The sequence below is a fragment of the Peromyscus maniculatus genome, chromosome X, assembly GCF_049852395.1.
Source record: "Peromyscus maniculatus bairdii isolate BWxNUB_F1_BW_parent chromosome X, HU_Pman_BW_mat_3.1, whole genome shotgun sequence".
Classification (NCBI taxonomy): domain Eukaryota; kingdom Metazoa; phylum Chordata; class Mammalia; order Rodentia; family Cricetidae; genus Peromyscus; species Peromyscus maniculatus.
Genome location: NC_134875.1, coordinates 8,301,130 through 8,445,308, shown reverse-complemented (window position 1 = coordinate 8,445,308; position 144,179 = coordinate 8,301,130). Strand labels below are relative to the sequence as shown.

The window sequence follows — 144,179 nt, the reverse complement described above, 5'->3', positions numbered from 1 at the left end:
AAGATATTACTCACTTAAAAAATATCTAACTACCTTAACAAGCATTTGATTGGCAGAGCTGTTTATGTCTCTTAGAACAAGAACTTGCTCACAGATGAGGAGTGTGGGAACAGTTCTAAAGGGGATCAGCTTCAGGAATTGGATGCCAGATGAAACTGGGAAAGGTGCTTAGATGAGGAAGACAATGGGACAGAATCCAAGGCCTAAAATTTACAGCACAGAGAATGATATCCAGCATCAAACTTTAAAAGTACACAGTTCCAGTGGGTGTGAGTATAAACTATAGGGACTAACCAGGGACAGAAATAGGTACTTGGAAAGAGTCAAACATGATTGTGATCTAACTCTAGGAATTGTAAGTATAAACTAAAGCTAGGCAGAGCTAGAACCTTCAGATAAATAATATGGTCCCTTTTTGTCATAATAAATATTCCATGCTCTGTATGCCCTGTCACTACTTATACAAAAGGAAAGTATATTAATCTAAAAATAGTGTACCTTCCCTATCAAAGAACTGTTAGAAATCTGCAGGGGTAAAGGAGTTAGTAACAACCAATTACCATCATAATTACTGGTATTTTTAAGCACTTCATAATGTTCACGGTGATAAGCACTTTAAATATGTCATCTCATTAATGCCCAACTAATTTTAGGGTGTAGTATGATGATTGACTTTATCATATAATCAAGGAAATCAATAAGGTTGAGAAGGTCATGTGGGACAGAAGTCGAGTTTTTGGTTTGGGCTATGTGACCTCACACTCCATGATCTTTGTTCACTACATAGCCTCTCCTAATTCTTGCTAAAATGTCACTTCAAGTAGCCTCAAGTTACTGATAATATCCCCACACCATGGGCTTATTTCAAATTATATTAGAGCAAATTACCTCCTTAGATTGTAATCAAACTAGCACATTAATACTAACTGTGAGAGGTTTTGCTAATTATACTTCAGTTTAATAACAGGGGCAAAGCTGTAATTTGAGCTCAGCTTGGCTTTGCAGGTCCTCTTGTGGTACATTTCTACTATTGCAGTTTGGTCCTATTCAATACCTTAAATAATGAAGATTTTCCAGCAGAGGCTTGTAAAACAAAGAAAAAGTTAGCATTTAAAGGCCTTGGAACTTTAGACTGAGAAATATATTTTTGAGAAGAGTATTTTGCTACACCACTTAAAGGATAAAGTGGCATCACAAACTTCATAGCAAACTTGTCTTCAAGATAATATTTGCATTGATTTTCAGCTCAGGCTCCATGTCTGGAAGGATAGTACTGTCCAAGGTCATGTATATAATCACATGCGACTTTTGAGAACTTGAAAAGGTTTTTTAAATAATTCTACTACATTTTATTTAATTGGCTTACATTTAAATACTCTTTTGATTATTTCATAGGGCTATTTTTCATTGCCATGACTGACTATTTAGTAGCTCAGTTCATATGTACTACCAGTAAATTAAACACCAAATTTCAGGTACTTAAAAAAGAATGTCAAATATATCACAAATAATTTTTTGAGATAGGGTCTTGTTGTATAGCTTTGGCTGGCCTGAAACTTGGTATGCAGACCAGGATGGCCTCAAACTCAAAGAAACTGATCTGCCTCTGCCTCTCAAATGCTGGGATTAGAGGTACATGCCACCACACCCAGCTCATGAATATTTAACAAATATGCATTAGTATATTTCTATCATGTTTCTCCAAGTGAAGCATATTTTTTAAGATTTCACTTATGTTTTTACTTTATTGAAGCAGCTAGATAGCTTTCTTTGTACATGAGGCTTTGTTATATTTTTAATATTTTGGACAATACTACTGTACAGTATTTAAATATTAATGAATTCTGGCAGACTGTAAGACTTAAACATTAAATTTGCTGAAAATCATGAGAATTATAACTTTGATGAAACTTTGTATCTGTTTATAGCAACATCTATTGGAAGAGTTGTCAATATTGTCTCTAATTCCTCTCCATTCTATTGTAATTCTCCTACTTCCAAAATTCATTTTACTAATTATTCTATTCCATTCCCACATTTTCTACCACTTCCTAGATTTTTATGCACTGGTTTCTTTTGCACCTTTCTAGTATTATTTCATAAAAATGAAGTGCTTAGGATTATGTATCCCTATCTTCTTCAGCTTTTACTTATAAAACAGGTAGCATGCACTACCCTGTCAGTTATTTTATATATTTCACATAACATTATAAAATCTGAGGTTGATATCACTGCATATACATAACTTTCACTATACTTCAACTGCATGATATTCTATTAGATGGCTCCATGGTTTATTTAGGTAGCCTACAGCAGTAGAATATGGACTCTTTCGTTATTAAGTATACATGTAAGGGTATAACTGATTAACAGAATACTGAGTACTAAAATTTGGCACAGAAAGCCCTGTATAGAGACTGTACTTTTATACATTTCTCTAACAATGTCTAACAATGTCTCTGTGCCCTTACATCTTTTCTTCTCATGTTCTTTTGAACTCTCTTTTGTAAATTGTTCTTGTGTGTCTGTGTATATATGTGCATGTGTGAGTGAAGATCAGAAGAAAATTTGCAAGAGTCAGTTTTTCTTCCACCATGTGAATTGAATTCACATTATCAGGTTCAGTGGCAAGTGCTTTTGTTTGCTGAGATATTTTGCTGGCCCTCTCTTGAACTCTTTCACATTGGAATTGGAATTCTGTATGGAATAACAGCATTTGAGAAAACAATGCATTCAAACTGTTCAAATAATGTAATGTTGTTGAAGTATAATATATAGAGAGACAAAGAGGCAGATGGAAACACAAATGTAGGGCTAGAGCTGAAAGAAAGAAACCAGGGAGGAGTGGTATACATACAGGTACATATAGAGGGGCAACAAGTAATTCAGTAGGACTTGTATGTATTATACGCATGTGAAGAACAGGGAAACAGATATATAAAAAAGTGTCTATTGTGTGCCAAATAAATATTTATTAAATGACTTGACTAAAAGTTAAAATTTCAAGTGTGAATTGTGTTTATGCATGGACCTGTGTGTACTTGTTTATATGTTAAGAACATTCCTTTCTAGAGTCGTTTTACTCAAATTAAACTGTGGCCATTTTTTAAAGCTTTCCACTAAATTGTTTTTTGTTTTGTTTTGTTTTGTTTTGTTTCCTGCAGCAAAACTCCAATTCATGTAGTAAAGAATCAAAATATTGAGAGCAGTCGAGCGGCTTAGAGCTCTGAAGACAGATCACTGGGTAGCCTAACCATTAAAGAGAAAGCTTTATGTCGATCTCTGCTGCTGCTGGATTCTCTTAAATGCCCTGCTGTTCTTTCATGCTGCACACCGGTTGGTTTAGGTATGATTATGCAGGCAGCTTCTGCATCAATCAAGAAATGACAAAAATGAAATCTGTTTTAAAGAGTTCTGTGATACAGGGTTGGGGTAAAACAAAAAGGCAGGGGTCTATCCCTTAAAGAAAAGGTGCTTCAGAAAACAGATGTAAATCTTTCACATTGAAAAATTATTCACTGCATACAGAGTTCATTTAAATAGCTTGCTCCCTTAGTGCCCTTAAGATGTGACTGGATTTTTCAAAAGTGTATCTACACAAAGTTTTTCAGGAACATATTTTGTGAAGTGACAGACTTCTGTATTTAATAGCAATTTTAAGCTTCCATTGTGTTTGTTGATTTTAACACTTGTATGCACTAAAACCTATCTAATGAAGAATAAAAAAGAAAATCTTTCTATTGATTTATTTTCAGTAACTATCTACAGAAAGTTCATCTAACAGAATGCAGGGAAAATCTAGAGTTCCTTGTATTAAGTACTTGGGCTCTCATCTTAACAGAATTGTTGCATTTCATTCATAGTCCTGCATTCATTTCTGGGTGTTATTTTCAAACAGTATTGCAGTATAGTTCATTTCAGATCAAGATTCTTAAAATAGCTCAGAAAACCCTTTGTTCTTCATTTGTTAACTTGCTTTGTTTTAATCAGTACAGTAGATATGCTTATACTGATATCTCTCAGGAAGATTTGCTTCATTAGTGTAGGCAGAAAGGCAGACCAGAATGCAACCCATGTGCAGTGTTGGGGAAGAAAAAAGATTTAAAGCACGAGCACTGGAAAATGAAAAACAGAAATGTGGTGCTCCTGAGGGGATAGTCTTGCTCATGGCATGCTGCCTGGAAGCTGCTGTTCCTTCCTGGCTAAAATCATGGAGAAGATGAAAAGCTGAATCCAACAAACAGTGGCAGATTGTGGTGGGAAACACAGCTTCATGGAAGTCAGCAGTTTTCAAGGCTAGTATGTCCGGTGAGGGCACAAGTCAAGTCAGGAGTGTACACAGATTAGCCAGTGGCACCTGGACAGAGCAGTACCAAAGGAAGAAAATAGTATTCCCATGAGAGTGGGACTCTGTAGGCATGAAACTGAGGATATGGTTTCTCAGAAAGAATATGGGACCTAGGCTCACCTTTTGGATATATAGTACAGCATTAGGAGAGGATGCACATATACAAAAAGGAGAACCATGCAAATAACAGCAGCCATCTGAGCAGCCACAGAAGCAGCAGCAACAGCAGAAGTAGAATAGCAGCTACACTGAACTAGAACAGAAAACATGATTTTTGCATCACATCCTGAAAAGGTGATTAAGGAATCCAAGAGTATCAGATTTCCTGTAGCAAGTACAAGTGAGAGATCCAAAGCAAGAATACCAGACTGGAAATGTAGGTCAATTTTAGAGTGCTTTCCAACTATATGTGACCCAGGGCTTGATTCCCAGAAACACCAAAAAGCAAATAGGACACATGCATGCAGGAGGACAAAACTAAATAAAATTGAGACATATCTACTATGGCAATATTCTATGATGTTGTGGGTCATGAAATAGTGAACCCCAATGGGATCTTGTAGGATAGAAACAGGACCTTGAATAGTGTGCCTGCTGTATTGGGATAGAAACTTCTTGATAGCTAACTCTTCAGGTAACCATCCAGAGAGAATGCCTTCCCAATAGACACTGCTCCCTTAAATCAGTCCTACCCCAGATACCTCTCTGGTCAGTCATGATTTCAGTTGTGGGGTCACTCAAGCCAAATTCTGTGTGCAGCTAAACTCACTCCAGGCAAACTGGTGCCAGCAATTGACCCTACAGGTCAGAATTTCTCCCAAGGGTTGTGACACCTAGTTTCAGAAATATCCCAGGCCAAGTTCCCTTGCATTCCACAGACTTGCTTAGTAAGCCTCACATCTACTACAACTGTCAGAAAATTTTCAAGCCAGTTTCTCATGACCAAAACCATAATCCTCCAATCCTTGAAAACTATTCAGAAAAGATACCCCTTACAGTGTAGGACTGACACAGCCAGGCACCTGAATGACAGCCCACTCCTCAAATCATAAGCTTCCCACAAAACTATAGTCTGATTAGGAAGCCCTATTCAGTGCAATTGACCCTTTCATGATCAACAGGGGCCTAGTCCACCCTTGAAACTGTTGTCACTTAAAATCCTTTCTGCTGGAGTGCATGTTACTCAGATAAAGGATGTGTTGGATGGAAGAAGTATTCAGTTCCACAAAGATTTCTGGAAACTGACCCAAGTTCCTTGGAAGGTAATATTTTCCATTGGGAGGCCAAAATGATTTAACTTTGGACAAGTGCATTTGAATACATTAAAAAATAAAATTAAATAGGTCCTCACATCTAAGAGACAGTTTAGGGAGTCTATTTAATCTGGAAGATTCTGTGTGTGTATGTGTGATAGGTGTGGGTGTTTTAAATTTTTATACAAAATGTTACTTTACATTAAATCCTAGGTGAGCTTGAACTTTCCCCCATTACTTTGAAAGTTTACCCATTACCTTGAACGATCACTGAAACAAAAGCAGAAAGTATTATTAAATATAGAATGAATAACATTCCATTTGGCTGGAAGTATAACTTCAAATATTACAGGCTTAAACTAGACTTTGAAAGAAAGTGAAAATGACCTCAAGCCTCCAATGAAACCATCATAACAAATGCTGTGCACTTTAATGGGCCATCAGTGAGGAAGCTAACCTCTGGCCTTTGAAATGAGAGCTATTCTTTTGAATTGTGTGTGATAGTCAGCCGTTTTCTTGCCTGGTTTCCCCTTGTAACCTTACTCTCTTCCTAAAGTAGCAGTCAGATCAGAAATACTGAGGAAGTAAAGAAAGAATGAGAAGTAGGTTTGCTTTTTTAAAAAATGGACCCAAATGAGAGAATGCAAACTCTGAAGACACGGGGGCTTCAGATACCTCAAATACTCAAGACTATAAACACAATACAAGCTGGGATCGTCTAGAAGTCATTTACTAAGCGATAATTCAAGGTCTATACTCACTGTTCAATAAAGTACAGAAAAGACATGAGGAACTTTGTAATTTCTAACTTTTGGACAAAAATAATAAATTGAAATTAGGGAAAATATCATCACAAACATGGATTCCTTTCCAGAGAATAACCCATTCTTCTATGGATTCTCCCTCAGTCGTTCACAGAGAATGCTCCATAGTTCATGGAGTACATGGATTCCCTATAGTTCATGATGAACAGTAAGAACAGTTCTCACTAGATGCTTCTACTCAGAGTCAGTCAGTGCTGAGCTTCATCTGTAAAGCTCCAAATCTTTCTTATTATTCAAAAACTCAGGATGAAGAAATTCTTCAATAAAGTCACAGAAATGGCCAAAGGGCATGTGAAAAGATAGCCAGCATTATCAGCCATCACAAGAGTATATACAAAATGAACTGAGATGGTACATCATATCTTAAAACAATGATTACAATTGTTACCTCTTTTGTAAGAAGAGAAATTGAACTGCTGTGGTATTGACTCATTCTGTGTAACACTGAGAAAGGGCTAGTCACAATAAAAAAGACAGTTGCTAACAACTGTGAATGAAAATGTGGAGAAATTGGAATTTTCAGGCATTGCTAGTTAGGATGTAAATGGTAGAGCTGCTTTGTCAAAAGGCCTTGCCATTGTATAAAACATTAATACAGCATGCCAATACTATTGGGAAATTCTGCTTGTAGGTGTACACTAGAGAGGAATGAAAATAAGCATTCTTAAAAAAAACTTGTGGACTAATGTTCATAAGCATTATTATCCATATTGCTCTATGGTGCAAGTGCAATGTCTACCAAAAATGTATCATATCCCTACAGTACAATCATATAGGTACTGTACTATTAAAAGATTAACTACTAGCTGGGTACAGTGGCACATGCTCTTAATCTGAGCACTCTGGAGGCAGAGGCAGGAGGATTTCTATGTAAGTTTGAGGCCAGCATGGTCTACATAGTGAGTTCCAGGACAGCCAGAGCTATGTAGTTAGACCCTGTCTCATAAAAAAGAAAGGAAAGATTAGGTATGATACTAATCTTCCTAAAGTGTGGATGGACCACAAAAAAACATGTAGAAAAGCAAAAGAAGCATGTCATGGGAAATCACATATTATGGGATTCATTTTTATAAGAAAAGCAAGAAAGGGTAATGTAGCACAAATCTTAACAGGTCTTATTAATGAAAATAAACCTGAAGCAAGGTATTGGGGTGAACACTGAAAGATCAGAGAAGCAGAACAAGCCATAGCTACCTCACCTTGCCAATTCTTCAGCTGATCCTGTTTCCTCAGACTGGATGGCTCTCAGCTGAACTCTGCTGCTTAAAAGCCTAAAAACTTAACCAGCCTAGTTCCTCGTTTTCACGCCTTATATACCTTTCTGCTTTCTCCCATTACTTCCTGGGATTAAAGGCTCACTTCCTGAGATTAAAGGCATTAGTCACCATGCCTGGCTGTTTCCACTGTGGCTTTAAACTCACAGAGATCCAGATGGATCTCTACCTTAAGAATGCTAGGATTAAAGGTGTGTGTGCCACCATTTTCTGGCCTCTGTATCTAGTGGCTGGTCTATTCTCTGACCCCAGATAAGTTTATTAAGGTGCATAATATTTGGGGGAACACAATATCACCACAAGGTAAACTTGTTTTTCATTTTATTTAAGTAGGTATATTAGAGTAGCTGGGTAAATTGGAGCCTAGAGGAATAGGGAGTGATAGTTACTTCACACTGGGATTCTTTTTGTGATTATAAAAGTATTGTAAAAGTGATCATGATGATGTTTTTCACAACTTTGTTAATACAGCAAAAGCCATTTAGTTCCACAGTTAGCATGAGTGAATCATGTGGGATATAAATCATATTTCAATAAAGCTGATAAAAATGAACATGAGATTTTTGCTCCAACCAGCATATCTAAAGAGCCATTCAATACTAAATGCTTTTACTCCTGGATTTCTCAAAGTTCTTAGGAAACACTATTTTGAGTTAAAGTCAGAGACTTAACTATACTTGTTTGTTTTAAACAGTGCTGAGCAAGGCAAATATTTGATGTTGTTTACTCTTAACAACATGACATAGTAATTTTTTCACAGTACAGTATATTTATAATAAGACAACAGGTAAATCTGTCTTGGGATCTGGAAGATTTTTTCCTTTAAACTTTTAATTTAGAAAAAAAAATTCCCAGTTACAAAATAACACCATAATCAGCATACATAACATCAGAAAATGCAAAAGAGATAAAACGTCAGTCACTTTATTTCCATCCACAATATAACAACCTTTAAAATCTTCATTAGTTTTTCCTTTTTTGCAGAGCATATTTTTCATATGATTGTGATCACATGTGGTTCCTCAGCATTTATCCACTATCTGCTTTCATTATAAATTTGAAGAATGAGCTTAGTGAAAGTTGGCCACTGGTCTGTCTCTCAAGCTTCCTCCTCTCTTCCCTCTTGTTTTCCCTAGAGCTCAAAACCATCACCAAGTAAGCCTGAACACAATGGATGCATTAGGAAGAAAGCTATCAAACCAGGCTCATAGTGTCTATCATCTTAAAGTACCCATCCATCACCATGAGTCTTTCTGTTGTCTCTCCCAGTATTATATAGAATGAATCAATACCATAGCAACAGTTCAATTTCATCTTTGCAAAGAAGGTCATGAACACAATCAGAAAATTTAAGAAGCCTCAGCTCTCTTCTAATCAAATATTACTCCCGTGTCATCTCACAGATTTGCCATGCTGTTGCAGCTTAGTTAATGCATGAACCCTCTAATGCTACTGGTAGAAGGACACATATAGGACAAAATGGAAAGTTATATTCATATTTCTAGGGCATGATATTGATAGTGTAAGAAAATGCTGTCAAAGTTTGTATTTTAAAAGCCTATGATCCTAGTTGCATCAATAAACAGTATGGTGCCACTTTAAGTCATTGGATTATCTATTCCAGCAAATGGCAAATGGGTCCAAAGCTTGTAGATCTAATGAATGGAGAGAAGTGGAGGGAGGGAGGGAGGGAGGGAGGGAGGGAGGGAGGGAGGGAGGGAGGGAGGGAGGGAGAGAGGAAGGGAGGGAGGGAGGGACAGAGATCTTGTAGAGATTTGTTAGAGCCACTGTGCTTGAGACATGTTCACTTTCTGTGCAGATGTGCTCATTGAACAAAGTGCCACTTGACTCCACAATTGAAAATGTTTGATAGAGGTAAGATCCACAACAATGACACTGAAAGATTTCAACTAAATAATCAAGGACTATTGAAATAAGAAAAGCAAAGTAAAAATGTGTGAATATTTATCCAAAGGTCAAAGGTTATGAACTATTCTCTCAACCCATACACTTTACTGGAATGAACTGATATTAAAGGATTCAATCCAATAGAAAGAAACATATTTGGTTAAAAAGTGGCAAGCAGCTCAACCTAGTTCCTGAGAAAGTGGTGTTCTAAAAGATCAGGTGTAGATAAATTAGCTTTGAAGTGAACTGAAGTCTTAGAGAAAGGGCAACATGTGTGACATAAGGTGACCTGATTTGCAATGAGCAAATGGAAGCTGGTGAAATGGCTCAGGAGCAAAAGTCCTAATGAACTATGTTGGGTCTCCAGAACCCACATGGTAGAAGAAGAGAAAGGACTCTGGAAAGCAATCCTTTGACCTCTACACTTGTGCTGTGAAACACCTGTGCTCATACAGACACACATACTCAAACATTAAATTTCATATATATACATATATATATATATATATATATATATATATATATATATATATATATATATATATATATATATATATATATACATATATATGTATGTATGTGTGTATGAAAAATGACCAAATTAAACTCCTAAGTCTTTTTGAAAGGTGAAATTTTAATGTATATCAAAGCATCCATGAGTCCAGGTGAGCAACAATAGACCCAATACAGAAAAGACCTTTGAAAGACAGGAAGAATGTTGCCAACATCACAGAACTAATTCCACACACAGGATCTTGCAGTTTTGGGCTCACAGGAAAGGACTGATGACACTGTTTTTCATGTTAGGGCTGGAGATCCACAGATTATTCTTTAGGCTATTCCATAGTTTCAATCAGGAGTAAAATGAAGCAAATTGGGAAGTTCATTCTAAATTTCAGTTTGTCATCTTCCTCTGCCAAAGACAGATGGGATTAGATAGAAATATATGGAGAAAGGTTTTTTTCCTAAGTCTCAGATATCTTGTATAATTCTATCGTTTCCCACTATTATACAGGGATAGGCTGTAACTTGGTTGCCACTTCAAAACAATTTCATCTGGAACTCAGAGCCTATCCAGTCCTATATCAATCCTCTGGAAAAACAACAACAATATAGAAAACAGCTTCATAAGTAGGTCAGGTTTTTCTCTTCCCTTCTTAAAACCTACTTCTGACCCATATGCTGAGAACAATTCAGCCATACTTTCTTCATTTCATTCTCTTAGCAATCTTTGGACTCTATATGAGGCTTCCGGGGTTTTGAACAACACACCAGATGTCAAAATTCATTTCTATGTTGTATAACTATGTGTATATTTATACTTACCTCTGATATTTGAAACCAAAACATTGGCAGTGTTGGCTAGTCTCTCCTATCACCAGTGTTTAAGGTTTGCTTGCAACCAAACTTTCCTGCTTTTAAACAGACCCCACTGTGAGCACACTTCACCCAGCTGCTGCCACTATTCTCCAGAAAAAATTTAACATGACATGATTTGTTATATAGTTGGCAAAGCTCTCTTTGTCTTTTCTATGTTTAGGAGTAGTAGATTAAATTTGTTTCACTTATACATTTGAATAACTATTTCCCCATCCTCAGAAATCAAAGAGGATATCATTCTAGCTACCCCATTATTTATTTTGTGTGCATGTGTGTGTTGCATGAGGGGTGGGGCAAGCTGTGCGTAGAAGTCAGAGGACAACCTGTAGGAGTCTGTTATCTCTCTCTAACATATCTCCCTGGAAATAATTTTCATCACCAGCCTTGGCAGCAAGCTATCTTGAAATCCCAGATAGTTTGAATTAAAATAAAACAATGAAGCCAGGTGGTATTGGCACATGCCTTTGATGCCTTTACTAAAAAGGTAGAGGCAGGCACATCTCTATGAGTTCAAAGACATACTGGTCTACAGAGTGAGTTCCAGGACAGCCAAGGCTACACAAAAAAATCCTGTGTCAAAACGCCAAAATAAATCAATGAAAGATCAATAAGGAAATATGGAAGATTATTAATATTTTCTAAGAAAGGACTAGGTTTTTACAAACAGAAAACAAAACATGAAATCAAGAATATATGAACATAACAATGAAAATATAAATCTTTTGCATGTTGAAACAAAAAAATTGCAAACCAGAAAGCATTAAAACATTGTTTAAAATACGTGACACATAAAATAAAGTTAATAAATAAAATTACTTGATGGGTTAGCCAATAATTGCATGGTCCTTTACCTATTTATCAGACTGTTTGTCTTTCTGTGTTGATTTTTAAACCATCTTTTGTATACTGACAATATGGACTATTATGCATGTCACTGAGATTATATAGATAATTATATAGAGATAAAGGTGACAAGTTTCCACTGAAAAAGTAGAGAGTTTATAATTATACAAATTTATGAACAGTTTTACTCATCACACTATATACAGGTGTTGAATTAAATTGAATAAAACACTGAAAGAAAATATCTTACCTATATAAAATGTGATGATGAAATCAAGGTAGTGAATAGTTCCACCTTCTTAAATTAATATCTTTTGACTTTCTTTTTGCATTTACTTATTATTAATTCAATAATTTATTTATTTGAGGTGGGAGAAGCCCATGTATGCCATAGGACATGTTTGGAGTTCAGAAGACAGCAGCCTCTCCTTCCACAATGTAGGGATACTAGGAACAAATTTAGATCATAAGAATTGGTGGCAAGTGCCTTTCTTCACTGAGGCATCTCTCTAGCTCCTCTTTTGACTTTTCTAAATACATACAAATTGTATATGCTTATGGAATACAGTGTGATGTGGGAAGGGAATTTCTGAGAAATTTTGTTTTATTAGTTAAAATTACAGATGGCACACTTTTTTACTCGCTTACTTCTTCCTGCTTTGGACAAAGAAATGATGATAAAAGCTAAGATACTTAGCTTTGAGCCACTAGACCAATACCAGCAACTTTTTACATCAAGATACTCATTTTTGTGAAGAAACGCTAATTTTATTAAACAATAGCTAATGGGGTTTTCATATACTTTATACCAAAGAACATTTCTTGTGGATCCTTCTCCTATAATTAAGCAATCAACACACAAAAATGAGATACAAATATTGTTTTGTTTCTGTGATGCTGAATTATTTGCAGCAACCTGACTCTACCATGGGATATTCAAATACCTGATAAAAGTTCCTTCTGGATGTGTCTATAAAGGTTTGTACAGGAAGAGATTACCATTGAAGTTGGAAGACTGAATAAAAGGATTGATCTTAACAACGCAAGTGGGGACATTCAACTTTGCCTGTTCTAGACAAAATAGCAGGAAAAATATCTGCTTCTCCAGCCTTAGGACTTTGGCTCAATTACAACATTGACTTTTTCCTGAGCTTTCAGCTTGTGGAGAGCAGACCATATCACTCACCAACCTCCGTAATCCCATGAGCCATTTGTTATAATAACTCCCCTCCTATGCAACAATGCAGATTTCTACTCATTGATTTTAACCTTATATATAACCTATGTATTGACAACAAAATATTAAGCTTAAAAACATTCAAAGTGAAAGAATCCAGAAAGAAAAGGTCAAATTGTGCTTGATTTCATTTTCATAGACCATGTTGCAGATTATAGAGATTGAAGAATGATGATAGCTAGGGACTGGTAGGTAGATGTAGCAGGCCTTTCTTTTAGGTCACCAACCAGCTTCCAAATCATGACAGAGATCTATTAGTTTTCAATGCTCAGCCTAGCTTAGGCTCATTTCTGACTAGCTCTTTTAACTTAAATGAATCTGTTTCTCTTTATCTACATTTTGCCTCAGAGCTTTTTACTTTGCTTTCCTTCTGTATATCTTACTTGTACTGCTTCTCATGTCTGGTTGGCTGGTGGCTGCCTGGCTTCTTTCCCCAGACATGTCCCTCTCTTTCTCCTTCGGTCTCTTCTCCTTCTTTTCTCCTGTCTTGAGCCTAGATTTATCCTCCTGTTTATTCTCTCTGCCTGCCAGCCCTGCCTATCCCACTCTCTGCCTAGCTATTGGCCATTCAGCTTTTTATTAGACCAATTGGGTGTCTTAGTCAGGCAAGGTAAAACAAATGCAACACATCTTTACATAATTAAACAAATGAAGCACAAACAAATGTAACACACCTTTACATAATTAAACACACATCCTTACAACATTAAACAAATGCAGCATAAACAAACATACATACCTTTATGCAGTTAAAGTAATATTTCACAGCAGAAGCAAATGTAACATATCTTTGCTTAGTTAAAGTAATATTCCATAACAGGTAGAGATGAATAAGGAGCCATTGTTTAATAGGTACAGTATTTCAGATAGAAAAGATGAAAGAGTTTTGGAAATGTAAGATGACAATGGTTGTATAACAGTGTGAACTGTATGGTTAAAGTGGCAAAGATAGCTCATTTTATGATATATATATATATATATATATATATATATATATATATATATATATCACATTCAAACTAGGGGAACAGGGGTTGGAGGGCATACTCCAGTCATTTTTAGAAACTTAAAACAGGCTACATTTTATAGTTTTAGTGTATGTTATTGATGGTGGTCCATGGTGTTTCTGAGTATGAAGAAAACATATTTTTACATGTACTGGGGGAGGGGTGATCTAAATTGGTCAAACCACTTTAGAGAGAAAGATAGTCAATTGTACCCAAAAGTCTTATAAATATTCATGTACTTTAACTCACTGATTCTACTTCTAGGAATACAGCCAATAAAGTAATTTAAAAATGCAGACAATGTTTTACATCCAAAGATGTTCATAAGAGCATTTTTTCCTAATACAAAGTAATAGGAAGTAACATGTATCCAGAAAAGGGTTGCTTTAAATGAATTGTAGTACAAACTATCCAAGAGATATTGGATCATTATGATGAACAACAGGATAGATCTATAGCTGCATTTTTTAATCACCTAAGATGTTTCAATTTCAAGTGCCAGTTATACCTCAAATCTCTTAAATTAGGACTTCTGGAGGTGGGGCTCAGACATCAGTACTTTTTAAAGCTACCCCCACTCCCACCACCTACTGATTCTACTATGCAGCCAAGCTTAAGAACTGGTTGTGTAGACTTCTATTTATTGACATGAAAAAAATACAATTATTCACTAGAATTTGATGATAAAAGCAGATTATAGAACAGTCTGTATAGCATGAGCTTATTTAAAAATATAAATGTGTGGGACTTTTCAGTAAGGATGGTGGATCAAATACCCACATTTGCTTTTACTTCCTCCTGAAAATCCAGTAAAGCAACAATAATTTTTTTAATATGAAAACCTTTACAAAAAAATAACTATAAGGGGAAAAACAGCCATGCAATCTTGAAAGTTAGAAAGCATTTCAGTGGAAACTTAGAAGGAGAGCTGAATTTTATAGTAGAAAATACCAACAATGCAATTTACAAAGTAGAACCCTCATCTTTGGTAAGGAAATATAGGAAGAGCTGCCAGACTGGAAGGATATGTTTCTGACTTGAAAGGAGCCAGTAATGTTCAATCTAGTAGATAAAAAAAGAGCCACATAAGTCACATCCCTGAGAATTTTAGAACATTTAAGTCAAAGTTATTGTCTTCCAAGTTTCTGTTAGTTTTGTTGTCTGCATATTTTCTTTTGGAAACTTCTAATGCCCCAATGATGAGACAAACCTGTGGTGGTATTGTGTTCCCCAAAATATTGTGTACTCTAATAAATTTATCTGGGGTCAGAGAACAGACAGCCACTAGATACAAAGGCTATAAAATGGTGGCACTCACACCTTTAATCCTAGCATTCCAGAGATAGAAATCCCTCTGGATCTCTGTGAGTTCAAGGCCACATTGGAAATAGCCAAGCATGGTGACACACACCTTTAATCCCAGAGAGTGGTGGTAGAAAACAGAAAGATATATAAGGCGTGAGGACCAGAAACTAGAGGCATTTGGCTGGTTAAGCATTTGGTTGGTTAAGCATTCAGGCTTTGGAGCAATACAGTTCAGCTGAGATTCATTCTGGATGAGGACTCAGAGGCTTCCAGTCTGAGGAAACAGGACCAGCTGAGGAACTGGTGAGGTGAGATAGCTATGGCTTGTTCTGTCTCTCTGATCTACCAGCATTGACCCCAATAACTGGCCTTGGGTTTGATTTTATTAATAAGAACATTTAAGATTCCTGCTACATCTGGCGCCCAACGTTCGTGTTATGAATTCATGAAAAAGCTGTTTGCTTGTGGCCTTGTGAGCCCCAGCTCAGGCCCAAGCTACATTCAGCCAGTTGTGGTGGCGCACGCCGGTAGGATTTGCTGAAGGAGTCAGAGGCAGGAGGATCCCAAGTTTGAGGCTGGCCTAGGAGGCTTGGGAGAAGCTATGGCCTGGACTGAGCCACAAACAGTGGTGGGACCATGGAAGCAGTGGCTACTGCTCCATGTTGCCAGCTCCTTCTCATCGTGTTGGTGACTGCGGTGATGCTGCTACCTGGGACGAATGGTTTACCACTGCTGTTTCAGAGAAGAATTGCCAGGACCATCGTGTTACAAGAAAGCATCAGCAAAGGTCAGTTTGGAAAAGTTTGGCAAGACAAATGGTGGGGAGAAATTGTTGTGAAGATTTTCTGTTCTAGGGAAGAATGTTCATGGTTCCGAGAGAGAGACATTTATCAGACTGTGATTGCTCCAAACCACAGAGGAGGCAAAAAAAAAAAAAAAGTCTGCAGGAAACCATGACCATGCCTAACAGTGACTTTGAAATCTTCAAAAAGATGACAGGATCCTAAAACGATGATGCCACATGGACTATGATAAAGCCATTAAGCCGATTAACACCATGGAAAAATCGACTTTGGACTACAAACTGGTCAGGTCAATTTTGAGAGGACTAGCTGAGATGATCCAGCCTGACAGACTACTTGAACAAGGACTTGAAACAAGCCCTGAACTTTCCTATTATGCAGAGACTGGACAAATGATACAGGACTTGATGATTAACCCAAAAATTTTCTTTTCAAGATTCCCTAAAGATATCTTCACACCTAGAAAGCAAAAAGAAAAAGAGAATATAGATATGAGATAGATCATCGAATCTACTCTGAGAAAAAAGATAAAGAAATAATAGGATAAATAGGTAGATCATTGAATCTACACTGAAGAAAAAGGGGAAGATATGACAAAAGGTAGACTACTGAATCTATTATGAAAAGAAAAAAGAGAAAATATGGATATGATAAGATAAAAAGGGAGATTATGGAATCTACTTTTAAAAAGGAACTACTTGTTTTAAATAAGATAAGTAATGAAAATGTTTTGGTCTGAGTTTATCAGATGTTACTGGACTGGACATTGTTAATATATATAATGGAGTTTTCATCTGAATCTGTCAAATGTTAATGGACTAGACATCATTAATGTAATTTTTGGCTGTATGTATTGTATATACTTATTGGATAGTTTTTCTTGTATTAGTTATAAGCTTTTTTAATTTTAGACAAAAAGAGAGGAAATGTGGTGGTATTGTGTTCCCCAAAATATTGTGTACTCTAATAAATTTATCTGGGGTCAGAGAACAGACAGCCACTAGATACAAAGGCTAGAAAATGGTGGCACTTACACCTTTAATCCTAGCATTCCAGAGATAGAAATCCCTCTGGATCTCTGTGAGTTCAAGGCCACATTGGAAATAGCCAAGCATGGTGACACACACCTTTAATCCCAGAAAGCCAGCCTTTAATCCCAGGGAGTGGTGGTAGAAAACAGAAAGATATATAAGGCGTGAGGACCAGAAACTAGAGGCATTTGGCTGGTTAAGCATTTGGTTGGTTAAGCATTCAGGCTTTGGAGCAACACAGTTCAGCTGAGATTCATTCTGGATGAGGACTCAGAGGCTTCCAGTCTGAGGAAACAGGACCAGCTGAGGAACTGGTGAGGTGAGATAGCTATGGCTTGTTCTGTCTCTCTGATCTACCAGCATTGACCCCAATAACTGGCCTCGGGTTTGATTTTATTAATAAGAACATTTAAGATTCCTGCTACACAAACCACCATGACACAGTTCTGTGTCCCCTCTGTTAAGAATGTATACCTCCCTACAGTTGGTCAATGATTTTAATTGCACAAATGAAGCCGGAGTCAACTCTTTCCTGGAACTCATAGATCTCTTCTGAACCTGTAAGCACCAAGGAAGCTAATGGAAACCATGTGCTAAAGTCCTGCTTGACCACAAAGCCAGCACTAAAGAAGTAGAGGTGCAAAGCAAAATCAGAACTGAAATGAAATTTAAAGTTTGGAACTTGGGCCACCCTTAGCCACCCAATGTTATATGAGCCATCAGATATTCTAGTTTGTGTAAGCACATCTGAGGTGTATTTCTGTTGCTCAAAACCAGGAATCCTGACTGATTAAACAGGTATTAAGTGAGTATGTCAGAGAACAATCATATGAGATAGTAATCTAGCAGAACATGTTAACTTTATCAGTTTTTCTGAGGCAAATTTCAATATTTGAAAGCTGTAAACAAATGGTTCCCTTGCCCACCAGTTCCCAAAGAACCACTCAGAGGCTTAATATTACTTATAAATGCTCTTCCAGTAGTTCAGCTTTGTTACTAACGAGCTCTTTCACTTAAATTAACCCATAATTCTTAACTATGTTTAGCCATATGGCTTGATACCTTTTCTCAGTACAACATTCTCATCTTGCTTCCTCTGCATCTGGCTGGTGACTCCCTGACTCCATCCTTCTCCTTCCCAGCATTCTCAGTTTTACTTTCTCACCTAAATTCGTGCACAGTTATGGACCTGTCAGCTTGTTATTACCCAATGAGAACAGCACATATTCACAGCATATAGAAGGACCACCCCACAGCATTTTCTCCATTTCTGTCTAATCAAAAAGGAAGGTTTTAACTTTAACGTAATAAAATTACATGTGACAAAACAGTTATCAAGTGAGAATTAGAGTAACACTATCTAATCCATTTGCATTTAGCAAAATAAGAGAAAATACTTAATAATCTATCATGTCTTGGTAAGCCAAAAGTTTTGTATCTAATTTACTTTCTATTATAACTAAGGAAAATTATAACTATAACTATTTTGTCTTCAACTCCATCAAAGACCCCATAAGGGTGAAATGTTACCTAATGACAGGGACTTCAAGCTGCCTAGACAGTCATCTGAAGTTTCTTTGCAACTTTGGGGCATCCATCTTTGGCCTACAAGCCTAGAATAGCTGACAGACTTATCTGTGAAGCAGGATTTTCTGAAGGGCTGTCCTAACTTATCTTGGAAAAGTTTAGCAGTCCTTTCTTTCATGTCCTGCTTGTCAAATTTGGACACCATACTGTCAGCAGTCCAAGCAAGGGCACTTTCTTGCTTAGTGGCTAACTATTGCCACAAAGAAAGTAAGCTCCATATGGAGTTTCTTTGATTCCCATCATCTTCTCTGAAGTAGATTGGTGCTGGCAGGAGCAGATATGTCTCATTGTCATAAAAAAAAAGAACCTATGTTATTAAAACATCTTAAATGCCATATTATGTAGATATCTGAAGTATTTGGAGACTATTTTCTACCTAAAATATATCTGTTTGACCTTGAAAACTTACATAGTATGACTACAAGTTTTATTGTAATGACTACTAACTTGTATTTTTTAATTGTAAGCCAAATTTTTAATTAAATATCTGACATAGATTTAAAGAAATTAGCTACTGAGAAATGAAACATTGAAGAACAAGATAGTTTCATGAAAGCTCAAGGATTTACAAAGTATTCAATGATTTTTTAATTTTTTCCACTTAACTATTAAAAGAATATCAGTTTGAACCAATAAAGAACAAGAGGTTACATAATGCAGATACATATGTATGGTGATATTTGGCTCAATTCCTACCTTCTAACCCATTACTCACATTGAATTGACTCATCTAGTGAAATCTTTAAACTGACTCCTGGCATTGAGGAGATTGTGAAAAGCTAGTATTTTTTTTATTCTTGAATCCTAGGAAATTAGATTCATTCTATTAATTCCACTGGACTCAATATTCCTCTATTGGCTGTGTGCAAAAATAGATGAGGAAGTCAGTGATGTTTTCCAGCTTCATCTTTTAGGTTTTTATGTGACAATTGTGTTTTAACAATAATCTTCCTGTAGAAATTGAGCCAATAAACTGTTTGGGGGCCAACCAGGCAGGGTATCGGGATTTGTTCCTGGTCTATGGGCAGGCTTCTGGAACCCGGTGCCTGTGGTGTGACAGCTTGCACAGCCTTGGTGCAGTGGAAAGGGGAATGGACCTGCCTAGGCTCAGTATGCTGGGCTCTGCTGACTCCCCTTGGGAGACCTTGATTTGGGGAATGCGGGTGGCTTGGGAAAGAGGGCTGGGGGGGTAGGAGAAGGGAGGAGGGGGATCTGTGGATAGTATGTGGAGTGAGTAGAAAATTTCTTAATAAAGAAAAATGAAAGAAAAAATAAAAATAAATAAAAAATTTTAAAAAAGAAATTGAGTCAAATATCACCTAACGTGCATTTCTTTATATCCTAATTAGTTAGTAATAATAATGTTCAAGGACTAGAATTAGCATTACATTGTTAAATGAGTTGTATAGATACAATACCTTGAACAAGAGTAGAAATGTATGTGCAGTATGTTCTAACAAAAATAATCTCAAATTTGTATTAATATACAAAGATCCAAGCCAATGTAAAATATTTTAAACTAGAAGTTGCTTTTTAAAAGTAGATTCAATAATCTACCTTTTTATGTTATCATTTCTATATGCCCATTTTTTCTTTACAGAAGATCCCTGAATCTGATCTCCTTTGTTTAGCTTTTTTCCTGATCATTATCCATAACAACTTATAACCAACCCCCATAAAATGATAATAAATATCCATAACTCATTTTGGGGGAATATGGGCATAGTTTTCTAGACTACTTCCTGTTGATTGGGGCACTGGTAATCTTTGGGGTACCCTCAGAAAATTCAGGATTATGGTCAAGTCCTGAATGGAGTAGTCTATGAAGCTAGATCATCTCAGCCAGCAGCTTTGAAGCAGTTCTGGATGCAGAATTCAGAGGAAACTGCAACAGAGGTGCTCTGAAACATTGGATCATCTGGGCCATCCATTGAAGGTTTTTCAGGGGGTCTTCCTCAATCAAATCTGATTTTTCTTAATGCAGAATGAATCCAGAGCCTCTCATTTCTTGTTGAAACAAGAGCATAACCTCTTCTCCAAAGTAACATATCTTTTACTTAAATTTTGAAGAGAAGGCATTTTCAAAATATTTAGGTTTGATTAACCCAGCAACATTTATAATCAAATGTCTCTTAGCACCTATTGCTCCTTCCTCAGCTGTCAAACAACACAATAACATACAGTATGCAGACTCTCTATGTATTTCCCAACTTTACATGGCATTAATTTTATATTACTTTACTCCCTTTTTAAGGAATTTATTATTTGAAAACTATATATTTATTTTTATGACTGTCTATACCTTCTCTTTACTTTCCTAAGATTATATATATATATTTTAAAACATACTGTAACCTGCTTAGATCAGAGGGTAGAACTAGCCACCAGTTAACCATAGAGGTCAGGCAGTAGTGGCACACACCTTCAATCCCAGTACTTGTGATCTCATGCCTTTGATCCCAGTACTTGGGTGGCAAATGCTTTTCATCTCAGCACTAAGGAAGAGGAAACAATAAGTGATATGGCCAGATGGAGAAAGTAATATAACGCAGGCAGTGACAGGAGCTCAACCCCCTTTTCGATCTTAGAAGTTGTGGGGGTAAGAAGTGACTTTGGCTAGTTCCTTTATTTCTCTTATCTTTCAGCATTTATCTGACTCCAGGTTTGATTGTTTATTTATTTATTTATTTATTTATTTATTTATTTATTTATTCATTCATTTAGTTAGTTAGTTAGTTAGTTAGTTACTAAGACAAATTAGAATTCGTGCTACATAAAGCTTTTCTAGGACATTTGAAAAATTCCTAAAAAAAAAATGAAGTATTCTCAACAAGAAAAAGTGAGTGACCTGTCTTCCATCTGAACTGCCCCACTCGCTATATTTAGTTCCCAAAGAAATATTCCACTACCACCCCCACCTCACCAACTTTCCTGTTGCTGGGTCCATGTCCGCACTCCTGCTGACTTCCACTGCTTGGGTGCAGGCCACAGCAACCAGAAGAGCAAGTGAGTGACCTACCTACCAGATGAACTGCCCCAATCCCTATATTCAGTTCCCAAAGACCTGTTCCACACACACCCACTTTACTGCCTACCCCACTACTGGGCCTCCAGTCCCCTATTCTTGCTGACTTCCAATGCTCAGGTGCAGGACATACCAATTAGAACAGGGAATTGACCTCTCTGCCAGATGAACTACCCAACGCCTTAGATTCTCCCAAAGACCCATTCCATGGGCCCCCCATCCCACCCTACCAGTGGACAGTTCCCCTCCTGATGCTGTGCCCCCAGCTCTAATTCTTCTGACCAAGAGCAGGTCATGCCAGTCAGAAGAATTGGTGCAGGCCATAACAGTTTGAAGAACAGGTACAGGCCAAAAGCAAGCCAGAAAGACAGGGAAGCTCAGGCAGACACGCTGGGGGACCAGATTCCACACCTGTCAACAGAACGAGAGATAGGCAGCCTACCAGCAGACCTCCTCCTTTCACTCAGTATCCCCAAACCACATTCCCTTCCTCAACATCATATCCCATCCCCTCAACTTGTGTAGAGACCCACTTTGGCACCAAAGGCCAAGCTAGCCACCAGTAGTCCAGTCCCCACTCCACTTGGACAGAGACTCCCTAATGGATCAGAGGTCACAGTGACCTCAAAGAGGAAACAGTAACCAAAGAAGAAAACATCTATCCAACAAAGACAAACTCAGAAATCAGCACCTAGACAGAAAATAATGGATCTAACAGATGTCATGATTCAAGTGTACCTAGTAGATATATACATTTAACCCAAACACAAAAGAATATACCTTCTTTTCAATATATCATAGAACATTCTCCAAAATTTAAAAGTAGATTCCATAGAACCTGTGGGGTCGAGACCTTTTGCAACAATAGAATACTCAGAAAAACATACCTCCAATCTCAGAAACAAATCATAAACTAGCACATGTTTCTGACAGAAATATTAGAAGATATTATTCTAATGAGTGGTCACCAGCCATCCATATAATACAAGAACAGGGCACAACAACTGATGATCTCCCAAGATACCAACAGCTCTACCTTCAAAATGGTTAAAAGACAAGCATGTATGGGTTCAGCAATGGCCTTTAACAACAGAGAAACTCCAGGCTTTAGAAGTTCTGGGAGAAGAACAGTTACATGCTCAGCATATTGAAGAATCAATGAAAGCTTGGAATCCTCCTGTATTTATTATTAAAAATAAATCTGGTAAATGGTAACAGACCTTAAAGCAATTAACAAAGTTATTCAGCCAATGGGCTCTCTACAATCTGGAATTCTTTGCCTACTCTGTTACCAAAAGGATGGCCTCTAATAGTTATTGATTTAAAAGACTGTTTCTTTTGCATAACCTTACAAGAAAAGGACAGAGAAAGAGTTGCATTCACGGTGCCACTTACAATAATTCTCAACCAGTTAAGAGATTTCAATGGTGGGTCTCACACAGGGAATGTTGAATAGCCCAACCCTGTGCCAATATTTTGTACAACAGCCATTGGAAGTGATATGTAAAAAATGTCCTAAGTCTATGATTAATCACTATATGGATGATATTTGACTAGCTGACTCAAATGCAGATACCTTAGAAAGAATGTTTGAAGAAGTAAAGAAAATTTTGTTTTGCTGGGGATTAAAAATTGTTCCTGAAAAGATACAAAGAGGAGATTCTATTAATTATTTAAGATATAAAATAGAGCTACAAAATATTAGACCCCAAAAGGTGCAAATTAAGAGAGATTGACTACAGACAATGACTTTCAAAGATTATTTGGAGACCTTTCTCATCTATGAACTATTGTTGGGGTAAAAAATGATGAACTGAATGATTTGTTCAAAACCTTAGAAGGTGGCAAGGACTTAAATAGTTCAAGAGAATTATCACCTGAAGCTGAGAAAGAATTGGCCTTGGTAGAAAAGAAAGTACATGAAGGGCACGTGGATTGTATTGATCTAAAGCTGGATTGCATTTTAGTTATTTTATGTTCTAGGCATTCTCCTACAGGAATACTAATGCAGAGGGAAGATATTATATTGGAATGGATATTTTTACCAAATAAACCAAATAAAAAATTAAAAACTTATGTGGAAAAAATCTCTGATTGATTTGGAAAAGAAAATTGAGACTTCACCAATTAGCAGGAATAGACCCTGCAGAAATTGTTGTACATTTAACTAAGGAGGACATTGAAAAATTATGGACAGAAAGTAAGCCATGACAAAGAATTTGCAGTAAATTTGTGGGAGAAATTAACAGCAAATACGCAAAAAGCAATAGAATTGATATTCTAAAGAGAGCTGATTGTATCTTGCCTCAAATTGTACAGGAAAAACCCATATCTAGAGTCGTACATTTTATACAGATGCCAACAAAGAAGGAAAGGCAGGTTACAAATCAGAAAATTTAGTAAAGTGGTTCAAAGACCTTATAATTCAGTTCAAAAATCAGAATTGTATGCTATTCTGTTGGTATTAATGGATTTTTCAGAACCTCTCAACATAGTAACTGACCCTCAGTATGCTGAAAGAGTAGTATTACATATTGAAACTGCAGAATTTATCCCTGATGCTTCAGAATTAACTTCACTATTTATTCAATTACAAGATACAATCAGGAAAAGGAACCATCCTGTATAAATAACTCACATTTGATCCCATACAGGTCTGCCAGGCCCTCTAGCACAAGGTAATGATGAGATTGATAAATTATTGATAGGAAATGTGCTGGAGGCCTCAGAATTTCATAAAATACATCATGTCAATAGTAAAGGTTTAAAAAAGGATTTTTCCACAACCTGTGAACAAGCCAAAGAAATAGTAAAGAAATGTCCTACTTGTTCCTTCTACAATCAAACGCCATTACCAGCAGGATGTAACACAAAGGGTACTCAGAGGAATGAAATCTGGCAGATAGACGTGTTTCACTTTACAGAATTTGGAAAACTGAAATATGTACACCATACCATGGATACTTATTCAGGATTTCAATGGCAACTGCTTTGAGTTCTGAAAAAGCTAATTCTGTAGTCACTCATTTGCTAGAAGTTATGGCTTTCATGGGTATACCTGGACAAATCAAAACTGGCAATGCTCCATCATATGTCTCTGTTAAAGTGAAACCATTTTTTGCTTATTACAATATAAAGCATATTACAGGCATACCACATAATCCTACAGGTCAAGCAGTTATAGAAAGTTCAAACAGAACTCTAAAGGATATGCTAAATAAACAGAAACGGGTAACAAAAAAAACCCAGAAATAGACTGCATAATGCTCTATTAACTTTGAATTTTCTCAATGCCAATTAGAAATGAACAACAGCTGCAGAGAGACATTGGATAATAGAAAAAAAAAAACTACAGAATTAAATCAGCCTATATACTTTAAGGATGTGCTGACCTCAGAATGAAAACCAGGATATGTGTTATATTGGGAACGAGGTTTTGCTTTTGTTTCTACAGCAGAAGATAAGCTGTGGGTACCATCAAAATTGATAAAGGTTTGTTTTGAACAAGAGAGCTCTTAATTAGAGGAGTTGATAGTTCATCAACCAGCATGAACATCCAATTTAACTAACTTATACCAATAACACATGCCTTTTCATTTAATCAGATAATAACTTGCTAAAAAAGGAACCTCCCCAAAATTTCTTGGGGAAAGGTTATTGTTTTTGTCTTTTAGGATAATGAAGGTATGGAATCTGAAGAACACTGGACAAATGAGACAACTGAAGAAAAGGACAATTTATTTATCCCAGGAAACAGCAAAATGGCCTATTGGTATATCATCTATAAAATTTTATAAGTCTTCCTAAATGTTTGTTTCTGCTCTTCTCTAAAGACATTTAACACTATTGGTCTTTTGTAGTCCCTGTTCAATTAAAATTTAAATCTGACTTTGGAGTTGGAGAATGGCTCTCTCCTTCTCTAAACTCAAGCATGTTGTTAAAAGGAAAATATAAACTCCCTGTATCATGCCAGAATAAAAGAGACATCTTCTGCTATGGGACAGCAGAAAAACCAAATTAATTAAGAGACTATTCTATTCCTAATCTCAACTCTTTGATTCTATTCTGATTCTTTAAACTTTTCTTAAAGTATGAATTTTATAACCAAAATTTAAACGATATATATATATATATATATATATATATATATATATATATATATATCTTTGTTAAGATATGAATGGTCATATAGAGTACTAATTCTAAAAAGAAAGAAAGGCTTCAATTAGCTGCATATATATGTCTGTTTTCGAGTCTATTTTTTCTTTTTTTTTAAATTTATTATGTATACAGAGGAGGCTGCCAGATCTCATTACAGATGTTTGTGAGCCACAATGTGGTTGCTGGGAATTCAACTCATGACCACTGGAAGAGCAGCCGGTGCTCTTAACCTCTCAGCTATCTCTCTAGCCCGTGTTCCAGTCTCTTATCAGTTTTCTGCAGGAGTTCACGGCCAGGCCTAACATCAACTGAAGTCTCCAGGAAGAAGATGGGGCCCCAAAACAACAACAATTCCATGTGGACAATAATAACCTCACTAAGCTGACAAACATCATCTACAGATCAGGTTTTAACTACAAAGTACTCAGAACAATTTTGAGAGAGCTAGCCTAGATGATCCAGTCTCAAAGACTACTTGAATAAGGATTTGAGATAAACCCTGAACTTTGGCATTATACACAGACTGGATAATGAAGGATGTAGTTACCTTTCCAAGAATTTGACAATTAACCTAAAATTTTTCTTTTCAGGATAAAGATTCCTTCGCTCATACCCAGCAGTAAGCAGTTTTAAGTATACGACGCCCACATTCCCCAAGAGGTGGCGTGGGGCGGGTTGTTTTTTGGTCTTTTAATAGGTTTTGGGTCTAGGATAATTTTCATTGCTTAGGGGGGTTGGTTACAAGTTGTTGTCAAGCGTCAACAAAAAAGCTGAAGGAGATTAGATTCACAGGTTTTGTTTAAGAAAAAGAAAAAGAAAAAGAAAGAGAACATAGATTTGAGGTAGGTAATTGAATCTACTCTGAGAAAAAAAAAGATAAAGAAATAATAAGATAAATGGGTAGATCACTGAATCTACACTGAAAAGAAAAAGGGGAAGATATAAAAATGACAAAAAGGTAGACTAGTGAATCTATTATGAAAAGAAAAAAGAGAGAATATGGATATGATAAGATAAAAAGGGAGATTATGGAATCTACTTTTTAAAAGGAACTATTTGTTTTAAATAAGATAAGTAATGAAAAATTTATGTCTGAGTTTATCACATGTTACTGGATTGAACATTGTTATATATTAATGGAGTTTTTATCTGAATCTGTCAAATGTTAATGGACTAGACATCATTAATGTAATTCTTGACTGTATATATTGGATATACTTATTGGATATAATTTTTCTTGTATTAGTTATAAGATTTTTTTAATTTTAGACAAAAAAGGGGAAATGTGGTGGTATTCTGTTCCCCAAAAAAATTGTGCACCCTAATAAACTTATCTGGGGTCAGAGATAGAACAGCCACTAGATACAAAGGCTAGAAAATGGTGGCACTCACACCTTTAATCCTAGCACTCTAAAGGTAGAAATCCCTGCTGTGGGATGTTCTGTATGTCCTGTGGGAGCCTGTTCTTGGGTTCCTCATGGCTTTACCCAGCAGGTCCGCATAGAGGATGATTAAGACCAAGTGCCTGAGTGCAGGTGTCTGAGATGGTCTCTAATTGGCTGTGCTGTGGGATTGTCTGTATGTCAAGTTGCTCTGATTGGTCAATAAATAAAACCTGATTGGCCATGGCTAGGCAGGAAGTATAGGCAGGACTAACAGAGAAGAGAAATAAAAGAACAGGAAGGCAGAAGGAGACTTCCTGGAGCCGCTGCCAGGACAAGGAAGACGTAAAGTACCGGTAAGCCACGAGCCACGTGGCAGGTATAGATTTATGGAAATGGATTTATTTAAGCTATAAGAACAGTTAGCAAGAAGCCTGCCACAGCCATAGAGTTTGTAAGCAATATAAGTCTCTGTGTTTACTTGGTTGGATCTGAGCGGCTGTGAGACTGATGGGTGACAAAGATTTGTCCTGACTGTGGGCAACGCAGGAAAACTCTAGCTACAAATCCCTCTGGATCTCTGTGAGTTCAAGGCCACATTGGAAATGGTCAGGCATGGTTACACATGCCTTTAATCCCAGAAAGCGAGCCTTTAATCCCAGGGAGTGGTGGTAGAAAGCAGAAAGGTACGTAAGGCATGAGGACCAGAAACTAGAAGCATTTGGCCGATTAAGCTTTTAGGCTTTCAGCAACAGTTCAGTTGAGAGACATTGGGATGAGGACACAGAAGCTTCCAGTCTAAGGAAACAAGAGCAGCCGAGAAGTTGGCCAAGTGAGGTTAGCTGTGGCTTGTTCTGTCTCTCTGACCATCCAGCATTTCAGGCCAATACCTGGCCCAGGATAAGTTTTTATTAATAAGAACCTTTAAGATTCCTGTTACATCAATTGACTATGGTGGTATTTTATTTGTATTGGAGTGTGATTTTCATTGCATGTTAATAAATAAAGTTGCCCCGGGGGTCAGAGCTATTATAGCCATAGCAAGAGCATGTGGTGGTGGTGGTGGTGGTGGTGGTGGTGGTGGTGGTGGTGGTGGTGGAGGTGGTGAATGCCTTTAATCCCAGTACTTGGTAGAAGAGCTAGGTAGATCTCTGTGTGATCAGGGATACAGCCAGCATTGGAGACACACGCCTTTAAGACCTGGATGGCTGTACTTACAGGCAGTGATGAGGCAATCATGGGTTTGGGTTTGCAACCAATAAGAAGGCAAAACAGAAAGACTATTTAAAAACATACACACAGGAAGTAACTCTTTTTCAGGGAGGTAAGAGCACCGCAGGAGGTAAGATTTTAGCTCTGAGCTCTGACCTCTCGGCTTTCTCTTTTACATTGGCTCTGTGTTTCTTATTTTAATAAGATGATTGGTTACATCTACAATTGACCATATACTTAGTCACAAAGCAAGTTTTAACAGTCGTGTTTGGTTCTATCCTAGGTCACTGGGTTGTCCTGCCTCTGAGCCCAGGCCCTCCAGGCAGTGTTATGTGTGAACTCCCTCTCATGGTATGAGTTTCAAGATGGATCAGTCATTGGTTGGCTACTCCCACAATTACTGTGCAACCTTTACCCCAGTACATCTTGTAGGCAGGACAAATGGTAGGGCAAAGGTTATGTGGCTGGGTTGTTGTCCCTGTCTCTCAATTGGAAGTGTTGCCTGGTTACAGAAGATGGCCAATTCAGGCTCTGTATTTCCCATAGCTGGGAGTGTTAGCTAGAGTCACCACTGTAGATTTCTGGGAGTTTCCATTGTACTAGATTTCTAGCTCTTCCCAAAGATGCCACCCAATTCCAGTTGTCTCTCTAAGTACTCTCCTTCCATCCTCTCCCTACATGATCTTTCCAGTTCCCATCCCCACTCCTCATCCAGACCCATCCCTGTGATGATATTGTGTTCCCCAAAATATTGTGTACACTAATAAACTTATCTGGGGTCAGAGAACACAACAGACACTAGATAAAGAGGCCAGAGAATGGTGGCACACACGCTTTTAATCCTATCACTTGGGAGGCAGAGATCCATGAGGGTCTCGGTGAGTTTAAAGACACACTGGAAACAGTCAGGCATCATGACTCACACCTTTAATCCCAGTAAGTGAGCCTTTAATCCCAGGAAGTGATGGCAGAAAGCAGAAAGGCATATAAGACGTGAGGACCAGGAACTAGGCTGGTTAAGCTTTTAGGCTTTTGAGCAACAGTTCAGCTGAGGTTCATTCTGGATGAGGACTCAGAGGCATCCAGTCTGAGGAAACAAGATCAGATAAAGAATTGGTGAGGTAAGGTGGCTGTGGTTTGTTCTGCTTCTCTGATCTTCCAGCATTTATCCCAATAACTGGCACCGGGCTTGTTTTTATTAATAAGACCTTTTAAGATTCCTACTACACATCCCACCATCCCCCTGTGATGTCTATTCTGTTTCTCTCACAGTGAGATTCATGTGTACCCCTTTTGAGCCCTCCTTGTCACTTAGCTTCTCTAGATCTGTGGATTATAGCATGGGTGTCCTTTACTTAAAGGCTAATATCCACTTGTGAGTGAGTATATACCATGTTTGTCTTGCTGGGTCTGGGTTATCTCACTGAGGATGATTTTTCTAGTTCCATCCATTTGCCAGTAAATTTCATGATGTCATTGTTTTTAATAGCTGAGTAATATTCTAGTGTGTAAATGTACCATGTTTTCTCTATCCATTCCTTGGTTGAGGCATATCTAGATTGTTTCCAATTTCTGGCTATTATAAATACATAAAACTTCTATGAACATAGTTGAGCAAGTGTTCTTGTGATTGGATGGAAAGTCTTTTGGGTATATGCCCAGGAGTGGTACAGCTATGTCTTGAGGTAGATTGATTCCCAATTTTTTGAGAAAACTTCATACTGATTTCCAAAGTGGCTGTACAAGTTTGCACTCTCACCAGCAATGAAGGAGTGTTCCCCTGGCTCCACATCTTCTCCAGCATGAGCTGTCATCAGTGTTTTTCATATTGGCCATTATGACAGGTAGAATCTCAGAGTCATTTTGATTTGAATTTCGCTAATGACTAAGGATATTGAGCATTTAAGTGCTTCTCGGCCATTTGCAATTCTTTTGAGCCTTCTCTGTTTGCTGTGGGATGTTCTGTATGTCAAATGTATTGCTCTGATTGGTTAGTAAATAAAACACTGATTGGCCAGTAGCCAGGCAGGAAGTATAGGCAGGACTAACAGAGAGGAGAATAGAGATAACAGGAAGGCAGAGAGGGAGACACTGCCAGCCACCACCACGACAAGGAAGATGTAAGATATCGGTAAGCCACAAGCCATGTGGCAAAGCATAGATTAATAGAAATGGGTTAATTTAAGTTATAAGAACAGTTAACAAGAAGCCTGAGCCATTAGGCCAAACTATTTAAATAATATAAGCGTCTGTGTGTGGTGATATTGTGTTCCCCAAAATATTGTGTACCTTAATAAACTTATCTGGGGTCAGAGAACAGAAAAGCCACTAGTTAGGCAGTGATAGCACACACCTTTAATCCTAGCATTCCAGAGATAGAAATCCCTCTGGATCTCTGTGAATTCAAGGCCACATTGGAAAAAGCCAAGCATGGTGACACACCACATGCCTTTAATCTCAGAAAGCCAGCCTTTAATCCCAGAGAGTGGTGGTAGAAAGCAGAAAGATATATAAGGCATGAGGACCAGAAACTAGAAGCATTTGGCTGGTTAAGCACTTGGCTGGTTAAGCATGTGGCTGGTTAAGCATTCAGCTGGTTAAGCTTTCAGGCTTTGAAGCGGCACAGTTCAGCTGGGATTCATTCTGGATGAGGACTCAGAGGCCTCCAGTCTGAAGAGACAAGACCAGCTGAGGATCCGGCGAGGTGAGATGGCTGTGGCTTGTTCTGTCTCTCTGATCTACCAGCATTCACCCCAATAACTGGCCTCAGGTTTGATTTTATTAGTAAGAACCTTTAAGATTCATGCTACATCTGTGTGTTTATTTTATAAGTAGGCTGTCGGCCTGGCGGGACCTAGAGAGAAAACTCTCTAGCTACATCTGTTTAGATATGCACCATTGGTTTATTTGTTTTCTTGATATCTAGTTTCTTGAGTTATTTATATATTTTGAATACTAGCCCTCTGTCAAATGTGGATTAGTGAAAATCTTTTCCCTGTCTGTGAGCTGCTGTTTTGTCCTTTTGACTGTGTCATTTTCATGTGAATGACTTCTACAAAAAATTTAAAGATGTGGAGGGATTGGAACACCAACCCAGCCACAAAACCTTTGACCTACAGTGTGTCATGCCTACAGAATATTCTAGGACCTGAGCCTAGCAGAATCCTCATCAAAGAGACCAGTGAAACTTTATCCAGCAACCAATGGGAGCAGATGCAGAGTCCCACAGCCAAACATTAGGTGGAACTAGGGGAGTCCTGAGAAGTAGGGAGAGGAAAGATCAGAGGAACCAGAAGGGTCAGAGACACCATGAGAACATGTTCCACAGGATCAACTGACCAGGATTCATGGGGGCTTGCAGGTAGCCTGTAGGGGTCTGACCTACATCCCATGCATATATGTTAGAGTTGTGTAGCTTGTTTGTCTTGTGGGACTACTAGCAGTGGGATCAGGGGCTGTCTCTGACTCTTTTGCCTGATTTTGGGACCCTTTTCCTTCTACTGGGTTGCCTAGTACAGCCTTGATATGAGGGCATGTTCCTGTCTTACTGTAACTAGTTATGTATATTTGGTTGATCTCCCTGGGAGGCCTGCTCTTTTCTGAGGGGAGGCAGAGAGGGTATGCATCTAGGGTAGAGGAGAGGTGGAGGATAGCCTTGGGTAGAGGACGGAAGAGAAATTGCAATCTGGATGTAATATATGAAAGAAAATAAATAAAAATAACTAACAGGAAAAAATAAAGTCTTCTCATGAGATTACTCAAACTTCAACAAAATCTTTTTACTTTACACTTTTTTCTTTTATTGAAAATAAATTTTTTTCTCATACAATATATCCTGATTACAGTCTCCTCCCTCTCCTGCCTCCATTTCCTCCTCACCTCTTCTGCCATCTGGATCTACTCCCTTTCTGTCTCTCATTAGAAAAGAACAGACTTCTAAGAGATAACAACCAAACATGACAAAATAAAATATAAGATGAAGCAAAAACTATCATAACAAAGTTGGGCCCAGCAACCCAACAGGAGGGAAAAAGTTCCAAGAGCAGGCACAAGGGTAAAAGACCAGAATACCATAAAAATACTAAGCTAATAACTATAATATATGTGTAGAGGGTCTGGTGTGGAACCATGTAAGCTACTTCAGTCTCTGTGAGCTCTATGCACCTTGTTTAGTTGATTCAGAGAGCCTTGTTCTCCTGGTGTCCTCCATCCCCCCTGACTCTTACACTCTTTCTGCCTCTTCTTTTGTTGGCCAAGGGGATCCCACAGAAATCCCCAGACAACCAAAGTTGTTGCTAAGACAAAATGTTGCTCTATGCAAACTGACAGGGGGGTCCCATTGCCAAGGTCAATATGCACACAATTCATTGAAAATAGAGAAGTTGAACTGGTCCCTACACGGAGTCCTCACCCCTGTGTTCTAGACTCTTTGGTGCGGGAAGGTATTCTTCAGGCTACTGAAAGAGAAATGTAAACACCAACCCATCCACAAAACCTTTGACCCTACAATCTGTCCTGCCTGAATAATATGCGAGGGCAATGGTGACACAGACATGTGGGAGTAGCCAATTAATTTCTGATTTGACCTAAGGCCCACTCCATGAGAAGAAACCCATGCCTGACATTGCTTTGGTAACCAAAGATTAGATAGCTCAGAGACCCAGTGTAAAACTAAATACTACTGGACTAAAAGAAAAAATCAATAAAATGATTCCTAATGATATTCTGCTGTACTCATAGATCAGTGCCTTATCAATGAGTACTTTTAAGGGAATGGAGGCCCTATTAATCTACCAATAACTGCACATATACAAATTAGCATTAATGAGTATTATGAAAGTTCATTTTTTTAATGTCAGTGTTAATTCCAGAACAGCATGTATACTAAGAAACACAGTTCTGTGCATGTAGATGCATTTTCATCCTGAAGGCATTATAAAGAGGAACTTACATATGTTTTCAGGGCTGATCATTGGGTATTGGATGACCAATTAGTGTACTCTTTGCTAGGGAAGATGCTTTCTTACATTCTCAGCATTCCTTAGTTACCTGTAGTTCTTTGTGTAGAATTGAGGCCTCTTGGACTTTCCCTTGTCACATTATATTAAGAAGGAGTATAAGGGAGGATTTGGAGGGAAGACATGGAAGGAAGAAATGATGTAAGTATACTCTACTCTCAAAATATAATTTTTTTTTAAAAAAGAAACTTATAACTACAACTAGCTGTTTTACAAATTATTTAGAATCTGTTAAAACTTCTAAACCGGAGCTGGTGAGATGATTCAGTAAATATAGATACTTGCCAAACAAGCCTGGTGATATGAATTTTATTCCCCAAACCCATAGAAAGGTGGAAGGAGAGAACTGATTCCACAGAATTGTCCTTTTGACTTCCACATATGCAACATATATGCATGTACCCCTCATGCAATATGTGTACATGTGTTCCTCACAGTAATAAATAAAATTTATTTTTGTAAAAGTCTTCCAAACCACATTTGATAACTACTAATATTTACCATGCATTGTCTAAAAGCATATATTCTTACCAAGGCATATTTTTAGAATTAACATAAAATTTTCTAAATATTGCTTCTAAAAACAAATTTATGAGATTAATATTGTGAGTTTTATTTTTTAAAATATATGTATTTATGTTTTGTCTGAATATATGTCTGTCCACCATGTGTATACCAGGGGTCACATCAGCTAGAAGAGCATTTCAGATCCCTTGGAAGTGAAGTAACAGACAGCTGTAAGCCATCATGCAAGCTTAATGTTTTTTTGTTGTGGCATTTTCTTTTAGAAATTGAATACATGTACCTATTTCTCTATCAAAGGAAGAGTGGCAAGACAGGACAGCAGGAGGAAAAGTGAAAGAAGAAAAAAGGAAAGAAAGGAAGGAAGGGAATAAAGGGAAAAAATGGAAGCAGAGAGGAAAGAGAAAGGGAGAAGAAAGGGAAGGAAGAATGTAGAGAATAAGGAATATCTATCACTTGAATTATATATGTTAACTATAATTTTGATTTTCAGTGTGAATGTAGTATAATAATGATTCTGTAAAGCCAGGCTTCCAGATGGATATATTCTAAACTTGGTTTGAAAAATCACTAGCATAGCCTTGGTGGAGTGGGAAGGGGCTTGGACCTGCCTAGGCTCAGTGTGCCAGGCTCTACTGACTCCCCATGGCAGACCTTGATTTGGTGGATGTGGGGATGTGGGGTGGTGTAGTGGTAATCTAATTGTACTGAAATGTGATTCTGATTGTATGTTAATAAATAAAGTTGCCCGGGGGTCAGAGCTATTAGAGCCATAGCAAGAGTGTGGCGGTGGTGGCACATGCCTTTAATCCCATAGATCTCTGTGTGTTCAGGGATACAGCCAGCATTGGAGACATATTCCTTTAAGACCTAGGGGGCTGTACATTCAGACAGTGACGAGGCAGTCACATGTTTGGGTTTACGACCAATGAGAAGGCAGAACAAAATACTATAAATAGACGAACAGACAGGATATAGCTCTCTTTCTGGAAGCTGGGACACCGCGCAGGAGGAAGGGTGAGATTTTAGCTCTGAGCTCTGACTTCTCGGCTTTCTCTTTTACATTGTTTCTGTGTTTCTTATTTAATAAGACTGTTGGATACATCTACATCTGGTGCCCAACGTGGGGCTTGAACCCACAACCCTGAGATTAAGAGTCTCATGCTCTACCGACTGAGCTAGGAACAAACAAGGAAAGGCAGGTTACAAATCAGAAAATTTAAGTAAAGTGGTTCAAAGTCCATATAATTCAGTTCAAAAATCAGAATTGTATGCTATTCTGTTGGTATTAATGGATTTTTCAGAACCTCTCAACATAGTAACTGACTCTCAGTATGCTGAAAGAGTGGTGTTACATATTGAGACTGCAGAATTTATCCCTGATGCTTCAGAATTAACTTCATTATTTATTCAATTACAAGATACAATCAGGAAAAGGAATCATCCTTTATATATAACTCACATTCGATCCCATACTGGTCTGCCAGGCCCTCTAGCACAAGGCAATGATGAGATTGATAAATTATTGATAGGAAATGTGCAGGAGGCCTCAGAATTTCATAAAAAAAAAAACATCATGTCAATAGTAAAGGTTTAAAAAAGGATTTTTCCATAAACTGGCAACAAGGCAAAGAAATAGCAAAGAAATGTCCTACTTGTTCCTTCTACAATCAAACGCCATTACCAGCAGGATGCAACACAAAGGGTACTCAGAGAAATGAAATCTGGCAGATGGACGTGTTTCACTTTGCAGAATTTGGAAAATTGAAATATGTACACCACACCATCGATATTTATTCAGGATTTCAATGGGCAACTGCTTTGAGTTCTGAAAAAGCTGATTCTGTAATCACTCATTTGCTAGAAGTTATGGTCATCATGGGTATACCTGCACAAATCAAAACTGACAATGCTCCATCATATGTCTCTGTTAAAATGAAACAGTTTTTTTGCTTATTACAATATAACGCATATTACAGGCTTACCACATAATCCTACAGGTCAAGCAGTTATAGAAAGATCAAACAGAACTCTAAAGAATATGCTAAATAAACAGGGGTAACAAAATACCCCAGAAATAGACTGCATAATGCACTATTGGAATTTTCTCAATGCCAACGAGAAAGCAACAACAATTGAAGAGAGACATTGGATAATAGAAAAAAACTACAGAATTAAATCAGCCTATATACTTGAAGGATGTGCTGACCTCAGAATGGAAACTAGGATATGTGTTATATTGGGAACTAGGTTTTGCTTTTGTTTCTACAGCAGAAGATAAGCTGTGGGTACCATCAAAATTGATAAAGGTTCGTTTTGAACAAGAGAGACCTCTTAATTAGAGGAGGTGATAGTTCATCAACCAGCATGAACATCCAATTTAACTAACTTATACCAGTAACACATGCCTTTTCATTTAATCAAATAATAACTTGCCAAAAGGAAACATACTCAAAATTAGTCTTGGGGAAAGGTTTTTGTTTTTGTCTTTTAGGAGATTGAAGGTTAAGGAATCTGAAGAACACTGGAGAAATGAGACAACTGAAGAAAAGGGACAAATCATCTATCCCAAGAAACAGAATGAAACGGTGTATGGGTATATATTGTCTAAAAAATTTTATGTCTTCCTAAATGGTTGTTTCTGCTTTTCTCTAAAGATTTAACACTATTGGTCTTCTAATAGTCCCAGTTCAATTAAAATTTAAAGCTGACTTTGGAGTTGGAGAATGGCTCTCTCCTTATTTAAACTCAAGCATGTTGTTAAAAGGAAAATCCAAACTCCCTGTATCATGCCAGAATAAGAGCCATCTTCTGCTATGGTACAAGACAAAAGCCAAATTAATTAAGGGACTATTCTATTACTAATCTCAACTCTTTGATTCTATTCTGATTCTTTAAACTTTTCTTAAAGTATGAATTTTATATCAAAATTTACAAGATTAACATATATAGATATATAGATATATATACATTTTAAACTTTGTTAAGATATGAATGGTCATATAGAGTACTAACTAATTCTAGAAAAAAGGCTAGCTGCATATGTATGTTTTTGTGTTTGAGTCTCTTATCAGTTTTCTGCAGGAAATCACCACCAGGCCTAACATCAACTGAAGTCTCCAGAAAGAAGATGGGGCCCCACAACAACTACAATTCCACGTGGACAATAATAATATCATTAAGCTGACAAACATCATCCACAGATCAGGTTTTAACTACAAGGTGCACAGAGCAAATTTGAGATGACTAGCTGAGATGATCCAGTCTCAAAGACTACTTGAATAAAAATTTGAGATAAACCCTGAACTTTGGCATTATACACAGACTGGATAGTGAAGGATATAGTTACCTTTCCTAGAATTTGACAATTAACCTAAAATTTTTCTTTCAGGATAAAGAAAACTTCGCCCATACCCAGCAGGAAGCAATTTTAAGAATACAACACCCACATTCCCAAAGAGGTGGTGTGGGGCTGGTGGTTTTTTGGTCTTTTTAATGGGTTTTGGGTCTGGGATAATTTTCAGTGTTTAGGGGGGCTGGTTACAAGTTATTGTCAAGGGTTAGGAAAAAGGCTAAGCAAAGGAGATTAGATTTGAGGTTCTTATTAAAAAAAGAAAGAAAGAAACAAAGAAAAGAAAAAGGCAATTACTAGTTTTAAATACTTTACGTTGGATTGGATAGTTTTATATAGTAAAGAAATTTGAAATTGATATTGTTAGAAAATGCTATATGTATATTTCTAATTGTATTTATACCATTCATTTAACAATGTAATGCAATTTTCTGATCCTTGAATGTTATTATTACCAACTATTAGGATATAAAGAAATGAAAGTTAGTAGTTAGACATTACAATAGAACTTGTAGTTATATTAGATATGTTTTAAAAATTGAGCAGAGATGTTTTAGACAGATCATCTTCAAACCCTTCAGAGATCTACAGAATATGGCATTTAAAATGTTTTAATAACTTAGAAATTTTTTCTTTTTTGAGACATGTCGGCTCCTGGCAGTACCAATCTACTTCAGAGAAAATATGGCATTGAAGAAACTGCATATGGAGTCAACTTTCATTGGGGCAAAAGTTAGCCACTGGACAACAAAGTATCCTCGAATCAACAGGACAAAATGGACAGACAGAACACGAAACAAAGGACTACTGATTCTTGCCAAAACAAGTGTGGTTATGGCTTTATCAAAAGGCATCTTCTGAGGCCAGGACAATATGGCCCCATCCCTGAAGTAGCCTTCAGAATCCAGAAAACGTACAGTGCCCTTTTCCTCGAAGGCAGCTTAACAGGCAGAGGGCCAATGGCTTCTTGTGCAATGGAACAGCAGCTGAAAGCTCATGCCTCTTGAAAGTAGACTGGCATTTAATAGAGGGATGTGGAGAACAAGGGGATGCTGAGATAAAGCCATATATACACAGCCAAGAAGAATGAACAGCTGAATTAAAAAACTGTCAACAATTTCCAGAATTTAAAATCCTGAATCATGATAGGACACTAGTGGAATTCAGGTGTTTCTGGTACATGGACTGCTCTCACCCAATGTGAGGTTGAACTGTTGACCTGTGTACATCCTACTTCACAAATGAGTCTGTCAGATACGCTAAGCCTATAGGCTGAAGATGATGCCCCAACACTGTGGAGAAACCTCAGGTGACTGCCCAGGCAGCTGGCTGTTTCTGTCAACTCACAAATTTTTTGGAAGTTGCTTGCACGCACTTCCTGTTTTTATTTTTGTTAGCTAATATTATTTCCTTCTTGGGTCTCTGAGGGAGTTGAAGATTAGTTAGTTATGGTTGAAGATTAGTTAGTTATAGTTGAAAATTAATTAGGATAGAAAGTGCATTAGATACATCTTGGATTTACCAAAATAGGATAGATGATGGAATTATTTTCTCTGATTTGTCAAATACCTCTTTAGGTATTTATTACTTGTATATATTGTATATAGTTATTGTAATTTTGTATATAGTTTTTCTTTTACTAGTTATAACCTTTTGCTTTTTTTCTTTTTATTAAAATAGAAGAGGGGAAATGTGGTGGTAATCTAATTGTACTAAAATGTGATTCTGATTGTATGTTAATAAATAAAGTTGCCTGGGGGTCAGAGCTATTAGAGCCATAGCAAGAGTGTGGCGGTGGTGGCACATGCCTTTAATCCCATAGATATCTGTGTGTTTAGGGATACAGCCAGCATTGGGGACATATGCCTTTAAGACCTAGGGGGGCTGTACATTCAGACAGTGTCGAGGCAGTCACATGTTTGGGTTTACAACCAATGAGAAAGCAGAACAAAATACTATAAATAGATGAACAGACAGGACATAGCTCTCTTTTGGGAAGCTGCGACACCGCGCAGGAGGAAGGGTGAGATTTTAGCTCTGAGCTCTGACCTCTCTGCTTTCTCTTTTACATTGTTTCTGTGTTTCTTATTTAATAAGACTGTTGGATACATCTACAGGGTGGCTTGGGAGAGAGGGCTAGGAGTGAGAGGAGGGAGGAAGTGGGATCTGTGGGTGGTATGTTGATTGAGTAGAAAATTTCTTAATAAAGAAAAATGAAAAAAAGAAAAATCACTAATTAGGTTTTATATATGTACATATTAATTGGGGAAAAGCCCTTAAGACTTCAACCCTACATAACAAATTATAGACAACTGAGAAAAGATGGGAGCAGGAGAGGTGGACCTCCCCAGGGAAAAGCACAGAAACTGGTTAGTCCAATGCCAAGTTCTCAGCCCTGGGAACATACATACAAGTTGCATTATATAGACTTGACGAGTTATATTTAAGAATATGTATGTATATACAAATACACACATACTCATACATGTTTCGTGTTCTGTCTGTCCAGTGTGTGTGTGTGTGTGTGTGTGTGTGTGTGTGTGTGTGTGTGTGTGTGTGTGTATGTATATATGCAATAACAGTATTGGAAAAGCAAGTCAATGAATTTAAACGGGAGTGGAGAGGAATGTATGGGAGGCTATGGAAGGAGGAAAGAAAAGGGAGAAATGTCATTAAAACACAATTTCAAAGATAAACAACAAAATAAACAGTATCTTAGAGAGAAAGAAATCACAGGACATGTAGCATCAAGAAATGCCCTTAAGCAGGGTTTATCAACCCCCCTAATGCTGCAACCCTTTAATACAGTTCATCATGTTGTGATAATCCTCAATCATAAAATTATTTTCATTGATATTTCATAACTATACATTTACTACTGTTATTAATCATAATGTAAGGAAGGAAATTTATTAGAATGTCTTATAGACTGTGGTCTAGCTAGTTCAACAACAGCTGTCTAGAAACAAAACGTCCTAATTCTTCAGTCCACAAGGCTGGATGATATGTTGATATTTTATTTGTACTGAAATGTGATTTTACGTTAATAAATAAAGTTGCCAGGGGGTCAGAGGTATTGGAGCCATAGCAAAAGCTGGGCGGTGGTGGTGCACGCCTTTAATCCCAGAACTTGGTAGGCAGAGCTAGGTAGATCTCTGTGTGTTCAAGGATATAGCCAGCATTGGAGGGATAAAGGAACACAAGTCTGCCAGGAACAGCTTATTGGAGAAGCTGTGTACCAACAAATGTACCAACCAATGTAGATCAAAAAGGGACAGGCAAGGTAATCCTTTGCCTCAGTCTTCGGAAAACTCCCAGAGGGGCCTCAGGTAGGCCCCCATAGCAAATCTGGTTAAAACCTTTCTTGCAGTTGTAGAGGAAACCCCTACACAGAGCAACTAAATAACCAAATGCCTATTGAAATAAATCATGCTGACCGGGATGATGAAACAGAGAGAATAGAAAATTCAGGAAAAAACATATAGAAAAATTTTTGGCAAACTTCTATTAATGAACAAAGACCAAAATTAACAATAAAAATAAATAGTGTTTTGTTGTCTGGTCTGGTAGACACAAGTGTGGACGTTACCATAATTGCACCAGAATTTTGTCATCCAACTTGGCTTCTTCAGGAGGTAAAATACAACTGTTAGGAATTGGGACATTATCTCAGGTGAAACAGAGTGCAAGATGGCTCGAATGTACAGGTCCAGGAGAACAGAGAGGAGAATTAACACTATATGTGGCTAGCATAGCTATGAACCTGTGGGATTGAGAAATTGTTGCAACAATGGAATACTCAGATTAACATCCTGTTGCTGGAGGGCTTCTCTCCAGGTTCCACCAAGCCCCACAGTCCCACAATCCATGTATAAAATAATCACTCAGATGCTTATATTACTTATAAACTGCCGTGGCACTTATGGACGGGGCAGGCTTCTTGTTAACTGTTCTTTTATCTTAAATGAACCCATTTTTATAAACCTATACCTTGCCACATGGCTGGTGGCTTACCTGCATCTTTACATGCTGCTTGTCCCGGCAGTGGCTGCAGTGTCTCTCCCTCCTTCTTCATGTTTCCCCAATTCTCCTCTCTCCTTGTCCCGCCTATACTTCCTGTCTGGTCACTGGTAATCAGTGTTTTATTTATATAGAGCGATATCCACATCAGTTCCCCTTTTCTTCTTTTTTTAAAAAGGAAGGTTTTAACTTTAACATGGTAAAATTACATATAACAAAACAATTATTGAGCATGAATTACAGTTACAATATTAAAGAAGATGTCCTATCTATCTTATATTTGTGAGTTTAAGGTTTTATATCTAACTTATCTTTTATCATAACTGAGAAAATTACAACTATCTAGTCTTTAACCACATCAAAGACCTGAGAAGGAACATAATGGTACCTGAGAAATGGTAGATGGATGCAAGCAACTTTCGGGAATCTTGCAAGAGTAGACCAAGACAGCTGGCAGCCTGGACAGTCACCTAATGTTTCTCAGCATTGTTGGTGCATTTAAATTGGCTACAGGCCTAGAGTATCTGACAGACCATTTCAGCAGCAGATATTCTGAAAGACCATCTTACCCTGTTTTGGCAGAGTACAGTGGTCACTTTCCTTGTGTCCCACTTATCCAGAAAGGACAGCATTGTATTTGTACTGTCAGCCGTCAGGGCAAGGGCAGTTCTTTGCCCAGTAGGCCATTTTGTGCCAAGAAGACAAACTTCCAAATGGAAATGTCTTAGAAGCCCAACATTCTCTCGGGATCAAATTGGTGTAACCAGGAGCAATTGTGTCTCACGTTAAGAGAATTTTAAGTTATTTAAATGTCATATTCTCTAGATCTATGAAGTGTTTGAAGATTACCTATCTATCTGAAATATATCTATGTATACCTAGAAGACTTAACTAACATGGCTACAAATATGATTATCATAGATGACTAATTATTAATCTATTTTTAATTATCCATTACAATTTTAAATGAGTTAAATATAATAACTCAAACAAGAATGGAAATATATATATATATATATATATATATATATATATATATAGTATAACAAAATTAACTTCAAGTTTGTATCAAAAAACTAAAATTTATACCAATGTAAAACATTTTAAACAAGTTGTTCTTTAAAAGTAGGCTCATTAATCTACCCTTTTATCTTATCATCTTTATATCCTCCTATATATCTATATCATATCCCCTTTTTTTAGAAAGAGATCACATTTATAATCAACCTATTTTAAATAAAAATATTGGTTTTTGCCCCCGACTTCCCTTCTGGACCAGAGGTGAGTATCCGGGCCCAACCCGGACCCCATCCCTGGGCACCAGCCACTCTGGGAAGACCTGCCCAACTTGGTCCCAGATTCTGGCCACTGGGCAGGTCCCTTTCTAGCCCCACCAGGAGGGATCCCCTTTCCCAAGCCCTCCGGCAGTCCCTACAATCTCTGTGCCCTGCCCCCATGCCCATCTGCCCGAGACCCCAGCCGCCTCCTGAAACTTAGAGACCGGACCCCAGCTCCCATCCTGCTCCCGACTTCCCTTCTGGACCAGAGACTTCCGGTCCAGATAAGAGCTTCCATCCTGCCCCGGAGTTCCCATTTGGACAAGAGAACTCCCATCTGGACAAGAGAGAGAGAGACTTCCTGAATCTGTCAGCTCTTTCTGAACCAAGTACACTGATAAGACCAAGAAGGAACCACAAGGAGATGGGCAGACATCAAGGCAGAAGTACATACAACAAAATACAGCATCACCAGAACCTAGCCCGCCACCAACATCTAGATCTGAACATCAAAAATTGGAAGAAGCAGAAGAAAGTAGCCTTATGAGAAACATCATAAAGAAGGTAGAGGCTTGTGTAGAGCTAAAGACAAGAAAATTGGAAGAACGCTGTAAACAACTAGAGGAAAGGGCAAACAAATTAGAAGAATACAATAAAGTCCTGAAAGAAAACAATAAAGTACTGGAAGAAAACAATAAAGTACTGAAAGAAAATCATGAAACAGCAATGAAACAAGTAAAGGAAACAGTCCAAGACCTGAAAAGGGAAATTGAAAAAATAAAGAAGACACAAACAGAGGGAATGCTGGAAATAAAAAACCTGAGTAAAAGATCGGGAACTTCAGATGCAAGTATAACCAACAGAATGCAAGAGATGGAAGAGAGGATCTCTGGCATTGAAGATACAGTGGAAGAAATAGTTTCATCAGTCAAAGAAAACACTAAAGCCAACAAAGTCATGAACCAAAATGTCCAAGAAATTTGGGACACGATGAAAAGACCAAACCAATGAATTATAGGGATAGAAGAAGGTGAAGAATAACAACTCAAAGGGACAGAAAATATATTCAACAAAATTATAGAAGAAAACTTTCCTAACTTAAAAAAGGAAATGCCTATGAAGACACAAGAAGCCTATAGAACACCAAACAGACTAGACACCCCAAAAAAGTCCCCTCAACACATAATAATTAAAAAACTAAATTTACAGAATAAAGAAAGAATATTAAGAGCAGCAAAGGAAAAAGGCCAAGTGACCTATAAAGGTAAACCCATCAGAATAACACCTAATTTCTCAATGGAGACTTTGAAAGCCAGAAGGACATGGACAGATGTAATGCAGACACTAAGAGACCATGGATGTCAGCCCAGACTAACATACCCAGCAAAACTTTCAATCATCATAGACGGAAGGAACAAGACATTCCAAGACAAAGCCAGATTTAAACAATACCTATTCACAAACCCAGCCCTACAGAAAGCACTACAAGGAAAATTCCAACCGAAGGAAGTCAGATACACACTCGAAAACACAGGCAATAGATAAAGCCACAACAGTAAATCCCAAAGAAGAGAAGTATACACACACTACCACCAAAATAACAGGGATGAACAATCACTGTTCGTTAATATCCCTTAATATCAACGGACTAAATTCACCTATAAAAAGACATAGGCTTACAGAATGGATACGAAAGCAGGACCCATCTTTCTGCTGCATACAAGAAACACATCTCAAATTCAAAGACAGACACTACCTAAGAATAAAAGGCTGGGAAAAGACATTCCAATCAAATGGTCTTAAGAAACAAGCGGGTGTAACCATCCTGATATCCAACAAAATAGACTTCAAACTACAATCAATCAAAAGAGATCAAGAAGGGCATTACATCCTCATCACAGGAATGATCCACCAAGATGAAGTTTCAATTCTGAACATTTATGCCCCAAACACAAGGGCACCCACATATGTAAAAGAAACATTACTAAAGCTTAAACCACATATAAAACCCCACACATTAATAGTAAGAGATCTCAACACCCCACTTTCACCACTGGACAGAACTCCCAAATCGAAACTTAACAGAGAAATAAAGGACTTAACTGATGTCATGACCCAATTGGACCTAATAGATATCTACAGAACATTCCATCCTAACAAGAAAGAATATACCTTCTTCTCAGCACCCGATGGAACTTTCTCTAAAATCGACCACATACTTGGCCACAAAGCAAATATCAACAGATACAAAACAATTGGAATAACCTCCTGTGTTCTATCAGACCACCATGGTTTAAAGTTAGATTTCAACAACAACAAAAACTACAGAAAACCTACAATCTCATGGAAACTGAATAATGCTCAACTGAATCACCAATGGGTTAAGGAAGAAATAAAGAAAGAAATTAAAGACTTCCTAGAGGTCAATGAAAATGAAGACACCACATACCCAAACTTATGGGACACTATGAAAACAGTGCAAAGAGGGAAAATCATAGCACTAAATGCCCACATAAAGAAGTGGGAGAAATACCACACTAGTGACTTAGCAGCACACTTGAAAGCTCTAGAAAAAGAAGAAGCAAAGTCTCCCAGGAAGAATAGACGCCAGGAAATTATCAAAGTGAGAGGTGAAATTAATAAATTAGAAACTAAGAGAATAATACAAAAAATTAATGAAACAAAGAGTTGGTTCTTTGAGAAAATCAACAAGATAGACAAGCCCTTATCCAAACTAACCAAAGACACAGAGAGAGAATCCAAATCAACAAAATCAGAAATGAAAAGGGGGACATAACAACAGACATTGAGTAAATCCAGAGAATTATAAGGTCATATTTCAAAAACCTCTACTCCACAAAATTGGAAAACCTAAAAGAAATGGACAATTTTCTGGATAGGTACCACATACCTAAGTTAAATCAAGACCAGATAAACTATTTAAATAGTCCAATAACACCTAAGGAAATAGAAACAGTCATTAAGAGTCTCCCAACCAAAAAAAGCCCAGGACCAGATGGTTTCAGCACAGAATTCTACCAGATCTTCAAAGAAGAGTTAATACCAATACTCTCTAAATTGTTCCACATAAGAGAAACAGAAGGAACATTACCAAACTCCTTCTATGAGGCTACAATTGCACTGATTCCTAAACCAAACAAGGATGCAACAAAGAAAGAGAACTACAGACATATCTCTCTCATGAACATTGAAGCAAAAATACTCAATAAAATACTGACAAACAGACTAAAAGAACACATCAGAACAATTACCCAACATGATCAAGTAGGCTTCATCCCCGGGATGCAAGAGTGGTTCAACATACGAAAGTCCATCAATGTAATACACCATATAAACAAACTCAAAGAAAAACACCACATGATCATCTCACTAGATGCAGAAAAGGCATTTGACAAAATCCAACACCCCTTCATGATAAAAGTCTTGGAGTGATCAGGAATACAGGGAATTTACCTAAACATAATAAAGGCAATTTACAGCAAGCCAACAGCCAACATCAAATTAAATGGAGAGAAACTCAAAGCAATTCCACTAAAATCAGGAACGAGGCAAGGCTGTCCAGTCTCCCCATACTTATTAAATATATTACTTGAAGTTCTAGCCAGAGCAATAAGACAACATAAAAAGATTAAGGGGATACAAATTGGAAAGGAAGAAGTCAAGCTTTCCCTATTTCCAGATGACATGATAGAATACTTGAGTGACCCCAAAGATTCCACCCAGGGATTGATAAACTTATAAACACCTTCAGCAACATAGCAGGATACAAGATCAACTCAAAAAAATCAGTAGCCCTCCTATATACAATGGACAAAGAGACTGAGAAGGCAATTAGAGATACATCACTCTTTACAATAGCCACAAATGACATAAAATACCTTGGGGTAACACTAACCAAGCAAGTGAAGGACCTATATGACAAGAACTTTAAGTCCCTGAAAAAAAGAAATTGAAGAAGATGTCAGAAAATGGAAAGATCTCCCATGCTCATGGATAGGCAGGGTTAACATAGTAAAAATGGCAATCTTACTAAAAGCAATCTACAGATTCAATGCAATCCCCATCAAAATACCAACACAATTCTTCACAGACCTGGAAAGAATAATACTCAACTTCATATGGAAAAACAAGAAACACAGGATAGCCAAAAGAATCTTGTACAATAAAACAACCTCTGGAGGCATCACAATCCCTGACTTCAAGCTCTACTATAGAGCTACAGTCATAAAAACAGCTTGGTATTGGCATAAAAATCGACATGTTGACCAATGGTATCAAATTGAAGACCCCGACATTAACCCACACATCTATGAACATATAATTTTTGACAAAGAAGCCAAAAGTGTACAATGGAAAATAGAAAGCATCTTCAACAAATGATGCTGGCATAACTGGATATCAACTTGTAGAAGGCTGCAAATAGATCCATATCTGTCACCGTGCACAAAACTTAAGTCCAAGTGGATCAAGGACCTCAACATAAATCCAGCTACTCTGAACCTGCTAGAAGAGAAAGTAGGAAGTAGTCTTGAATGCATTGGCATAGGAGATCACTTCCTAAATATAACACCAGTAGCACAGACACTGAGAAAAACAATCAATCAATGGGACCTCTTGAAACTGAGAAGCTTTTGTAGAGCAAAGGATATGGTCAACAAGGCAAAGTGACAGCCTACAGAATGGGAAAAGATCTTCACCAACCCCACATGTGACAGAGGACTGATATCCAGAATATATAAGGAACTCAAGAAATTAGACATCAAAACAACCAACAGTCTAATTGAGAAATGGGCTTTAGATCTAAACAGAGAATTCTCAACAGAGGAAACCCAAATGGCTGAAAGACATTTAAGGAATTGCTCAACATCCCTAATCATCAGGGAAATCCAAATCAAAACAATTCTGAGATACAACCTTATGCCTGTCAGAATGCCTAAGATCAAAAACACTGAAGACACTTTATACTGGAGAGGATGTGGAACTAGGGGAACTCTCCTCCACTGCTGGTGGGAATGCAAGCTTGTACAACCACTTTGGAAATCAATATGGCGCTTTCTTAGAAAATTGGAAATCAATCTCCCCCAAGATCCAGCTATACCACTCCTGGGCATATACCCAAGAAATGCTCAATCATACCACAAGAGCACTTGCTCAGCTATGTTCATATCAGCATTGTTTGTAATAGCCAGAACATGGAAACAACCTAGATGCCCTTCAACTGAAGAATGGATAAATAAATTGTGGCATATATACACAATGGAATACTACTCAGCAGAGAAAAACAATGACATCATGATGTTTCCAGGCAAATGGATGGATCTAGAAAAAATCATCCTGAGTGAGGTAACCCAGACTCAGAAAGACAAATATGGTATGTACTCACTCATAGGAAGATGCTAGATGTGGAACAAGGATGACTGGACTGCTACTCACATCATCAGTGAGGCTACCTGTAAAACAGGACCCCAAGAAAGACACGGAGAAATGGATGAGATCTACATTAACAGCCTGGACATGAGTGGGAGCAATGAAGGGCAAGGGTCGAGGGAAAGAGAGCGGGAGATCCTAGCTGGATCAAGAAAAGAGAGGGAGAACAAGGAATAGGAGACCATGGTAAATGAAGACAACTTGAGAAAGGGAGGAGACGGAGAGCTAGGGAGGCCCACAGAAATCCACAAAGATACCCCCACAGAAGACTGCTTGCAGTGGTCGAGAGACAGCCGGGACTGATATACTCTGGTGATGGGATGGCCAAACACCCTAATAGCTGTGCCATAAACCCCATCCAGGGACTGAAGAATCTGGATGCAGATATCCACTGCTGGGCCCCGTGGTGGAGCACTGGGAGTCTGATTGGTGAGGGGGAGGAGGGTTTATATGGGCGAGAATTGTTGAGACCAAGGTTGGATAAAGCACAGGGACAGGTGGCCAGATGAGTGGAAACACATGAACTGTGGGCCAAGGGCTGAGGGGCCCCCAACTGGATCAGGACCTCTGAATGGGTGAGACAGCTGATTGGCTTGTTCTGTTTGGGAGGCATCTAGTCAGTGGTACCGGGTCCTGGGCTCGTTGCATAAGTTGGCTGTTTGAAACCTGGGACTTATGCAGGGATGCTTGGCTCAATCTGGGAGGAGGGGACTGGACCTGCCTGGACTGAGTCTATCAGGTCGATCAAAGTCCTCGGCGGAGACCTTGATCTGGAGGAGGTGGGAATGGGAGGTGTGCTGGGGGGAAGGGGACGGGGGGCAGGAAGGGAGAGAACAAGGGAATCTGTGGCTATTATGTAGAATTGAATAGTATTGTAAAATAAATAATAATAAAAAAATTTGTTTTTTTTCTGTCCCACACAAGAGGACTCTTCTGATTTGGTACACAAGAATCTCTTAACCATTTATTTTTAAAGCAATATGTCTGGGTTTAGAGGGGGAGTGAGCCAATTCTACCTCTAAAGCCAGCTTGGTATATTTGGGAATTTGGGCATAGCATCTCTTACTACTTCCTGCTGGAGGGGGCGCTGTATCTTATGGGGACACAAAGAAAATTTTAGGCCTATGGGGTAGTCCGTGAGGCTGTATTGTGTGAACCAGTTGCCTGGAACCCGCTCTGGATGTTAGATCATCTGGGCCATGGTGTCATCGAAGACCTTTCAGGGGGTCTTGGCTGGTGAAAACTGATGTATCTTAATCTGGAACAAATCCACAGCCTCTGGCTTCTTGTGGAAACAAAAGCAGAACCTCTTTTTCAAAGTAACATATACTTAAATCCAAATTTTGAAGTCAAGGTACCTGTAAAATATACATATTGGTTTAATTTAACATCTTTTTTGATCAAACTTTTTTGGTAGTTAAAAATCCCAAAGACAACACAATCCAGATTGTCTGTGTAATATTTATCTTTACGTGGCTTTTTTATATTAATTGATCTTTTTGTGTCTCTTTAAAGCCTACGTATTGTGAATCTATTGCTTTAAACTGTAGTATTTTAAGACTGAAATGGTGCTTTGGCTGTTGGCTCTGCCCATTTCAGCTTACGTTAAAGGTGGAAACTCGAGCTGTTGGGTGCCATTTGTTGCTGGAGGGCTTCTCTCCAGGTTCTACCAAGCCCCACAGTCCCACAATCCATGTATAAAATAATCACTCAGACACTTATATTACTTATAAACTGTATGGCCATTGCAGGCTTCTTGTTAACTGTTCTTTTATCTTAAATTAACTCATTTTTATAAATCTATACCTTGTCACATGGCTGGTGGCTTACCTGCGCCTTTACATGCTGCATGTCCTGGCAGTGGCTGCAGTGTCTCTCCCTCCTTCTTCCTGTTTCACCAATTCTCCTCTCCTTGTCCCATCTATACTTCCTGTCTGGTCACTGGCCATCAGTGTTTTATTTATATAGAGCGATATCCACAGCAACATCCCTCCAATATCAGAAACAAATCATAAACTAGCACATGTTTCTGAGAGAAATATTAGAAGGCATTATTCTGAGAGGTCACCAGCCATTGATATTATACAAGAACAGGGCACAACAACTGATGATCTCCCAGAAACACCAACAGCTCTACGTTTAAAATGGTTAACAGACAAGCCTGTTTGGGTTCAGCAATGGCCTTTAACAACAGAGAAACTCCAGGCTTTAGAAGAGCTGGTAGAAGAACAGTTAATTGCTCAGCATATTGAAGAATCAACCAGCCCTTGGAATTCTCCTGTATTTGTTATTAAAAAGAAATCTGGTAAATGGAGAATGGCAACAGATCTTAGAGCAATTAACAAAGTAATTCAGCTAATGGGCTCTCTACAATCTGGAATTCCTTTGCCTACTCTGTTACCAAAAGGATGGCCTCTCATAGTTATTGATTTAAAAGACTGTTTCTTTTCCATACCCTTACAAAAAAAAGACAGAGAAAGATTTGCTTTCACACTGCCTACTTACAATAAATCTCAACTGGTTAAAAGATTTCAATGGAGGGTCCTCCCACAGGGAATGTTGAATAGCCCAACTCTGTGCCAATATTTTGTACAACAGCCATTGGAAGTGATATGTAAAAAATTTTCTACATCTTTAATTTATCATTATATGGATGATATTTTACTAGCTGACTCAAATGCAGATACTTTAGAAAGAATGATTGAAGAAATAGAGAAAATTTTGTTTTGCTGAGGATTACAAATTGCTCCTGAAAAGACACAAATAGGAGATTCTATTAGTTATTTAAGATATAAAATAGAGCTACAAAAAATTAGACCCCAAAAGGTGCAAATTAGGAGAGATTGACTACAGACTCTTAATGACTTTCAAAGATTATTTGGAGACATTTCTCATCTACGAACTATTGTTGGCGTGAAAAATGAGGAACTGGATGATTTGTTCAAAATCTTAGAAGGTGACAAGGGCTTAAATAGTCCAAGAGAATTATCACCTGAAGCTGAGAATGAATTGGCCTTGGTAGAAAAGAAAGTACATGAAGGGCACGTGGATCATATTGATCCAAAGCTGGATTGCATTCTGGTTATTTTTTTTTTTTTAAGTATATGTGCTGCTGAAGCGATCACGCATTTTGGTTATTTTACCTTCTAGGCATTCTCCTACAGGAATACTAATGCAGAGGGAAGATATTATATTGGAATGAATATTTTTACCAAAAAAAAACAAATAAAAAATTAAAAACTTATGTGGAGAAAAATCTGTGACTTGATTCGGAAAGGAAAATGGAGACTTCGTCAATTAGCAGGAATAGACCCAGCAGAAATTGTTGTACCTTTAACGAAAGAGGACATTGAAAAATTATATAAAGAAAGTGATCATTGGCAAAGAGCTTGCAGTAATTTTTTGGAGAAATTAATAGCAAATATCCCAAAAGCAATAGAATTGATCTTATAAAGAGAGCTGATTGGATCTTGCCTCAAATTTTACAGGAAAAAACCCATATCTGGAGTTCTTACATTTTATACAGATGCCAAAAAACAAGGAAAGGCAGGTTACAAATCAGAAAATTTAAGTAAAGTGGTTCAAAGTCCATATAATTCAGTTCAAAAATCAGAACTGTATGCTATTCTGTTGGTATTAATGGATTTTTCAGAACCTCTCAACATAGTAACTGACTCTCAGTATGCTGAAAGAGTAGTATTACATATTGAGACTGCAAAATTTATCCCTGATGCTTCAGAATTAACTTCACTATTCAATTACAAGATACAATCAGGAAAAGGAGTCATCCTGTGTATATAACTCACATCTGATCCCATACGGGTCTGCCAGGCCCTCTAGCACAAGGTAATGATGAGATTGATAAATTATTGATAGGAAATGTGCTGGAGGCATCAGAATTTCATAAAAAAAAATTCATGTCAATAGTAATGGTTTAAAAAAGGATTTTTCCATAACCTGGCAACAAGCCAAAGAAATAGTAAAGAAATGTCCTACTTGTTCCTTCTACAATCAAATACCATTACCAGCAGGATGTAACACAAAGGGTACTCAGAGGAATGAAATCTAGCAGATAGAAGTGTTTCACTTTGCAGAATTTGGAAGATTGATATATGTACACCACACCATTAATACTTATTCAGGATTTCAATGGGCAACTGCTTTGAGTTCTGAAAAAACTGATTCTGTAAACACTCTTTTGCTAGAAGTTATGGCCATCATGGGTATACCTGCACAAATCAAAACTGGCAATGCTCCATCATATGTCTCTGTTAAAATGAAACCATTTTTTTGCTTATTACAATATAACGCATATTACAGGCTTACCACATAATCCTACCGGTCAAACAGTTATAGAAAGATCAAACAGGACTCTAAAGAATATGCTAAATAAACAGGGGTAACAAAATACCCCAGAAATAGACTGCATAATGCACTATTTGAATTTTCTCAATGCCAATGAGAAAGGAACAACAATTGAAGAGAGACATTGGATAATAGAAAAAACTACAGAATTAAATCAGCCTATATACTTGAAGGATGTGCTGACCTCAGAATGGAAACTAGGATATGTGTTATATTGGGAACTAGGTTTTGCTTTTGTTTCTACAGGAGAAGATAAGCTGTGGGTACCATCAAAATTGATAAAGGTTCGTTTTGAACAAGAGAGACCTCTTAATTAGAGGAGGTGATAGTTCATCAACCAGCATGAACATCCAATTTAACTAACTTATACCAGTAACACATGCCTTTTCATTTAATCAGATAATAACTTGCTAAAAAGGAACCTCCCCAAAATTAGTCTTGGGGAAAGGTTATTGTGTTTGTCTTTTAGGAGAATGAAGGTTAAGAATTCTGAAGAACACAGCACAAATGAGATAACTGAAGAAAAGGGACAAATCATCTATCCCAGGAAACAGAGTGAAATGGCGTATGGGTATATCATCTAAAAAATTTTATAAGTCTTCCTAAATGTTTTTTCTGCTCTTTTCTAAAGAAATTTAACACTATTGGTCTTCTTGTAGTCTCTGTTCAATTAAAATTTAAAGCTGACTTTGGAGTTGGAGAATGGCTCTCTTTTTCTTTAAACTCAAGCATGTTGTTAAAAGGAAAATACAAACTCCCTGTATCATGCCAGAAGAAAAGAGCCATCTTCTGCTATGGGACAGGAGAAAAACCAAATTAATTATGGGACTATTCTATTCCTAATCTCAATTCTTTTATTCTATTCTGATTTTTTAAACTTTTCTTAAAGTATGAATTTTGTACCAAAATTTACAAGATTAATATATATATATATATATATTAAACTTTGTTAAGATATGAATGGTCATATAGAGTACTAACTAATTCAAGAAAGAAAAAAGGCTTCAAGTACCTGCTTATATATGTCTTTGTGTTCGAGTCTCTTATCAGTTTTCTGTAGGAAATCACAGTCAGGCCCAACATCAACTGAAGTCTCGAGGAAGAAGATGGGGCCCCACAGCAACAACAATTCCACATGGACAATAATAATATCACTAAGCTGACAAACATCATCTACAGATCAACTTTGAACTACAAAGTACTCAAAGCAATTTTGAGAGGGCTAGCTGAGATGACCCAGTCTCAAAGACTACTTAAATAAGGATTTGAGATAAACCCTGAAATTTGGCATTATACACAGACTGGATAACGAAGGATATAGTTACCTTTCCTAGAATTTGACAATTAACCTAAAATTTTTCTTTTCAGGATAAAGATAACTTCGCCCCATACCCAGCAGGAAGCAATTTTAAGAATACGATGCCCACATTTCCAAAGAGTTGGTTTTGTGTGGGTGGTTTTTTTGTGTGTGTGTTTTAATGGGTTTTGGGTCTGGGATAATTTACATTGTTTAGGGCGGTTGGTTACAAGTTTTTGTCAAGGGTTAGGAAAAAGGCTAAGTAAAGGAGATTTGATTTAAGGTTCTTTTTTTAAAAAAAAAAAGAAAAGAAAAAGACAATTACTAGTTTTACATACTTTACATTGGATTGGATTGTTTTATATTGTATACAAATTATATATATTGAAATTGATATTGTTAGATAATGCTATATGTATATTTCTAATTGTACTTATACCATTCATTTAACAATCTAATGCAATTTTCTGATTCTTAAATGTTATTATTACCAACTATTAGGATATAAAGAAATGAAAGTTAGTAGTTAGACATTATAATAGAACTTGTAGTCTTATTAGGTATGTTTTAAAAATTGAGCAGATATATTTTAATAGACAGGTCATCTTCAAACCCTTCAGAGATCTACAGAATATGGCATTTAAGAAGTTTTAATAACTTGGAAATTTTTTCTTTTTTGTTATGACTATGAGACATGTCGGCTCCTGGCAGTACCAATCTACTTCAGAGAAAATATGGGCAGTGAAGAAACTGCATATGGAGTTAACTTTCATTGTGGCAAAAGTTAGCCACTGGACAACAATATATCCTCGAATCAACAGGACAAAATGGACAGACAGTACACGTAACAAAGGACTACTGATTCTTGCGAAAACAAGTGTGGTTATGGCTTTATCAAATGGCATCTTCTGAGACCAGGACAATATGGGACCATTCCTGAAATGGCCTTCGCAATCCAGAAAAGGTACAGTGCCCTTTTCTTCAAAGGCAGATGAACAGGCAGTGGGCTGATAGCTTCTGATGTGCAGTGGAACAGCAACTGAAACTATTACTCTTGAAGAATAACTAAGCTCACACCTCTCAATAGTAGACTGGCATTTAGTTGAAGGATATGGAGAAGAACAGGATGCTGAGATGAAGCCACTCACACACACACATATACACAGCCAGGAAAAATGGACAGCTGAATTAAAAAAAAAAAAACATCAACAATTTCCAGAATTTAAAATCCTGAATCATGACAGGACACTAGTGGAATTCAGGTGTTTCTGGTACATGGACTACTCCCACCCAATGTGAGGTGGAACTGTTGACCTTGTGTACATCTTACTTCACAAATGATTCTGTCATACACGCTAAGCCTATAGGCTAAAAATGATGCCCCAACACTGTGGAGAAACCTCAGGTGACTGTCCAGGCAGCTGGCTGTTTCTGTCAACTCACAATTTTTTTGGAAGCTACTTGCATGCACTTACTGTTTTTATTTTTATTAGGTAATATTATTTTCCTTCTTGGATCTTTGAGGGTGTTGAAGATTAGTTAGTTATAGTTGAAGATCAATTAGGATAGAAAGTGAATTAGATACATTTTGGACTTACCAAAATAGGCTAGATAATGAAATTCTTTTTTCTGAATTTGTCAAATACAAATGGACTAGACATTGTTTAGGTATTTATTACTTGTATATATTGTATATAGTTATTGTACTCTTGTATATAGTTTTTCTTATGTTTGTCATAACCTTTTTCCTTTTTCCTTTTTATTAAAATAGAAAAGGGGAAATATGGTGATACTTTATTTGTACTGAAATGTGATTTTATGTTAATAAATAAAGTTGCCTGGGGGTCAGAGCTATTAGAGCCATAGCAAAATCTGGGCACTGGTGGTGCACGCCTTTAATCCCAGCACTTGGTAGACAGAGCTAGGTAGATCTCTGTGTGTTCAAGGATACAGCCAGCATTAACGACGCACGCCTTTAATCTCAATACCAATCATAGAAGACCTGGAGGTCTGTACAGACAGGCAGTAATGAGGCAGTCATGTGGTTGGGTTTACAACCAATGAGAAGGCAGAACAGAAAGTCTATATAAAGACAAAATCACGGGAAGTAGGTCTCTTGGCTGAAGAGGCTAGCTGCAGCAGATGAGTTAGGCTCTTAGCTCTGATCTCTTGGCTTTCTTCTTTGCATTGGTTCTGTGTTTCTTATTTAATAAGACGGTTGGTTACATCTACAGGATGTCACAGCTGGTCTTCAATATAGACCAGAATCCCAAAGAAGTGATGCCAGTGAAGAAATGGACTTGCAGGAGATAGCAAGCTGGCTTCTATGCCCTTTATATAGCCTGCCAGCAGAAGGTGTAGCCCAGATTAAAGATGCATCTTCCCACCTCAAAAAAAATCCAGATTAAAAAATGGATCATGCCACTTCAAATGATTAAGTAGAAAAATCCTTCACAGGTATATCCAGCCACTTGGGTTTTAATTAATTCCAGATGTAGTCAAGCTGACAACCAAGAATACCCATCACAAGTGATTTACATATTTTACCACACTAAGTCATCACAAAGTCCTCTGTGATGAGCATGATTAATGCCTGTGTAATAGAAAGGAAAAAAATGGTGATGCAATTTGTCAAATGGTAAGGAGAAGACCAAAATGTGATCTATCAGTGATTCATCCCACAATATGAAGCACATCTCACTTATGCTTAGAGCTCAGAAAAATTGTTAGAAATTGTTTTCTGAATATAGTTAACCATTTATTCAAAAAAAAAATAAGACTTCATCCTGAGTACCACACTTACTTAATATAAAGATTGGAAATACTAGGCACCCAATAAAATAAAACTTCCTTCTAGTCAGCAAATATCCATTCAAATCAAACTATTTTTTATTCTTAAATATAAAATATGAAGAAATTACATTGGTAGAAATCCCAAATCTATTAATATGAAAAACAAAACAAAACAGAATGTGTCTCATTACAAGGCATTTAGGGGTCAGGTAAAAAACCTGGAGCAAGGGAATCTCACAGGAATCTACAAAGATGACCCCAGATAAGACTCCTAATGATAGCAGTAGGTTGCCTGAACTGGCCATCTCCTGTGGCCAGGTTGATGCCTAGCTCAGTTGTCTCCAGAGAGGCTTCATCCAGCAACTGATGGAAACAGATGCAAAGACCCACAGCCAATTATTAGGCAGAGTTTGGGGAATCCTGCAAAAGAGTGGGCGGGTAGATTGTAGAAGCCAAAGGGGCCAAGGATACCACATGAAAACTCACAACTAACCAGGGCTCAGAGGGGCTCACAGAGACTGAACAGACAACCAGGGAGTCTGCATGGGACTGACCTAGACACTCTGCATATATGTGACAGTTGTGTAGCTTGGTCCTCTTGCAGGACTCCTAACGGTGTGATCAAGGGCTGCCTCCAATTCTTTTACAGGCTTTTGGGACTCTAGTCCTTATACTGGGTTGCTTTGCCCAGGCTTAATACATGGGGAGGTGCTTAGTCTTACTGCAACTTGATATGCCATGTTTTAATGACACTTAAGGGAGACCTGCCCTTTCCTAAACAGAAACAGAGGAGAAGTGGATTTAGGGGGTGGGAAGAGAAGGGAGTGAGGAGGGAGGGACTGGGAAAAGAGGAAGGGACAGAAATTGCAGCTAGGATGTAAAATAAATAAATTTATATAAAAAATAAACAAGTATTTATAAAAATAATGATGTACTTTCACCTTTGAAAAGCTGTTTCAGGACTGGAGAGCTGGCTTAATGGGTAGAATTGTTTCCCACCAAGCTTGATAACACAAGTTTGATTCTTAGGACCCACATAATACAAAGAGAAAACAGATTCCTGCCAATTATCCTCTGAATACATCATATGTGCCCATGGGATCTTCACACACACACACACACACACACACACACACACACACGCACGCATGCACGCGCGCGCGCGCACACACACACACACACACACACACAGTAACATAAAATAAGTAAATCAAAAGGTAATTTTTAAAAAGCTATCATATTTATCTGTCAAATCATCCAAGCACAGATTATGATAATTCAGGCTTAGTAGTTTATCACAATATACGGCAAAAGCAGCTTTTTTTTGCCTATTTTCATTTTTATTTTGTTAGAGTAATTATCTAAATGGTATCAAGTCAAAGGATATAGGGAATCCTGTGACAAAAAGCCAAAGACGTCAAATTTCTCAAATCCTAAGTATATTATTTTAAATCAAATTTTTTTTATTTTTGTACTCTGCAAATGTGGAAGATATGCTTATGCTTCTATTTTATTATTTGTATCTGGCAAAATCCTCACAGCTCTGATAGGAAAGATGAGCATTTAATTCACATGATCCCTTCTGGTCCTCATATATATTCCTGACTTTTGATCTTTGTTAGTTTTACTGCTCTTCTAGCTACCTAGACAACTTTAAATACTGTTGAAAGTTCTAATTTGGGGGAGTATTGAAAGTAGAATACAAATAGAAGCAATAGTGACTACCTTGAAGAGGGCATGTGAGCAGGGTCCACTTTTTAGGTGTGTGATCTGTGCAGAAGTAATTCTACATAGTTCAATAGTGTGCTATGATTAGTCCTGACATCCTTTAGGTATTAAAGATATCTCAAAATAGAAAGGAATGGCTTGTTTGTGATCTAGCAGTATGTAATAAAATGTAGTTCTATCTAAAGCCCCGATAGGCATCAGGGTGTGTGTGTGTGAGAGAGGGGGGGGGGAGGGAGAGAGGGAGGGAAGGAGGAAGGAAGGGAGAGAGAGAGAGAGAGAGAGAGAGAGAGAGAGAGAGAGAGAGAGAGAGCTTGCCTGTATATGTGAGTTTGCCCACGTGGGCTCCTGTGGATGCCAGAGGTTAATGTGGGAACACCTTCCTCAGTTGATTGTACATGGGTTCTCTCATTCAACCTAGAGCTCACTGTTTTAGTCAGGCCAGGTGGCTAGTGATCTCTAGGGGTTTTCTGCCTCTGTGCTCTAGTGTTGGGTTCAATCATGTACTGCCATGCCTGGCTTTTGTGTGTACAGGTGCTACAGATCTGAAATCAGGTCCTTTATTCACCGAGTCATCTCTTCAGCTACCAAGAAAGGTATTTTAGAACTCAATAAATTGATTCCTTTTCTCTTTTCTATTTTTCTTAAATTGTGGGTTTTTGTAAGACAGGCTTACAATGTAACTGAGGATGACTTTAGACTTCTGGTCATCCTTGCCTCCACTACCTACGTGCTTGGATTGCAAGCATGCACCACCATACCCAATTTATGCAGTGGTGGGTATTTTACAAACTGAACCACATCTATAGCTCTAATGGACTGTCTCTTATTTATTATTATTATTATTATTATTATTATTATTATTATTGGGAAATTTCATACATGTAAGCAATACACCTTTATATAAGGTTTCAATATCTAAAGTTTGCCTTCATCTTGTGGTGAAATCACAATAAAACAACAGCAATGGATGTGATATGTCTGGTATAGGGACAAGGAAAATAATAACAAGTGGAATACAGTATAGGAAAATAGACCTATGAATATAAATTTTTCGTGTCAATAGTGGCAAGTACTACTATTTAAGTCAGGAAGTAGTACCAGGGTAGATTACTCAGTGGATACTGCTAAGATAATTAGATACCCTATGATACACCCTATTTTTTTAAAAAAAGATAGTAGTTCATAAATTTCACATGAAAATGGAAAACTTCAGAAGACTTAAAGTGCAGTGTAGCTTCCTGTGTAGAAATGAAAAGGTGGACATCATCAGAATTAACAAGTATTACTCTTTGAAAGCCACACCAAGAAGTGAAAAGACTTCTTCTGAGCCTTTTAGCTAATATTAAGTATAAAAATAAAAAGACAAGCCACATCAGGTAAAATATTTCAAAATACATATGTATCAAAGGACATATATCTAGAATAATAATAACAGAAATAACAAAATATAAAATGAGTGAAATATTTGTAGCTGTTAACCAAAACCATTACATAAATATATAATATATCTGGGTCTTATAGGCATGCAATTCTAGCTCCTACAGAGGTTGAGGCAGGAGAGTTACAAGTTCAAGGCTGACCTGTGCAATTTAGGGAGCTCTTGTTTAAAAAAAAAAAGTTTAAAAAGGGCTAAGGATGTAGCTCAGTGGTAAAGTTTAGCATGCATGAGGCAGTGGGATTAATCCCTAGTATTTAAAAAAATTCCTGCCTGGGGCTATAATGGTAGAGCACTTGCTTAACATCCTAGGTTCAATTCCAGCACTACAAATAAATGACAGAGAAATATATAAAGATATAATAACCTAATTAATTTATGGCTACTCATCAAGCAAATGCAAACTAAAAGCCAAATATAATGACAACTAGAATAGCAATTTTAAATGTCAATATCCAACACTAGGAAGCATGTTGAGAATCATATTGCTAATGGAAATGCTAACTAGTACAGCCACTTTCAAAAATAATCAGTGATTTTTTTTTAATCAAGTTAAATAACCTACCATATGACCCAGACTTTCCACTTCTAGCTGTGTTTGAGAGGATGGAGAGATGGTTCAGCAGTTAAAAGTACATACTACTCTTACAGAGGACATTTCAGTTCATAGCACCCAGATAGAGCAACTGTTGACAACCACCTATAACTCCAGTGCCAGAAAACCTAATGTCCTCTTCTGGACTGCAGTCATGTGCACAAGTATACAGTTCAATGCACACATAATTACAAGTAAAAATAAAATGTTTTAAAAGCGTGAATTGACATATTTACTCTGTGTAAATGCTCATTCTAGGCTTATTCACAATATTCAAAGACAGAAAACCCAATGTCCTTTAAATAACAGAGAGATGAAATGTGATATGTGTATGTACATAGGTAATACACTGCTTCCTAGCTACACAAAGTAAAGTGACTGATTTATGCAAATGCATGGAATCTATTCAAATGCATTTCCTAAGAACAAAAAATGAGACTCATAAAGGGTACATATTATATATTCTGTTAATATGACGTTCTTAAAAATAAAAACCTGTAATGACAGAAAACAAGTGAGTTGCTGGCAGGGTTAAGTGTGAAGGAAGTTCTTATGGTTGTCCAGTAGTGGCCAGTTTTCAAAATTCTAAGAATAATGTACTAGAAAAACAGTAAAATGGGCCGGGTGGTGGTGGCACATGCCTTTAATCCCAGCACTCGGGAGGCAGAGCCAGGCGGATCTCTGTGAGTTCGAGGCCAGCCTGGGCTACCAAGTGAGTTCCAGGAAAGGCACAAAGCTACACAGAGAAACCCTGTCTCAAAAAAACCAAAAAAAAAAAAAAACAGTAAAATGCACTGTGAACAAATCATCGCTCAATTAAAAAAAAAGACAGAGGAAATTATCTTTCTAAAATCTGGTAAACACAACCCATAAAAAATCTTCAGCTATGGAATATGGTTTTACTAGAATCATAAAAGGTCAACTAGACAATGAAATACTTATTCAGCCTTGGATAGGACAAAGACTAATAATATATTCTTCAGGAATCTCACTGCTTCAGATAGTTATTTTTGTTAGAACTGAAGATACCTGTCCGTGTGTCTTAATTTTCACCTCTTTGCAGCTGAACTGTATCTTAGGAGAAAATCTCCGTCAAACCTGTCTCCCACAGTTCATTTTTTGAACTGTTTTCATGTTTTATCGAATTCCAAGTCCTCCCTGTGCCTCTGCTAAGGCTATTTTCCAGAAAAGCCCAAGAAGTGGGTAATTCAGTGTCTCTTTCACCTCTTTCTATATGATATCCTCCATCCATTTGAATCATATCATCTATCATTATAGCTGCTTCTAGCTCCACATACAGGAGGAGAACATTGTGACCTGGCAGGGGGAGCAAGACAGGGGATCTCAGATTCCTTGCTGAGTTTACACCTCTGCTATGTATCCAATCCCAGAACTTTTTTTTTTTTTTTTGGTTTTTCGAGACAAGGTTTCTCTGCGTAGCTTTGCACCTTTCCTGGAGCTCACTTGGTAGCCCAGGCTGGCCTCGAACTCACAGAGATCTGCCTGGCTCTGCCTCCCAAGTGCTGGGATTAAAGGCGTGCGCCACCAACGCCCGGCTAATCCCAGAACTATTATCACACAGTCAACACAATAGATTTCCCTCCTGTTCAGTTGTGTCCATTTAACTCCCTCCTTTGTTTCCAATTAACAGTTTTCCCATTTTGTCAAGGTACAGTCAAAATTCTCCATTTGTCCTTTTAGAAATGACAACCTAAAGCCAAGATGTTAAAGCAAAGAAAATATGAGAAAAAAATATTTACCCCAAATGTGGCCTTGGAAAGAAACTATTCAGTAACAATTATATGGACTTAGAATTTCCCCATGTCCCACTGTCAGTTATACCCAACTCATTTTTTAAATAAAATCATTACACATTTTATTTTAATTTTCTAAAGTTATAAAATAAAGAAGTACCTTTAAGTCTCTAAACCATTTCAGTTCATTATACATAGTATGCATAGAACATTCTAGAAATGCTGAAACTTAAAGACCACTTGCTCAAGCTCATAAACAGTAAACACTGTCTTACCTTCCCAGAACACTTGCATTGATCCACTGACTTTATAAGTAATTTCACAGAGAAATTATTTGGGTACATTAAGGTGTAGAAATTTATGTCTCATTCACATATATTTTGGAGGGTTCTATTCCCTACAGAAGTCATCCCTGAATTCTTGACATTTAAAAAAGTACAGGGTTCACTTTTCTGAATCAACACTCAAAAACACAATTTGCCTTGAAAGTCAAAAGTATTAATATATATTTGAATTGAGATATTCTCAACAAAAATCTTTAACTTGGATCCAATTTCCTTCTTGGCCCCTCTTTTTTGGGAAAGTCAATAAAAACAAAGGTTTTAAAACTTTATTATCATTAATATTATAATAGCTCACATTTAGAAGTACAGCTATTTAAATCTTTTGCTTTTGAGTGAGAAACCTTGGAACACTCCACTCAGCCCTAAAAATTGGATGTCTCCATCAAATCCCTCCCCTTAGAGCTCAAAGAACCTTGTGGAAGAGGAGGCAGAAACAGTGTAAGACCGAGAGGGGATGAAGGACACCAGGAGAACAAGGCTCTCTAAATCAAGTGAACAAGGCCCACATGAACTCACAGAGACTGAAGTAGCAAGTATGGGGACTATACTGAAAATCAGTATTCTACAATAGAGTAACACTGGATATATCCACTACTCCAGGGCAGGCCTCATGATCAGGAATAGTTAACTAACATATAATGGATTCCACAGGTTTTGTGTGTGTGTGTGGGGGGGGGGGGTGCGTGTGCGCGCGCGCGCGTGAACTAACGTGCTTTCATTTGGTTACAGTTTACTGGGTAATTTTTTTCCTGTTTGGATGTTGTTCTAGTTTGTTTTCTTAGTTTTGAGGGGTTCTGTTGTTGTATTAGGTTTTTTTGTTTTTGTTTTTGCTTTTTTTGAGAAAGAACTTAAAGTTGAGCAAGAAGGGAGGGAAGGGGAGAGGATCTGGAAGAACTTGAGGAAGGGGAGGAATGTGATGAAAATATATTTAAAATTCTTTTAAATAATAAAAAATAAAATCCCTCTGCTAATCCAGTCAGGAACTTACAATGTACCTTTAATCCATAGACTCAGATTTTTACTGCTCAGACAAAGATTTCTATCATGTCTTTACAATTACTCTCTATTTATTTTTTTCTTCCTCTGGAATTAAAATCAATTTTCTTATTGAATTTCCCATATCTTTCATCTAAATATCATGATTAACCATGATTTTCAACTCTCTGTGTTTTACATTTTGTGTTAGGCTTTGGGTTATAATGTTTGGATCTCAATCATGACAGTTATGTCCTTTATTTTTAGCTATTAAATTAGCCTTTTTGTTGTCCTCACATTTTCTCAAATATTCTATGTTCCTTTCTGTTCCAAATATCCCATGCCTCCTAGCAACTCTATGTACCTGGATGTGTCTGATGAATCTTCTTTCTGACTGAAGAATCTGTGAGGTGATTGTTTATACTGCAGTAACTTCACTTTGTGGGCTTCAGTTCTAGATTTTAGAAAAACATACTTTAAAGTAACTTCAGGTTGAGTAGGTATAGGCTGATCAAGAGGACTCCCTGCAAAGCAACAGTATAGAAATAGTTAGGTAATTAGAAACTAGACATACCTTCTGTCTTATTTTGCTTTCTATTGCTGTGACAAAAATTCCAACCAAAAGCTACTTGGAGGAGGAAATGGTTTATTTGGTTTACATGTTCAGGTCAGCCCACCATTGAGGGAAGTTAGGACAGGAATTCAAGACAGGAACCTGGAAGTAGGAACTGAAGCAGAGAATGTCTAGGAATGTTGCTTAGTGACTTTCTCCCCCATGGCTTGTTCAGTTTTCTTATACAACCCAGCACTACCTCCCCAGGGGTGATACCACCCACAGTGGGCTGGGAGGTCCCACACCAGTCTTTAAAACCCTACAAAACTTGCTTACAGTCAGTCTAACAATGGCAATACCTCAATTGAGAGCCCTTCCTCCCAGGTGACTCTAGTTTATGTCAAGTTGACAAAAACTAACCACCACATCTCCCTCTCATTTTGACAATCAATGTTTTTTTCCAGGAAAATCTGTACATTTATTCCCTTTGTCAGCCCAGTGATCCAGGATGCTATTGTTCAAATATTCCTGCAGCTCATGAAGGAGAAAATTCTCTATCAGCTTGTTCCTGAAGAATGCAAGGCTTGATGTGCTCCCCACAATTGGAGGTCCTAACATGTTTTCCCCAGGGGAAGGTAAAAGATTGGAATTGAGAACTGTATGTCCAGAGTATCTCTTTTCACTCGCAAAACTTTGTAATGCACAAATATTAAAGATTATTTTATTTTAAACCATAAGTTGACTTTAAATTTTAAAACTCTGCCCAATTTTCCCTACAAATTATACTACTGCTGCTACCTGTGTCCAGGAATTCCTGTATGGATGCACAAGCCATTTCCACAAAGAAATTTAAGATGCAAACTCTCACTAGTTGGTAAAAACATCTGGTATCAACTCCACTGCATGGCGAACTTATTTATTAGAAGCATTTTCACAAATTTATTGCCATGAAATCCTACCAGAAAAAAAAGATTATTGCCAGAAAGAAGATCCTGATTTTAAAAAAGCTACAAGATTTGTTCCATTTTTAGTATTTATATAGCTTTCTCAGAAGACCAAACTGTCAGTGTTCAGATTAACACCAGCTCCCAGCCTTAATTTTGAAGAATTAATTTCTTTTGAATAATTAATTGGTCAGTTTCTATGAATAATAGTCTGATCAAAGTGCACATTATTATTTTATTTATTAGACAAAATTACCATTTACCAGGCAAAAGCATTATCAAACATAAATATCTCAAGCCAAACTGACTTTCATTTCCTTCTTTTCTTTACTATATTGTACTTTAGTCAGCATTCATATCTCAGGTTTCAGTACTAAAGGAACCCATGAAATAGCAATCCATTCTACCACAAGGCTTAGTGAAATACATTCTTGTATATAATTATTCTCAGTTATATCAACCTAGATGTAAAAATTAAGTCACAATAGCAATATACAGTTGTGTAGTCGAATTTCTAAATATTCTCATTAAATGAAAAACACAGAGCCAAATATAGGGGTTAAAGCCTTAGAAAGATCAGGGAAATAGGGAAAGCCATCAGCCAACCTTACCTCACCAACTCTGCAACTTCCAAATGCAAGCTACTTCCTGTCTTACCCACACTTTTATTGCCTTTCTGTTCTGCCCTCTCATGGGCTATCTTAGCCCAGCTACCTCACTTCATTTTCCTACACAGCTCTGTCACTTTCTGTCTGTCTGTACAGACCTCAAGACCTCTATGGTTGGTACTGGGATTAAAGGCGTGTGTCACCACACTTGGCACTATTCCCTATTATGGCCTTGAACACACAGAGACCCTGGCTGAAAGTGATTAGATTAAGGGCGTGTGCTGCCTGACTTCTTATTTATTTAAAATGGCTGGCCTTTTCCTCTGATCTCCAGGCAAGCTTTATTAAAGCACAAATAAAATATCACCACACAGTTATATATCTCTAGCCATGCTCCATCCCATATAATTCAGAGGAAATAGTAGTCTCTTCTGTTTCTTAAAACTAATTCTGTGCTCTCCTTTGTTTTATTTCCTTGTTCCTATTCTGATATCTCCTATCTCTAAAACTCTGTTACTGCTTCCAGATGAAACAGGGCTGCTAATATCCCTGTCTTCAAATTATACCACTGCTTCTACCTGTGTTCAGGAATTCCTGTATGGATGCACAAACCATTTCCATGAAGGAGTTTAAGATGCAAACTCTCACTAGTTGGTAAAAACATCTGGTATCAGCTCCACTGCATGGAGAACTTATGCCAAGTACAAGTGATGCCTTATATGGCATCCCTAAGTAAACCTCTTAGTTCTAGAATTCCATCATGAGGCCATAAGTTTGGGATCCAGAGCATCATCTGAATGACAAATCCTATACCAAGTTTTGAATCAGTCTCATTGTCCTAAGCTTTCCTCTAAGTCTAAAATCACACTTTCTGACCTATCTATTCCAAATAATGTTCTTCTGTAACAGGCTTCTCATCTCTCATGACTATTAAACTTATGGAAATCTTTTACTTCCACGAGTCTTCTGGACATGCCTAGATACCAACTGTGAAAATATATTGGGAATATATCAGAAGGTTTAGATAGCATTCATTCTAACTACAGTTGTTATCATTTAAATGCAAATACACTATTATTTAATATTTTTCCCTCAGCATGCATTACCTTGAATTTTTTTTTAAGTAAGGTCTGCTCCTGTTGAACTGGAACTCATTATGCCACCAAGGATGGTCTTGAACTTCTGATCTTCCTGTTTGTACCTCCAGGCTGGGCTAGGTTTAGCAGTGTGCATCATAAAGCCTGATTTTATGTAGTGTTGGTGATCAAATACTGGGTTTTGTGCATACTAACTGAGATTAATTATTAACAAACAATTTATTTTGAAAAATTCAATAAAAAACAACAAAGAAACAATGCAGTTTCCATTTACCCCTAACCTGATTTCCACTAATTCTAACTTTTTACATTAGCATGTTACAATTGTAGCAACTAAGAAACCCAAAGAGCTGGAGAGATGGCTCAAAGGTTAGAAGTGTATACTGCTCTTTTTTTTTTTTTGAGACAGGGTTTCTCTGGAACTCACTCTGTAGACCAGGCTGGCCTCAAACGCACAAAGATCTGCCTGCCTCTGCCTCCCAAGTGCTGGGATTAAAGGCGTCCACCACCACCATATACTGCTCTTGTAGAGTCCCTGTTATCCATGTACAATGACTCCCAACAGCCTGTAACTCCAGCTCCAGGGGCATCTGATACCATTGGCCTCCGTGGGCAACTGCACTCACATGCACATACCCATACACAGACATACACTATTTATTTGTTTTTAAAACACCATATAAAAGATGACCAAATAAAAATGTTAAAACATTTTTGTATACATCTTATTAAAATGGATTCACAGGTGGCAGAACACATGAAAGATGTCAATACCATACATTATTAGACAAGAAAGGAACAATGGAAATTTTTACCTATTAACTGATGAGAATGCAAAATGGTACAGCAACTTTGAAAGAGTGCTCAGCAATTAGTACAAATTCAAACACTGTTTTGCTGTATGAATGAGTAACCACATATCTTCTTATCTACTCAGATGAGGTGAAAGCTTATGTCCTCATACCAAAAAAAAAAAAGAAAAACTATACAAGAAAGTTCATAATTGGGTGAAACTAAACAGACTGTAAGACTATAAGTAGTTAATAGGTGCAGTACAACAAACAGAACATGGAAAATTTTTGGTAATGTAACTATTTTATGTGACAATGCCATGGTGGATAATTTACAGATTTATCAGATCTGTGTAATACATATAATTTATGTCAATGTAAATTATAGACTTTCACTAATGATATATAAGTTACAATGAATGCTCTCATAATAGTGGATGATATTAATAATAAAACTCATTATGCAAGGGCAGGGCATGAGAAGAGTAGGACTCTGAAATATCTGCTCAATTTTCCGTAAATCTAAAGAATTGCATTATATTTAATGAATATCTGTTTCAAAAGAGAGGTCAAAGCGAGGTGACATGTTCAAAGAAAATGGCATGAAAGAAGTCAGACTTTAGCAGTATCTTGAAGGGCACATAAGATTTCCAGATTTGGAAAAGACAGAAGACATTTCACCTGGGATTGAGGAATGAAAAAGGCATAAAGGACTCAAGTTACAAAACCATGAACTATAGACAAAATTGATACAGGTACAACAGACAGTTATTTAATGGAAGGTAGAGCCAAAGTGGGGCCAAAAGTTCTGAAGTATAGATATTAAAGCATATTTAATTCATGCTGAGTCTTCAGTATGTATTCATTCATTCACTTATTCACTCAATAAATAAATATTTAGAAACCATTTACTATGTTCCAGACATTGGTGACAGAAGCAATAAATAAAAGAAATTTTTTCTTATTAAGTTTACATTCTAGTGAAAAAAATGACTAACAACTTGCCTGGTATTTTTTAAGACACCAGAAAAAGTGTCATAGGTAGATGGAGTGATTGTGTGATTGTGAAACTTAGAATGTAAGGCAGAAGAGATAAAAGATACCAGAATATGTAGAACATTGAGACTTGAATAAATAATGACTTTAGATTTTAGCAAAGAAATTTTACCAGGGGTCCATTGGCATGTTTTGAATGGCAGTGTGAGAAATATGACATGTAAGCAGAGGTATTTTTTTGTTTGGGGAATTGACAAAAAGAAGACAAGAGTGGCTATAGGAAACCAAGTGAAAGAACAGAAACTTGGATAATGTGCATTTGGTCATAAGTAGATTCTGGACTCTGAAAGGATTTGGTATGGGATTATGTCTGAGAGAAATCTGTGTCAAAATCAGGACCAGAGAGGAAAGATACTTGGAAGAGAAGAATCATAATTAGGGCTAAACTGTCTTGCAAGGGGGAATTTCAAAATCAAGGTGTCAGAGTGAGACTGAGTGAGACTTCACGTCAAAAAGGAAAGACTCCCTCCTCCCCCATGTAAGCTGTAGAGTAAAACTCCACCTCAGAAATTAAAAAAAATAAAAGAGGAAAGACAAAGCCACAGCATATTCAAGTTGTGAAACAAAACAACAAACATTTTTAGTCTACCTAGAGTACAAGGGAAAAGAAGACATTTCCCTGCCTAGAGAGTACTAACAAACAGTCCAGTGAAGAAAATAAATGTAAATAAATAATTCTAGTGTATCATAGATGGCAGTAAAATATTAAGCATTCAGTGTCTGATGTATAGTCATTGCAAAAAAAGAAACAGGAAGTATGTACAAAAGTCTATAAAAGCACACACACAAAATTCTTTCCAAGGTGTGTGAACACAATGGCAAGAGTTTTCATGACCCTGGAAATGGTTATAGATGTAACCAACCGTCTTATTAAATAAGAAACACAGAAACAATGCAAAAGAGAAAGCCGAGAGGTCAGAGCTCAGAGCTGAAATCTCACCCTTCCGCCTGCAGTGTCCCAGGTTCCCAAATCAGGGCTCTGATTCCTGTCTGTTAGTCTATTTAAAGAGACAGAACAAGCCACAGCTATCTCACCTCACCAGTTCCTCAGCTGGTCCTGTTTCCTCAGACTGGAAGCTTCTGTGTCCTCATCCCAATAGCTCTCAGCTGAACTGTGTTGCTCCAAAGCCTGAAAGCTTAACCAGCCAAATGCTTCTAGTTTCTGGTCCTCACGCCTTATATATCTTTTTGCTTTATACCACCACTCCCTGGGATTAAAGGTTGGCTTTCTGGGATTAAAGGCGTGTGCCACCACCGCCACACTCTTGCTATGGCTCTAATAGCTCTGACCCCCGGACAACTTTATTTATTAACATACAATCAAAATCACATTTCAGTATAATTAGATTACCACCACATTTCCCCTTTTCTATTTTAATAAAAAGAAAAAAAAGCAAAAGGTTATGACTAACAAAAGAAAAACTATATACAAAAGTACAATAACTATATACAATATTTACAAATAATAAATACCTAAACAGGTATTGGACAAATTAGAGAAAATAATTCCATTATCTATCCTATTTTGGTAAATCCAAGATGTATCTAATGCACTTTCTATCCTAATTAATTTTCAACTATAAGTAACTAATCTTCAACCATAACTAACTAATCTTCAACTCCCTCAGAGACCCAAGAAGGAAATAATATTAGCTAACAAAAATAAAAAACAGGAAGTGCATGCAAGCAACTTCCAAAAAATTTGTGAGTTGACAGAAACAGCCAGCTGCCTGGGCAGTCACCTGAGGTTTCTCCACAGTGTTGGGGCATCATCTTCAGCCTATAGGCTTAGTGTATCTGACAGACTCATTTGTGAAGTAGGATGTACACAAGGTCAACAGTTCAATCTCACATTGGGTGAGAGCAGTCCATGTACCAGAAACACCTGAATTCCACTAGTGTCCTGTCATGATTCAGGATTTTAAATTCTGGAAATTGTTGACAGTTTTTAAATTCAGCTGTCCATTCTTCTTGGCTGTGTATATATGGCTTCATCTCAGCATCCCCTTCTTCTCCACATCCCTTTACTAAATGCCAGTCTACTTTTGAGAGGCATGAGCTTTCAGCTGCTGTTCCATTGTACAACAGAAGCCATCGGCCCTCTGCCTGTTAAGCTGCCTTCGAAGAAAAGGGCACCATACCTTTTCCAGATGCGAAGGCCACTTCAGGGATGGGGCCATATTGTCCTGGCCTCAGAAGATGCCTTTTGATAAAGCCATAACCACACTTGTTTTCGCAAGAATCAGTAGTCCCTTATTTCGTGATCTGTCTCCATTTTGTCCTGTTGATTTGAGGATACTTTGTTGTCCAGTGGCTAACTTTTGCCCCAATGAAAGTTGACTCCATATGCAGTTTCTTCAATGCCCATATTTTCTCTGAAGTAGATTGGTACTGCCAGGAGCCGACATGTCTCAAAAAAGAAAAATTTTCTAAGTTATTAAAGCATTTTAAATGCCATATTCTGTAGATCTCTGAAGGGTTTGAAGATGACCTGTCTAAAACATCTCTGCTCAATTTTTAAAACATATCTAATATGACTACAAGTTCTATTGTAATGTCTAACTACTAACTTTCATTTCTTTATATCCTAGTAGTTGGTAATAATAACATTCAAGGATCAGAAATTTGTATTACATTGTTAAATGAATGGTATAAATACAATTAGAAATATACATATAGCATTTTCTAACAATATCAGTTTCAAATTTATATACAATATAAAACGATTCAATCCAATGTAAAGTATTAGTAATTGTCTTTTTCTTTTCTTTCTTTCTTTCTCTCTTTTTTTTAACAAGAACCTTAAATCTAATCTCCTTTGCTTAGCCTTTTTCTTAATCCTTGACAATAACTTGTAACCAGCCTTCCTAAATACTGAAAATTATCCCAGACCCAAAACCCATTAAAAAGACCAAAAAACCACCCACCCCACACCACCTCTTTGGGAATGTGGGCGATGTAGTCTTAAAATTGCTTCCTGCTGGGTATGGGCGAAGTTTTCTTTATCATGAAAGAATGCTCTGAGCACCTTGCAGCTCAAAGCTGATCTGTGGATGATGTTTGTCAGCTTAATGATATCATTATTGTCCACGTGGAATTGTTGTTGTTGTGGGGCCCCATCTTCTTTCTGGAGACTTCAGTTGATGTTAGGCCTGGCGGTGATTTCCTGCAGAAAACTGATAAGAGACTCGAACACAAAAACATATATATACAGCTAGCCTTTTTTCTAGAATTAGTTAGTACTCTATGTGACCATTCATATCTTAACAAAGTTTAAAATGTATATATATCTATATATCTTTATATGTTAATCTTGTAAATTTTGATATAAAATTCATACTTTAAGAAAAGTTTAAAGAATCAGAATAGAATCAAAGAGTTGAGATTAGTAATAGAATAGTCCCTTAATTAATTTTGCTTTTGTCCTGTACCATAGCAGAAGATGGCTCTTATTCTGGCATGATACAGGGAGTTTGCATTTTCCTTTTAACAACATGCTTGATTTTAAATAAGGAGAGAGCCATTCTCCAACTCCAAAGTCAGCTTTAAATTTTAATTGAACTGGGACTATTAGAAAACCAATAGTGTTAAATCTTTAGAGAAAAGCAGAAACAAACATTTAGGAAGACATAAAAATTTTTTAGATAATATATACCCATACACCGTTTCACTCTGTTTCTTGGGATAGATGATTTGTCCCTTTACTTCAGTTGTCTCATTTGTCCAGTGTTCTTCAGATTCCTTAACCTTCATTCTCCTAAAAGACAAAAACAAAAACCTTTCCCCAAGACTAATTTTGGGGATGTTTCCTTTTGACAAGTTATTATCTGATTAAATGAAAAGGCGTGTGTTATTGATACCAGTTAGTTTAAATTGGATGTTCATGCTGGTTGATGAACTATCACCTCCTCTAATTAAGAGGTCTCTCTTGTTCAAATCGAACCTTTATCAATTTTGATGGTACCCACAGCTTATCTTTTCCTGTAGAAACAAAAGCAAAACCTCGTCCCCAATGTAATACATACCCTGGTTTCCATTCTGAGGTCAGCACATCCTTAAAGTATATAGGCTGATTTAATTCTGTAGTTTTTTCTATTATCCAATGTCTCTCTGCAGCTGTTGTTCCTTTCTCATTGGCATTCAGAAAATTCAAAGTTAATAGAGCATTATGCAGTCTATTTCTGGGGTTTTTTGTTACCCATTTCTGTTTATTTAGCATATCCTTTAGAGTTCTGTTTGATCTTTCTATAACTGCTTGACCTGTAGGATTATGTGGTATGCCTGCAATATGCGTTATATTGTAATAAGCAAAAATCTGTTTCATTTTAACAGAGACATATGATGGAGCATTGTCAGTTTTGATTTGTGCAGGTATACCCATGATGACCATAACTTCTAGCAAATGAGTGATTACAGAATCAGCTTTTTCAGAACTCAAAGCAGTTGCCCATTGAAATCCTGAAAAAGTATCGATAGTGTGGTGTACATATTTCAGTTTTCCAAATTCTGCAAAGTGAAACACGTCCATCTGCTAGATTTCATTTCTCTGAGTACCCTTTGGGTTACATCCTGCTGGTAATGGCGTTTGATTGTAGAAGGAACAAGTAGGACATTTCTTTACTATTTCTTTGGCTTGTTGCCAGGTTATGGAAAAATCCTTTTTTAAACCTTTACTATTAAGGTGATGTTTTCTACGAAATTCTGAGCCTCCAGCACATTTCCTATCAATAATTTATCAATCTCATCATTGCCTTGTGCTAAAGGGCCTGGCAAACCAGTATGAGATCGGATGTGAGTTATATATAAAGGATGACTCCTTTTCCTGATTGTATCTTGTAATTGAATAAATAGTGAAGTTAATTCTGAAGCATCAGGGATAAATTCTGCAGTCTCAATATGTAACACCACTCTTTCAGCATACTAAGAGTCAGTTACTATGTTGAGAGGTTCTGAAAAATCCATTAATACCAACAGAATAGCATACAATTCTGATTTTTGAACTGAATTATACGGACTTTGAACCACTTTACTTAAACTTTCTGATTTATAACCTGCCTTTCCTTCTTTGTTGGCATCTGTATAAAATGTACGAACTCCAGATATGGGTTTTTGCCGTACAATTCGAGGCAAGATCCAATCAGCTCTCTTTATAAGATCAATTCTATTGCTTTTGGGATATTTGCTGTTAATTTCTCCCAAAAAATTACTGCAAGCTCTTTGCCAAGGTTCACTTTCTGTCCATAATTTTTCAATGTCCTCCTTAGTTAAAGGGAACGACAATTTCTGCTGGGTCTATGCCTGCTAATTGACGAAGTCTCAATTTTCCTTTGTAAATTAAGTCAGAGATTTTTTCCACATAAGTTTTTAATTTTTTATTTGGTTTATTTGGTAAAAATATCCATTCCAATATAATATCTTCCCTCTTCATTAATATTCCAGTAGGAGAACGCCTAGAAGGTAAAATAACCAAAATGCAATCTAGCTTTGGATCAATACGATCCACGTGTCCTTCATGCACTTTCTTTTCTACCAAGGCTAATTCTTTCTCAGCTTCAGGTGATAATTTTCTTGGACTATTTAAGTCCTTGTCACCTTCTAAAGTTTTAAACAAATTAGTCAGTTCATCATTTTTTACCCCAACAATAGTTGGTAGATGAGAAATATCTCCAAATAATCTTTGAAAGTCATTAAGAGTCTGTAGTCTATCTCTCAGAATTTGCACCTTTTGGGGTCTAATTTTTTGTAGCTCTATTTTATATCCTAAATAACTAATAGAATCTCCTCTTTGTATCTTTTCAGGAGCAATTTGTAATCCCCAGCAAGGCAAAATTTTCTTTAGTTCTTCAAATATTATTTCTAATGTATCTGTATTTGAGTTAGCTAGTAAAATATCGTCCATATAATGATAAATTATAGATTTAGGAAATTTTTTACGTATCACTTCCAATGGCTGTTGTACAAAGTATTGGCACAGAGTTGGGCTATTCAACATTCCCTGTGGGAGGACCCTCCATTGAAATCTTTTAACCGGTTGAGAATTATTATAAGTAGGCACTATAAAAGCAAATCTTTGTCTTTTTCTTGTAAGGGTATTGAAAAGAAACAGTCTTTTAAATCAATAACTATGAGAGGCCATCCTTTTGGTAACAGAGTAGGCAAAGGCATCCCAGATTGTAGAGAGCCCATTGGCTGAATTACTTTGTTAATTGCTCTAAGGTCTGTTACCATTCTCCATTTGCCAGATTTCTTTTTAACAACAAAGACAGGAGAATTCCAGGGGCTACTTGATTTTTCAATATGCTGAGCATTTAACTGTTCTTCTACCAGCTCTTCTAAAGCCTGGAGTTTCTCTGTTGTTAAAGGCCATTGTTGGACCCATACAGGCTTGTCTGTTAACCATTTTAAAGGTAGAGCTATTGGTGTCTTTGGAAGATCATCAGTTATTGTGCCCTGTTCTTGTATAATATGGATGGCTGGTTACCACTCATTAGAATAATATCTTCTAATATTTCTCTCAGTAACATGTGTTAGGTTATGATTTGTTTCTGAGATTGGAGGGATGTTAATCTGAGTATCCCATTGTTGCAACAAGTCTCGACCCCACAGGTTCATAGTTATGTTAGCCACATATGGTTTTAATTTTCCTCTCTGTCCTTCTGGACCTATACATTCGAGCCATCTTGCACTCTGTTTCACCTGAGATAATGTCCCAATTCCTAACAGTTGAACGTTTACCTCCTGAAGAGGCCAAGTTGGATGCCAAAATTCTGGTGCAATTATGGTAACGTCTGTACCTGTGTCTACCAGACCAGACAACAAAACACCATTTATTTTTATCATTAATTTTGGTCTTTGTTCATTAATAGAAGTTTGCCAAAAAATTTTCTTTATGTTTTCTCCTGAATTTTCTATTCTCTCTGTTTCATCAACCTGACCAGCATGATTTATTCCAATAGGCATTTGGTTATTTAATCGCTCTCCAGAGCAGGCATTTCCTCTATAGCTGCAGGAAAGGTTTGAACTGGATTTGCACTGGGGGCCTGCGCGAGGCCCCTCTGGGAGTTTCCCGAAGACTGAGGCAAAGGATTACCCTGTCTGTCCTTTGTTGATCTACATTCATTAGTCCAGTGTTTTCCCTTACCACACCTTCTGCATACTCCAGAAGGAAGGGGCATTCTGTTGCCCTTGTTCCTTGAATAAACATTGCTTCTAGGATTGACCTGTTTACAGTCCCTTTTAAAATGTCCTTGCTTTCCACACCCAAAACATCTAACATTCCTCAAACCTTTTGAAATTACTTCTCCTACCCACGTATCATCATGCTCATCAACCTCAACATTAATTGTTTCTCTAATCCAATCTTCCATAGGTGCAGATCTTGCCCTTAATGGCCTGATTATTCTTTTGCATGCTGCATTCGCATTCTCAAAGTCCAAAGATTCAATTATTGCCTTACCAGCTTCTGAATCCGAGACCATTCTCTTTACTGCTGAAGCCAGTCTTTGTAAAAAATCTGTAAAAGACTCTTTTGGGCCTTGCCTCACCTTTGTAAATGACTCAGATTTTTTTCCTGGTTCTTCAACTCTATCCCATGCATTCAAGGCTGCCGTTCGACATAAAATTAGGGTTTGGACATCATATAAACATTGTGTTTGTGCTGAAGCATATTGACCTTCTCCCATAAGCTGATCCTGGCAAACTTGTATTCCTTTATCCCTCCATTGTTTTTCTATATTTTTAGCCTCCTGCTTAAACCAATTCAGAAATTGAAGTCTCTGGCTGGGTTCCAGAACACCTTGTGCAAGGTCCCGCCAGTCCTGTGGTATTATCCTATTATATGTTGACCAAGAGTTTAACATTTGCTTTACATATGGGGAATGCATGCCATAAGATACTATTGCCTCCTTAAACCTTTTTAAATCCAACATTTCAATTGGAGCCCAATTATTTTGTGTAGCCATCATTTGATCAGGCATCTGCTGTATAGTTACAGGATAAATTAAGGGTGACTGTGTGAAAACAGGCTTTCTTTCTACAACCTTATGATCCCAATTTGAAACAACTTCACTGTTATCTTCTAAAGCTGTTATCCTGGCACTTAAATTGACTATCTTTTTAAATATTAAAATGTGGATTAGCATAGTGATAAGGTGCATAATTCCACCAATACTAATATTATATAGTTTTTCCATTGTCAGACTCCCTAATATTTCGAACAAAAACCAATTTTCTTCCAATGTACACATAAAGCCCATTTTTTTAAATGTGGAAAAAAATTGTTTTTTAAATAGTTTCCTTTATGAGTTACCAAATCTGCGTAGAACAGTAGAAATCCCAGCGAATTAAATCTGCATAGAACAGTAGAAATCCGTGGGGATATTCAAAGCAGCCACCTAGTGTCCCAGGTGTAAATCCAAAGAGAAAGAGAGAGAGAGAGAGAGAGAGAGAGAGAGAGAGAGAGAGAGAGAACAAGAAAGCGTAGCTGGCTAAAGTTTAAATGCAGCCACGTGTTCCTTCTTGTGCCGAGTCAAGGCTTGGGTCTGGCTTCCTTAAACTTTGACCACTTGCGTTGGCTTTACAGGCAGGGCCCTGTTCGGCAGGGCAGGTCTGAGTTGTTTGTAGCACCGGCTTTAAGCAAGTTGCTCACAGACCTAGGCCCGGGCCAGAAGCTGCCGCTCGGACTAGGAAGCCGGCAGCTCAGACTAGGTAGCCGGCAGCTCGGACTAGGAAGCCGGCCGCCCGGTCTGCCGCCCTTGTGGGAAAGCGGACCCGCCGCCAAGCCAAGCGGTTTTCAGTGGATTCTTGTCACGTTGGGCGCCAGATATAGATGTAACCAACCGTCTTATTAAATAAGAAACACAGAAACAATGCAAAAGAGAAAGCCGAGAGGTCAGAGCTCAGAGCTGAAATCTCACCCTTCCGCCTGCAGTGTCCCAGGTTCCCAAATCAGGGCTCTGATTCCTGTCTGTTAGTCTATTTAAAGAGACAGAACAAGCCACAGCTATCTCACCTCACCAGTTCCTCAGCTGGTCCTGTTTCCTCAGACTGGAAGCTTCTGTGTCCTCATCCCAATAGCTCTCAGCTGAACTGTGTTGCTCCAAAGCCTGAAAGCTTAACCAGCCAAATGCTTCTAGTTTCTGGTCCTCACGCCTTATATATTTTTTTGCTTTATACCACCACTCCCTGGGATTAAAGGCTGGCTTTCTGGGATTAAAGGCGTGTGCCACCACCGCCACACTCTTGCTATGGCTCTAATAGCTCTGACCCCCGGGCAACTTTATTTATTAACATACAATCAAAATCACATTTCAGTATAATTAGATTACCACCACAAATGGTGGCACGTGGCTTTTTTCCCAGGACTGGGGTGGCAGGATCAAACAGATTACTGTGAATTCAAGGACAGCCAAGGCTAAATAGTGAGACCCTGTCTCAAAAGAAATTTTTAAAATAAAATTTTAATGCTAACAGTGGGAAACAGGTCTATAGTCTAGTAACATCTCTGTAAATGTAAAAGCTATACACAAATACTATGTATTTTGTGGCAGGCTTGGTGACGTATGCCTTTTATCCCAGCACTCTAGAAGCAGAGAAAGAAGGATAGGGAATTCAAGAATAGTCCCTACTACTTACTGAGTTCTGGCCAGCCTGCCCTACAAGAGAATCTATCCTTTAAAACACTGTTTTAAATTATTTATGATATATCATACATTACAATTGGTTTCTAGGGCTGGAGAGATGGCTCAGAGGTTAAGAACACTGGCTGCTCTTCCAGAGGTCCTGAGTTCAATTCCCAGCAACCACATGGTGGCTCACAACCATCTGTAATGAGATCTGGTGCCCTCTTCTGGGGTGTAGGAATATATGCAGACAGAACATTGTATACATAATAAATAAATAAATCTTTAAAAAAAATTGGTTTCTAGAGGAATGAGAGAGGTGAATGAGATGCATGAATACAGGTAACACACACAATAATATGAGTAATGTAAGAACTAATGAGAGCATACCGAGAATTGAATGAAAAGTTCACTCAAATATTTTCATTTGAAGTGAAATAACTAAACACTTGAACTCTATCTAGTAACTTTAAGAGGAAAAAAGTATGTACAGTGACATGAAGTCATGAAACTATGTCACAGGACAGGGACATTTGTGACGTACTGACATGTCTGAAAGCCCTGGGCAAACTGTGTGTTACACTTGGAAGATGTAATCTTTGCAATCAATATATCCCCTTTTACTACACTGGAGTTAAAACTAATGTTATGCTCCCATCCAGCCTATGACGAGATTTGTTTTCAGCTCTACTGGGTTCTTAATATATTGTGGATACTCCAAAGACCCTAGCCTAGTTCAGTGGATCATTTTTGTATGCTGTAGCCTCAAGGAATGTGGCCCTTGATCCACTGCCTTAAAGCTGGAATTCCAACAGCATTAACATTGTTCATGCTGGGGCAGGCTGGGAACTGGAAGCCCATGCCTTTCATTCTAGTACTAATACATAGCCTGGGGCAATTCACCCTTTTTCCTCCAAGTGCACACTTACAAATAAATCTTCCCTGTCACACTCCATCTTGCTTCTGTGGCCACCTCTCCCACACCACAGACAGGTTCATATCCAACTATAAAAAGGTACATCCACACGTTATAGACCATCATAGTTGTAATTCCACATTTACATTTTTTTCTTTATGTATGTGTGCTCATTCGTGTGTATGAGTATGGGCAAACACATATGCCACAGCACATGTGTGGAAGTCAGAGGAGAACCTCCAGTGCCAATCCTTGCCTTTTACGTAGTGATAGGGACTCTCTTTTTGTTGGTTGCAGCTGTTTAAGGCACCCTGATCTGTAAATTTCCAGAGACTCAATTCTGTGTGAGTGGTTATTTAGAATATATACAGACACTGCTAAATCCAGCTTTATAGGGATTCTAGGGCTTAAAAAAATTCAGAATTTTGTGCTTGCATGGTAAACACTTTAACCACTGGAGCCATCTCTCCAGCCCCGCATTTACAGTTTTGGGAAGTTAAATTTTAATCATCTAGTCCTGTAGATTCCAATTTCAATGACTTTTTCTTTTTTGCCTCATCGTGACTCACTAGCACTTAAAACAGTGCTTGGCGAGATTCAAGATGGCGGAGACAAGCAGACGCAGGTAGGCCTGTGGTGGCGGCCCATGGAGGTGGACGGGCCCGGCAGCGGCCGAAGGGGATATTCAGGCCCGGCGGCAGCTGGTGGAGACATTCAGGCCCAGCGGCGGCCCACAGAGGTGGACAGGCCCTGCGGCAGAGATAAGCAGACGGAGGTGGACAGGCCCGGCGGTGGCGGCCGACAGAGACATTCAGGCCCGGCGGCAGACCACAGAGGTGGACAGGCCACGTGGTGGAGACAGGCGGACGCAGGTCGGCGACCTGCGGAGGTGGACGGGCCCAGTGGCAGCAGCCGATAGGGACATACAGGCCCAGCGGCAACCGGCAGAGACATACAGGCCCGGTGGCGTCCCGCAGAGGTGGATGGGCCCCCAGCAGCAGTGACAAGCAGAGGTAGGTAGGCCCACGGTGGCAGCCAGCAGGGACATACAGGCCCCTTGGCGGCCCGCAGAGGCAGACAGACCCAGCGGCAGCTGACAGGGACATACAGGCCAGGTGGTTGAGACAAGTGGACGCAGGTGGGCCTGTGGCGGTGGGCCGCAGGAGTGGACAGGCCCGGGGACGGAGAGGGGCAGACACAGCTTGGAGCGGGGACGCCCCTGGCCCCAACACCTGGGGAAGAGGCTATCTCCGTGGGTCGGAACCAGGGCGAGTCTGGGCACTCTGTCTGGGGACAACCCAGGGCCCAACTGCTGATCCTGTGAAACCCAACAACTTGGAGGTGAGACTACCCTGCTCAGCTGAAACCCATCTGGGAGAGGATTCAGATGCCTACAGTTGGAAGTCTGAAGAAACAAGATCAGCTGAGGAGTTGACAAATGAACAAAATGTGACCTGGGAACGCAGAAGAAGGTGCTACTCAGCCACTAAACCAGATCACCAGAATCATAAGTATATAATTCACCGACTGAAATCAGCTGTCCCTGAAGAAACAGCCCAATAGCAACAATTTAACCAAGAACCCCTACTAAACCAAGATTAAAAATTAGAACAAGAGAGGCACTCTCAGACACAGACACCACCTGCACCGCACAGAGGAAAAGATGAGTAGACGCCAGCACAAAAATACAGGCAATAACATAAAGACCTATATGGCAACATCAGAACCTAGTGATTCTACACCTGCAAGACCTAAACATACCATGACAGAAGAAACAGAAGAAATCAACCCTAAAAATGACTTTAAGAAGATGATAGAGGCCCTTAAAGAAGAAATAAAACATTCCCTCAATGAGGAAATAAAAACTTTCCTTAAAGAGGAAATGAAAAACTACCTTAAAGAGGAAATAAAAACTTTCCTTAAAGAGGAAATGAAAAACTCTCTTAAAGAGGAAATAAAAACTTCCCTTAAAGAGGAAATGAAAAACTCCATTAAAGAGGAAATAAAAAACTCCCTTAAAGAAATGGAAGAAAAAACAAACAAAAAATGGGAAGAAATCAAATCAAGCTAAGAAAAAGCTATTAAACAAATGAAAGAAACATTCCAAGATCTGAAAAATGAATTTGAGACAATAAAGAAAACACATGCTGAGGGAATGCTGGAAATAGAAATTCTGACAAAACGAACAGGAACTACAGAAACAAGCATAACCAACCGATTGCAAGAGATGGAACAGAGAATCTCTGATACTGAAGACACGATAGAGAAAATAGATTCGTCAGTCAAAGAAAACACTAAAGACAAAAAAGTCGTAACACAAAACGTCCAGGAAATTTGGGACACCATGAAAAGACCAAACCTAAGAATAATAGGGATAGAAGAAGGAGAAGAATACCAACTCAAAGGCACAGAAAATATATTCAACAAAATCATAGAAGAAAACTTTCCTAACCTAAAGAAAGAAATACCTATGAAGATACAAGAAACTTACAGAACACCGAATAGGTTGGATCCAAAAAAAAAGTCCCCTCGCCACATAATAATTAAAACACTAAACACACAGAACAAAGAAAAAATATTAAGAGCCGCAAAGGAAAAAGACCAAGTAACATATAAAGGTAAACCCATCAGAATAACACCAGACTACTCAATAGAGACTATGAAAGCTAGAAGATCATGGACAAATGTCATGCAGACACTAAGAGACCACGGATGCCAACCCAGACTATTATACCCAGCAAAACTCTTAATCACCATAGGTGGAGTAAACAAAATATTCCAGGATAAAACCAGATTTAATCAATACCTGTCTACAAACCCAGCCCTACAGAAAGCACTAGAAGGGAAAATTCAACCCAAAGAAGCTGAACACATCCATGAAAAATCAAGCAATAGATAATCCCACACCAACATACACCACAGAAGGACAACACAACACAACCACAAAAAATAACAGGAATTAACAATCACTGGTCATTAATATCCATCAATATCAATAGTCTCAACTCACCTATAAAAAGACATAGGCTAACAGAATGGATAAGAAGACAGAACCCATCCATCTGCTGCATACAAGAAACACACCTTAACTTCAAAGATAGACACTACCTCCGAGTAAAGGGCTGGGAAAAGGCTTTCCAAGCAAATGGACCTAAGAAACAAGCTGGTGTAGCTATCCTAATATCTAGAGAAAAAGGATGTTTCAAAAGAGAAGAAGTCTTGTGGCAATGCCTCAGTGGTCCAGGTAACTACCAGAACTCGGAAATCCGCGACGGAGACTAAGGCAGCAGAGATCTAGAGTGGAGTGCTGAGTTCTGGCAAACAGCTGCATCTTTCTTCCAGTAAGTACCTGAACAGGGCTGATGTGAATTATGTAAAGTCCAGATTTTAAGAATCATACTCTCTCAGGGATCTCCACAAACTAGTGGGTGTTCTCCCTCACTGCCCCTGTGAGACAGTCTCTGTACAGGAGAGGCCTCATGTGACTTTGTCTCTGGTGTTCCTCTGGGGACATCTGTGTGAGAAACTGTATGCTCCAGAACCAACTCTCGTGTCCTTTGGCCAATGCCGGAGTGTGAAATAGTCCAACGTGGGAAACAAAAGATGATCCCAATTGGGAATCGTGACATTTTTTTTTTTTTTTTGGATGATGGTCATGTTCTGTTTTGAAATAACCTCTGTGTATTTCATTTATTTTCTTTTACCTGGCGATCTCTGAGCAGGCTTCAGATTTTGACAGTTGATGAAAGATACGACAAGCATTAATGTGTGGGTGAAAAGCTTGGTGAAATTCTGAGTGAAGTTTAAGTTAAAGTTGGTTGAACTTGGGATTGACTGGGAGGCCAAAGATTTAAAAAGCAGAAGATTCTCTCAAGAAAAAAAAAATAAAAAAGAATGACAGGAATAAAGTTAGACTTTGTAGATATTAAAAAAAACAAATGATTATTTTTTGAAGCTATGTTGTTTGCAATTTTAATTCTATTTCTTTGGCCTTAGATATTTCCTGTTTCCTTATCCCCATCCCCATTCATATTATTATTTCTGATATTTTTTACTCAGAAGACTCAAAATTTTATTTAATATTGTTTCCATTCACTTAATATCTTCTGTATGGGTTGAAGATGCAAGACTTAGTGGCAGAACACTTGCCTAGCATGTGTGAAGCCCTAGATATTATCCTCATCATGGTAAAGAAAAACAACATTTCCTTTAGTAAATATATTGATGATAAATTGTTCTACCATTAATTTATCTGCAAGTAGCAGCATTTACATTTATTTATAAAAGTTTCTTTTGGCGAATACATAATTCTATATTTACAAATTTTAAAATGGCAATTTTATTGATTGGCTTTTGCAATGCTTGAGTAAACCCATGGCTTTGCACATGAGAGATAAATGTCCCACCACTGACCTAAACTCCCAAATCCATATCAACTTTATAAAATGCTTCTTCCTTATTCTGTGGTTAACTTTATTATTCTAAGTATTTTTATTTTGCAAGATTTTCTCTTTGTATTTGTTTTCCAAAGTCTATCCTATACCTAAATGTGTTCTTTACCTTAGAGATCATTGAGACTGCTGAATTTGAAAATATATCCTTTGTTTTTTAAAGAATACTTTGTTAGAACTGGAATTAATATACAATAGCCTGATCATATTTAATGTATTCAATTTTATGAGTTTTCATAATATTTAGAAATAGCTTCAGCATTGTTTTTCAAATGCTTTTATTTCTTGTGGGTCTTCTGGCACTTTAATTACATATATGTGATAAGTTTGTTATTGTCTCACATACTACTTATATTTCATCCCCTCCATGTTCATACTTTTATTTTTTAAATTCTATATTCTTTTTATACTTCAGATTGGGGAATATGTATTGATATTCTAGTTATCCCTTTCTTCTACTATTTCAAATTTGTTCAGTAAATTTATTTGAGAGATTTGTATTTTTAGTTATAGAATTTGCATTTTTAAAAAATTCTTCACCTCACTGCAATTTCCAGCTTGTTCATTTATTACAAGTGCATTTTTATTTCTATTAATGTAGTAATGAGAGATTATTTAAAACCCTTCCTACTAATTTCAGCATTTGTATTAATCAAAGCTGGGTTCTACAAAGTGTGTTTTCTCTTGAGTATGGATAATATTTTCATATTTCTTTGTTTTATTATAAATTTTGAATATATCTTCAAAAAAAAAAAAACAGTGCTTGGCACTTGTTAGGCATTAAATGAACTTCTCAGTTGGATGCAAGCCTTCTAGATTAAGAGAACATGGGTCAGGCTGGATACAAGTCCAGTACAGAGGCCAGAAGAAAAAAAAGTTAGGCTTGGTTCTGGTATAGAAGGCAAAGGAAGAGAGCTGCATGGAAAGGGCACAAAGATGTAGGTTCCAGGGTTGCTTTACGTTTGGTACAGAGCGCGCATAGAAGAGGTAGAAGCAAACCTTAAGGAAATTAACAAGTGTTTAACACATTCTCTCTTTTATTTCGAATACCAAGTAAAAGTATGAAAGTAAAGTGTGTGGGCCAGCACTGTCTGACAAAAAGATAACATTTCCTGAAGTCCTGACCACCCCATTGTCCCTCAAAATCTACGGGATGTACAATACTTGCTCAAATCGCTTGGTAGTATAGCGATTTACTTTGCTTTCTGTTTGTATGGGTCCCAGAAGTCAGGGTCAATGTGGTTACCACTGGTCTAGATCAAAGATCAAAGTGTTCTGCAATGGAATTTATTGCTTTTCTTGAACTCCACTCCCGCTCCGACCTCCAGATCAATCCAGTAAAAGCTGTTGTGGAGAAAAATCTACCCGAAGCCCCTCCAGCCCTCTCGGACCCCGTTTTCTGCTTGCCTGTTCCCACGCCCTCGTTTCATCCTCTACAGGAAACGTCTCTATTCCCAGCCAGCTGACCAAAGGCAGCGCGACCTATCACCACCCTCTGTGCTTTCCCGCCTTCCACCAAGCGCGCCATAAAATCTGCCCTGTTACCCTGGGCAGGTTCCCAGAAGGGCGCATGCGCGTTCTCGGCGTCCGGGAAGCGAGGGCGGAGCGGAGGGGGCCGAGCCCACTGTGGGGCGGGGCGTCTCGGGACACGTGACGTGGTTTGACTGTTTACACGAGGCGCGGGCAGAGCCCTCGGCCTCAGTCAGTCAGGCGCTAGGCAGCGTTTCGGTTTCACTTCCGGTGAGGGGCCGCGCCTGAGAGGGCGGGCTGTGAAGCCAACGGACGGCGAGCGCGGGCGGTGGCAGTGACGGCGGCGCCGCTGCCGGGGGGCGAGCGGTAACGCGGCGGCGGCGGCAGCGACAGCGGCTGGGCCTCGAGCGCCTGCAGCCCACCTCTCGGAGGCGGGCTCTCGGCGCGAGGACCGAGAAGATGGAGGAGCTGGTGGTGGAAGTGCGGGGCTCCAATGGCGCTTTCTACAAGGTAATTAGCTACCGGACAGGCCCGGTCCTCGGCCTTCTTCCCTCCCTTGTGTCCCGTGCGGCGGCGGGCAGGCCCCGCGGGTGCGGTGGGCCCGGCGGGCGCGGCGGGCGCGGCGGGCAGTGGGTTGTGAGGGAAGCGGCGGACTCGGGGCCTGTAGCCATCCTCTGCGCTCCGACTCCCGCCTCAGGCCCGGCGCCCGCCCGGCGGCACGCGAAGGAGCGAAGGGAGCTGAGGGCCATTCGCCGACTGAACTCAGTCAGCGAAGCAGGAATTCGAGGCCAGGGGATCCGGCCCTAGGACCGGTGCTGCGTGAGGTGGCAGTGGCTTATCCCTGCTTTCCCAAATAATCCTCTCTCAGTGGGTTCCGGGCCTGGCACGCGGGAAGCGGTGAGGAGCCGGGCGCCTTAGCCTGGCTGTCTCCTGCCTCGCCTGGGCGGCCGTTGGGAGTCTTGGGCTTCTAGGTTTTGATCCTCAATGCAGACTTTGGAGAGCTCCCCAGTTCTGGGCGAGGGAGTGGAGCGAGGAAGAGGTAGTCAGCCCGGAATCACAATGGCAACTGATTTTTAGTGGCCTCTCTTTGTGAATTTCGAAGGAGGTTTTTAGACCTAAAAGTTTCTGGAAGACCATGACAACCAAGAGAGCCATTAAAGATTCTGACCAAAGGGAATATCCATGGCCTCCTAACCTCTTTCTAAGTGGGAGAAATTCAGGAATACCCATGTCTCCGCTTTAAAAATATTAACAAGTCTGCTCATTTAAAATTTTTCTCTGTTTAAGTTCTCAAGGACCAGAATATATGCGATTGAACTTAGGGAAATTAACTGGGACTGTATGATTGCTAGTGAATTTTATCAAGACTGGAGTATTTGTTCTGTTCTCTGAAGTGCAGAAACAAGTATATTCCCTTTGACTTTTGCGAGGTTGTAGGGGACTATATAGTTGAAGTTTTAAATAGGCGTTAATGGAATTACTGAGAGTTTTTATACCTTTGAATATCAGATAACATCGTATGTTTTGGAAGGAACCTTAAAATATTTATATGTAGCTGTGGTGCGATTGTTGATACTGCATAAACGTAGATCTAGCAATATTGTAAATTTTCCTTTCTTGAATGTTTATAACCTCTGTAAGGCCCTACCTCACTAGAATATTTTAGTAATGGAAGGAAGCATGGAAAATAGCTATTACCATTATCTAGCAGTTTTAAGTTTATTGTGGAATAACTTGGACATTTCAAATGGGACATACTTGGCTAGACTCAGGAAAGTGACTTTAATAAGTTATGCTTTTACCAAGTTTATGGAGACATTTAGAGGTAAATAAATTTCATTATTATGAACGAGGTACACTTGTAAAATACTGATTTATAGCAAGAAAATACCCTTTTGTTGTAGTGTAGAAGGAGACATAAATAACACACACAGCATTTATGTAATTAAATTTACCAGTGCATTTATTTTCAATTTGCTATAATAAGAATTTTTTCCAGTTAGTTTTGGTGAGTTTTCATTAAATTTCTAGATTCTAGAGTGACAGTTTTAGTTGCTAGAGTTGGAGCACTAAGACACAGATGAGCAAGGGATAATAGTTAAGTATTATTTTTGTTCATCTCTAATACCAGCTTAGAGTTGAGTCCACTGTTAGTGGCTTTTAATGAAGTTGGCTTGCAATCAAGGACAAGTAGCCCATCCTACTCTTGAAGGATTTATTGGCTCCAATAATTTTACTTACAAACTGACTGGAATATTTTAAGTACTCTGTTTTTGCTATTAAAACTTGACTTTGTTTTTCAGCGACATCTTAATTTGAAGGTAAACCAAAAGGAATGGATTATGGATTATCCTTTTATTCCTTGAGGGGAAATATAATACTTTGAAAAAATATATGTTGATGAATTGCTATTGTGTTTAAGCTTGTTTTTTAAAAATAATTCCAATTGGTCTATATTAAGGGAAGAATATTGACTGTACTGATATAGGTTTAAATTTACATCACTTAGACTGTTGACTGTGACCAGAAAAAGTAAAGTGGGTATGCTAAGTTGTTTTCTAGTGAAATAGATGACAAAGATGAGAAATAAAGCCCATTATAGAAAAATTGGGAACTTTGTTCATGAAATTGATAGAAATAAAATTTTAAATCCAAACAAATCAAATTCAGTGTAATTCAATTCAGTCTTTGATTTGCTTACCAGAACTACTGTATTCTGAAGGATAGTTGCACATACCCTGAGCACATTAAGTTTGCAGAATAACTTTGTAGAACATATGCTAGGAATGATTTGATTCTTTGAAAGATCACTACAGCCAAGATCTGAAATTCACAAATCATACTTCTGTACTAAGGGCCAACCAGTTCAATTTTTTTTCTTTTGGTGTTTAATTTTTTTAAACTTTTAGATTCATTTGTGACTGTGTTTGGTTAGTTGGGTGCCTGTGTGCATCCCATGTCACACTTGCAGAGGTCAGAGGGAAACTTAGAGAGGTTGGTTGTCTCTCTCCACCATGTGGCTACTGGGGGTAGAACTCAGGTCTGCAAGCATTTACCTGCTGAGCCATCTCAAGACCAAGCTCTTTTTTTTTAAAGTTGAAAGTTAGATTTAGTAATCACCAGAGCCTCTACTTTTAAGCTTTGGTATTTTTTTAACTTAGAAAAAGTTGATCACATGTACCAGTTTTCGAGCCCTTCAGGCATGTTATTTAAAATATGAAGACACTTTGATTTGTATCTCATATGATCTTTACAAAGCATTGCTTAAACCAGTAATGTTGTAATACATTGCAATATATCTTTATTCTAGGAGCACCTGCCCCTATGTAATTTTTTTTGTGTATTGTAGTTTTGGTGTGTTGAGAATGATAATGAATTAACTTCACTTTAGATATAGAACAGGTGCCATTCAGATACGGAAGAACTCTATATACAAAGATTTCTAGGTTTTGTATTCTAGTCTGAAAATTAGTAAATTGTGTGGGAGACATGACACAATTTTTTTAAAAAATAATTTATTTAACTTTATTTTATGTGCATCGGTGTGAAGGTGTCAGATCCCCTGGATCTGGAATTACAGACATTTGTAGCTGCCATGTGGGTCCTGGGAATTGAACCCAGCTCCTCTACAAGAGCAGCCAGTCTTAACTGCTGAGTCATCTCTCTAGCCCGATACAAAACTTTTTATTTCAAATTATAATGGCTAATATCTAATTCATTATTATGTGTTATTATGCAAATTCATAAATATATTGTCATATTATACTTAAGTATCTTAGCTTTAAGCTTGGCATCTGAGAAAAGACTCCCATTAACAGAGTATTGTTACCATAGGTAGTAGTTAATTAATATACAATGTACAGTATAGTCAAGATGTTTTTAATGCCAAGCATGGGGGCTCACACCTGTAATCCCAGCACCTAGGAGGCAGAGACTGATAGATCTCTTAAGGTCCATGCCAGCCAGGATACATAGTGAGAACCTATCTTTAAAAAAAAGAAAAAAAAAAGGTTTTCTTGAAGCCATTAGTGCCCAGCATGTCGTTTTTAGATACATTGACTGGTAGTAATCAATGTTATATCACAAATGAACTTTCACAAGCTTTAGAAATTTATAAGCCTGCATAAAATGCAAATAAACTCACATTCATGGTTTGCTCTGAAAGCCAGCAAACTTTGAGTATGGATGTTAATTTGAATGTTGAAAAAAAATGAATGATATAAATTACCACATTTTGTCCTCCCACATCTACATACCTTTTTAAGATTTAGTGTCTTTGTGAAAGCAACACCCCACCTTGGAAATATGCATTTTCCATTTCCATATTCACATATTCTGATAACCTCAACATTTTAATTATGTGCAAAATCTAACAGTGTAGTACTTGGGAGTTCAGATTCTGGCCCACTCTAGGAGATGATTGTGATCATGGTTATGGTAATAGTTACCAGGTGTAGAGTCCTAAGCACTGCTTTGCCTCCATTACTTAACTTTCTCCCACTGTTCTCATTTACATTAGGATGTAGATATATAGGGAGATGAGATAAATAATTACTAATGCTTGTCCTGTCAGGTGCTGAAAGTTTTGGATCTGGGATTTGAAATCAGACAATGAAATGATGAAATATAGATTGAAGAAGTTAAATGTATTCTATTTCCTGATCACTTTTTAATTTCATTATCTTTGCTCATAGTTGTTATTATGACATTGCCTTAGCATCTCATAACTACAATTGTTCTACAATGAATTTTAACTATGGACACTAAGATGTTATAAATCTCCAGTTTTTTTATTAACCCTTCTAGTTTGAGGTATCATGTATTTTTCCTATAAATTCTTATGAAGGAAAGTTGAAGTTACAAGTCTTTGACCATGCTGTGACATTTTTTTTTTTACATACTCAAGGAACTCACTAAACTTGAAAAGTATGTAACTTATATGAACAGCATATAAACTTCAGGAAAACAAGTCAGTGGATACTGTTTTCTTTGTGCTTATGTTGTCTTTGGTCAGAGTGAATCATATTTTCCTTAGAATTTGTGGAAGAACTGTTGTTAAGCTTTATTGTTCATTCCTTTACATTGCTAGTGCCTACATGTAAAGGGAGGGAATAAAAACTCAATGTATATATGAAGGGTTGAGTTTGAATCATACATTTTATATGCCCCTGACCACCTCTAGGAGGGATATTTTTAAAAAAACTATTAAGCTTTCTCTGCATTACACATTCTGTCATAGGTCTCTACTGATAATATAATATTTAAGTGGTGGTTAGAGGACTACAGCTTATAAAAAGACCTCTTGTAACCAGTTCTTCCCTGTTTTTAAAATAGTTTGCTATCTTTTTAAGTTACTTTATTTTATATGTATGGGTGTTTTGGTAGGTGCTGGGAATTAAACCAGGATCCTCTGGAAGAGCAGCAGCCAGTGCTCTTCATGGAGCCATTTTTCTAACCCCTAGTATGACTTCTTCATACATCTTAAAACCTAAGATGTATTGAAGGATTCAGGGAGAATAAAATTTTACCCAAATAGTACTGAAATTTCTGTCTTTTGTGTTTCATTTTAATAAAGCAGTATTTGAATTAGTTAGTTCTGGCTATGATGACTTAAACTTTCTGTTTTTAACTTTCTGTTTTCCTCTGGTGAACAACCTTAGTGTGTTTGGTCACTGCCTTTTTTTTAATCACTTTTTTCTCCAAACCCTAAAGTCTTTTGTCATTTTTTTCTTCCCAGAGTCAAAGTAGCCATATAGTATTTAGTAACTTTGTGGAAATATCCCTTTCTTTTTCTATCTTATCTTTAAGCCTTTATTTGACCTTTATGAATTTAGTTTACTTTTCCAAATAGCAGTCAGTGGATCCTATCATAATTATGAGTGGCTAAATCTCATCTCTCCTAAGGAAAACATTAGCACTATTAAGTGCCTGACATCCTGTGGAGAACATCAATCTTTAGTCATGCCCATAAGAGCTTCTGGTTTGATAGACCCATTTAAGCCTTTTTTTTTTCAAGTACAGGGGGAGAATTTAACATTCTGAAGTACAAAGGCATTTATGGTTTTTTTTATCTTTTTTGAAAATTACATATGTGAATAATTTCATTACAACTTTAAAAGGCTACTCTGTGCCCTTACTTTAAAAATGAGGAATCTCGAATTCCCAGATCCTGCACCCATTATATGATAGAGCCAACCAAGATTTTAAGCCTATATTTAATTGACAACAAAACTCAACCTCTTAAGTTCTCTGATCCCAGTACTAGCCCTACCTTTCAGATTCAGTGAAGCACTCTTTGGGCATTCATCCAATCTTCCTTTGAATATATCACAGAAATCTTAGCAGCCTGCAGTTTTTATAAACACCAACTTAGCATGATAGCAAAGAATCATAGCAAAATGAAGTTATCCAAGTTGGTAAGTGAGTTGATAGCTCTCTAGAGGAACCTAGTGAATGAGTTAAGAGAGAGAGGCAGAGATAAAAAGCATCGTTTTAAGAAGTATGATGAAAACATATAGGAATATATGGAACCTGTGGAGGGAAGGTTTGCTAAAAGACCTTAGAACTGACAGGATGTATTGTCCTTAGTATGTGTGCAGGCCAGAGTTCACTGGTGAGATTCCTTTATTCTACTTAGTAATGCAGCAACCAGAAGATATTATATGCCTTCTATATTGAGTTAATATACAAACAGTGACTAAAAATGACTGATTTTGAAACAGTTGTGCCAATATCCATACATAGATAAGCCTCATTAACTCAGAGGCAGTTGCTCTGTTGGGATATGATGATTACTCAAACTATTTCTGACACTTCATCCGGAATTACATTCAAGGACTGTGAAAACATTTCTTTATTTCCTTTTTTCCTTTCTCTCCTTTTTAGTTATACCATTTACAGCTCTCCATTGAGAGAATGCTTCATTATTAGGAAATAGGCAAATATACTGAATGGATATGATTAAACTGGATAATAACTTAGACAAGTAAGGAGAAAAAAGAATACAGCCATATAGTCGTAAGACGAAGGCTAACTTTTAAAGAGTGCTTTTATGGTTGGCTTGAAAACTTTTAACACTTGTAAATGTATTAAATAAGTAGGATTTACTACAATAGCCACTGAGCTGTCCATAGCTCTTGAACACTCAAAATGTGGCAAGTGAATGATTGACTGAATTTAATTGTAATCAGTTTTAATGTAAATAGCCACAAATTACTTCTGGTTGCCACAGACAGCACAGTTTTAGGCAACGACTTTGCTTTGCAAAGGACAATTCTTCATCCAGCTGTACCAAAGTTCAGTTTGCTGACTAAAGAGTTTAACATTTTCAGTATATAATGCCCTGTAAAAAACTAGTGTTGTTGTGCTGTTGCCAAGGTACAAACAAACATCATACAACTTTCAGCAAAGATGATGAAGCAATTACCTTTCCTTAGTAAATGCAAGATAACGGAAGTCTTGGTTTTAGTTTGGAATTTAATGATCTCCCCCAGAAATATTATTATTAACTTGGTATTAGCTATTGTATGAGGACAAAGGATGCCGGGGCATGAAATGGGTATCCTTCCCCTTCTCCATAATTTTATTCTGTAGTATATAAAACCAAGAACCTGAGTGAACAATTCACACAACTTTTAATTGAAAATCAGACACCTTTGTTGTTAAGTAGGACAAACAATCTCTTAGCACACTAAAAGCATGCTTGCTTATGAAACAGGGTACATTCTAAAGTATGATGAGTAGTATTGAACTAGAGTTGTTAAAATGTTCTATAGAAATTTTAATAATTTAAATAAATCTGGGAAATAAGCAAGATCAGATGGATGGGAAGAAAATTTGGGTTCTTCATCATTTAAACCTGCAAGTATTTGGGTATATATGGTGATGTTTTATTTGTGCTTTAATGAATAAAGCTTGCCTGGAGATCAGAGGAATAAGAACAGCCATTATAAGTAAACTCAGAAGTCAGGCAATGGTAGCACATGCCTTTCCTTTAATCCTATCACTTGGCAGGCAGGAATCTGTCTCGATCTTTGTGAGTTCAAGACCACACTGGAAACAGAGCCAGGTATGGTGGCACATGCCTTAAATTCTAAAACTAGTTAACAACCATGGAGGTCTGGAGGTCTGTACAGACAGACAGGAAGTGACAGAGCTGGGCAGGAAGAAGAAGTGATGTAGCTGGACAGAGAAAGCAAATCAGATGGCAGAACAGCAAGGCATAGGCATAGGTAGACAGGAAGTAACTCGCATTTGGAAGCTGCCAAGTTGGTGAGGTAAGGTTAGCTGTGGCTTTCCCTATTTCCTTGATCTCTCTCTTTCAGGCTTTCACCCCTATATCTGGCTCCGTGTTTTTTATTTAATAAGACCATTTTAGAAATTCATCTACATATATATATATGTATGTATGTAAGTACGAGCATGCGTGCGTGCGTGCGTGTGTGTCCTTATATATTGTTGTGCTTGTTTCCTGCAGCTTTTGGTTGGACTCATATTTCCATGTCCCTTTAATTTCCAACTGTCTGGGGTGGTCTCCATTGTATCTTTGGCTTCATATTATTCAGGGGCTCCCCATAGGGATTTTATTCCTCATATACATATTGCTTGCTTGGCTTCCAATATTTCTTTTGCAGTTTGGGTTGAAATTTCCATAAAAGCAGGTGAATCCCCAAGGTGTGCCACCAAGGCCATAGTGGTGAAATGAATCCTGGGGAATTAACTTAGTCTGTCACCCAGTGTGAGCAGGGTTCCCTGGTGCTGCTGTCTTCTCAAAAGAACATTTATTGCTTGCCTTATAGATATTTATCCTACCCTCATACATATACGTCATGAGTTAAAAATCCTATTATTCATTGTCTCAGCTTTCTTATTGATGACTTATTTCCAGTCCCAAGCTGCTTTTCATTATCTACAGTTTCATTCTTGCTTCTCCATTCTCCACTCTCTTTGGCTGATTCTTCTTTATACTTAGGGGTCAGTAGAAACCTCCCCTTTGCAGTATAACTCCCTTATCAAAGTAACAGCACTGCCAACAAAGAGATCTTTTACCCAGACTTGGAGAGTAATATCTTAGGCACCAGTCCACTTAATAGATGTTCATTGAGTGCATTCTAAGTATTTCCAAGATAATAGTCCATAAACTAAATTTAACTTAGTTGTACTTTCAGTCTGATTTGAAATCTAAAAAGCAAATAGAAGATAGATAAATGAAAAGGGGAAAATGACAATAGAGCACTTATGGAGAAGTTATAGCTTATCCTTAGTACTAGGCAAGTGGTTCTAGAACAAGTTTAATTTTTAAAAAGGTAGCCTTAAATGTACCTCTAACTTCATACTCAACACTGAATTGTAATGGCCAGTGTAGCTATCTCTTTATGATGCTAAACTCTAAGGCATTTTTTCTTATTTAATGTTGTAACTATCTATATTCCTAAAACCTAATATATAGTATCTGGCAAAATAATTATGGTGAATAAGTGAATACAAGAAACTGATTTTTCAATCAAAGATCCATTTTATTTCAATTTTTGTTTTGTTTTGTGTTGTTTTTTGTTTGGTTTGTTTTTTTTTTGCTTTTTAAGACAGGGTTTCTCTGTGTAGCTCTGGCTGTCCTGAAACTTGCTCTGTAGACCGGGCTGGCCTGGAACTCAGAAATCAGAGATCCGCCTGCCTCTGCTTCCTGAGTGCTGGAATTAAAGGCATGTGCCACCACCACCTGGGACTCATTTTATTCTGAAATATGTCTAAAATTTAACTTAAATGGTCTCCGAGCTTAAAACTTAGTTAATTTGTTGTATTTTTCTTCCAGGCATTTGTAAAAGATGTTCATGAAGATTCTATAACAGTTGCATTTGAAAACAAGTAAGTTTCTAACTATATAATCATAATGTTGAAGACTTTGAATAATTTTGTACCCATTCATTTTTTTTCTCATTTTCTTAAAAATGAAGTCTGGTTTGAGTGTTTTTCCTATTAACAAACAAGAAGTTTCCAAAGAGCTCAGTATTAAATCAATGAAAGGCCCTCTCCTGCAAATGACTTCAGAGCTCCTTAATGTATAATGCTTATCCTTCCTTATGTTCATTTGATTGTGAAAAAAGGGCACATTCTTTACTATTAGCTGAGAATTTAAATAGCTGGAATATTGGTAATTTTATTGAAAGTTGAAAATGTAGGAATTTGTGGATATTTACAACAAAAAATGGTTGAAGTTTTACAGTATTTTTAATTATATAGTTTGTTTTGCCAGAAATTATGTTTCAACATTAGGTTATTTTTATTCTTCATATATTTTAATCAATAATAATGACAGGTAATCTTTATTGATTTCTGTTTCTAGATCATAAAACAATACTTGAAGATCTAGTTATATGGGCTGTGTGAAAAAGTCAATAGTATAGATGCTATCATTTTATTGGAAAAAATCTATTCACTAAATTTGAGTGCTAATAAAGGTCTTTTTTTAGTAGTAGCCAATTGAAACACTAAAGTAAATATATATTTGGTGCTGATGCTCTAGGATTTTGCTAACTGTAGAGAGTAACATTTAGCTCTTCTGTACCATGATAATTAATAGTACATCCAAAGCAGGCTGAAAATATGTAGATAATAAAGTAGTGTAGTGATTGTTTAGAACTTATTAGGAGGTGAGAGAGAGGCTGTAACTAAAGTAAAGAATACTTTCTGTTGTGGTGATAAAAATGTTCTACAATTTACTAACAATAATTGTATTTATCTGAGAACATACTACAAACTATTGAATTGAACATTTAAATTGGTGAATTATGTGGTTTATAAATTATGTCTTAGGAAATCTCCCAAAATGCAGTCTGTGACACAGAGATACTGAGCAGTAAACACAAATGCCTTGCTTCTAAAATATTAAGAGCAGACCTGCAATTCACTGTCTAGAAATATCTGAAATTAGATTGTAAGCACAGATACTTTTAGCTAGGAATAGGACAAAGTAATGACCTTTGATGCCTGATACACATTTAGAAGGACATAGATGAAAGGATTGAGAATAAACCATGTTCCGTGCTCTAGACTAATAAAAATGCTAGTCTACAATACAAGTTTAAATAATTGAATACCTTTCTCTGAATGCCTGAAGACGAAAGTTCAATAATTGCCTTTTTACTTTCTTAAGTATCCATCATTACACAGTAGACAACTATAATATCATACCTCTATTGAAGGAATCATTGATAATTTGGGGAATAATCTTTTAGTAATTAAACTCTTTATTATTTTTATTTTTAATTTTGTGCATGTATGTTTATCTATGTGTGAGTGTGTTCAGTATGAGTACAGATGTTGATGGAGGCTAGAAGTATCATATCCCCTCTGGAACTGGAGTTAGAGGCTGTTGTAAGTTGCCCAACAAGGGTGCTGAGAACCAACTCAGGTCTTCAACAAGCACTCTTAACAGCTAAGTCATACTTCCAGCCTCATTGTGATTATACTTTTATCTGCTTATTTTCTTTACTAGTGAAACACTGTTTTCTAAGTTGAGCATTTTGATTTACTACTCTTAGTTTTTCCTGTGGACCATAAACTATTAAGCAGACTCCTTGTTATTCTTCATGTGTTTCTTTTTTGGCTTTCTATCTAAAAAAGGGGGTGAAGGAAGAGAAAGATTCATCAAGAATACATGAAAGAAAACACACTCAGTATTTTATAGAATAGGATCCTTTCATTTAGGAAGAGTAGCTTATTTAGGTTGCTTAGTTTTTAACCTTCCATATTTAATGCCTTTGGACAGTAGATTTGAATCTCTATCTGTGTATGTAAAGAATTAGTCATTGTCACTTCTTTGGAACCAAGAAATTTATATTTCACATTCTATGCCTTACAGGGGAAATTTACCAATCAATTTGTAACATGTTAAAAGTCACTAGTTATCAATAGGTATAAAAAGGATGTTCTGTTTTAAATACATTTTTTTCTAATATATTTATAAGTCACAGAAAAGAGTAATTTCATCATTGTAGTTGTATGTTTTCTCTAGACCTGCCAGACCTCCACAGTCCCGTGACCCACTTATGAAATAATCACTCAGAAACTTAATATTAATTATAACTGCTTGGTCATTAGCTCAGGCTTATTACTGACTAGCTCTTACAATTAAATTAACCCATAATTCATATCTATATTTAGCAACGTGGCTTGGTACCTTTTCTCAGTTCTGCCTTGACGTCTTGCTTCCTGTGTCTGGCTGGTGACTCCTGACTCTGCCTTTCCTCTTCCCAGAATTCTTCTAGTCTGCTCACCCCGCCTATACTTCCTGCCTGGCTACTTGCCAATCAGTGTTTTATTAAACCAGTGTACAAGAGCCTTATCCCACAGCATATCATTTAACAGATTTCCACAAATTCTGACTTATTTTGTCCTCTTATATAATAGTTCTTTTTTATAAACAGAAAGGAAAAAAAGACAAATTAGTATTCCTCAATAGTGTTTTACTAAAATGTCCTGTATCAAAATATAGGCATTTAATGAGTCTGAAAAGGTTACTCAGCAGTTAAGGATGCTTGCTGCTCTTAGAAAGGACTGGAATTCAGTTCCTAGCACCTGAAACTCTAGTTCCGGGGAATCTGATACTCTCTTCTGGCCTTTGTGCATACATATGCACAGACATACAGGTATATATATATATTCACAGAAAGTTTTCAATTAATCTAAAAAAATAGGTGTTTTACACATAACAGATCTCAGTGTTTTCATATGAAAAAGGTGACTGCTCTAGTGATTGAATTATCCAGTGTCTTTATAAAATTTGTTGCTTAGTATTTTCTGTCTTTGCAAGTAAAAGCAAAAAAATTATTGGCATCTTAAAACTATTCAGTATTGTTTTAGATTAAGAAATGTAGACAATTTAATTGAACTCCTGTAGGCCGTCTCCATTGGGTTTCTGTGGTTTAGGAGATCCCCCACCACCACCAACCCCGTCCATGTTTATACATCATACCGATCAGTATCCAGCTACCCACCGCAAGAATAGACCACCTCGTGGGATCTAAAATTTAAAGGGGGAAAAGTGAGTTGAGAATTGCTAATATGCTGACTGCCATTTTGCTTGGGAAGTAGAGGACAGTTTCTGTGGTTATGAAATGTGGTTGTAATTATTTTGCAAGTAGAACTGTTTTGATGATATTACTAACAATTACCAATACTAATTTAAGTATCAAAGGAATTTCTATTGTGGACTTTAGTTTTAAAAGTCTTAAGAATTGAAATTATTAGATGAAATCCTTTTGAATAATAGTTTTGATCTGTTGTGTTTAGAGAAATTCTGTGTGGAAGCACAAGCTGCTATGCTGCATGTAGACTTTGTTAAAATGTCTGTACAATGCTATTATGCACCACTCAACAAAAACTGGCCATTTGAAGGCATTTGCTTCTTTAAAACAAGAAAGAGTCATGTTTAACCAAAGTTGATTGCAGCATGGTCACTGTTTCCATTAAATACCAGAAGCATGTCAAATGATGATACTTTGTTTATTTGCAGCTGGCAGCCGGACAGACAGATTCCATTCCATGATGTGAGATTCCCACCACCTGTAGGTTATAATAAAGACATAAATGAAAGTGATGAAGTTGAGGTGAGTTGCCCCAGCCATGAAATAACCAAGGACTAAAGGCATATGCTTATTTAATTTGCCTGGACTTTTAAAATATACCTTGCTTTAAACTACCTTGAGTATTAGAATTGAAATGGGCATATTCTTTTGAGTATCGCTTTTAGTTAATAATTTGAAATGTTATATGTGCTTATATTGGACTATTTCAGCAACACTCTCAGAGATTATCTTGTCACTGTCCCAAATTCCTTTATTCATTAGTATATTCTTGCCTCCATCTCTAAATCTTTGTTTAGGTAATACTTTTTTCACTTGTTACTGTCCACTTTTTAAACAAAATAAATTTGTAAAAAATAGTTTTACAAAGGAAAGTAATAATTCCAACAAGACATGATGATGACATGCCTATAGTACACACTTAGGAGGTGGAGGCTGGAGGATCAGGAGTTCATAGTTTGTTGTCAGCTATATAGCAAGTTAGAGGTCATTTCTATGTACTTGAGATCCTTACCTCCAAAAACAAATTTAAGAAATAATTCTAGAGCCAGGTATGGTGGCACATGCCTTTAATACCAGCACTCAGGAGACAGAGGCAGATGTACTTCTATGAGTTCGAGGCCCACCAGGTCTATATAGTGAGTTCTATGACAGCCAGCTTACGGAGAGAGACCCTGTCTCAAAAAACAAACAATAATCTATTTAATAGATTAGTAACCTAAAATTTATTTTAGTAGTGGTGAATCTTTCTGATATATACTTTTCAAACCTGTATGTTTTAGATCACATTTATAGCCCAAATGTCCTTTTATGGGGCATACTGTGAACTACCTGTTCATCTACCATTGAGCTCTTAGAATAAAAGGTGCTGTTGAGACTTGATCAAAATCATTGAATTTGTGATTCTCTACTCATTGAAAATTGGTTTTGTATTATACTTTGTACTTACACTCTTACAGATTTTTGTGGTCTCTTACCTCCTGTTTCACAGGCCTCATTTTGAGCTGTTTTTTTTTTTTCTTCTGCAGGACTTAGCATAATGACATATTTTTTTTTTTGCAATTTCATTCATATTTGTAGTATGAAGAAAGCAAATAAATAGATACTTGTTAGAGATAATCAAAATGAAGTTAGGTCCTTAAATGCTACTTTTCTGCTCTGGATGTCAGAGGCATATCAAAACAAGGCAGTCTCCTGCCTTTATAAGATTACATTCTAGCTGGAATAGCTAATGTCATAACAAGTGAAAAATCAAATGACGGAAGAGAAAACGAAGTGGAAGATAATGCAGGGGTAGCAGTATGATTTCAGAGTCTAGTTGGTGAAGGTCTGTGAATGTCCAAACCTATGTTCTCTCTACAATTTAAATGAGAAAATACAATAACATGTATTTGCCTGAAAATGTACTTAGTGTCTCCTGGGCTTGCCTTTGCAAGAGATCTTAGTTATAAATAAAGATGTTATCTAAATCTACAGGTCTTTAGGCTGCTGATATGGCTCAGCAGATAAGGGTACTTGCCACCAAGGATGATGATCTGAGTTAGATCCCCAGAACTTACATGGTAGAAGAAAATAGGCACCTGAGGGTTGTCCTCTGACCTCCACATGTGCACCCATACACTTACATCACCAAGTAAATAAATGTATTTGTTCTTTTTCAAAAACCCTCTTCTGTCAACGTCTCTGTGGGCTGCAGGCTGTGTAAAAGCAAGGGTCAGGTTTTTTTTGGTTTTTATTATTTTTTTTGTATGTTTCTATGTAAAGGTTTTGGAGGGGTAAAGAAAACCATTTTGTTTTGTTTTGTTTTTTACTTAGTTGCATGATGTGTAAGGTACAATTGGATACCTCATAAAACTTACTTGGGGAGCTAGTGAGATAGCACAGCAGGTCACAACACTTAAGTTCTATTAACACTTATATGCTAGTGTCTTCACAAAGGATTCCATGCTACACATTGCAACTGAACTTTGGAGTGGTTTCGCAAGAGATTATTATTATAATGTGTGTGAGAGCCAGAAAAGTGGTATTCAGAAGATTGCCGGCATAGGTCTATTCTTTTTATGGAGAAAAGGAGTTGGAAAAGCAGAGTATCCTTCAAGAAAGATAGAGGCCAGGACCCTAGTGGGCTGAGTGAAAAGTGAACTTAGTGAACAGGTAGTTGTAGCTGGTATCTGTAACTTTGGATTAGTTCTACTTATTAGAATAAAACAAAATGATGTTTAAATGATTTCAGATACATTTTTATAGCTCATTAAGTATCTACAGAAAAAATCTATGTTATAGATGTCAGCTTTTCTCAAGTGCCCATGTTGAAGTACTAAGTATTACTAACATAGAGCAAAGAGATAAGCAAAGTGCTTTTAACAGTGAGTTCTCAGGTTGTTTCTAATTACATATCTTTGTCTAGGTCAGTATATAGGTACAGTTTGGTTGAAGATATGTGGCATATGATTTCAAGATAAGTGAGATTTCCTCAATGTCTGATGTATGCTGGTTCTGAATTATGTTAATCATACATACTCTGTTTTGTAATTTTTGTGTAGGTTTATTCCAGAGCAAATGAAAAAGAGCCTTGCTGTTGGTGGTTAGCTAAAGTGAGGATGATAAAGGGTGAGGTAGGAAAATGCATATTTGTTCATACTATTTATGTTTTCTAAACCCAGGTACTACATTTTTATTTGGGTATCTATTTTTATTTACTACCTGATTTTAAGTCATTTTATGAAAATGTCTTTATTATAGGTTTACTAGATACTATGTGTATCTAGTAGATACCATTGACTAAAGTTCCCCCTCTTCTGAGAATTTCTATTTCAAAATGATAGTAGGAGCTGGGCATGGTGATCCGTGCCCTTAATCCTAGCACTCAAGTAGCTAAGTCAGGAGGAATGGGGGTTCAAGGTCATCCTTGGCTGCATAGTAAGTACTAGGTTAGCCTGGGCTATTATGAGTACCTGTTTCAAAAAAATAGGAAAAGGTATTATATTTTTCTATTCTTTTAAAAATATAGCTAAGAATGACTTTGTTTATTTCTCTCAGTTTTATGTGATAGAATATGCAGCATGTGATGCTACATATAATGAAATTGTCACAATTGAGCGACTACGATCTGTTAATCCCAACAAACCTGCTACAAAAGATACTTTCCATAAGATCAAACTGGAGGTGCCAGAAGATTTACGACAAATGTAAGTTGATATACAAAACATGTTATATGAAAAAATGTTGGGAATATGTAAGAGTATGTATTTTTACAAATGCACATGTATACAAATGTATACATGTGTATGCATTCAAGTTAGTAATTCAGAGTGTTAATTTTAAATTTAGTGAACTTTGGCAAAAGTAGTTTGGTTGCAGTACAGAAGGAAAAAATGTTTTTTCCTAGTTGTATAATCAAGCAAGTCTTGTATTTGTTTAAGCTTATATATGGCTAAAGTGTATAATATACATCAAGTTTTCTAAACCAACTTTTTCATAATTTTTTAAGATTTTGGAAATGACAGAATGATAATTCTATCAAAACTCAAGACTACAAAGTTTTCTCTTGATGTTTTCCCTATTAGATAAAATATTTTCAGAAAAATACATACTAAATTAAAGCCAAAGAGACTTGGAAAAGTCCTATCTATAGTCTTTTATCTAGACTGATGTTAAACACTTCAGATAAGAGATTGAATTTTTTAAAGGTATAGTAAGTCTGATGTGGACTTCCACCCTAAACAAATGTCATATTATTGTTCAGAATACATAGAAATATTCTTTTTAATTCTGGAAATGATATATGCAAGTCATTGTTATATATTTCCTGCTCTCTTTCAACATACTTAGCTACTTTTCTTTAAAAGAAAAAAGAACAAGAGACATTCAGATACCCTGTAGTAGTTGGTTGTGTTTTACTCCTTACTCTTTGGGGGACCCACCTCCCAGCTCTCAAGTAAATATACACAGAGACTTATTCTTTCTTATAATTGCCCAGCCTTAGCTTGGCTTGTTTCTAGCCAGCTTTTCCTTTTTCTAAATGTTTTATTCATTTTATATACCAATCAAAGATCTCCCTCCTCCTGCCCCTCCAGCTTTCCCCTTCACCAGCCCACCCCCACTCCTTCCTACAAGAAGGTAAGGCCTCCCATGGAGAGTCAGAAGAGCCTGGTACATTTAGTAGAGGCAGGTCCAAGCCCCTCCCCCTGCCTTAAGGCTGTGCAACGTGTCCCATTATAGTTAGTGGGCTCCAAAAAGCCCACCCATGCACCAGGGATGGATCCTGATCCTACTCCCAAGGCACCCCTTAAGCAGATCAAGGTACAAAACTGTCTCCCATATGCAGAGAGCCTAGTTCAGTCCCATTCAGGCTCCACAGCTGTTGGTCTAAAGTTCATGAGTTCCCACTAGTTTGATTTGGTTGTCTCTATATGTCTCATCATGATCTTGATGCCCTTACTCATAGAATCCCTCTTCTCTCTCTTCGACTGGACTCCTGGAGCTTGGCCTGGTGTTTTAGCCAGCTTTTCGTAACTTTAATTATCCCATCTACCTTTTGCCTCTGGGCTTTACCTTTCTCTGTTTCTGTGTATCTTTTCTTTACTTCTTATTCCATGTCTGGCTGGGTGGCTGGCCCCCTGCATCCTCCTGTCCTCCTTCTCTGGTTCCCTGATCTTCTCCTCCCAGATTTCTTCTTCTATTTATTCTCTTTGTCTGCCAACCCTGCCTATCCTTTCTCCTGCCTTGCTATTGGCTGTTCAGCTCTTTATTAAAACAATCAAATGTTTTAGACAGGCAAAATAACACAACTTCACAGAGTTAAACAAATGCAACATAAAAGAATGCAGCACATCCTAAAATAATATTCCATAACACCCTGTAGCTTATCTCCATAAGTTTCTGTTTGGCCCATGAAAAATATTGGCTTATTTGTAAACAAAATCGGGAATTATACAGAAGACAGTGACTCCCCTAAATGTGCCTTCTTCAGCAATCTAACCCTACCAGCTATTCCTTAAGAGCATAACTGTTTCACCAGGTGTGGTGGTACATGCTTGTAATCTCAACACTTAGGAGGTAAGGGCCAGCTTCAGTTACATAATTGAGTTTAAGGCTAACCTAGGATAACTTGATAAGACCATATCTCAAAAGGGGTAGGGGGATGAAAAGCTAGGGCTCATGAGATGACTCTGTAGGTATACTTGCTGCCACACCTGACAACCTGAGTTTGATCCCTGGGTTTCACATAGTGGAAGTAGAGAACCAACTAATAAGTTGTCACTTTACCTCCACATGCATGCCATGGACCACATGTGCCCACACATATCATATATATGCTCACACACACCATGCATGTGCACATACAGAAACACATGAGTAAATAAATATTTTAAAATTAGCTAGGGAGACTTAGGAGATAGAGGTCATATAGATACAGTGCCGTGTATAAAATTCTCAAAAAACATTTAAAAAAATTTTAATTAGCTGCTTTTTTTACCCTTTCTTTATCAAGTGTTTGCTTTGACTATTTCAAAGATGCATAATAAAGGAATGTAACTTGTAAATCAAGCATTTTATGATAAAAGAAATTTAGTATAAATCTTTGATTCTTAGTATAATTCTATCTGTATATATTTGTGCTAGAGATGGGTGATTATTATGTTAATGATGAATTTTTTTTATTTCTAGGTGTGCCAAAGAATCAGCACATAAGGATTTTAAGAAGGCAGTTGGTGCCTTCTCTGTAACATATGATCCAGAAAATTATCAGCTGGTCATTTTGGTGAGTGTTTTTGAATGGTACAGCTTGGATTATTCCATTTGGGGCATTTGCTTTGGTAACAGTGTTGTTAACTTTAAATCACTCAGTCCATCAATGAAGTCACCTCAAAGCGAGCACACATGTTGATTGACATGCACTTTCGAAGTCTGCGCACTAAGCTGTCTCTTATACTGAGAAATGAAGAAGCCAGTAAGCAACTGGAGGTATGTTCATTTCCCTAGCACTGCTGGTAAAGCTGTCCAGAAATATCTATGTTTCTCAAATTCAAGTATGGGCAGCTTGTTTATTTCCTATTTCACTCTAGTTTAGAAAATTAAATTATACAAAGTATGATCATACTAAAGTTTTCATGCCTGTTGTTTTGAAATTACACAACAGCCATGTATTTTAAGGAAATTTCGGGACAATTCATTTTTACCAAAAGTTTGTCAAAGCTGATATAAAGTGAGACAATACTTCTATATAACATGTTTTCATTAAAGTACTAGAGAGTGTTTAAATATCTAATCTTTTTCCTTTCATTATGTATGTTTATCTCTGTTTAAAAGGGTATAGAACTTCTTCATTCTAATTGGTTGTCACTCTTTAAAACTCCTGTCTTCAGATTCCTGCCAGAGGCTATTTCCCTAACTTACTATTTCGTCTCTTAAGGTGCATTTTATCTACTTTTATTAATCCTCCAATAATTGTCATCACCATACATTTATTTTCACTGATAACTATCTAGTACTTCCATCCATTACCATAGAAACTAAATGGATTTTATTTTAATGTGCCAACTCAAATAGATTGCTGTCAAATTGAAGATACCCTCATCATTATTCATTCTGTTAGGGGGAATCATCAGTTGATGTAGCAAAAGAAAGGGGAAGTTTCAAATTGCAGTTTAAGAGAAAAGGTAGTCAAGGATGTAAAAATGCCACTTTCCAATTTGATGTGTGATTGATGAACTCTTAACAGGAAAGGAAAAATTTACTTTTGTTTTCCAAATGACAACTGAGATCTGATTTTTTTTTTTTTTTTGCTCATTCTTTCTTGATTTCTCCCATGTTCACAGTTTTGTCGTTTGTTTAGTAATTTTCTCATAACTTTTAGGCCACAGCAGCCTTCTTAATTTCATTGTGAGTATTATGAAAATGAAATGTACTCATATACCTCTTCTTAAGCATCTAGTTCTTCTTGAATGCTCTTTGCCATACCTTTGATTTATGTGTATCCATAAATTAGCAGTGGGAAGAATGAACCAGGCTAATAAATCAAGATCCAAAAACGTGACTTCTTGAAAAATCCTAGATTTTGTACATTTTACTAGTGTTATATTTAAAAATAACTATTCTTCTTTTAAAATTGCTTACATTAGATATATTCATTCATTCAAATTATCAGGTGTGTTGAATAATTATAAATTACTGTGCATGCCTATTTTATTCACTACTAATATTAAAAGGGTTCATATATCCTTATAAGAAATACCCATTTTTCAACATGAGCCACTAATCTGTTTGGTTGTCATTAATGGCATGCTAGAACTAAACATTCAATTTTGATATGCTACTTAAAGACAGTGATTATCCACATGTGTGGGGTATCATTGGAACTTAGTTTTGTCATCACTGAATATTTTAAAGAGTTCATCAAGCTTGTGGATCCAGATCACTGTCTTACAGACTCTGAGCACATATATGAAACAAATTTGAGAATTCTGTGTTCTGTGTTTTCTTAACTGATAAACAAGAAAGTTTTAGAATTCCTTTCCTTGGGTGTGGGGAGTGTATTATTTTAATGCCACATTTCAGCAAAATGTTTAGATCCCCTATATCTGGTGATGCATTATGAACATGACACCATTTCTAGAAAAAGTACTAATATATCCATAATAAAAGTGCAGTGAATAATTTTTTTCCTTAAAGATGGTATTTTTAATATACTTAAATTGCATTGAGTCTGTCAGACCAAGTGAGCTGTTTTTTAATTGGGATTATTTTGTCTGCTTCTTAATTATTACATTGTGGATATCATTGAATAACAAAGGCAGCCTTGCAAATAGGTTTTCAAAAGTAACCTTGAAAAACTGTCAACAAGTTCTTTCCTGTTAACAACAAAAAAAATATTTTAAATGGCACAGACCTTCAGTAGCCTAAAAAGAACTTATGTGTGATTTTAAAATTAGTTTTCAAATAAAGCAATTTATAGGACCCTAATATATAGGGTCAAGATAATTTACATGGCTGACCTAAATGAAATTGTGTTCATAATTGATAAATCATGTTCATCAGTTGTACATTTCTCTTCAGAGTTCAAGGCAGCTTGCCTCAAGATTTCATGAACAGTTTATCGTAAGAGAAGATCTGATGGGTCTAGCTATTGGTACTCATGGTGCTAATATTCAGCAAGCTAGAAAAGTACCTGGGGTCACTGCTATTGATTTAGATGAGGATACCTGCACATTTCATATTTATGGAGAGGTAAATATTTCACTATATAATCCATTTCCCCTCCAAAAGCAAACAAAAAGTATTTCAATTAGCAATTTTTTTTATCTTGTTATTATGCCCATTCACCCCTCTTTATTAGGATCAAGATGCAGTGAAAAAGGCTAGAAGCTTTCTGGAATTTGCTGAAGATGTTATACAAGTTCCACGTAACTTAGTAGGTAAGTCAAAAGTAACTATAGATATATACCACAAAAATAAAATTCTGTATACAACTTCTATACCAGTTAAATCTCTTTCCATAACTGAAAAGTGTAATCTAATAGGAACAATTTTTGGAATGTAACCTGTTCCGATAGTATATAGAAAATAAATACTCAAAGATTCTATTTTCAGAAGATATACAAGAAATACTTTGCTAGTTCAGATCTATAAATGAAAGGATAAATTTTACCTAGCCTTCTCATAGCATATTTTTTATCATAGCATTAACGTTTTTTTCAGAATGAATGAGAATTAAAACCTTTAGCCGGGCGGTGGTGGCGCACGCCTTTAATCCCAGCACTCGGGAGGCAGAGGCAGGCGGATCTTTGTGAGTTCGAGGCCAGCCTGGGCTACCAAGTGAGTTCCAGGAAAGGCGCAAAGCTACACAGAGAAACCCTGTCTCGAAAAACCAAAAAAAAAAAAAAAAAAAACCTTTATAGTTTGGTGGTATGTGATAAAATGATAGCATTCATGTCAATTATCTCTGAATTCAATATCTAAATGTGGCTTACTTAGATCTATTAAGTTTGAAAGGTAAATTAACTCCAAATACTCTTGGGATTTTATGGAGTTAGTGGTAACTCCTCCTTTTAAATTGGTTAATATTGTTTCCTCATCATCAGTGTGATGGATGTTTGCATAGGAACTCTTCACTGCCATTTCCAAATAATTTGCTATTTGGTAGAACATACATACCAAAACCAGGTATAGCTTTATATAAAAACAACAATAACAAAAAACTCAAAATGTATTTTGAATTCATTGAATTTATAAATGAGATTGGGGCATGTTACCTCAATCTTTTGTAGGAGTTTAAAGTGAACAAACTTCCTATGTATTTTATGTACATAGTTTAAAAGATTCATAGTCTGCATTTTGTCAAAATAGAATCACAATAATTTTCCAGTGTTTCTCACACACACACACACACACACACACACACACACACACACGTTTGTGTTTTTCAAGACAGGATTTCTCTGTAACACAGATCTAACTATCCTAGACCTCGCTCTATAAACCAGGCTGGCCTGAAACTCACAGAAATTGCCTACCTCTGCCTCCTGAGTGCTTGGATTAAAGGTGTGCGCCACTACCACCACCACCCTCGCCCCCAGCATTCCAGTGTCATTTTAAAAGTACTAGTAATAGCCTAGCATTCAGGAGACAAACAGAAGGATCACAAATTCAAGGACAGCAGGGGGTACACATAGCAAGACCCTAACTCCAAAAAATGTCCAAGAGTCATGGTATTTTTTCCCATTAATAAAAACAGCTTTAAGGTAAAGTACAAATACTAGCAAAATTAGTAGCTCACAGGTATCTAAAACAGAAGTATGTGACTATAGTGTTACCATGGTAGCATACATACCAGTTGTATAGAAGTTACATGCATAGCACAGGATGAAGTGATTATGTTAGAACCATGGGTGTCCATTAAAGTTTATTTTGATGATGCTGTGGTAGGTGAAATGCTTAGATGTATTTGGTAGCTATGTGACTTTGGATATCTGATTTAGCTCTTGAGAGTAGAGTCCTTTTTTCTCCACTTATTATGTATATGAATGTGGTAATGGTCTAGCAGCTTAATTGACGTGTGGGTATGCATAATACCCAGCACAGTTCTAGGCAAAATAGGAAACTATGTTCTTTTTTTTTTTTTTTGGCGGGGGGGGGGGGGGGCTCTACTCCATTTCATTGAAACAGAATTATAGTGAATTGTTCCTTTGGAACTTATTTGGAAGTAACTGCAATATAGGATTAGACTGTTACCAAAAAAGAAGGAGAAATTATATCTGTAGTCTTGCATTGAATGAAGAGGATATTTGAAGTTATTTTCACCAGAAAGCCTGTTGCAGTGAATTAGTCTAATTGAGTTCTCTTATTGTATTTATACTTTTAGTAAATAAGAGAATTCTGGGTTTTTTTTTAGGAAATAAATAAATATCAGTTTTTATTAGATGCATTCACATTACTTTTTTTTCTTTTATTTCACAGTACTATTCAGTTCTACATAACAGCCACAGATTCCCTTGCTCTCCCTCTTCCTGCCCCCCTCCCCTTCCCCCCAGCTCACCCCCTATTCCCACCTCCTCCAGATCAAGGTCTCCCCCGAGGACTGAGATCGACCTGATAGACTCAGTCCAGGCAGGTCCAGTCCCCTCCTCCCAGATTGAGCCAAGCGTCCCTGTATAAGTCCCAGGTTTCAAACAGCTAACTCATGCAACGAGCCCAGGACCTGGTACCACTGCCTAAATGCCTTCCAAACAGATCAAGAGAATTCTGTTTTGCAGAGGCATGCCATAACATTAGGAATTCTGGACTTCTTCAGAAAGCATTTTCCCTAAGGTTTGCTAGGCAGGAGTTGAGGGAGGTGTTTTAATCAGTATTTCATGAATTTTCTAGAGTCTTGCCTTCTGGTTTATTATCTGTTTTTCATAAGCCCTCTTCAGTAGGTACACCAATTTATCTTCCTTAAAAATTTACTTGTTCTTTATACACTTTTACAATGAGTTTGTTTAGTCATCAGTCCTTAGGGGGGTAGTCAAGATATTTTCTTAATAGAAACATGCAGTTTTCTTTATGCTAATTTACATTTTTATTAAAATCAATATTCATGAATATATAAGGATTATACAGAACAAACAAACTGGGAAGACACGAGGTAGGTGTTCTGTACATACATGGTTTTCATTTGAACAAGAGTGAAGCAGAAGTAATAACAGATTTTAAATTAGGAATCCTGATTTAGTAGCATGAATTCTGTTCTCTAACCACTGACCAGACAAAAGAACTCATGGCGGAGGAGTGAAGAAGCCACACAGCAAGAATGTCAAAACTGTGGCTCTGATTATAAGATCCATGAACCCTTCTGCAAGAAGATCTTTTACTAGATTCTTATTTAGACTAGCTGAAAGAAAGTTTTGACTTGACTTTTCACCAATTTTGCCTCAGGTTAGGAGGTAGAACAAGCATATAGCAGCACTTCCGTCGTGGTTTATATAAGTGCTGTAAGTTTCATGGCTGAGCCCTTATAATCTGGTATACCACATACACAGGTTTCTAGAATTACTAATGCTTAATTTGTAAATTCTTCCTTTACACTAATGTATGATGGTGGCTATGAAAGTGATCATGTCCCAGTTTTGTATATAATTGAATTTTACAAAATGAGGCCAACAATCAAGTGCTATTTATTACTAGTACTTGATTCTGCTTCTGAGTTTCAACAGATGTTTCTGAGGAGTACTTCTAAGCATTTTCATCGGAGTTTTGAGTTATCTGAAAGTGTGCTTTACCTATGAATATGCTGCTCCGAATTGTGACTAATGCATAGAAATAATATTCTGTTAGTAACATTGACCTGAAGAATTTTTATTCCAATTTTATACTTAGATAGCTTCCTAAACTCCTTTGAAACTTAAGAACATTGTTTGCAACTTAAGAACATTTGCAGATGTGCCATACACAATTCTAAAAGAAATAGTTCATATGTATAAATGAGGAAATGTGAATCAGAGCTAGATAAGAATTGACATTGTCAAATGAGCAAATACATTTATTACCTTTTTTTTTCTTTATCCCTTCTGTAGAGCAAACTAATGGTAAATAGCACAGTACCAGCAAGTTTAAAGTATACACTTTTTTTTTTTTTTTTTTTTTTCCGAGACAGGATTTCTCTGTGTAGCTTTGTAGACCAGGCTGGCCTCTGATCTGACTGGCTCTGCCTCCGAGTGCTGGGATTAAAGGCGTGTGCCACTACCGCCCGGCAAAAGTATACTCTCTTATGTGAAATAAAAGATTCTCTTTGAATTACCTTTAAAATTTCAAAATGATTCAATTAATTCACAAGTATTAATCAACTGTAGTACCTGACCAAAGGAGTTTAAATAATAACCTAATCAAAAGGACTAATTTATAATTAAACTATCATCTTAAAAAGCTTCTGTTTTGAATCTTATAATCCAGTATGTATATATGAATGTATAAGAGTTTATAGTGGAGTGTGCTTGCAGGATTTGAGTGATGTCTTCTTTAAGCCAAACATGAATTATTTATTTCTTAGGCAAAGTAATAGGAAAAAATGGAAAACTAATTCAAGAGATTGTGGACAAGTCAGGAGTTGTGAGGGTGAGGATTGAGGCTGAAAATGAGAAAAATGTCCCACAAGAAGAGGTATGTAATGTTTCTGCTTTGTCTAAAGAGAGTGAGTTTTCTGTTGTTTTATTTACCTTACTAATGTAGAAGCCCCAGTATTATACCCATATATTTTTTTTGTCCTTTTTGTGATGCTGTCTGGGCCTGCTGAGCATGAATAAAAATATTCTGATTATGGCATGCTTGATACTATGGGCAATAGACTTACTTAATCTGTTTTGGTTTGGTTTTTTGGTTTTTCAAGACAGAGTTTCTCTGTGTAGCTCTGGCTATCGTGGGACTCACTCTGTAGACCAGGATGGCCTTGAAGTCACAGAGAACCACCTGCCTCTCCCTCATGAGTGCTGGGAATAAAGGCGTGTACCAGTTCCACCCAGTGACTATATGTTTTCTAATGCTGGACGTTAGTCATTTTAACCTATATTTGTCTTATTTTGTAATCTTACAATGGGTGGTCATGAGTTTGCTATTATAAACATATATCACTAGGTCTGCCATTAATGACAATTAAATAATGTGTGGAAAACCTTTGTAAATGCTTTTGTTTGAGGGTTGTGTAATAAGTGTGTTCATTCTGTGTGTGCTTTTTCTGCACATAAGATCACTTCCGCCAGCATCCTTATATTTGACTTTTATAACCCTCATTCTTATCTACATGCTTATTATTGTTAGTAACCTTTGAAGTATTTGTAGAGTGTGGGAATGGAGAACATGATCATTGATGCAATTGTACTCTCAAGATACTATCCACTTTACCTTTAAATTTTAAAAAAGTGCAGTTTATCATCTAAAACTACTTTTACTTTGCTGCCAATTCACTGTCTGCTTTATCTGTGTTGCTTCAGCTAAACATATTAAATATATTTTACAAAAATGAAATGAATGTCTATATCTTAAAGAAAAAGAAATAAAAATAATTGATGTAAAATGTACCCCTTCAGAGGTACTATTGGCAATTAGTGGTCATTTTTGAGAGTCTGTCCTTTCCTTCAGTGCTATAGCTACAGAAGATTTGTCCTTGCTCCATCGAATAACCTCCTTCCTGTGCTCAGGCAGGTAGCTCTTAACTAAACTCAGTGGACCAACATATAAAAAGAAGACAATGTCAGGAGGTAACTTCTTGAGAAAACAGTTTCTGTTGGTGCAGGAGTGAAATGCAAAATAGGAGTATGGGTAACAATGACTTAAATGCATCATATCAATGCATGGAATAGTCAAACAATAAAAATTCAAAAGTCCTCAAAAAAAAGACACTATCTACACGCAGGGTCATAATTTTCACGTTAACTAGTGCTTTTGCAAAAGTTTATTCTAATTGAAGTTAAATCCATTTAGTGTTTTTTAAGATTTATTTTTATCCATTAAAGAGTGTGTGTGTGTGTGTGTGTGTGTGTGTGGTGTGTGTGGTGTGTGTGGTGTGTGTGGTGTGTGTGGTGTGTGTGTGTGTGTGTGTCAGAGAGGGAGCGAGAGCACAAGAGAGAATGAAGATAGAGCATAAGAGAGAATGGGGTCCCCTCAGAGAGAGAAAGAGAAACCATAAGAGAATAGATCCCCTCAAGCTTGAGTTGTAGGCACTTGTGAGCGGTCTGACATGGGTGCTGGAAACCAAAGTCCATGCTCTTCTAAGCCATCTCCTCTAGCCCCTGATTTGGTTTTTAATTGCATAATTTTTCCCTCCTCTAATTTTAATGTGTCAAAACACTTTATAGTATTTTGTATTCTTAAACATCATCCTTAACAGGAAAAGGTGAACTTTAAACATTTTGTTTGTTCCTAATATGTAGAATTATAAGATATCTTTATAAATAATTGAATGACTGTACTTAACAAAAGGAAGTCATTGGCAGAGTAATGAAACTAAATAACCTTAAAATTGGTACTTTATTACCTTTTGTGTTTTATGTTTTTATCAAGGAAATTATGCCACCAAATTCCCTACCTTCCAATAATTCAAGGGTTGGACCTAATTCCTCTGAAGAAAAGAAACATTTAGATACAAAGGAAAACAGCACCCATTTTTCTCAACCTAACAGTACAAAAGTCCAGAGGGTAAGAATTAATTTGTCACCTCTAACCACACTAAATATCTTTGGCTCAGATGCCACATTTGGTATTTGGGCTGTTTTCTCTGGTTAGATTTGTAGGCTACTCATTTTATGTTTTCACATATGATTAATACCATATGAGATTACAAACCAAAGTAATGCATACTTTTTGATTTATTCACAGTGACAAACCTTAAGCTGTAAACCTAATGGGGTCACTTTTTTTCTGTTGAGGGTGGACTTTTTTTTCCATTCTATATAGCGCCTTAAATTTTGCAGGTGTTGTAAGTCAAAGTGTACCTTCTATTAGATATACTAGTTACTTCTTAAAGCCATATTTTAGAAACTAGTTTTCACTATTTGAACTAACCTAACTATTTAGAAATGCATTTAGAAGTCCTGCAGTGAAAGTCCTGCGTTCAGGCTTCTGTGTATCGTTCATTATAGTTAATCACATCACTTGCATTCCTTATACTGCTTTAGGTGTTAGTGGTTTCATCAGTTGTAGCAGGGGAACCCCAGAAACCTGAACCCAAGGCTTGGCAGGTAGGAAACCATTCCTTGAAAAATACATTTTAAGTTGATATTTTATGTTTATTCCCCTTGTTAAGAAAGACTACAAATGAGCCTCATGGTTGGGGGCTGGTGGAGGAGTGTTTGTGGGTATTTGGATCCATGGCCCTGGTCTAAATCCCAAACGACTTCATTCCACTTAGAAGGTCTTCCCTTACATGTCCAGTGTTGTTTCCCACCAGTCTTCCCCCTGTGTCTTTTAGGGAAGTTTGAGCTATACTGAAGGTCTTGGAGTTCTCTGAAATTTATCATACTCTTTGCTGCTTCTAGATGTGTATACTAGAAATCTGATTGTGGGTTCATTCTACTGGGACTGTTCTTTCTTGACCCTATTGTATGTGAAGCTTTCCTTGTCTACTTACCACACATTTCCCACCTGCTTCATGCTCCTGTGTACTCAGCCAGAGCACAATGTTATTAGATGTTTTCTTGTTGGTCTCTCCAACCATATTGTAAGCTCCTTGAGGTCAGGGTCCCTTACCTGCCCTTTGAGAATTGCTTATAATAAGGATGGTATGACTTAGAAGAGACTAAAAGCAAAAATGCCATTTTATACAGAGAACTATAACTACAGATGGATTGGATGGATATTCCTTTCTGCTGTGCATCCCACTTCTCATCTTAGAACAGAGAACCACTTTGTCCTAGTATTGGTATTCTATATTTTTCAATTTATTCAGATCTTCTCATGAGGCACTTAAATTAGAGTAGTACCTGGGTACTCTATCAGTTTGTAACATGTTGTAAGAGAAAATAGTTTTAAGTGATGTTTTTCAAATTCAGCCTAATTAAATCTGCAACACAAAATTTAAAGCCTATTTTGGTGAATACTTGGAAAGCATGTAGTATTCCATCACTTGCTATTTGGCACTTGGAAATAATACAGTTAATTCCTTTGTGACTGTGCTAGTGAAAAAAAGAATAATATATTTTTTGGGGGTGGGGTTTGATTTTTATATATCATAGTACAGAAGAAAAAATCCTTACATGTTTTCAACGGTACTTCATAGTTCAGATAGTCATTGCTTCTAGGAGGCAGTGCCTTGCCTACTAGTTGATAATCAGCCTACAAGCAGTGTTTTCTAATGGTTCAGATTTGTTCTTCATCAACAGTATCATTCATATACAGGGATAAAGAAAATTCTGTGTCCTCCCCTTCCTATCTTGAACCTACTGTATATTAATGTAGGCATCCCAACAATAGCCAATATACCAAGAAAATGTTCTTTAGAAAAGAGTGACACTTTGCTCAAGGGACAGCTTCTTGGCCTCCTATACCTTTTAGCTTTGCCAAACACTTATAACTATAATACTTTTCATTAGTCATATGTGAATACCAATAACCATGTGTATTTCTTCAATAACAAAATAAGTGAACTGTTCTCAACTTAGAATGTGTCTTAATTGTCCCCTCTTTGTACACCTGTAGCTAGGCTTCCCTACTGGTTGTGATATGGAATGGTTTGGGTATTTTTTTCTTCTTTTATGCTAATGAGAAGTACAAATATTTAGATTGTACCTTTAAAATTATCCCTCTATTAAAGTGATATACATAGAAGATCAGAGATTTTCTCATGATTGAACTTTATAAGATTTTTCATAATATATTTTTGAAATTTATACGGATTTATTAAATATTATGCTTATGATTTTGGCTTGATTTTTGTTCTTATACAGGTTATTTTAATTTATTCTACTTTTTGTTCATGATTTGAATTCTATTGATTTGGCTAGCAAAATTGAGTTTGTTTTTTACATTTGTATCCCTGGTATCTGATTTTAAACTGAATTTGATTTAGATATAACTTGTAGTAAATGTATTAAAGCATAAGTATTCATCTCATTTACACTACACATCTCCTAGTAAAGCTTGTATAATTTTTAGTTTGTATTTGTTATTTTGCCAAAATTAATGGTAGTCTTTTAAAACAATCTGGTATTTAAGGAAGCACTATATTGATCTGCTCTTATTCAGATGTGAAACTTGGCTTTATATATCGATTTCTATTTTAAACAAATGTTTGTGTACTTATTGCTTACCAGAGCCTAATGCTAGGGATTTAGTCATTAGGTGTGTATGTGTATGTATGTGTGTTTTGTTTTTTTAAGATTGACCATCACTGGTTCTTTAGGTTCACTATTACAATTTCTTTTTCAGGGTATGGTACCATTTGTTTTTGTGGGAACAAAAGACAGCATCGCTAATGCCACTGTTCTTTTGGATTATCACTTGAACTATTTAAAGGTGAGAACAGGATGACTTTTAACTTCTAATCCTCTTGTGCTAAATTATTAAAAGCTTTATAGTAAATCTTTCCAAAACTATGATCTTTCTAAGCTGTGTATAACAATGTATGACCTTGAAAAAATAATACATTGTTTTAGTTCATTTCTTGATTTTTTTTTTTTTGTAAATTTTTTCTTTGTAAATCTTAGGGCTAATATCCAAGTTCTTAATACATTCCTATATTTATGATTATTCTTCTGTTAAATCCTTAGATTCAATTTAGGTATATATGTATGTGTGTGTGTGTATATATACACACACACACATACATATATACCTAAATTGAAGTATGTGTGTGTGTGTGTGTGTGTGTGTGTATGTGTATGTGTATATATATACCTAAATTGTGTGTGTGAGTGTGTGTGTGTATATCCTTTTGATATAGTTGAACCTTCTAGCTTTTGTGGATGTTTTCCAATCTAAATTTTGTGTCTATAGCACTTACCCTTGTCCTTAAGTCATATATTAAGGAAATCCTACCATTTCATGAAGTCATCTGTTTAAATGTTTACTCTTCATACTTTTCTCTATTATGTTAATCAAAATATAAACTACTAATGTCTTGTATATGCTCATCTAATTATTGTTACTGTTATGCCTCCTTTAGCTTGCAAGCTGGGAAGTAGGAACCCGGAGGCTATTAGTGGAAAGAGCACGGGATTGGCAATACAGCTGTGAACTAGCTATGTGACTTTAAGCAAGTCACTGGCCTACACTAAATGCTTTTTCAAATTCCCTTTGGCACAAATGTCATAAAATTTAATGAAATGAAATCTTAAGTGTTCTCATTTTTATAATGTCTTATTTCTGAAAAAAATACATAACCAGAATTATTATATAGGACTTTTGAAAAAGTCTACAAAATAACCTAACTTCTATTTTATTTATGATGCTATCTTAAGATGTGTTTGCTGACTTAAAGAATAAAATGTGAATGAGTCTGCTATTAAGTAAGAGTGAAAGGAAAAAAGGTGCAGTACCTGGTCATTTTGTTCATTCTTAGTGTTCAGTTAATAAGTAAAAGTGGGAAGGTTTCATCCAGCAAGGTTTGCATGGGTAGGATGCCACTTTGATTTGCTTACTTATTTTTTGTTGGACAGTGTGTTTTATGTGCAATCTGTTGTATGTGTTTTCCTTTATAATCTTAGCTAAAATAATTATTATGACCTAGATAGAAAGGGCTACATTGTATCATGTCCCTTGTTTTTTCAATTAATGCTCTTTCTTAGATATTTTGATTTATTTTTCTCTATTGAATATCTTGTCTGATTATTGGCAGCTGTCCCGTTGCCATTCTTTCAATCACCAAATCATCTTTTGGTTGGGTCTGGCATCTCACCAAGACTGACTGCTTTGCCTAAGTGGAATAACCCTGGAATCCATTCTGTTATGCAATATCTAGATAACACATTCCATGAGCTAGAAATATACTTTTAGAGGAAGCCACTCATTCAGCTATAGTCTTTCTTTTTTCCTACCAAGTTTATTATAGATTCTGGTTTAGAGAACAAGTAAAATTCACTGTGGATTCTTTCTCACTCTGACCTTTTCTTTCCCAGATGTCAGAACCAAGATTTTGACAACTTAGTTTTTATACCTCTTCTTGACTGATACATTGAATATTTGCTATAGTTACAGATCTTATTCCTTGTAGCTAATAAGTGAGATGCTCATGGGTAAATTAGAAAGGCAAGGGTTAAAATGAAGTTTCATCTGGATTTTACAGAGCCCAAGTTATTACACACCTGTGTATAAGGGTCTATCAGTGGATTTTGGAGTTGATTTATTTTGTTCAACTCAGTTTATATTGTTTGTTATATTTGTTTAAGCAGAGTTTTAGTATTTTAAGAGACATGAGGTAAGATCTAGGTGTTTTGATGTGAGACCTAGGGTTTTCACCCTTCATATAAAGGAATATTAGCATTTTTAGTTCACTCAAAATAAGTGGTCCTTAACTGAATAATTATATTCAAAAATAATACATGTTCTTTAAAAAATACCCCAAGCATAATACTTTGTAAATTAAAATATTAACTGAAAAAATAATTTCATTTAGCTCATTTATAATGTGATTTTTAAAGGTTAGTTGATTAAACCTTAAATGTATGTCATTTATCTGCATTTTCATACTTTTTAGTGTTGTTGTTAGTTAGTCAATCTTACATCAAAAAGTCCCCAAACTAACATATCTCTGCCTTATCCATAGACTAATTGAATAGTAGTGCCAAATCACTCAACCTGAAATTTATTCAGTATAACTTTAAAATGAGTGTTTTTGTTATATCTCTAAGTCTTGCCATCAGTAAGTGTATCGATAGTAATCTTTCTTTTTAAGACCAATTTCCTGATAATTCTGTGTTAACAGTGTTTACTATAAATTTAGAACTGAAATTGAAATATTTCCAGTATACTTTTTATCTGGTGAAAAGGAGAAAGGTATTACTAAGTAAAATGTCAAATTATTTTTACTGTTATCTTGTATATTTTAAATAGGAAGTAGACCAGTTGCGTTTGGAGAGATTACAAATTGATGAGCAGTTGCGACAAATTGGAGCTAGTTCTAGACCACCACCAAATCGTACAGATAAGGAAAAAGGCTATGTGACTGATGATGGTCAAGGAATGGGTCGAGGTAGTAGACCTTACAGAAATAGGGGGCACGGCAGACGCGGTCCTGGATATACTTCAGGTACAAACTAAGCATTTTCCTCAGTAACTTTATCTGTTCCTAGACTTAATAGCTGCTAATCTCTACTATTCATTAGAACTACATTATAATAATTTCTCACTACATGGTTCCCAACTCACAGTGGGTCAAATTGTGTTTCAAGAGACATGTAGAGTAAAAGCCTGCTAATGACACACATAGTTCACAGGGCATTTGTGAATTCTGTCCATATTCTGATTGAGAATAAATCTGCTTAAGCCCTTGTGTGTTGATGACCTAAGACCTCTCCTGATTTTATTATTGTACAGCCAAAACTTTTTTCATTTGTGTACTGTGGCTCATTTTTTGTCAGGCATGTGCTGGTCATACTTGCTGGATGGACTGTGTAAATCAGGGGTCTGCATCCTGTGGCTCATAAGGTGATTTTGCGTGGCATGGCCAAAGTCAGCCCTAGGCACAGTCAAGAAGTAGGCGAAGTGTCTCTTTGCCTTCCCAGCTCTTCTATCCGTGCTTCTTTCTTTTCTCCCAGTAACTTTCAATGAACCCAGTGCCCACCTACGAGTTCCTACTGTCTTTCTTGCTTGACTGTGTATCTACTATATAACTTGCTAATGATGGTATAAGGTATAATCCATCTCACAAATATTTGCATTTCAAAAGGGAACTCTTTAAGATGGAAAAGCCTTCAAGATCCACAGGAGTGACGCTATAATGGTGAAGCTATAATTGGTCATTAGCTCCAACAGAGGAAGAGAGAGAGGTAGTAGAGTTGATATTCCAGAGTGGGGAGAGACACCTACTCATAAGGCCAACCTTGAACCTAACCCTTGACCCTCCTCCCAACAGTTTGTTCTTTTGAACAATGAATTTCCACCTCACTGTGGATCTCTTTTCCCTCACTCCCATCCCCTATGTCATTAACCCCTCAGACATAATGAGTTGTTTTATAGTCATCCTTTGTTCAGTCAGTCCACTGGGAGTGGGAGGGAAGATTGTGGGCCATGCATCAGGAATGCATATCCCCTTTCATTGGGGGATAATCCCACAAGAGACCCTTCTCTGAGGCATAAATACCATGGTGGCCTTTATTGGCCCTTTTTAGAGTTGGCCAAAATGACATCCTTCTGTCCCTGTGCCTAATATTTAAAGCTCTCATTATTGAAGTTTTCATTATCAAAGTGTTTCATTGTTGTAGACAATTTCCCCTCCATGATTGCAGCTATTTAAAGACATGGCACATTCAGGTCTGAACTTAGGTAGCTAACAAAACACCTTTTCTTTAAAAAAAAAAAAATACACCCAAAATTACTTCGGATATAGCAAGCCCTTCATTTTGAATTTAAAATTACTTGTTTTTAAGTGTAGAAGACGAATATATTCTTTGGTAGGCTTCTAAATTGGAAAGAATATTGAATCACCCCTGAAACTTCATCTCTGGAAGCTTCTGTTAACCTTTTTTTAAAGTCAGACAATGGTATATAACTTTTAACTCTCGATAGGAACTAATTCTGAAGCATCAAATGCTTCTGAAACAGAATCTGACCACAGAGACGAACTCAGTGATTGGTCATTAGCTCCAACAGAGGAAGAGAGGGAGAGCTTTCTGCGCAGAGGAGACGGACGACGGCGTGGAGGAGGAGGAAGAGGACAAGGAGGAAGAGGAAGAGGAGGAGCCTTCAAAGGTATAGTGCTTTACATAACTGAGAAGTAAAGGTTATGGGCCAGTGAGATGGCTCAATAGATAAAGGTACTTGGCTGCCAAGCCTGAAACACTAGTTCAGTCCCCAGGACCCACAAGGTGAAAGGAGTGAAACGATTCTTGCTATTTTATCCTCTGGCCTCTATATGTAAGCTGTGGCATATGTACCCCAACACATACACACCCAAAAATAAATTAATAAAGATGTAATTTTTTTTTTGATTTTTCGAGACAGGGTTTCTCTGTGTAGCTTTGCGCCTTTCCTGGAGCTCACTTGGTAGCCCAGGCTGGCCTCGAACTCACAGAGATCCGCCTGGCTCTGCCTCCCGAGTGCTGGGATTAAAGGCGTGCGCCACCAACGCCCGACTCTGAGATGTAATATTTTTTAAAGAGAAATAAAGATTAAAGGTAAACTGTTAACTGTTTGAAGCTAAGTAAAAGATCTTGGTGGTATAATTTGTCTTGTGCTTATCATCTTAGCAAATGATTGTACTTTTTTGTTTGTATAGTAACAGAATAGATACCTTCTTGTGATTAATGGAAGTTATGAATAAATAATGATAACTAATTCATGCTATTTGGGTTTCTAATCAGCATCTGATTGTTAATCCAGATTGACCTCGTGATTCACAAGATAATACCTTCAGAATATTTTGTTTCTTGTTAGAATAGATTATTAATTGTTGTATACTTGGAATTGGTAGACTCTTCATTACATTTTAGCTTCTATTGTTGGTCTAAATGGTGAATCTGAAAATAGAGAATTTTGAGCAAATGTTTTAGAGTCACTAACTGTTGATATTCTAAAAATATTCATACAGGAAACGACGATCATTCCCGAACAGATAATCGTCCACGTAATCCAAGAGAGACGAAAGGAAGAACAGCTGATGGATCCCTGCAGGTAAAACTTAGGTGATTCTTTCCATCTAAGTAGTTTGAATGTGGACATTTGAGAGTTGAGAGGTTATTTTGCTTTATTTTCAAACATGTCCAACAATGATAAATTTGTAGTACATTAGATATTTATTCTTCAACATTACAGTTGTGAACAATCTTAGTTCTTTGTGACAAATATATAAATATGAGGATTTCTCCAGAGAACATGTGGTCTTAAATATTTGTGAACACTTTGGCAGCAACATTATAATTTTCAGACCATGTTGGTTGTTCTCCAACCCTCTCAAAAAATATTCTGAATGAAATGTTCTAAGTGACCCATCAGGTCCCTTCTCCCTTTAACTGCAGGAATGGCATGTTGTCTTTATCTGTCTCATAGTCATGATAAGATAGGGCTAATGGTGTCTAGCTAGTTTCCCTGGCCCATAAGTCAGCTGTTCGTTTACATGCACAGTCTAGTCTAATCTGAGGATCCCTTCTCAAGTAGCTTTGTCAATGCTTAACCAGTTGTTAAATAATTTCAAATTTACTTCCTGAACACATCCAGGCACCTTTACTAAGTGCTTCATGTGTATTTTATCTCACCTAATCTTACAGTAATCTACTGAGATAAGAAGTTTTGTCTAATTTATAGGTAAGTAAACAGAAGCAGCAGTTCAGTGCCCACAGTCACTTAGCTAGCATATGGTGGAGTGATTGATATTCATTCAGACTTTGGTATCTGATTCTCAGAATTCATGTTCTCTTTCATTTTATCTGTAATTGTTAACTCTAAACTTTTAAACCAAGTAGTAAGAGTTCCTTTCTGACTAGAAACCAATACTCATTATTAGCTAATTTTAACTAAAAGTCTTTATAGTAGAATTTTCTTTAGAATTTATACCAAATCAAGGGAGAGTTAACTAAATGGTAGTTTCTGAAGAACCAGAATAGAAAAGGCTAGTAATGTTCAGCATTAACACTTAAATTAGTTTATGCCCCTTAGAATGTTATTTTTAAATTACATTAATCTTTATACCTTCCTAGGATTCTAGTTCTACAAGTCATTGTTTTCAGATTTCCTCTTGTCATTCTATTCTTCAGCATTCAAGTTATAGGCCATCTGACTCTTCTTACTGAAGTACAAGTTCCTAGAAAGTAACATTACTATTTTTCTACAGTTGATACTAGACTGATAGAAACTGGGGCCAAAATGCTAGAATATTATTTAAAATTTTTAAATGTCTTTTTATTTATTAAATGTATTTATTTTATGTGTATGAGTATATAGGTGCATCAGGCATTGGATCTCCTGGAACTGGAGTTAAAGGTAGTTGTGAGCCACCATTGGGCACTGGGAACTGAACCCAGATCCTCTGCAAGAACAACAGGGGCTCTTAACCGCTGAGCCATCTTCCCAGCCCCCATTATTTAGACTTTGAAGCAGCTACAAAGGAGGTTTCTAAAGAATCAGGTGGAGATTTTGGTATAGAAAAGCTTACTGATACTTATGATAGATGTAAGGGTGGGAACTAATTTAGCTCATGAATGAGTTGGTTGAGTTCTCATTCTAGTGAAGCTGCAATAAGACATTTTGTCTCTGTCTTGGTTTTCATGGTTGTTGAGAATAAACAATTCTTTTTGAAGTATGTTATTGTGAGTTGTGCTGTGTGTGTGTGTGTTCATGTGGTATGCTGTATACTCTGCATATACTGTATGTATCTTCTATTAGCCAATAATAGTAATGTTATAAATGGCCTCACTATTTCATTTTGCTTTAAAGACTATAAAATAGTGTAGGGACCAGCCGACCTATTGAACAGTACCTGAATAGGGTAGCAAGGATTAAGAAAGAAAGAGACAAGAGATAGAAGATAGAATCGGGAGGGCTCTCAGTGAATACTGCAGCAATCCTGAATTCATTTCTCTTAGCCTTTTTATACCCAAAGCAAGGGAAGCAAAAGACATCCTTACCATGGTTCAAGGAACAAACAAGTAAAAACACCTCCTTAACTCTCAAAACATCTAGTAGCCGTGCCTTTAGCCAATCATCCTGTTATTCAGCTTTAAGGAACAAAAACAAGCTTGAATTTTCTGGCTTTAAGTCAAGATGGAATTAAGCCACAAGCTGGAGTTACCCTTGGCTCCCACAAAATAGGAGAATACAAAGTTAGATTTTTTTTTCTTAAATTTGAGTGAGATGATCACTGTTTTCCAGCTAAAGAACAATGTTTGAAAAACCTAAACCAATAAAGAGCTTACTGTGTTTTCATTTCTTAACAGTTCTATTTTCATATCCATACCCTCTTTTATTAAGATAGGGCCTCATTTATGTAGCTCTGGCTGGCCTAGAACTCAGAGTTCCATCTGCCTGTATTTCCCCCTTTAACATCTGGAATTCACATTTCAGGCTTAAGATTTCTTGTCAGGCCATTCACATAAGATCGTGTGTGTGTGTGTGTGTGTGTGTGTGTGTGTGTGTGTGTGTGTGTGTGTAACAACTATAATTTGTTTTAGATTAGAATTGACTGCTATAATGAAAAGATTGTACATACTAAACCATTACAGAATGCCTCCAGTGAAGGTAACCGGCTGCGCACGGGTAAAGATCGTAACCAGAAGAAAGAAAAGCCAGACAGCATGGATGGACAGCAACCACTTGTGAATGGAGTACCCTAAACTGCATAATTCCGAAGTTATATTTCCTCGACCATTTCCGTAATTCTTACCCCATTTTAGAAAACTTTGTTAGGCCAAAGACAAGTAGTAGGCAAGATGGCACAGAGCATGAAATGAACACAAATTCTGCAAAGAATTATTTTGATATTGGCCATAAAACACAATCTTCCAGATTTGCACAAAAAGATCTTGAAATTTGAAGTATAACTTTTAAGTACACTTAACACTTCAGGGCAGGATTTTACTTTTATTTTTTAAAAATACTAAGCAGTGATCTTTATTAACTAGGACCATTCTCCTGCATTGGGCTATAACTCAAAAGTACGTTTCAGTCTTTGTGAGTAAATCACATTTGTGGTAATCATACTAGATCTCTGTCTTCAGTCTCATAAAGTCTTCATGAAATGCTGTGCCATTTCATGTCCTGTGTCAATTTATGTTTTGGTCCACTTTTCCAGTATTTTAGTGGACCCTGAAATGTGTGTGATGTGACATATGTCATTTTCATTAGCAAAAAAAAGTTGTATGATCTGTGCCTTTTTTATATCTTGGCAGGTAGGAATATTATATTTGGATGCAGAGTTCAGGGAAGATAAGTTGGAAACACTAAATGTTAAAGATGTAGCAAACTCTGTCAAACATTAGTACTTTATAGAAGAATGCATGCTTTCCATATTTTTTTCTTTACATAAACATCAGCTTAGGCAGTATAAAGAATAAGACTTGTTTTTTGTTTTTGTTTTGTTGCACTGAAGTATGACAAATAGTGTTATTGGAAGGGATGTGTAATTTTTCTGTATAGACAGGAGAAAAAAATCACTATCTTTTCATTTGGGAGAGGCTAAAAATGTTTTCAGGTATTTGCAAATCTCCTGGTCGAAAGTTAGTAGGATATGCCTGCTCTTTGGCCTGATGACGAATTTCAACTAGAGACTTTTTCTTTTGTCCTCCCCAAGTTTGTTTTTCATTCATATTTTATGTTAAAGCTTATTTTGGGGAGATATGAAGGTCATTTTCATGAACACACAAAACTCTCAGAAGTAGAGGTACTTTGTCTAAGAAACATTGAGAGCAGGTTAAATTTTTTTGTAACTTTGAAAAGCAGACCTAGGATTGGTTAATACTTTTTTTTTCTTTTTTGATGTGTTGAATCTTATTTTTAAGTTTTTTTTCTCTTAATGAAATTTACTGAAGAAAAATATGTGAAGGACCTTCACTCTGAGATGTTATATTTTTCTTAAAAAATAACTCTGAGTAGGGGTACCACTGAATCTGTACAGAGCCGTACAAACCGAAGTTCTGCCTCTGATGTACTTTGTGAATTTCTTTGAATTTTCATTTTTCATTTACTTTTCCTTGCATACAAATAAGCATATAAAATGGTAACAAACTGCACATGATTTCACAAATATTAAAAGGTCTTTTAAAAGGTATTGCCAAACATTAATGTTGATTTCTAGTTATTTATTCTGGGAATGTATAGTATTTGAAAACAGGAATTGGTACCTTGCACACATCATCTGTAAGCTGTTCAGTTTAAAATACTGTAGATAATTAACCAAGGTAGAATGACCTTGTAATGTAACTGCTCTTGGGCAATATTCTCTGTACATATTAGCGACAACAGATTGGATTTTATGTTGACATTTGTTTGGTTATAGTGCAATATATTTTGTATGCAAGCAGTTTCAATAAAGTTTGATCTTCCTCTGCTAAATTGATGTTGATGCAATCCTTACAATGATTGCTTTTAAATTTTAAGATAGGAAAGAAATCTATAGAAAGTGTTCTGTTACAAAATGTAACTTACCATTGGAAATTCCATATGTCATAGGAGGTTAGCTGTTATTTACCAACTTTCAAGAACATAATCTTTAATAAGGTGAAAAACCAACAAGTGGTACACAGTCACAGTGTACCGTTAAAATATGCACTAAGTCTCTTTTTTACAAAGGCTGAATTCAGCAAGGCGCTAACTTGCTTAAATGTGAATACTAACTTCTAAAACTGTAATTTGATTCACATGTTTTCAAATGGAGTTGGAGTTGATTCATATTACAATATTTGTGTGCAAAATGTGTATGTTTTTCAGTTTAAAGTCATGTTTTTAAAATCTTATTAAAGTTTCAAAAATCTGAAGATTGTTTATCTTATCTAGATGTAAATTTTTATTAAAAAGTTGCACTTATGAAAAAGCAAAATATTAGTCTGACAGATGTTTGCTCCATTTTTAAATTTCGACATAAATGGCAAAAATAATGTGTTGGGGCTGGAGGAGATATTTATCACTCAAAGCAAATCATTTTGTTTGTTTTAGGGTGTGTGTGTGTGTGTGTGTGTACATGCATGCACATGTGCGCACATGTGTGCCTGCGATGTAAATGTAGACATCTGAAGAGATCAGAAGAGGGAATCAAATTCCCTGAAACTGGCGTTACAGGTTGCTGTGAGCCACCTTATTGGTGCTGGGAACTAAACCAAGGTCTTATTCACAGTAGTAAGTGCTCTTGACTGCCATCTCTACCCCTGTTTATCAGTGTGACAGGGTCTCACACTAACCAAAGCTGGCTTGGAATGGCTCACCTCAAACTCATGGTTCAACCTCCTGAAAGTTGGGATTTAATATGGGTGTGATCCTGGCTTTTGTGTTCTTAAAAAAACAAAAGTGAAAATTTGTGTGCTTTGTAAAGAGAGAAAGGGTGCAAGTTGGGTGGATGGGCAAGAGATGGGAATGGGGTGGGAAAACCATGATCAGAATATATTGTATGAAAAAAAAATTTAATAGAAATGTAAGACAAAAATAATAAATTCTATTCCATGTTCTCCATTATTATAAAATTTCACTATGTTAAACCTTGACTTATGTCCTTGAACGCATCAGCACACCTGCCATTGAATGTGGAGGAGTAAGCAGGCCATAGGCCTTTGTAGTGTAAAAAAAGCTATTTATGCATTTTTATTTCATTGTGTGTGTACATGTATACTTGTGTGCCACAGTATGCATATGGAGGCCAAAGTACAACTTTTTGAAGTTGATTCTTTTCCAAGGTGTGTCCCAGGGATCAAACTCAAGCCCTCAGGCTTAGTGGGAAGCACCTTACTCTTTGAACTCAAGAAAACAAAACATAATTAGTTTGAGGTTTTTTTTTTTGTATTAATTCCCTCCCCTCCTACTCCCTCTATGCCTCACTATCACTCTTCCCTCCAAAGGGAATCCACTGACTGAATCCATTTAGTGTTACCAGTATGTTCATGGTTATAAGGCCAACTACTGGATTATGGGTAGCATATCGGGGACTGAATCCTTGAGGAAAACTTATTTATTATCAAATTGTACAGAATTCGGGTGGTTTATGCTGAGTGGAAAAATTAGAACCCATTTGTTCAAGATCAAAGTTTTTTTGGTAAATTCTAAGGCATCCTTGTTAAATTTCCCCAGATGTCAGAACATATAAGATACTGTGTAAAAGAACAGTGCACTGAGAATCAGTCTTTCTCATTAGAACGTGCTTGTGTAGCAGATAACACCACAAAGTAACTGAAGGGAAAGGACTTGGAGGGAGGGAGATGGACCGGGAACTGGATTCCACATTTGGAGCTTAGAATAGCTATGAGCTACTGGATACTTTCATCTCTTGGGCTGTCAATTCAGGGATTAAGGTTAAGGGGATGGAGGAGTAAGCATTCTTACTCCACATTTATACTGTATTCATGTTTTGTGTGGAGAAAGCTTCTTAAATATGATGGGAAAGTTACCATTGAGTTAAAGGACAGTTCCCATCCATAGTGTATTTTCACTGCCAGCATGCACAGAGTTAGGTGAAACCATACCTAATTAAGCATGAGAAACAGGTTTGGCTATAGCATTGATCTACACATTGAAAACCCATTATTTTCAGGAAACTTCCAAGTTTATTATAACTAGGGCACTTAGAATTTGGGGGTGAGAGATGCTTTTGAGGATATAAGAAAGCAAATTGAAGTTGAATGTGAGAAGACCTTTGAAAACTAAGTAATCAGATTTGCACTTAAGTGTAGCAGTGTTGACTGCTGAAGGGGCTTTGTGCCCAAATCCTAGGCTGGAGACTTAAGTATCCTGCAGTGCAAACCCCATGACACCTAAGGTTACAACCATGGTAGTATTTTATTTGTACTGAAATGTGATTTTCATTGTATGTTAATAAATAAAGTTCCCCGGGGGTCAGAGCTATTAGAGCCATAGCAAGTGCGTGGTGGTGGTGGTGGCGGCAGCGGCGGTGGCGCACACCTTTAATCCTTTGGTAGAAGAGCTAGGTAGATCTCTGTGTGTTCAAGGAACCAGCCAGCATTGGAGACATACACCTTTAAGACCTGGAGGGCTGTACTTACAGGCAGTGGCAAGGCAGTCATGTGTTTGGGTTTACAACCAATGAGAAGGGAGAATGACTGGAAAAACGACTTACACACAAGAAATAGCTCTCTTTTCGGGAAGCTGGGACACCACAGTAGGAAGGGTGAGATTTTAGCTCTGAGCTCTGACCTCTCGGCTTTCTCTTTTACATTGGTTCTGTGTTTTTTATTTTAATAAGACGGTTGGTTACATCTACATACAACTGCTGGCAGCTGGTGTTCACAAAGAGCTGTCTGCTAAAAGCTGTCATCTAGGCTCAGGCTGATTGACATGTAAGTTCTAATTTGACTGCCATAGATAGGTCTTGCTCTGTGGGCAGATAGACTCACAGAGAAGCACTTTTGGAGTGCAAGTGTAGTCAGCTATGCCTTTATGTTGGCATGGGAGAATGGAACCCATGTGCTGCTTCCTGCTGACCCTTTGCTAATAACTTACCCCTCAATGAAACCTTCATTTCTTGTATGATTTGCCTTTACCCACTACTTCACACATTATGTCTAACTTGAGACAAACTATGCCTTGTCCTTTGGAAACTACAAAGGGGATCAAACAGAACCATGCCTTGCATAAATGAGTACCCCTCCTAGGACTGGTGGCAATAAATGAAAATGAGGTGGAGAGGTACTCTGTTGGAGTGCTTGCCTAGCTTTTCAGGATGCCCTGAGTTCCCTCTCCAATACTACATGAACTGTGTATGATATACAACTGTAATCCAGCCCTCAGGAAGTGAAGGCAGAAGGATCAGAAGTTTGAGGTCAGGCCAAGGTACATAAAACCATCACAAATAAATGTGAATGAGATAAAGTCTCTGATGAACATGTTTATGACCTATGACTATGTACAAAGACTTTGGAAAGCTTACCACAGTAAGCAGGTTGAAATAATTTAACCCTTGCCAGCCCTTGTAAATCTTCAGGGAAAATAATTTCGGGGGGGTGGGGGAAGATTCCGCTTTCACCCCCTACTGCCACTAAAACAGCTGATGCAACCTAAACTTGGGACACTTGAGCAGTATGTACCACCCAGAGGTCTTTGTAGGAAAGCAAGTCTTGGCCTGTGGGGCTTCACAATACTTAACAGGGCATTGGAATTCTAGCTGTGGACAATACAATATCTTGAGGTTTGAATGGTTATGTGATGAAGAGGTTACACCCATGAAGTAAGTGAAACTGAATTGAAAACTTGTAGTTTTAATGCAGTGGTTCTTAACCTATGGGTCTGATGGCCTTAGGAACTAAGACACTGCTCAGTAGCAAAATTAGAGTTATGAAGTAACAATGAAAATAATTTTGTGGTTAGGGGGTCACTAAAACATGAGGAACTGTATTAAAGGGTTGCAGCATTAGGAAGGTTGAGAACCACTGCTTTAATGCATGATTAACTTTTGCCTGACTGATTTAGCTAGGCTGCTGACCTGTGAGGAAGGAGCAAATATTATCAGGGACTGTGGGGGTCCAGCTCCTCAAAAGTCCCCTCCCAGGGTCCGGGAAGAATCTACAATCAGTTGATAATTAATCTTTAAAGAAAAAAAATGAATCTATACACGAAATTCCTTAGTCCATACACTTTATTATTCTGTCAGTTCTCTCTCTACAAGCTTATACTCTGCTCTCATTTTTAGCTCCTTTCTTGCCCAATTTCTCTACATTTATCTGTTGTCCCCTCTAGGTTCTATCTTAATTTCTTCATCTTAGTTCTGCCCCTTCTAGGTTCTCATCGATCTAGTTCATATCATATCAGCTCCTCTCCCATCTCCTTTCTCTCTCATCTTGTTCTTCCCCATCTGGCTCTTCCTCATCTTCCATCTCATTCCTCTAGTACTCTCTTCTAGCCCTTCAATCTAGTTCTTCCCCATCTCAGTTTGTTCCTCTTAATTTTTTACCCATCTAGTTCTTCCATTCTCTTTTTTCTTCTCTGTCCTTGTGCCCTGGAAGTCCTGGTGTGTATATATACTTACAAGCATAATCCCTTGGCAGTGCAAAGCCAGGCTTCCAAGGTCAAACAGAGGGGTGATACGAATCATATAGAGAGGGCAAAACCGTTAATTGTCATTTGCAATCCCAAAGGGAAGTGACCAATAGGAAAATAAATTAACTAAAGGCTAAATTCGGGTAATAGCTAAGAAGAGGGATCTTATGTGCTCTACTATAGTCTTAAATGTGATTGGTAGAAAATGTTAAGACTCTATAAGTTGCTAGGTCAATGGGAGAAAATAAAACTGTCCTTTTTTCCTATGGCTCCTATCTGTCCAAGCTATCTGCTGTTTTTTTGCAGGTGGGGGAAAGGGTGCTCAGTCACTAGGCAACCTGTGTACAGCTAGATGCCTCTGGTGATAGAGGGAGATCTGGAGCTAGAGGTAAGATTGGGAAAGGAGAAAGTTAAGCTTAATTGGCACATTCACCAGGCCTTCTCAAATGGGTAGCCTGGATGCTTAAGTCTGTTCTTAGAGAGTACAGAGGTATCTCTGATAAAGTACTTTCCTCCATCTGGGGATGGACCTGGATGGATGCTGCCAATGATGATAATTACAGCAAGGCTTGAAATGGGTTTCAGACTGAGCATAGCTGTTAGAGCAGAAGTTATCTAAATATTCCTAGAAGTGGTTGGATAAGGAGTTAGAGGTCTATAAAGTTAGTAAGGCTGTAAGAAAGGAGGGTCTGACCTAAATTGTGTAAAGCTATTACTTAATGTCCACCTGACCTAGGCTGTGTCTCCTTGTGGAATTTACCTTAAATCAGGAGACTTGCATGTGGACTGTTATTACTGTTAGTCCTTGAAAGTAGCTAAGGGAGATATCTGATTCCAAAGGAAGCTTTTCCTGAGGCTGTTCTCCAAATAACTTGAATGTGTATGTCCAGAGAGTGATCAGTCCACACTATTAACCCTTCTTAGGGAAAAATCAATTGGGAAAACTATGAAGGCACATACATAACAGAATACAGCTGATATATAACAAGCCAAATAACACCAAAAGCTCCTTGGAATTTGGCTTCCTCTGGAGGAATTTCTTGATCCCTCCAGGTAGTGACTTTGCTATGGTGATATTTTAATTGTACTGAAATGTGATTTTATTTGTATGTTAATAAATAAAGTTGCCTGGGGGTCAGAGCTAACAGCAAGCCATAGCAGAAGCTGGGCGGTGGTGGTGCATGCCTTTAATCCCAGCTCTTGGGAGGCAGAGCTAAGCAGATCTCTGTGTGTTCAAGGATACAGCCAGCATGGAGACACACGCCTTTAATCTCAATACCAACCATAGAAGATCCTGGAGGTCTGTATAGACAGGCAGTGATGAGGAGGTCATGTGGTTGGGTTTACAACCAATGAGAAGGCAAAACAGAAAGTCAATAAAAAGGACAGACACACAGGAAGTAGGTCTCTTTCTGAGGGGAAGGATGACAGTGACTGCTAAGAGTAAGAAAGGCGGTTTTAGTCGCAGCTCTCAGCTACGGCTCTAACCTCTTGGGATTTTAACTCTGCAATTGGCTCTGTGTTTCTTATTTAATAAGACTGTTCACCTACACTTTGCCATTACCAGCTGAGTTCTTATGATATATTCCTGCGGCCCGCAGCAAAATATGAGTGCAGCTGTTTCTGAATTGGATGCTTCAGGCATTCAGGAACACAGCCCCTGGTTGAGTTGGTTATCAGTTACATTAGACTGTTCTTGATTCCTGCCAAGGTATGGGTGCCACTATTATACCTTTAGGGATATACCACCTTGCAGGACATTTTGGTTCATAGGCATCACAGCTGGGTGGGACTATTGGTTGCTCCTCTCCCTTGGCAGCTTGTATAGTACCTTCTGGTACTATGACAGCTAATCTTCAGGGAGGAGGCTTCCAGGTCAGATCCAACTTGATCCTATGTCCAACATGCTTGGTATCTTCAGCAATAGGGACTTAACCTTCAACTTCTGAGTGGTAACCAAGAGTAGCAGCAATAGCCTATATTGTTTGGGGAAGTCTGTTGGACTTCCCTGATCAACAACTTGAGAGGGGTGTTTTTGTTCTTAGTACTAGGATTTTTGTTACATAGTCTATGGCTTGTGGGGATAACATCAGCAGCAAAATGGTACAATGTCATTTAAGCCACATACAGGTGGACTGGATGGGGATGCACACACACACACACACACACACACACACACACACACACACACACACATACACACACGTTATATGTAATTTAGGTAAATAAAAATAGTGTGACTTCTTCAAGCATCCTTAGTATTAGTTTTTGTTTCCTTGCCCCTCTCCTTCTGTAGTTACTATGCCCCAAGGCTCAAGGAACATCACAGAAGAGTGGAAAGATTGTAAGAGCCATAGGACCAGGAAACCTATGAAACTGTATCTCCTAGAAATGGCAGGGAAGCTACACCCATGCTACCTCAACAATATGGCTGTCTAAACAGGACCTGAACAATGACAACACTAATAGACATGCCATCATGGAAAGGGTAAATCTCATGGAGCTTACCTCCTGGCAAAGAACTATGAGCAACTAACCACTCCTGAGAGAGGGAGAAACAGTCAGGCATGAGTCCCTAATAGGTTATCGAATACCAAGTAGTCAACCCTAAAAATATATACACACAAGCAAAACTAAATGGACTCTGGAGGCTGCATTTATAGATGTATGCATTTATGCATATATGTAATAATAACTGTTAAAGAAAAAGAGACTGGCCGGGCGTGGTGGCGCACGCCTTTAATCCCAGCACTCGGGAGGCAGAGCCAGGTGGATCTCTGTGAGTTCGAGGCCAGCCTGGGCTACCAAGTGAGCTCCAGGAAAGGCGCAAAGCTACACAGAGAAACCCTGTCTCGAAAAAACCAAAAAAAAAAAAAAAAAAAAAAGAAAAAGAGACTGTCTCAAACAAAAAGAGACTGTCTTAGTCACTGTTCTATTGCCATAAAGAAATACCTTCACCAAGGCAACTCTTATAAAAGAAAGCATTTAACTAGATGCTTACTTACAGTTTCAAAGGACTAGTCCATCATCATGTCAGGGAGCATGGTGGTAGGCAGGCATGGTACTGGAAAAGTAGCTGAGAGCTACATCCTGATTGACAAGCAGAGAGAGAACTGAGCCTGACATGGGCTTTCAAAACCTCAAAGCCCACCCCTGGTGACATATTTCCTCCAACAAGGCCACACCTCCTAATCCTTCTCTAATTCTATCAAAGAATTCTACTCCTTGGTGACTAAGCTTTCAAATACATGAGCCTATGGGGGGCATTCCTATTCAAACTACCATAGAGACTATGAATTTGAGTGGGATCAAATGGGGGGTGGTATATGGGGCATGAGAGCGAGGAAAAGGAAGGGGAAATAATGTTATATTTTGATTTTTTAAAAAATTTAGAAAAACTTTAATTTTAAAAACTGGAAAAAATAATTTTCTTCTTCAACAATTTCATACATGTATACTATGTGTTTTATCCACCTCTCATCCCCTCTCAAACTTTCCCCAAGTTCCCCTATTACATCTCCCTTCTAACTTCTTGTCCTTTTAAAATTAGTTTATATTTTAAAATCAACTGAGTCCAACTGATACTACCTGTGTGTACATGAGTATGGGGGTCATCCACTGGAGGATGAAGAACCTACCAGTGGCAGCACCCCAAAGAAAAGTTACTCTCACTCCTGCAGCAGCCATCAATTGCCAATATCTAGGGTGGGTGCTCAGCTGGGGGGGGACTTGAGAGCCCCTCCTCCATTCATACCATAATTATTTATTGGCTTGATCTTGTGCAGACAGCCACAACTGCTATGAGCTTATATGTACAATGGCTATGCTATGTCCTGAAAGCAGCATTTCACAGCACTGTTACCCATTCTCAGATTCCTGTGTTCTTTCTCTCTCCTTGTCTTAGTTAGGGTCACTATTGCTGGGATAAAATACCATGACCAAAACAAGTTGGGAAGGAAAGTATTTACTTGGCTTATACTTCCACATCATAGTCCATCATTGAAGGAAGTTAGGACAGGAACTCAACACAGGGCAGGAACCTGAAGGCAGGAGCTGATACAGAAGTCATGGAGGAGTGCTGCTTACTGGCTTGCTCCTCATGGCTTAATCTGCCTGATCTCTTATATAAGCCAGGACCACCTGCCTTGGGGCAGAGAGGTGGTCAATCCCACAAAAGGCTGGGCCCTCCCACATCAATCACTAATTAAGAAAATGCTCTGCCGGCCTACATTCCAATCTTAGAGAAGCATTTTCTCAATTGAGGCTCTCTTCAATCTAGTTGCTCTAGATTATATCAAGTTAAAATAAAACTAGCCAGCCCACTCCTCTTCCACAATGTTGCCAGAATGTTGGGTCAGGGGAGGGTTGATATAGATTTCCCATGTATAGCTGAACACTCAAGCTTTCTTAATCTCAGGAATTTGACCAATAATGAGTCTCTACATCAGCTACTACTCAATGGAAAAAGAAACATCTCTTACCAAGGTTGCAAACAGCACAAATCTATAGGTATAAACAATAAATAGATAGAAGCCAGTTTGACAGCATATCATTTAGGTAGTAGGTTCCCCCCCTCAGGCCTATGATCTAAGTATGCAGGCTTTTGATCAGGTTTACAGTACCAGGCCTGATTTCTCCCTGATCTCTCTCTCTCTCTCTCTCTCTCTCTCTCTCTCTCTCTCTCTCTCTCTCTCTCTCTCTCTCTCTCTCCTCCCTCCCTCCCTCCTTCCTTCCTTTTTCTTTCTTTCTAGATAGATAGATAGATAGATAGATAGATAGATAGATAGATAGATAGATAGAGTCTCTATATAACCCTGGTTATCTGGCTATGCTGGAATTCACTATGAAAACTAGGGTGGACCCTCTACCTCTCAGAGATCTGCCTATCTCTGCTTCCTGAGTTCTGGGATTAAATGTGTGCACATCATGCCTCATCTTCCTTTTCTTATTCATAAACAAATGTATTTATATTGAGCTTTCTAAACAGTATTTTGTGGGGGCTGGAGAGATGGTTCAGTGATTAACAGCACTTGCTTCTCTTACAGAGGATTTAGATTCAGTTTCCAGTATCCATAAGGAAGCATGAAGCATGTTCACAAGCATGTAGTGTTTAGTTCAAAACTCAAACACTTGTGAAAAATCCAGGCATGTCTGTGAACATACTGTGACTCCCAGTGCTGTGGGGACTGGAGACAGAAACATCACTGGGGCTTGTTGGCCAACAGCCTAGTTGTAATTTCAGTGCGAGACCCCTTCTCAAGGTGAAGAGTGATAGAATGAGACATCACTGTCTTCCTCTGGCCTCTGCATGCGTACTGAGGTGCTCCCCTCTATAATATGCACATGTAACACACACACACACACACACACACACACACACACACACACACACAAACAAAAGCTAATGAGTGTTGGCCAAGACAGAGTAAAGGGAGCCATTACAAACTGTTGATGGGTAAGTAGGGCAACTACAAAACAATTTGGAAGTTCCCAAAGATTCAAAAACAAAATTGTCATATGATATATCAATGATGGTTTTGGGTAAATAGCAGAAAGAAATGCAGTCTGAATACAGAAACAATAACTACATTCCCAAGTCTATTGCCAAACCATTCAAAATAGCCAAGAAATGAAATCAACCTAAGCTTGTTTCCTTTAAGTCCGGAAGTGAAATCTAAGTCATTAGCTAGCCACACTTTGACACTCACTATTGCTAAATTTAACAAGGCAATTCCACATAGTTTATCTGGTAATTAAAAGAGTTTTATTTCAGGGGTAACTTACAACCAATAAGGGGTCAATTACAGGATCCAGGAGAGATGAGGTACAGTCCAGCATAGTTCTCTGGGGAACTCTGATTTGGTCTGCATATTCAGCCTCCAGGACCATGAAGAGCTAAGAGAGTGAACACATATGTATCTTGGGTCTTAAGTGGTCCCTCTTGGCCACACCCCAGGGCCAGGTCATAGGCAGGTATGGCAGTTACTTGCTACCACACTAGGGACAGTGTTTCGAGGTCAAAGCTGGAACAGCTACCCACTACATTTCTCCCCTTTTGTCTAAATAAGAAAGTTCTAACCTAATGCAAAACTATATACAATAGGAACGATTTTCAAATATTGTCCAGGAGGAATAAGAGGTAATGACCTAGACAAGACAGAACTACAACCAATAAGAACAACACCAAACAAGAAACACATACTAAAATCCAGAGGTGTCTGGAGCATAGGTAAATGGCATGTTACAGAGCTCATTCTAAAAGGTGTTCTATCCTGAAGAACCTGAATCTAATTTTAGCTAAGATACAAGATTGTAATTATAACTGTTAGTCAATTCCATCAAAGACCTAAGAAGGAATATAATAACACCTGAGAAATGGGAGAAGGTTGCAAGCAACTTTCAGGAGTCTTGCAAGAGTAGACAGAGACAGCTGGAAGACTGGAGACCTAGAGTTTTTAAGTATCATTGGTGCATTCAAATTGGCTACAGGCCTAGAGTATCTGTCAGACCATTTTCAGAAACAGGTTTTTTTGAAAGGCTATCTTACCCTGTCTTGGCAGAGTTCAAATAGTCGCTTTTCCTTGTGTCCTGCTCTTTCAGAAGGGACTGTATTCATATTGTCAGCAGTTGAAGCAAGGGCAGTTCTTAGGCCAGTAGGCCATTTTGTGCCAAGAGGAAGACAAACTATCAAACGGAAATGTCTCAGAAGCCCAACATTTTCTTGGGATCAGATCGGTGCTGCCAGAAGCAACCATGTCTCACATCAATGGAATTCTAAGTTATCAAAACATTTAAATGCCATATTCTCTAAGTCTATGAAGTGTTTGAAGATTACCTATCCATCTGACATATGTTTTTGTAAGTCTGAAGAACCTAACATAACTATAGAATGACAAGCACCGGGTGGTGGTGGCATACGCCTTTAATTCTTACACTCAGGAAGCAGAGGCAGGAGGATCTCTGTGAGTTCAAGGCCAGCCTGGTCTACAGAATGAGTTCCAGAATAGGCCCCAAAAGCTACACAGAGAAACCCTGTCTTGAAAAAACAAAAAGAAAGAAAGAAAGAAAGAAAGAAAGAAAGAAAGAAAGAGAGAAAAAAAGAAAGAAAGAAGAGAGAAAAAGAAAGAAAGAAAGAAAGAAAGAAAGAAAGAAAGAAAGAAAGAAAGAAAGAAAGAAAGAAAGAAAGAAAGAAAGAAAGAAAGAAAGAAAGAAAGAAAGAAAGAGAAATGACAAGCATGAGTGACTACAGCTCAGTAAGTCTTCTCTACTAAAATAAGTTAAGGACTAAGGCTTCACATAACAAGATAAACAGTCTGTAAGCAGATGTACCATATAAGGACAATGACCTCAAGATTGTAACAATACACAAAATAGCTTAAACAGAGGTAGGAATGTGTGTGTGTGTGTGTGTGTGTGTGTGTGTGTGTGTGTGTGTATTATATAATATGTAATATGCAATATGACAATAATCCTAAATATATATCAATATACAAAATATCCTAAGCAGAGGTAGAACATACATATAGTATGGCAAGTATAATTTTACATTTGTATCAATATACAAAATATTTCAAACAGGAGTGGGAATATGTGTACAATACAACAAATATAGTTTTATATCTGTATCAATATACAAATTATCTTAAATAGGAATACAAAAATAGTTTACATTTGTATCAATATATAAGAATCCATATCAGTGCAAATTATCTATGGCTGATATTTTATTGAATTAGTTTGCTAGTAAATACAATAATCTACCTTAATAACCTATACCTATCCATTCCCCTTTTTCTTTTCAAAAAAAGAATACTGAGCCCAAATTTTGTTGTTCCACCCCCAACTGTACAACCATCCATTCATAACCCTGAGAAAAATGAAACATTTGGGAGGTATTGTCATTTTCTTGTAATTACTTTCTGCTGTTTAGGGGGCAATGCTCTGTGGGGTTTTGTAAGAAAGCTCAGATTGTTAGGTCTCAATAGGGCTACCCATAGAGTCTGCTGCTAGTCTCAAAATGGATAAGATTGTTTGAGATTCTAGCTAGAAGTGTAGTATGAGGGACCATCTTATCTTAGAACTGTCTTGAAGAGTTTTTAGTCCAAGGTTGATCACTGAGTAATGTTTGTGAGTGTCATGGCATTATTTTGGACTGGATAGAGTTGTCATTGTTGTGGGGCCCCATCTTTTTTTCTGGAGACTTCAGTGATTGCTGTTGGAGAAGACAATTATGTTACTGTGGAAAACTTGAACATTATTAATATTAGAATGAAAAGTTTGGATTTAAAGATGACATGACATGTAATCTTTAATTAATGTAAGAAAGAATTCTGAGAAATCAAGAATAAGTATGGAGAGAAATAGAATCTTGGTGACAATGGTCCTTTTTTGTATTTTTTTATTTTATAATTTAATTTAATTTTGCATATCAGCCACGGATTCCCTTTTTCTCCCCACTTCCACACCCCCACCCCTGCCTTTCCCCCAGCCCACCCCCCATTCGCATCTCCTCCAGGGCAAAGACTCCCCTGGGGATTGAGTTCAACCTGGTAGATTCATTTCAGACAGGTCCAGTCCCCTCCTCCCAGGCTGAGCTAAGTGTCCCTGCATAAGCCCCAGGTTCCAAACAGCCAGCTCATGCACTGAGGACAGGTCCGGGTCCCACAGCCTGGGGGCCTCCCAAATTGTTCAAGCTAATCAACTGTCTCACTTATCCAGAGGACCTGATCCAGTTGGGGGGCTCCTCAGCTATTGGTTCATAGTTCATGTGTTTCCATTCGTTTGGCTATTTGTCCCTGTGCTTTTTCCAATCAATGGTCCTTTTTTATTGGTCTTTTTTGTCTCCTATCAGGTGGCTTTTTTGATATGAGATAGAATCTCTTGATTTTTTCTTTTAGCAATATGCTTGGGTTTAGAGAAGGAGGGAGACAAATTCCAACTCCAAAGCTAGCTTGATATATAATTGAATCAGGACCACAACTTTTCTTGAATTAAAGAGAGATACATGTTAGGCACTGATGTTTTACCTTGTGTAGATTGCTACCAATAGATTATTTTCTTCTGCTGTAGATATCTGGGTATCCAAAGACTTATGATTTTTGGAAGATGGGTATTTTTATCATCCTGTAAGACAAAAAAAAAAAAAAAAACCAGAACCCTGCCCCAACCCTTATTAAGTTTTTCTTACAACTTGTAGAGATGTCACATCTGTGGGTGAGCTTCTACTTCTCATCAGGGGTTCTGTTTGAATCGAATTTTTATTTATAACTAAACCAACTAAAGTATTCATAGCTTTTCTTCTCCTGTGGAAACAAATGCAAAACCCCTTCCCCAACATAGGATGTATCCTGGTTTCCATTCTGATGTCAACACATCTTTGAAGTAAATCCATTGGTTTAGCTCAGGAGGTTTTGTTTTTTTTCTGTCCAATGTCATTCTGCTGCTGTTGTCCCTTTCTCATCAGCATTGAGAAAATTCATGGTTAATAAAGCATTATGCAATCTATTTCTAGGAGTTATTGTTACCTTTTGTATTTATTTAGTATACCCGTTAAAGTTTGATTAGATCTTTCTGTGACTGCTTGGTCTGTAAGATTGTGTGTTATACTTATAATATGGTTTATATTGTAATATGAAAAAAAAACTGACTCATTTTATTTGAGACATATGCTGGGGCATTATCAGTCTTAATTTATACAGGTATTCCCATGATGGCCGTAACTTCTAATAGGTGTGTAGTAATCACAGAATCAGCCTTTTCAGAACTCATAGGAGTTGCCTGTAGATGAATTTCTAAAATAGTCTTATTAAATATGTAACTATCTCTTCCTTCATAGTTTTAAAATCTCTCATCTGCTGGATGATGACAGCATAAACCATTGTATGAAAGCCATCTGGAGATGTTATGACCTATATGGTCTTGCCCTTCTGCTTATTAGGTGCCTTGTTATCTTTACTGAGAGTTTTTCCCAGGGCTTGCAAACAAGCACCTAGGGTCTGTTCTAGGGAGTGAACCTCCTCTCTTGCAAGGGATTCCAGGTTTCTCATGAAATCATGGAACTTTTTTACATTCCTCTGAAACACATAATTCCATAGACCTTATTTTATCAGTTATTGATAATCTTTCTTCCTTATAAAGTGTCTGAGCAGCAACAACATCACCCTGGAGAGTTATTGTTCTATCCATTAAGTATTCATATTTACTATCAATAAAATCAAATCTGTTTGTACATTTATTATTAATGGACTGAAGTTCTCACAGTAGGTTAGCAGGTTCCAAACTAAGGAGCCTGTTATGTAAGCCTGTATTGATAAAACAACCTTCTCAAAGTGTGTGCCCCAATATTTAATGCCAATGCCCCTGTAATGGCATGCATGAGCACATTCCATTACACTGGTGATGCTTTGACAATGGCCCTTAGCTGGGAAAATATTCTCACTGTGATGTATGTTCTCTCACTATAAAGGCTATCTACATGTTTCTGGAAGCTAAATGAGGGTAGAGCTTGGAGTCAGGCCACTGGAGCTCATATTTGGGCACTGTAGAAACAGCAATCCAAAGGGATATTTTATAGCCCAATAAAGGAAAACTACTAGCCTCAAAGATACCAGCGGCAAATAAGGCTTGTGGCCTGTTTGTTCTCTTTAGGTATCAGAAACAGTATATCCACACCTAGATATGTTATTCAAATATGTGAACCAATTCACCACACTGGTAGACAAATTTAAGTAGAGACAGACCCCTGTGCCAAGAAGCCTCACAATCAATACCATAAAACATTACCTGCTATCCCCATTTATTTTGATCCCTTAGTGTTTATGTATCTGTGACTAGCTTTACCTTATTCAACATTCCAACCAGCAATGAGTTTACTAAGTCAAATTCCATGAGACAGGGATCAGGAAGGATCAGATCATGGGGATCTGATCATATCTGATCAGGAAGATAAATCACATCAATAATTTTTATGTTTTTTAAATGTGTATATGTATGCACACATGAACACACATGCACCACAGCATGTGAATGAAGATCAACAGACAACCTGTGTGAGTCAGTTCTTTTATTCCACTCTGTGGGACCCAACCATCAAACTTAGATCATTGGGACTGGTGGTAAAGCCCTTTCCTGCTTAGTTTTCATGCCAGCCCAATGTTTATGTTTTTCAAGTGGTTAGATAACATTTATAATGTATAAGATAATTTGAAATATATGCCTTTTACAGAAGGGTCAAATCTAGGTGATTAACACATCACATCATTTTTAACTATTTTTTGGGTAATAGCACATTAATATCCACTCTACATTTAAGTGCACAATATATAATAATCTTGCTGTACCATACATACATCTCTTGAAATGCATTTCTCTTAATAATATAACTATAATTATATGTCTTTTGGTCTACCATTCTCTATGTGCCTTTCTTCCTGCTCTCTCCAACCTCTACTAATCATTCTTATACTGTTTTTCCATGTTCAGCTATTTTACATCCCACATGTGAGTGGGATCACTTGTTTGGTGCCTAGCTTATTATTTCACTTAACTTAATGTTCCTAGATCCATTCATTTTGCCATGAGTAACAGGATTTTTTTCTTTTTCTTCCTGAAATATACTCCATATATATACATAGCTCTTTATTCACCAGGTGATGTATATGTATATTTATGTGAAGCCACACATATTCAAAGCAATCTAGAGTCAAAGGAGCAAAACTAGAGCCATCATACTACATAGCTTCCAAATACTACAAAGCTCTAACAACTAAAAAAAAAAAAAAAAAAAAACAAAAAGCATGGTTCTAACATACAAGAAACAATGGAACATAATAGAGAACCCAGAAATAAATCCAAACACTTACATCTAATTTATCTTTTACCAAAGCACCAAGAACACACATTAGAGATGGGTGTGGTGATACATTGTGTACCCCAATAAAGCTTGCTGAAAGATCAGAGAAACAGAACAAGCCAGCCACGTTCTTACCTCTATGAAAATCTCAGCCTCAGGATCAAGAGTTCCTGTCTCCTCATGCCTTATATACCTTTCTCTGCCCAGACATCACTTCCTGGGATTAAAGATGTGTGTCCTTGTGCCAGGTGGTGATGGCTCACACCTTTAATCCCAGCACTCAGGAGGCAGAGCCAGGTGGATCTCTCTGAGTTCAAGGCCAGCCAGGACTTCAGAGCAAGATATAGGACAGGCACCAAAACTACATGGAGAAACCCTGTCTCAAAAAACAGAGAGAGAGAGAGAGAGAGAGAGAGAGAGAGAGAGAGAGAGAGAGAGAGAGACCTGTGTTCTTCCCAAGCAAAAACATGAGATCTCAAGTGCTGGAATTAAAGGTGTGTGCCACCACACCTGGCTCTGTTCCCAGTGTGGCTTTGAACTCACAGAGATCCAGATGGATCTCTGCCTCCCGAGTGCTAGGATTAAGGGTGTGTGAGACCCCTGTCTGACCTCTATGTCTAAACTAGTGGCTGGCTCTGTCCTCTGATTCTCAGGCAAGTTTATTAGGGTACACAATATATCACCACAGAAGGGCTAACTTCCCTTTCATTTTATGTCACTGTCAGCCTCCCTTTATAGCCTAGGCTAGCCACAAACTTACTCTCTGGTCCCAAACTTGTGATTCTTCCCACAGCCACCTCAGCACTGAGAGTACAAACATGTATTACCATGCTAGACCCTAAAGCTAATCTTTTCAATACATGATGTATGGGGAATATTTAAAACTTGGAATTCTGTGTAGTAAAGAAGAAAATCAGACTCTTATCTCTTAGATAAAAATACATACCAAAGTGGATCAAATATTTTAATGTAAGACTCAAAAACTATAAAGTTATGGGAAATCCATCATGCCATTTTTTATGTAGAACCTCAAAAGTATATGGAATATCTGGGGATAAATCATAGTAGAAGTATGATTTCCTAGCACGTGAAAAGACCTGCATTCAATCAGAGAGCTGCAAAAAAATCTTGAAGAGTCCATACTACAAAAGTTAAAATGAACAAATGGAGTTATCCACAAAAAAATAAAACTTTGTAAAGCAAAGGAAAGAACACAACAAGACATACTACAGATGAGAGAAATGTTTGCCAACTATACATCTAATAAGGAATTAATATCCCAAATATTTTCTTTTTTTTTCTTTTTTTTCTTTTTTTTTTTTTTTTGGTTTTTCGAGACAGGGTTTCTCTGCGTAGCTTTGCGCCTTTCCTGGAGCTCACTTGGTAGCCCAGGCTGGCCTCGAACTCATGGAGATCCGCCTGGCTCTGCCTCCCGAGTGCTGGGATTAAAGGCGTGCGCCACCACCGCCCGGCCCCAAATATTTTCTTAAACAAGTAAGAAAAGAAAGAATACCATTAATTTAAATAGAGTTTAATATTGGTACTGGATAAAATACATTAAGAGGCTAAAAATGCAGACCAAGAACCATTGAAGTAACATAGAATGGCAAGAAGTGTCTCCCAACTTGTAGCCTAAAAGAATAAAGGGGTGAGGAGCTAAATATGAGGACTCCAAAGCTCAAAGAAGGGGCCCATAGAATTATGACCCAGATCTTTAAGAAAGAGGCACTTGCTGGGTATGGTGGCACATAATTTTAATTCCAGTACTTGAGAAGCAAAGGCAGGTTGATTTTATGAGTTCAAATCAGTTAAGTTTACATAATGAGTTCCCAGCAAGTCAAGTGTACATAGTGAGGCCCTGTCTCAGAAAGGAAGGAAGGAAAAGAGGAGAGAGGGAGGGATAGATGAAGGGAAAGAAGAAATGAAGCAATAA

At 37.4% G+C, this 144,179-nt stretch overlaps 1 protein-coding gene across 15 annotated transcripts; it reads left to right on the top strand.

The window, feature by feature from the left end:
• The first annotated feature begins 85,162 nt into the window (after positions 1-85,162).
• Positions 85,163-126,238, top strand: Fmr1 (fragile X messenger ribonucleoprotein 1). 15 transcript variants are annotated; one of them, XM_076562223.1, is made up of 18 exons: positions 85,192-85,519; positions 94,818-94,870; positions 98,520-98,613; positions 101,133-101,204; positions 101,629-101,777; positions 104,260-104,353; positions 104,440-104,556; positions 106,648-106,818; positions 106,928-107,006; positions 111,116-111,225; positions 113,122-113,256; positions 113,736-113,798; positions 115,984-116,070; positions 118,606-118,801; positions 120,355-120,462; positions 121,301-121,383; positions 121,977-122,013; positions 123,927-126,238. In XM_076562223.1, the coding sequence occupies exons 1-17, from the start codon at positions 85,469-85,471 to the stop codon at positions 121,977-121,979; spliced, it is 1,665 nt and encodes a 554-aa protein (XP_076418338.1). In that variant the 5' UTR covers positions 85,192-85,468; the 3' UTR covers positions 121,980-122,013; positions 123,927-126,238. The 15 variants fall into 15 exon arrangements, with proteins under 15 accessions (XP_006998829.1, XP_006998832.1, XP_006998831.1 ...); XM_015991528.3 differs by having other exon boundaries at positions 120,280-120,462; XM_006998767.4 differs by lacking the exon at positions 121,977-122,013 and having other exon boundaries at positions 85,163-85,519; positions 120,280-120,462.
• Positions 126,239-144,179: the final 17,941 nt, after the last annotated feature.

Coding starts and splice junctions, on each gene's coding strand:
- Fmr1 (XM_006998767.4), top strand. CDS start 85,469: ATGGAGGAGCTGGTGGTGGAAGTGCGGGGCTCCAATGGCGCTTTCTAC. Junction 113,257..113,735: donor ACAGTACAAAAGTCCAGAGG/GTAAGAATTAAT, acceptor ATACTGCTTTAG/GTGTTAGTGGTTTCATCAGT. Junction 116,071..118,605: donor ATCACTTGAACTATTTAAAG/GTGAGAACAGGA, acceptor TATTTTAAATAG/GAAGTAGACCAGTTGCGTTT.